A 144,179-nucleotide genomic window follows, 5' to 3' on the forward strand; every position below is an offset into this window, starting at 1 on the left:
ACAAAATAATATTATGATGTATTAAACTATTTGTCACATTATACATGCTTTATAAAGGTTTTCACTTGTTTATAAGGTTGAAGAAAAACTCTTCTTTCAACAATTGATTTTAACATAAAGCTTGGGATCTGTTCTTAACATGGAATAAAAAAAAAAAAAGACTGAAGAGTATAACAAAAATTATATATGTTATGTAAAAAAGAAAAAGCTTGTTTATAACTAGCCAACTCCTCCTCAAATCATATATTATATATTACATATTTTTGCAAAAGTCGCTAGTTCTGTCCTTTGGCAGCGAATGGCTGCATGTGGGACACACGCGGCCAAATGACACAAGTGACGACTTCTGCAAACTGTATGATATATTTTGCGGGGAGATGAATACAGAACAAAAGTGATAATGTAGTATATGTAGATAATATTTTTACATTTTTCCCTAATTTTTTTGTATACATATTTTATCCTATAACCCTAATTTTACATAATGGTTGGAGGTATAAGAAGATAATCTATTTTAACTGACTTGAATAAAGTCCTCTAATCTCTATGTTTTAGTTCCGCCGCTAGTTATAAATGGAATGCATTTGAACAAAAAGTTGAAACCAGTCAAATTGAAGTTGAAATTGTGACTTGGAATATTTGGTTTCAAATTATTACCAAATTGTTTCGGAAAGTGTAATCTAATTTGAAGTTAAATCTAAAGTCATAACAAGATTTGTGTTACATCTAGCCACCCTTTTTACAAAAATTGTGCTTCTAAATACTTATTTATTTGAAACCGATAAGGAGGCATCTCAAAATCAAAATCAAACCCCTAAAAGTTGTTGAGGTTAATCTTTTAAGTTTTCATGCAATGAAGTCTACGAGTCTAGATTAATATAATGAGCTATGTCAAGTCTTTTTATTTTCTTTGTCATTTCTTCATGTCTTGTAAATGTTGTAAAAGTATGGTTATTTGATTGATATTTTAAAACTTGCATACATATTTTCACATATCAAATTTAAATTGCAAGTTGTTATTTTGTCCATTTAATAGATGGAACACAAATAAGCTCAACTTTCCTATAGACTGTGAATCAATGTCACCAGGTTTTGATATACCGGAGACGGGAGCAATACAATGGTGGTTCTTCCAATATAGGATTAGCAAACCCATATAGGTTCGTTACTTTTTTTAAGATACACATTTATATACACCATTGTTTGTACATAATAAGTTTTATACACATGCAATATTCTTTTCTTACACTTGTAATTTGTCATGCCGAGAAAGAGTTGTGCAATTTTGTCATAAAATGTGTGTATTTGTCGAAATTGAAGGTGTACCCCCTACATAGCTAAGTATTTAAATCCACAAAGAATAGAAGGAAATGGAAAACGTGTTGGATTTCCAATGGAGGAAGAAACTAAGAAAAAACTCCAAGAAAAGGTCATTAAGGTCAACAAAAATCGTAAAGAAATCCAACAAAGGTTCAAATTGGCTCTCATAGAACATTTGAAAAATCTTCTTAGGCCCTATTGGGATTGTGGACATATAAGTATAGAGAAACATAAAATAATAATTAAGACGTCGGTTAATAAAGTTATCGAAAGTTTTGGAAGATCGGAAATTCCTTCTGGGGGAGATATTGAAAGATACTTGATTTCTTCGCAGTCAACCCTTTCTGATCTAATCAAGGTTTGTGCTAACTTTGTGATTTAGTGTTTGAAGTGAACTTATGAAATTGCTGCATGGTATCGTATAACATGAATCTAACTATAATCTTACTTCCTTCCAGGCTTATGAAAAAAATACAAAAGAAGTAAAATAGAGAAGGCTGAGAGGTCATAATTGTGTTTAATTTCATACTGAAAGTTGTTATTATTATTTATTAATTGAAATTTAGTTTATCTTGATGGATGTATGTTATTAGTTCTCTTTTTTATTTAGAGTGCAATAGATTGTTCTCTTGACCTCGTACCATTAACGCATATTACAAATGTTTTGTTACCACCTTGGTTGGAGCAAGTGCACTATTAAGTTTGACTTCAAATTAAAGAAAATATGTTATTTATGTATGTATATGTATATTCATATAAATGACAATCATTTGATACCGTATATTTAATTTAATTTAAAATATTATATTTCAAAAATATATTTACTATAATATCATATATATTCATGTTGTATTAAAAAATTATTTCAATTATATATTTTAATATTGTTTTAAAACATCAATAAACAAAAAAAAAACTATAATAATATATATTCTCAAATCATTAAATTTTTTCTCCAAAATTATTTACATTTAACAGTTTTTTCCATTGAAAATTTTGCAAAAGAAACTTTGAGGTGTGTATAAATGCAATTAGGTTATAAGGTCGCAAGCAGTAATAACGAATTGAATAAGAAAGAAAAGCCAAATTATGAAATACCTCTTCTCGCAGTATGAGTTACGGGCGATAGTGTTCCACTGTGTCTTTATAGTTTCTCGAGGTAAAGTAACTTGAATGCCTATCAAAGCAACACCACTATTGAGAGAACCAACCTTTCCTTTTTGCTTTGACATCAACTAATCGGCCTCCGCTTGAGGCTGGCGATAACAAAAGTATAATATGAAAATTGACAACAATTGCATTGTTATACATATATGCATCCACGAATATATAATTAAAGATATATGTGGACTGTTGGAATGAGAAACTGCTTACAGAAATATGTTGCACACAAATTTTCGGGGATTTGTGATGCTATATATATTGATGTAAAGAGGGAACACAATTAAGTTGAGGAAGTTGAAGGCGTAACATCTGCAGCTGAAACGACGGGTGACAAATGGTACCGGAATGGAGTTTTTGGATTAGCATGTGAGCTAATTTTATGGTAGGCCTAGTTTAAACTAGATAAAAAAAATTTAGGCCCGAACTCAATCAAGTTTGATTTGTGTTGCCCCGGCTTGCTTCTCTAATAATAATAATTATTATTAATATAAGTTTTCTTAAGCATATAGTTTGTACTATTTTTTTAATAAAAAATAGTAAATTATATTGGTCTAAATGAATGCAATTATAATAAATTATATTTTCATTAATATCTAATAATTTAAAAAATATATATATTAATTTTTTTGTTGTTTTAATCACAAATTAACGAAAAAATTATTTACTTCATTCTTTGACAAGAAAAGAAAAAAATTAAAAATACTATTGTATATACAAAATTCTATAAACAGGTCCATAATTTTTTATTATATTATAAAATTATTAAATAATTTAAAATAATCTAGAGAACCAACCTAGCAGGACCCCAATTTTAGAGACCCCGACACTTTTTTCCTTTTTTTTTTTAACCGGTTTGGGCCAATATGGGCCAAAACTTATTTGATCCTATCTTTTAATCTCTATTCAATTTTTCCGTGTTGCATTTGGATTGAATTTTCAGATCGTATCTATTTTGTCGGCTTTACTTACACACTACAAGAAAAAATCATTTTTGTAACAAAACTTTTTTGTCTCTAAATCTACTTTTTCCGTTACTAATGACATTAGAGACGGAAATAATAATGGAATTACGTTAGCTACGTGAACTTTAGGGACGGAATTCCGTTACAAATATATTATTTTTTTGTAGTGACAGTCTTATATTCATATGCAAGAATACTATAGAATGACCAATGATCAATGGACATTTGCTTTAACAAAACGAGATCAATGCTTCTATAGGTTGACTCGTAAGCTAATAAATAAAACTCAATATGTCGTCGACTAACCAAAACCACAATAAAATTTGTTGCTATATATGTATAAGTTTGAAGAAAATATTTTAGTCCATATGTTTGTTTCTTTAATTTTGCATGCTAAACTTATACACACATATATGTTCTAAGGATTAATAAATATCTATTGATTTTATTTAAAATTTTAGAATCAACGAAAGAAAGAATTGTGTGGCACTTATATATAGTTTTGTGCGAGTGAATATATTGTTCATTGATGATTTGCATATCAGTTCAATGATGCCAATATGTTGATATATACTACACATGTTTATTAAAAAATTTAGCAACTACAAAATAGAGTGTATACTTTAAATAAACGTGTAATATATGTCAACATAATGGGATCATTAAACTGATATGCCAATCATCAATGAGCAATATATTCACTCACACAAAACTGTATATAAGTGCCACACAATTCTTTCTTTCGTTGATTCTAAAATTTTAAATAAAATCAATAGATATTTATTAATCCTTAGAACATATATGTGTGTATAAGTTTAGCATGCAAAATTAAAGAAACAAACATATGAACTCAAATATTTTCTTCAAACTTATACATATATAGCTAACAAATTTTATTGTGGTTTCGGTTAGTCGATGACATATTGAGTTTTATTTGTTAGCTTACGAGTCAACCTATAGAAGCATTGATCTCGTTTTGTTAGAGCAAATGTCCATTGATCATTGGTCATTCTATAGTATTCTTGCATACGAACATAAGACTGTAAGTAAAGTCGACAAAATAGATAAGATCTGAAAATTCAATCCAAATACAACACGGAAAAATTGAATAGAGACTAAAAGATAGGATCAAATAATTTTTGGCCCATATTGGCCCAAACCGGTTAGAAAAAAAGTGTCGGGGTCTCTAAAATTGTGGCCTTGCTGGGTTGGTTCTCTAGATCATTTTAAAATATTTAATAATTTTATAATATAATAAAAATTATGGACCTGTTTATAGAATTTTGTATATACAATAGTATTTTTAATTTTTTCTTTTCTTGTCGAAGAATGAAGTAAATAATTTTTTCGTCAATTTGTGATTAAAACAACAAAAAACATTAAAATATATATATATTTTTTAAATCATTAGATATTAATGAAAATATAATTTATTATAATTGCATTCATTTAGACCAATATAATTTACTAGTTTTTATTAAGAAAGTAATACAAACTATATACTTCAGAAATTTTTTATTAACAATAATTATTAATATTAGAGAAGCAAGCCGGGCCAACGCAAATCAAAGTTGATTGAGTTCGGGCCTAAATTTTCTTATCTAGTTTAAACTGGGCCTAGCCTATTCGGTAGGTTCCAAATTCGGTGAAAACAGCTTGACATGATGTAATCAAGTTGGCTAGAAATTGCCACTTTAAACTACAAAAATCCTTCATCTTCTGAATGAGTGATGGTAAATCTATGCTACCGAAAATTAGCGCATATACTATTCCAAAAACTCCATTCGGGGTACCATTGTCACCCATCGTTTCATCTGCACTTGTTATGCTTTGAACTTCCTCAGCTCGATTGTATTCTCTCTTTACTTCAATAGCATCACATATCCCTGCAAATTTGTGTGCAATATTTGTGCAAGAAATTTCTCATTCCAACAGTCCACATATATCTCTAATTATATATCTGTGGATGCATATATGCATAACAATGCAATTGTTGTCAATTTTCCTACTATACTTTTGTTATCGGCAGCCTCAAGGCGGATGCCGATTAGTTGATGTCAAAGCAAAAAGGAAAGGTTGGTCCTCTTGATGGTGGTGTTGCTTTGACAGGCATTCAAGTTATTTTACCTCGAGAAACTATAAAGACATAGTGGAACACTATCGCCGTAACTCATACTGCGAGAAGAGGTATTTCATTATTTGACTTTTCTTTCTTATTCAATTCATTTTTACTGGTTGCTACCTTATAACCTAATTGCATGTTACACACCTCAAAATTTCTTTTGCAAAATTTTAAATGGAAAAAACTGTTAAATGTAAATAATTTTGGAGGAAAAATTTAATGATTTGAGGAAAAAAAAATATACACATATAGTTATTTTTTTTGTGTTTTGATGTTTTAGAACAATATTAAAAATAGAATTGAAATAATTTTTTAATACAACATGAAGATTTATGATATTATAGTAAATATATTTTTGAAATATAATATTTTAAATTAAATTAAATATACAGTATCAAATAGTTATCATTTATATGAATATACATATACATACACAAATAACATATTTTAAGTCAAACTTAATATTGCACTTGCTGCAACCAAGGTGGCAAGTAAATATTTATGCGAAAATGGTACATCGTCAAGAGAACAATCTATTGCACTCCAATTTTTAATTAAGAAATAATAATAACTATCAGTATGAAATTAAACACAATTATCCTTCTCAACCTTCTCTATTTTACTTCTTTTGTATTTTTTTGCATAAGCCTGCAAGGAAGTAAGATTATAGTTAAATTCATGTTATAAGATATGATGTAGCAATTACATAAGTTCACTTAAAACACTAAATCACAAAGTTAGCACAAACCTTGATTAGATCAGAAAGCTTTGACCGCGAAGAAATCAAGTATCTTTCAATATCTCCCCCGGAAGGAATTTCTGATCTTCCAAAACTTTCGATAACTTTATTAACCGACTTCTTAATTATTATCTTATGTGCCTCTCTACTTATATGTCCACAATCCCAATAGGGTCTAAGAAGATTTTTCAAATGTTCTATGAGAGCCAATTTGAACATTTGTTGGATTTCTTTACGATTTTTGTGGAGCCCAATGACATTTTCTTGGAGTTTTTTCTTAGTTTCCCCCTCCATTGGAAATCCAACACTTTGTCCATTTTCTTCTATTCTTTGTGGATTTAAATACTTTGCTATGTAGGGGGTACACCTTCAATTTTGACAAATACACACAGTTTATGACAAAATTGCACAACTCTTTCGCAGCATGACAAATTACAAGTGCAAGAAATGAATAGTGGATATGCGTATAAAACTTATTATGTACAAACAATTTTGTATATTAATATGTATCTTAAAAAAGTAACGAACCTATATGGGTTTGCTACGCCTATAATGGAACAACCACCATTGTATTGCTCCCGTCTCCAGTTATCAAAACCTGGTGACATTGCTTCACAGTCTATAGGAAAGTTGAGCTTATTTGCGTTCCATCTATTAAATGGTCAAAATAGCAACTTGCAAGTTAAATTTGATATGTGAAAATATGTATGCAAGCTTTAAAATATCAATGAAATAACAATACTTTTACAACATTTACAAGACATGAAGAAATGACAAAGAAAATAAAAAGACGTGACATAGATCATTACTATGTCACTGTATTAATCTAGACCCGTAGACTTCATTGCGTGAAAACTTAAAGATTAACCTCAACAATTTTTAGGGGTTTGATTTTTAGATGCCTCCTTATCGGTTTCAAGTAAATAGGTATTTAGAAGCACAATTTTTGCAAAAAGTGTGGCTAGATGTAACACAAACCTTGTTATGACTTTAGATTTAACTTCAAATTAGATTACACTTTCCGAAACAATTTGGTAATAATTTGAAACCAAATATTCCTAGGCACAATTTCAACTTCAATTTGACCGGTTTCAATTTTGTTCAAATGTATTCCATTTATAACTAGCGGTGGAACTAAAACATAGAGATTAGAGGACTTTATTCAACTAAGCTAAAATAGATCATCTTCTTATACCTCCAACCATTCTGTAAAATTACGGTTATAGGATAAAATATGTATATAAAAAAATTAGAAAAAAATTGTAAAAAATATTATCTACATGTACTATATTATCACTTTTCTTCTTTATTTATCTACCTGCAAATATATCATACACTTTTGCAAAAGTCGTCATTTGTGTCCTTTGGCCGCGCGTGATGTTCACACAACTCCTGTCCCAAATGCAACCATGCGCAGTCAAAGGACAGAACTAGAGAGTTTTGCAAAAATGTGGGATATATTTTTCAAAAGACAAAGAAAAGACAAGTGATAATTGGATACACGTGGAGGATATTTTTTGCAATTTTTTCCCCCCAAAAAATATATGATTTGAGGAGAGACCAGCGGCGGACCTAGAATTGTATTTAAGGCGGGGCTAATTTTGAAATTATCATTCTGATTATTATATTTTGAAGAAAAAAATACAAATAACGAAATACAACAATAATAATAGTTATGCACTATATTATAAATATATTTTTTTGTACTTCTTTTTATTGAGACAAGATATACAATTTTTTAGTATTTTTTTATTTATCAATTTTCTCTATATTACATATATTTAAGTAAAAAAATACATAAATTTAAATAAGTAAAAAAAAAAATTCTACAAAAAAATAAAATAAAAAATCAATTACCTATTTTGTAATCATTATAGTATTGTATATCAATTTATCACATAGAACAACTATTTTAATTTAAAATTGTATCGTTCAAAACAAAACCAAAACGCCACGAATAATCAATTAATAAAAACTGTTGTGTTCAAGTCTCTATCCATCATCGATGGCATCTTTGATTTCTAACAACTTTTCAGCCTTATCATTTTTCTAGAGTTTTTAGATAGTTGGTTTTTATTTATTTATTTATTTATTTTGGAGATTTATATTTCAGCAGCGATTTCAATATGATGTGTTTTTTTTAAAAAAATAATTATATATTTTTATAAAAAATTATAAAAATTACATAGTTAAAAAGTTAAGAACCAAACTCTAAGACCATATCCATGGCGAACCCAATTTTCGCTTTTCCAAGATCTTCTCTTTCCTCTACATTTTTTCCATATTATATTAATAGCTCAATAAAAACTGATTCAATTTTTTACTCATATATTCAAATTTCACGTTCCCCTAATTTTTCTTTTTTCCCATTAATAAATTTATTATTTTATTTTATATAAATTATATTTTTATACAATAGTTATTTACATTAAAAGAAATGATTTTAAATTAAATTATTTAATATTTAATTAAAATAACTTTTAAATACTATAATTTAATGAATTTTATGATGTAAATATATTTTTTATAAAAAAATTAATTTATAATAAAAAAATTTAAATAAAATTACATTTTATATTAATTATTTCATAAAATGAAATTATTATTAAATTAAGTTATCATATTAAATAGATATATTAATATAATATATATAACACATATAATGCTCTTTACTCATGGAGGACGGAGAAAAAAGAGAAACGGTTGCTTCGTTCTTGCTTAGGAACGGTTTCTCAAGTTTATTCTTCAGTCAAATAAAAAATGGTGGATTTTTAGATGGACTAAAAACATATGTTACATTTGCTCTAAAAGAATATTTATATAAAATTATTTTCTTTCTGAGAATTTTTTTTGATTGTCAAAGGGAAAACTTTTCAAAAATCTAAAGTGATGCCTTAAACATTTTAATATATCCTCCATATCCTTCTAGTTTATAACTATTCTAGTTGTTACGGTGTGTTCACGACATTTTCCCTCAATTTTTATATTTTCATAACATAGTATGTCAAAATATATTTTGAATAAAATAAATCACAAAAAAATTCTCACAAGAACAAACCCTTTAATCTATTCATCTATCTTCTTTAACTTAAGGTAAAATTAACTTTAGTGCCTCAAGGTGGGACAATAATTGAAATTTTGAATGGCTTAGGACTAGATGATTGAACTTTTTAAATAGATATACATCTCAAGTAATTTTGTTAAAACCTTTGTGATTATTTTCAACTTAGATGAAACTATACCCTATAATGGAAAGTAAAATAACTCAAGATCATTTGCTTTTTATTAATTTTTCAACTTTTATGTTATAACATATAAAAAATTAAATAGTTAAAGAAACTATAATAATTAGGAATTTTCTATTCATTTAATCAGTTATTCAATATTTTTGAAATAATTTTACAAAATTATATTTTAATATTAGAAATATTCATAAATTTAACAGGTACATTTGCTAAAGTCATTAATAGTGATTATTGACATTCAAATTAAATTTTAATGAGTTAGTTATATAGTCATATATATATATCACCAAAATGATATCAACCACAAATAATTTTTCCAAAATAAAAGTGAACCTTTTAGTACTTAATAATAATAATAATAATAATAATAATAATAAAGCAATAGTACGATAGCACATCAAAAAATTATCATGGTATAGCACGACTATTGTTAATATTCTAATTAATTATAGTCATACACTGACAATACACATCATATACGCTAACAACATGATATATACCGATAACACAAGGTATATTAATTTTTTTAGTACATGTACAAATAACATGTGATACTAGTCAACACGATACATACGAGAGAAAATTATAAAATATGCAACACATGCTACAATATGTGTTATATATATAACTTGTTAATATGCATTGTCAAACTACTATATTTAATGTTTTGATTAGGGGTTAATGGTACTATGCTTATTAACCGTAATCAGAGTACTAAAATATTCCATATAACACAATGTATCCTTCAATATTAGCAAAGAGAGTAAGAGTAATTGTATGCATCACACTAACCTTTGAGAGCCGGACAAACCCATCTTGCTATGCTCGAGTGAATGTGCCATGTTGTGCGCTCTTTCGGTATATACATGATGACATATAACGAAAAGGATTAATATTAATTAAGAGACCCAATAATTATGCGAAAATACGGATTTAATCATATGTAACACGATTTTTATCCAGATAATAAAATCAAAGACAAATTTGCAAAAATAGAAATCACTTTCACTTAGTAGTGATATCTCTAGCTAAAAAGTTAATACTTTACTAGACAATCACCTATGATATTTTCCTCATTAATATATTTTCATAGAACACATTCAATACGTGTCCATAAATAAATAATCAAATGGTTGAAAAAGTGTCCAAATTAAACAACAGCAAACATAGAATGAATCCAAAATATAACCGGTCTGTTTTTGTTTTTGTTTTTTTTTTTCGGTTTAGTTTAGAAAGATTTAGTTTAGATTTGAATTTAAATATATAATATTTGATAGAATATTTTAAGACTGTGAGCCAAGTTTAGACGCCACACTCTTACTTATCTATACAACAGTCGCTACTCATCGAGTGTGTTCTGGGTAAACCGTGAAAACTAAATGCGGCAAGATAAGTCAAACTAGGCGAACCACGTGTGTAATACGAGATCTGGAGGCATCAGGAGTTGAACCTATGATCTCACGGTCACGAGTTCACCCCCACACTACCAGGTCATCACTTACGGGACAACTTATTGTTATTTAAGGAGAATTGTGTCCAAAGCTTGAAGAACACAATCTCTTCAATCAACTTGAAGATCCGATTCAATTATTATCATGAAATCAGGTAAGATTTATTTTTCTCTTCTCAATTATTTAACACTGTAGATCTTGGAGTACAGTTTTAATTCATATCATTTTCTAACTTTTAGTACTTAATTTCTTGTAACGAAGTAATGATAATGAATACATCTGAAAGTAACATATGCAAGTATGATGAACAACTAAATCATAAAACCACAAAGAAAAAGAACTCATTCTCAAATATCGTCTTAAACACAAATCAATAGCACTAATATTCAAATCACATTCAAAAAGAAGCTACTAAAAGATACTCACGTATTTTGCAGAAAACTTAAATGAAAATGCGACGATGTATCTTCTCTTCGTCTAGAAGACTCCGCTCTAACTTTTTATGGGTGTTTGTGTGCGTTCCTTATATATAATATACATATATATTCCCCGTGCAGGGATGTGAGAGAGACGGGCGGAAAGAACGAGAAAAGTAAATGAGAAAGGTAAAACGACAGGTAGGATTTGGTGTCGAATTTATGAACTCATTAATGTGTTGATAAGGGTTAAATAGTAATTTTATAATTATCAAACTATTTAAATATTTTAAGATCTATCGTAACATGCAATATCTATACATAGATTGAACAATTGAGATTTGATTTTAATTGTTTGAAACATAGATCCGGACATTGTTCCAAATTTAAAAATAACTTCAATCGAGCAACATTTTCTATGCTAATCTAAAAAAATTTAGCAACTACACAATAAGGGGTATAATTTAAATGGTTGAAGAATCTAGGACCAAAACTTTTTTGGCCCATCTTGGCCCAAACCGGTTGAAGAAATTGTGTCGGATCTAGGCCTATGAAATTTGAATTGTGCTGGACTTGGTCCAAAATGTTAAACATTTTAAAAGATACTTTAAATTTAGAAAATTTTAAAATATTTAATAATTATATAATATAATAAAATTATGCTACTTTTCATATAATTTTGTACATATAATAAGTATATTTATTTATTTGTTAAAGAATGAAGTAAATAATTCTTTTTTTCTCAATTTTTTGATTCAAAATATCAAAAAACATATATATATATATATGTTCATTAGAGAATTAAGAAAATCAAACAAAAATGAAATATATTTGGTGATCCAGCTTGATTTGGATGATCTACATATTGGGACGGTCAAGCCAAGTATTTGCACTACTATTTTTAAATTTGAATTACATACATAATATTACATCAAGTATATATAAAAGTATAGATCAAACCCTAGCAAGCGGCTCAGTGAGTTCACCACAGAGCTCGACCCACGATAGAAGGGATGGAAGTACGTTATCATCCTATCTCCAACTTGGATTTCACAACATATAAAAATAAACATCTTTGAATAATTAATTATTAATGAAAATATCATTTATTATAATTAGCATAATATTAGGAAAATTGCAAGAACTGCAAGGTCTCATTATCATTTTTGGATTTTTTTTCCTTTTCTGAAAAAAATGACAATGAGTCCCTTCGAGGCCTTAAATTATCCTCGGAAAAAGGTATGCGCCACACGTGAGCGAGTGTGGTCTCACCGATGCTTGTGTGAAACTCGCTAGTGCCGAGTGGCAAGTTGTGTGGCCTCGCATCCGGCTTCTGACATAAAAATTCGCAATCTAGGACAATATTTCAATCAAAACCTTATTTTTGTCCTTCAGCACCGAAAAAACACACATGATAGGCACGTGCACCTACGTGGCTTCTCTGCTGGAGACGTGGACCTTGTCGGAGCTGTGCCGTCTCGCGATGTGTACCATTGGTAGCGTGACATGGAAATTCACTCTTTAAAAAATATTTTAGTTTAGTTTGTTATTTTCAATTAACACCAAATTAACATCAAATTCAGACCTAAATTGATCCCAACTCACCTAAAACATACTCCAACCATTCGATTTAAGCCTATGATTACATCAACATATACACTTACATATGTATACCCCAGTAACTAGTAAACCTTTGTTTCCTATGCTAGGATGGAAGAGAGACAAACGGAAAAATCTAGAATAGTAAATGAAAATATAGTAAAACAACAATAAGGTTTTGATGTTGAATTTACGAAATCAGTAAAGTGTTCATAAGGGTAAAATAGTAATTGTATTAATATTAAAATATTTAAAATTTTATAAGATCTATCCTAACATGCAATATCTATAGATAGATTGAATGATTGAAAATTGATGTTAGCTGACATGAAGGATTTGGTGTTAAATTTACGAAGTCAGTAAAATATTGCTAAAGGTAAAATAGTAATTGTATTATTAATCTGTTGGAAAAATGGGAAAATACCAAACCTGTCTTTTTTCATTTTTGGCATATGAACAAGTTGCAGCTTTGTTGTTGTAGCTTTTATCTAGCACCCAAAATGGGAAACATTCATAGGAGTGTGACCACATAATTTGAACCAATTTTTTCTTGGTCAAACATATGTGTAATTAATGTTTTGTGAGAAAACTCAAATTGTCCCATGTAGAGAAATGTAGAACATTCAACTGGTGTATGGCCCGAGGTTTGTATGGCATTTAACGCCCCAAATGCAAAACCACAAACAGAGACACATACCAATTTGTGTGTAGGCAGATTGTGGATGGATGTATTGATTTGAATTGTAGTGAAAGAAACAAGTTGTATTCTCTCAACCTTGGTGTATAGAATCAGAGAAGACTCCTAAATGCAAAACCACAAACGGAGACACATACCAAGTTGTTTTCTTACAACTGACCATGGCTTGGAATTTTGCAGTGGTGAACTCAATGAATTTTGCACGTCGCATGGTATTATGAGGCATAAGACCTTGCCGAGAAAGTCCCAACAAAATGGCGTCGCAGAATCAGTCAATCGAACTTTATTGGACAAAGTTCAGTGTATACTTTCGAATGCGGGATTATGGAATTTGCGTGATTTGTAGGCTGAAGCTATTTTGAAGTTGTGCTATTTGGTAAATCGATCTCCACACTCTACTATAGACTTTAAAATCATCGAAGAAATATGGTCCAGTAACCCGGTCGACTACTCTTCTTTGCATATTTTTGGATATCCCGCGTACATACATGTTGACGGTGGAAGTTAGCTCCGAGAGCTTTGAAATGTATTTTTCTTGGATATTCAACCGAGTCGAAAGAATATCATTTCTGGAACCCAGATGGTAAATCACATAATGTAGTTTTGAGTCGAGATGTTACTTTTGATGAAAAATCTATGTTGTCTTCTAATGGTTCAATTGCAGGTTCAACGTCCTCGTCAAATGACCAGCAGCAACTTGGAGTGAAGGTAGAGTTGCCAATCACATTCCAACCCACGGCTGACTTCGTAGCTTTTGCGACCAGCAAGTTGATGAATGTAGTTCGGTACCACATCAAATGCTACAGTGAGACATGATACATACTCAATTGCCATTGATTTGTCAAAATAGTGATAGGCTTTTTTCCACCCACGGTGTCTGGGAATGTATCAAACAACCATTCAAATGAAGGAATTGTCTCATCGTATAAAAGTGGGGCACCAAAGATTATTGTCTATCCTAACATGCAATATCTATAGATAGATTGAATGATTGAAAATTGATGTTAACTGACATGAAGGATTTGGTGTTAAATTTACGAAGTCAGTAAAATATTGCTAAAGGTAAAATAGTAATTGTATTATTAATCTGTTGGAAAAATGGGAAAATACCAAACCTGTCTTTTTTCATTTTTGGCATATGAACAAGTTGCAGCTTTGTTGTTGTAGCTTTTATCTAGCACCCAAAATGGGAAACATTCATAGGAGTGTGACCACATAATTTGAACCAATTTTTTCTTGGTCAAACGTATGTGTAATTAATGTTTTGTGAGAAAACTCGAATTGTCCGTGTAGAGAAATGTAGAACATTCAACTGGTGTATGGCCCGAGGTTTGTATGGCATTTAACGCCCCAAATGCAAAACCACAAACGGAGACACATACCAATATGTGTGTAGGCAGATTGTGGATGGATGTATTGATTTGAATTGTAGTGAAAGAAACAAGTTGTATTCTCTCAACCTTGGTGTATAGAATCAGAGAAGACTCCTAAATGCAAAACCACAAACGGAGACACATACCAAGTTGTTTTCTTACAACTGACCATGGCTTGGAATTTTGCAGTGGTGAACTCAATGAATTTTGTAGTGGTGAACTCAATGAATTTTGCACATCGCATGGTATTATGAGGCATAAGACCTTGCCGAGAAAGTCCCAACAAAATGGCGTCGCAGAATCAGTCAATCGAACTTTATTGGACAAAGTTCAGTGTATACTTTCGAATGCGGGATTATGGAATTTGCGTGATTTGTAGGCTGAAGCTATTTTGAAGTTGTGCTATTTGGTAAATCGATCTCCACACTCTACTATAGACTTTAAAATCATCGAAGAAATATGGTCCAGTAACCCGGTCGACTACTCTTCTTTGCATATTTTTGGATATCCCGCGTACATGCATGTTGACGGTGGAAGTTAGCTCCGAGAGCTTTGAAATGTATTTTTCTTGGATATTCAACCGAGTCGAAAGAATATCATTTCTGGAACCCAGATGGTAAATCACACAATGTAGTTTTGAGTCGAGATGTTACTTTTGATGAAAAATCTATGTTGTCTTCTAATGGTTCAGTTGCAGGTTCAACGTCCTCATCAAATGACCAGCAACAACTTGGAGTGAAGGTAGAGTTGCCAATCACATTCCAACCCACGGCTGACTTCGTAGCTTTTGCGACCAGCAAGTTGATGAATGTAGTTCGGTACCACATCAAATGCTACAGTGAGACATGATACATACTCAATTGCCATTGATTTGTCAAAATAGTGATAGGCTTTTTTCCACCCACGGTGTCTGGGAATGTATCAAACAACCATTCAAATGAAGGAATTGTCTCATCGTATAAAAGTGGGGCACCAAAGATTATTGTCTGTCTATGATGATTGACACCGACAAACAATGCAATAGGGCAGCTTTCTATATTCTTTTTGTACGTGGTGTCGAAACTCACAACATCTCCGAAATCGAAGTAATTTGTTTTCATTCTGCCATCTGCCTAAAAGATATTAGTTAACATATTATCTTCATCAACTTGAATAAAATGCGAAGCATTCGGATCTTTCTTTTGCATCTGCTGCAAATACTCAAGCACTCTACCGGTATCTCTAACTTTCATATTTTTTTTCTCTTTGAGCATATATAATTCTTATGGTCTTGCTTAATAAATCCTATGCTATCCCGGCCATTGGCTTCTTTAACCATAAGATTTTTGAAGAGTTTTAGAGTAAGTCCCATACATTCTGCCATATCAATCTGCGTAGCATGCACATCATTTATCTTCCTATGCGACCTTAATAAATATGTTTCTTAGGGGCCGGTAAGATAATGCATATGTTAAGAAAAAAACTCAACAACTTTTTTTCATTCTCTTTCAAGCAAATCTTTATTCTAGCCTTGCAATCAAATCTTGTTATTAGCCGTGGCGCTTTCACATTAGTACTTCTCCTATCCTCCTCCCGTTTTCCTTCAGCACTACAAGCTAGAATTCTAGATATGATCTTACCCTTTTTATCTTTATGCATCTTGTAGCATAACTACTACTTCCTCTGAATCAAACAACATTCCAATTTGAATAGCTTCGGTCTTTGTTTGAGATGGCGAGCCTAAATTATCTAATTCCATACCTGTAAAGTGAATCACAATTAAATAAAAATACCAAATTCCAATGGATTTACAAAAAAAAGCACACACAACAACTACATATATAAACCCACAATAGCTAAATTTCAAATCGAATTTTCAACTGAGTAAAATAAATGGCAGAAACCCCAAACTTGTACTTTAATGAATGATTTTCAAAAAGTAGTTTGGCACACAATAATAATAATAATAATAATAATAATGTACCTTTTTTTTTTGGTAACTAGAGGGTGGAAAAGAGACTGTAATGATGGAAGAACAAATGAGATTGTGTGACGGTAAGAATAGTGTCTTGAGAAATTTTCTGATGATGACCAAAGGAAAAGAGCGACGGCAATGGGCTGGTTGGCGAGCCGCGGTAATGTACTGGGCACCGAGCGACGGCGATGGGCTACTGAATTGCTACTTCGAAAGAGAAACAAAAATCGTACTGGAATTTGGGGGTTTTAAAGAGAAATAAAAATGCTATTGAAGGGTGGATTTGTAAATTGTAAAAAAAATTAAATTTTTATTTAAGAAAAAAAAAAGTAAGGAACCACATATCGCCCTCCTATTAGATCGATAGAGGCGACAGGCAGGTCCGTCGGATAGGAGATCCGAGCCCAGAAATATCCATTGCCCCATCCCGAAAGTCTATTATTTTTCTATTTTGAAGAGAAGTTGGGAATTTCAATGGAAGATCATCCACGAGGTCAAAATAGTGTAAAATTACAGTAATATATATTGGTGCGACATAAACAAATACCCAAAGCGTTAACAAACAAAGTACATCCCGATTATTACAACTTCACAAACTAAAGAAAAAAATTTATATGTGCATGCAAGCTAGAAGTTCTGCATAACATTACTAGAAGATCTTGCAAGACATATTACAGATGTAAAACTTGCTGAGAAAATACTCTTTCTACCTGACCAGAAGACCATCCACAACAGGCCACTTCACCATTTAAAAATAAATAAATAAATAATATGTTGAAACACATTGTACCTATGTGTATTAATGGATGCATATTACTTAACTTTGAAGAATCTTACATCCATAAATACGTATATAAGGCAAAGAATATTGCAAAAAATATCCCACACGTATACACATTATCACTTTTGTCTTGTATTTATCTCGTTGGCAAAATATATCTCACATGTTTGCAAAAGTCGTTATTTCTATCCTTTGGCCGTGCGTGGCCGCGCGTGATTGCGCGTAAGGGAGCGTGGTGTGAATTTCACGTGCGGGCAAAAGACATAAATAGCGACTTTTGTAAACATGTGGAATATATTTTGCTAGGGAGATAAATACAGAACAAAAGTGATAATAGGGTATAAGTGTGGAATATTTTTTGCAATATTCTCCATATACGGCATGTAATGAAATATTTTCATCTTTCATAAATTATCATCATTATTCCCTGTCTCTTTCCCATTTCTTATTTTACATATATTAATATACCTACATTACATATAATACATATATATATAGCCGTATTTATATATATATCTATATACTTATAATACAATATACATTATTTATTATATAACACATTATCAGTATATATATATCTATATACTTATAATACATTATACATTATTTATTATATAACACATTATCAGTATGAAGACTCTTGTCTATTTTATTTTTGGTAAGTTTTATTTTTATACTATATATATTATCTATTTTCTATGCTATGGAAAATCTTGCAAAAACTTTTTCAAGCCTTTGTCTCTCACCGGCAATAATTTTCTGACTTAGTCCCTGAATGTAGAAATGCATACGGTCTCTATGGGCCTTGTTCATACAATTTTCAATGAAAATACGGCTGCAAGCCAAGATCGGGCCAAGGCTATTATTTTCATTCGTCACCATTTGGACATTCCTTTACAGTCCGAATATTTGACGGTGAAAGATCCACTTGATTTGTGGAATAAATTGAAGGAGAGATTTAGGCACTTGAAATATATCACTCTCCCCAAAGCCTGACATAATTGGCTTAACCTGTGTTTGCACGATTATATTTTTTACAAAGTACAACTCTGCTTTCCATCAGATTCCATCTCAGTTGAAACTCTGCGGAGAAAATGTTACTGAGAATGATAAATTGGAAAAGACTCTACCTTTCATGTTTCTAATGTTGTACTGCAATAGCAGTATCATGAGAAAAAATTTCTAAAGTACTCACAACTCATAGCATGTCTTTTATTAGCTGATCAAAACAATGAGTTACTGATGAAAAATCATCAGTCCCGGCCCACTAGTTCCAGTCCGTTCCCTGAAGCGAATGTGATATTTTCTGAACGAGACCGATGACGTGGTAGAGGCCGTGGATGTAGTCGCGGTCGTGAGAGTCAATGCGGTCGATATATCCCTTACAATCACCGCAGTTTTGACATTAACAAGAAGCGGAGTAAACCCCAATATGGGGATATAGCCGAAAAGGCTAAACAGGGAAAGAGGCAAATGAGCATTTGTAATCAGTGTGTCATTGAAGGCCATTGGGCCAATACCTGCAGAACAGCCAAATACCTAGCCAATTTTTATCAAGCTTCACTACAGAAAAAAGGGGAAGGAGGTCGAGATTAATCACGTTGATAATGATGACGACCCTGATATGATCTTCTAAATTACGACACAATGCATCTTGGTATAGCGGATTTTTTCGTAGATCCAGCAAACCCCCTATGACAGACATATTATGTCATTTTACAGTTTGCTATTTTATATTTTGTAATATTTAAATTATCACATATTACCTTTTTGTAATGCATTTTTTAATATTTATATTTGTCTTTATTAATACTGCGTTTATTTATATTTGAATTTTAAATGAATGTCAATCAAAATGATGTAAATATGCGTTTCATTGATAGTGTAATGACACATACTATATTGAAATACGAAAAATATTTTTTCCACTTGAAAATGGAAAAAATGAATGTAAATACAATAAGCGGCAGTGCGAAATTAATTGAAGGCTCTGCATAAGCCATTAAATTTCTCCCCGTGATGACGAAAATTATGATACAATATGCACTGTTGGCCACTAAAGCTCGAAGAAATTTACTGAGCTTTCATGACATTAAAAAAAATGGTTATCACATTGAAACTATGAGTGATACCGATGGTGAATTTTTATTGATCACCACTATCATTGATAAAAACAAAAAAAAAAATGCATCATTGAGAGATTACCCTGACTCTCTACTCGTTTATATTATGTCAAATTAGGTGTTATTGAAGCACACCTCACGGTAGATCAAAAGACTACCAATTTTCAAATAAGGCATGATCGCCTTGGGCATCCCGGTAGTATAATGATGAGGTGAATAATTGAGAATTTGCATTGTCATTCAGTAAAAATACAAAAAGTATTAAACTCAAATGAGTTAACCTGTGTTGCCTGCACTCAGGGAAAATTGATAATCAGACCATCGCCAGCTAAAGTAGGTATTGAATTACCTACATTTTTTGAAAGAATGCATGGGGATATATGAGGACCAATAAACCCACCATGTGAGCTATTTAAATATTTTATGGTGCTTATTGATGCATTTACCAGATGATCGCATGTTTGTTTACTATCCACTCGCAATATGGCATTTGTGAGATTGCTTGCCCAAATCATTAAATTATGCCCATACGTCTTTATCAAGAAAAATGGATCAAATTTTGTCATTATTGCAATATATATTGATGATCTCAATTTAATTGGAACTCCAGAAAATATTCAAATTGTAGTTGAATATCTAAATAAAGAATTTGAGATTAAAGATTTTGGAATGACAAAATATTGGTTGGGATTACAAATGGATCATGTTAATAATGGGATATTTATTCATCAATCTTTATATACCCAAAAGGTATTAAAATAATTTTATATGGATAAATCTCACTCTTTGAGTACACCAATGGTGGTCAGATCCCTTGATCCCAATAAAGATCATTTTAAGCCAAGAGAAGAAAATGAAGAAATATTTGGCCCCGAGGTACCATATCTCAATGCTATTGGCACATTAATATACCTTGCAAATTGTACCATGCGAGATATATTTTTCTCAGTTAATTTACTGGTCAGATTTACGGCATCCCCCATAAAGCGCCATTGGAATGGTATCAAGCACATTTTTCGTTATCTTCAGGGGACTCATGACCTCGGTTTATTTTATTCGAGTGAATCTAGAATTGAATTAATTTGTTATGCTGATGTTGGTTATTTGTCTTATCCACAAAAAGCAAAATCTCAAACTGGCTATTTATTTACTTGTGGTGGAACCGCAATCTCTTGGAGATCTGCTAAACAGACATAACAACTACTTTTTCAAACCATGCTGAGGTTTTAGCAATTCACAAAGCTAGTCGTGAATGTGTTTGGTCGAAGTCTATGACTCACCATATTCAGAAAATTTGTGGCTTGATTTCTGATGATGTATTACCTCATACAATATTATTCGAAGATAATGTAGGTTGTATAGCTCAATTAAAGAGAGGATATATTAAAGGCGACCGGACAAAGCACATATCCTCGAAAAAAACTTTCACTCATGAACTTCAAAAGAGTGGTGAAATTAATGTGCAAAAAAATTGATTGTTTGAAAATTTTGTAGATTTATTTACGAAAGCGCTACCGACTACAACATTCAACAAATTGGTGCAAATAATTGGAATGCATCGGGTCAAAGATATCAAATAAAGTCCAAAACAGGAGCAACGCATCAATATAAGAATAATATACTCTTTTTCCTTTACTATGTTTTTTTTTCACAGGGTTTTTTCATAATAAGGTTTTAATGAGGCACATTCTTTATATAAAAGCATTGAAGGAGGGGTGTTTCAAACACGTTGTACCTACTTGTATTAATGGATGCATATTACTTTAACTTCGAAAAATCTTACATCTATAAATACGGATATAAAGCATGTAAATGAAAATATTTTTATGAAAGATATAAAGCATGTAAATGAAAATATTTTCATCTTCATAAATTATCATCATTACTCCCTGTCTCTTTCCCATTTCTTATTTTACATATATTAATATACCTATATTACATATAATACACATATATGGCCGTGTATATATACATCTATATACTTATAATATTTTATACATTATTTATTATATAACATAATAATAATAATAATAATAATAATAATAATAATAATAATGAGAGATATTTTGTCATGGACCGAAATTGATCAACTATACAAGACACGGAATAAACTAACTAAACGGAATTAACTAATAAACAACGAGAAAGAACAAAAAACTAAACGGAACTAACTAAGCAAGAAAAGAACAAATTAACTAAGCGGAAACGAATAAAGCAAAAAAAAAAAAAGGATAATCGAAAGAGAAGCACACCTAAGTAAGTACTAACATAAGCACGACCCGATACCCATCTAGCATCGAACCATCCTTTACGAAGGCACCACCTCGGTCGACACTTTGGAGAGCTCTTCCACCTTCCCCAAATGCCACGAACTTGAGGCTTTATACTCAAACCCGAATTTTTAAACTAAACCCCATGGAGCATGCAATGGAATTGCATTCCATGAAATATTAGACTAAAAGAGAAATAATTGCTATCAAGCATAATTTTCCATAAAAAGGAAATGATCATAAATGATCAAATATTCATAAAAATATTCTTACTTGGTGTATTCTTACAAAAGAACTTGACAGCCCTATTTATAGGAGTGGGGGAAGGGGCAAGTGGAGTGATTTTCCAATGTGGGATGAGTTTTGTATAAGTAAATAAACTCCCAAAGTGACACCTAGCTAATGGTCCCCCCTTGCATGTGAGAGCTTATTATATATATATATATAAGTGGTCCCAATAGATGGTCCCCCACTTGAGCATGTGCAACCTAGGTTTATATAATTACATATTAAACCCTCTATTTTAACGAACTTGTAGGTTTGCTCAACTTTTCCGTTAGTTCTCCGATTGAGGCATTGCAAACTCCAATGTAACCTTTACAACCACAGCACTCGCCCTAGGCGTTCCATCAAGTCCTCGCATGTTGTAACATAGTCCGTCGGTTGGACTCCAATTCTCTAATTTCTTTATCAGTCCTTGCAATTTTTTAATGCACGCTTTCGCTCGAGCTCTCGAGATTGATCCGATTGAAATATATGAAATTGCAAGTCCCGATCTTTTTGTATTCATGTCATATTTGCTCTCACATCTCCCACCAATAAAACAGGACGCACAGAATAAAGAAGAATATGGATAAGAATTTATTTTTAAAATTGATGTATTTGTTAAACTAAATTCTTGTTACTTCAATTAAAAGAAAAAATAAAAAAGAAAACAAAAAAACTAAAAAAACTAAAAAATATATATATATATATAATAATAATAATAATAAAAATAAATGCTCCTATATAAAAATTTCTTAATTATTATTCAAGTAATTTTTTATTTCAACATTTTTATTATAGAGTATTACTTTACATGAAAACTAAATTATTTTCAAAATATATGTCACATTAAAATATTATTTAAATATAATCTTATACTAGAAGTATTTAAAGTTAATTTTTATATATATTTATATCATTTTTTTATAATATTCTAATGTAATGAGTATTTGAGAATAATATATATTTAAAAATTATAAAATAATAGTTTATCCGTTCCATAGAGGGTCTAATTTTTTTTTATTATTTGTTCTTTTCTTTTTTCAAAAATAATTATATATTTTAATCGTATTTTAAATTTTATAATTTATTATTTTTTTAATATTAATATTAATTTTAATTAAATTATTTTTTAACCTTAATGTATAATTATTTTTATTATATAATTATTATTTTATTAATATATTTCTTAATTATTTATTAATTATACATTAGTTAAATTTTCGTGTCTACAGTGGACACTTTTATGTGGCAGAGAAATATAATAAATAATTACAACAATAAATAGCTTGAATAGAATTTAATTTAAAATATAATTTATTTTAAATAGTAATATCTTTTTTATAAAATATCATAATATAAAAATTAAATGAAAAACTTTTAAAATATTATATAAAATATTTATATTTAAATAATATTTTAGTATGATATTTTTAAAAAAAAATAATTTATTCTTACTGAGTATAATTAAAAAGAAGAAGTTGGAATAGAAATTATTGAATGAAAATTAGTAATAAATTTTGGTATAATTTTTATTTTGCTTTTCTTTTAAAAAAAAAGGAAATACTAATGAGTAAAAATTTAGTTTAATGAATACATAAATTTAAAAAAATAGTTATTATACAATTCTCTCTCTTTCATACATGTTTAATTAAAGAATTACTTAACATTAATATCAAATTTATGTCTCTCGTTTACATTATATTCATATCAGCATTTAAATTATTTTTTTTAACAGTGGTTGTAATTATTACTATCAAACTCATTAGTTTTACTATTTTATAAAATTCAATATAATTTATTTATTTTTATATTATTTTTTATTTAATAATATTTATTATTAATAATATATTTAAATTTCAAGATATTAATTATATAAATTATGATAATGTTATAATTTTTATAATAATTTTGAGATATTAAAATTATTTGAATTTGTGAAATTAGTTATATTTTGAAACTTGAATATAAAAATTTGTACAAATTTATATATTAAAATTTGATATAAAAATTAGAGAAATCTAGATAATTGAAATGATATTTAGAGAATAAATTTAAATTATATTTGTATAGATAAATTATTGATAAATTTTGAATTTCAAAATTTGAGATTAATTAACTGTATTTTTTTATTAATTTTATTAGAAGTAACCAATTCTCAGAAAATATATAAGATGCATAATAACTGTATTTTCTAATAAATGTAATAAACGTAGTTACAGTAAAAAAAAAAAAAAAAAAATTGATAAAGTAATTATAGAACTAACGAGGAAATTGACTGAACCAAATGCTCTTAGTGGGAACAAAGGGAAGAAGAAAATTGGGCATAGGGGATTTGATGTCCTCGATGCTGCTGGAGAGATTGAATTTTATTATTATATTTTAATTTTGTAATATTTTGTAATTTATAAAAAATAATTATTTTATAAAATGATACGAATATTAATCATATTTTATTAATTTAAATTTTAAAATATATAAATACACATATTGTTTAGTCAATTAACAAATAATAACCATAATAATAAAAATCCACCACAAAAATAATTTAATTATTAATAATATATATCTATATTTGTATATTGAGTGTCGTGTATTATTATTTGTAATAATTATGTGTATGTATATATATTTGTAGTAATATAGTATTATGTACTATACTGAAGTATATATATAGTAATAAATGTAGAGAGAGAGAGTGTACTGAGCCGAGCCGAGAAAGAGAATTGAGAGAATATTCATTTCATTCCAAACATCAACATTCTAGCGCGCTTCTATTATCATTTATGCGCACTTGAAATCCTTATATTCATTTCATTCCAAACATCAACATTCTAGCGCGCTTCTATTATCATTTACGCGCACCTTGAAGGACTTAACAGGGATTACTTATCCTCAAATTACACTAGGGCAAACACGTTTAACACTAGAGTTCTTTCAGTAAGGTTTCCAAAAAGAAATGTGCACATTGTTGACATAAGTAACTTATTCAATCCATTTAACTTATAATCAACTTCGGATGGCCTAATCCTGGCTCATCCACACACGAGAGTTGGTCAAGCAACGGCCCAACTCCGGGAGGTATCACACTTTATTTGATGTCTTTCAGTCGACGCATTCTAATTTCTCGTATCAATTTGTTAAATGTTGCAGTCGGTAGCATCTTTGTAAATAAATCTCAAAAATTTCAGATGATCAGGAATAATAAAAGAATTTCGGAGATATATGCTTTCTCCGATCGCCTTTAATATAACTTCCCTTTAATTGAGCTATACAAGTTGCATTATTTTCAAATAAATATTTTAGGGGGTAATACATAATCAAAAATCAAGTCACAATTTTTCTGAATATGGTGAGTCATAGACCTCAACTAAATGCATTCACGCCTAACTTTGTGAATTGCTAAAACCTCTACATGCTTTTAGGAATTAGTTGTTATCATCTGTTTAGCAGATCTCCAAGAGATTGTTGTTCTACCACAAGTAAATAAATTGTCAGTTTGAGATTTTGTTTTGTGTAGATCAGAAAGATAACCAGCATCATCATAACCAATTGATTTATTTTGAGATTCATTCAAATAAAATAGATCAAGGTCATGAGTACCTTGAAGATAACGAAAAATGTGTTTGATACCATTCCAATAACGCTTTGTGGGAGATGCGCTAAACTTGGCCAGTAAATTTACTAAAAATGATATATCTAACCTCTTACACTTTGTAAGGTACATTAATGTGCCAATAGCGCTGACATATGGTACCTTGTGGCCAAATATTTTTTTCATTTTCTTCTTTTGGCCTAAATGGATGTTTATTGGGATCAAGGAATCTGACCACCATTGGTGTACTCAGAGAGTGGCATTTATCTATATAATATTGTTTTAATACATTTTTGGTATATTTGTATTGATAGATAAATATTTTATTATTAATGTGATCCATTTGTAATTCTAAACAATATTTTATTTTTCCAAAATCTTTGATCTCAAATTCTTTTTTTAGATATTCACATAAATTTGGATATCTTTGGGAATTCCAATTAAATTGAGATAATCAACATATATTGCAATAATGACAAAATTTGATCCATTTTTCTTTATAAAGGCGCATAGACATATTAGATCATTAGAAAACCTTCTTTTATAAAACATTAACTGAGACGGTTATACCACATTCATCTTGATTGTTTAATTCTATACAATGACTTCTTCAATTTGATGGATTATGATTCTTTTGTGTTTAATTTGTATGCTTCAGACATATTGAATCCCTCAGTAACTTTCATACAAATATCAGTATCTAAGGAGGCATAAAGATATGCAATAACTACGTCTAAAAGATGCATGTTAAGCTTTTATCGCACTGCTAAGCTCACACGGTATCTAAATGTTATTCCATCGACAATTGGAGAGTATGTTTTATCAAAATCGACTTCAGGTCTTTGTGAGAGTCCCTGAGCTACAAGACGGGCTTAATATCTTATAATTCCATTTAGCTCTTTTTCTTTTTTTGGTATAAATATTTATTTGTATCCAACTGGTTTTATACCATCTCGTGTTTGAACAATTGGCCTGAAGACCTCTCTTTTGTTTAATGAGTCAAGCTCTGATTGAATTGTATTTTTATATTTTGGTCAATTATTTCTTTGTCGACATTCATGAATTGATTTTGCCTCTGGATTCTCATATTTTGCATTATATCAAGTGTTACACTGTATGTGAAGGCATTATCAATAATTGTCTCTTTACGATTCCAACATTTTCTTGAAGTAACATAGTTAATTGAGTTTTCGATAATCTCATCATGTTCTTCAAGGTTGGGCTCTTCTTGAGCAATCATTTCATAGCTGACTTCCTATTTAGATTGAAGTTTATCAATATCAATCTTGATATTCTATTGATTATCCTCATTCATTCTTTTTTTCTTTTGATGATGTATGTGTTTGGAAACGAGTGATCTACCATGCTTTAAGCGTATCGCTAATTCATTATCACTTGCAATTTGTCCGTCAGGGACAATTATTTTAGCCAAAGCGTTAACAACTTGGATATATGATCGAGTGACTTTACTCGAGTCATTGAATGCATCCAGTAACTGATTTGTAATATTTTGTAAATGTATAATACGTTGAACTTCTAGTTCAAACTGCTTTGTACGAGGATCACAAAAATTCAATAGGAATTTTCAATTAATTTCCCTTTTTCGGTTCATTTTTGTCTCCTCCTAATGTCGAAAAATATGATTCGTCAAAATGAAAATCTGCAAATCTTGCAATGAACAAATCACCCGTCATAAGTTCAAGATTTTTTTTATAATTGATGGTGATTTATATCTGACATAAATGCTCAATCTATGTTGAGAACCCGTTTTTGTACGTTCAGGGAGTGAAATAGGAACATAAACAACACAACCAAAAATACGTAGATGAGATATATTTAGTTCATGACCAAATACTAGTTGCATAGGGGAATAGTTATGATAGCTAGTCGGCCTCAATCTTGTGAGTATTCCCGCATGTAAAATTGTATGCCCCCAAGCTGAAATGGGCAACATAAAGCTCATCAGTAATGGTCTAGAAATCAATTGCAATCTTTTAATAAATAATTATGTTAGGTCATTTGTGTATAAACATGAGTAACTAGGTGCTCTACATTGATTCTAATCGACATACAATAATCATCAAATGCATTCGATTAATATTCACCAGCATTATCGAAACATATAGTTTTGATTGGATTATAGGGGAATTGTGCCTGTAATTTAATAATTTGGGCAAACAATTTCTCAAATGTCATATTGTGAGTAGATAATAAACATACATAGGATCATCTGATAGATGCATCAATAATCACCATAAAATATTTAAATGATCCATATGGTGGGTGTATTTGTCCACGTATACTCCCATGTTTGCTTTCAAAAAATGTAGGTGATTCGATACCTACTTTAGCTGACGATGGTCTGTTTAGCAATTTTCTCTGAGTGCAGGCTACACAGGTTAACTCATTTGAGTTTAATATTTTTTAGCTTTTTAATGAATCGTCATGTGAATTCTCAGTTATTCACCTCATTATTATACTGTCAGGATGCCCAAGACGATCATGTCATATTTCAAAATCGGTAGTCTTTTGATATCCATGAGATCTGTCTCAACAACACCTAATCTGGCATAATATAAACCAGTAGAGAATTAGGGTAATCTCTCAATGATGCATTTCTTTTATCAATAATATTGGTGATCAATAAGAATTCAATATCAGTATCATTCACAATTTCAATACGATAACGATTTTTTCAAATGTCCTGAAAGCTCAGTAAATTTTCTTGAGCTTTATTGTATCACAATTTTCGTTAATAATGATGCATTATAATATTATTTTTTTATGTAATTCATTATATTGATAGTTTTAAAAATAAATTTAATATGTATGATTTAAAAAATTAGAATATGTATTTACATATTTTAAAATTTATATCGCAATAAAAAATATATGATATGAATATCATTTTGTAGAAAATAAAATTTTCTATAATACAAGTAATAAAAAATATGTATCGATTTATAATTCAACATAAACCAATTTTATAAAATATGTGGAGTTTTAAATGTGATAAAAATATTTATTTTTTTAAGAGATATAGAAATAAAGAGGTTTTGACTGAGTCCTACATGACATATAATATTATATGTTATGTATTTAATTGAGTTGATTTATATTTGTCAAATATATTTGATCTATTAAATTTTACACAAAATAAAAAATGTCCATTATTATGAGACAACAAAAATATAAAATGAGTCAATTAAGATACGAAGGAGAGAATTTTTTTTATTTTTTATTTTTTGTATTTATTGACATATTTTCTTATTAAAAAACAACTAAACTAAAAAATATTATAAAATATATAACAAAATATGAAAATATTAAAAATAATAATACAAATATAGATATTGTAATATATGTATAAATATGTAATAAAGTATGTATATATGATCTAAAAAGAGTGACTGAGAGAGAGGAAGAGATTTAAGAGACAGATATTGAGAGCAGGACCGAAATCAACTAATTAATTTGAACAAGTCAATCTATTTATACACATTCATAAAATCTGTTAGCCACCATAATTTAATACATGGCGACATAATATTGTAACACCTATTAATATACAATACTTATTGCTAATTAATTAACACGTATATCATAATACTTCCTCTTAGGTGTCATGTAATTGCAATGAATACACCTCTTTAAAACCTTACTATAGAAAAACCCATTGGGACAAAAATTCTAATGAAGGAAAAAGAGTACGATATTCATGCATTAAAAATACATCCCCTAATGTGGACATCACTTGAATTCTTGTAGCCGATGCATCCCGATGTTCTTCACCAATTTTTCGAACGTTGTGATCGGTAAAGCCTTGGTTAACAAATCTGGTAAATTATCATTGGATCGAGTTTGCAGCACATCTATTTCACCATTTTTCTGAAGATCATGAGTAAAGAAAAATTTCGGTGAAATATGTTTTGTTCTATCTCCCTTGATATATCTTCATTTTAGTTGAGTTATACAAGCTGCATTATCTTCATATAAAATATTAGGAGAATTATCATTTTCAGAACTCAAACTACAATTCTTTAAAATATGGTGAGTCATTGATTTCAATAAGACACATTGACTAGCCTTATGAATTGTTGTTATTTCAGCATGATTCGAAGATGTTGTGGTTAATGTTTGTTTAATGGACCTTCATGATACCACTATACCGTCGTAAGTAAATATATAGCCAGACTAATTTGGCTCTATGCAGGTCAGAAAGGTACCTAGCATCTGCATATCCAATTAATTTATGTCGAGATCCTTTTGGATATAATAGACCCAGTTCAATAGATCCTTGGAGATAACAAAAAATATGTTTGATTCCTTTCCAATGTCGTTGTGTTGGCATTGCATTATATCTGGCTAATAAATTTACAGCAAATGCTATATCTGGTCTAGTACTGTTAGCCAGATACATTACTGCGCCAAGAGCACTTAAATATGGTACTTCAGGACCAAATGCTTCATCATTCTCTTCTTTTGGTCTAAAATGATCCTTGATAGAATCAAGAGTTTTAATGACCATTGGAGTACTTAATGAATGTGTTTTATCAATTGCAAATCGTTTCAATATTTTATGGATATATGCAGATTGATGAATCAAAATCTCATTTTCCATATGTTTAATTTTTAGACCAAGACAGAACTTCGTTTTCCCAAAATCTTTAATTTCAAACTCCCTTTTCAAATATTCAATAGCTTTTTGGACATATTCAGGGGTTCCAATTAAATTTAATCATCCACACAAATAGCTATTATCACAAAATTTCTCTCATTTTTCTTTATAAAAACATATGGGCAAACATAATCATTGACATATCCTTCTTTCAATAATGATTCACTGAGACGATTATACCACATGCGACTAGATTGCTTAAGCCCATACAAAGACTTTTGTAATTTAATAGAATAACATTATTTTGGCTTTGACTTGTATGCATCAGGCATACTAAACGCTTCACAGATTTTCATATATATATATTACTATCCAACATGCGATATAAATAGGCAGTTACGACGTCCATTGGACACATATCCAAATTTTCATGTACTGTCAAACTGATACGATATCGAAATATTATTCCATCAATTATGAATATGTTTCATTAAAATCAATTCCAGGTCTTTTTGAAAAACCTTGGGCAACAAGTCTTGCTTTAATCTGGCAATTTCATTATTCTCATTTTGTTTTTGAACAAATACCCATTTATAGCCAATAGGCTTAACACATTCGGGTGTTTGAACAATGGGTCCAAAAACTTTCAGTTTTGCCAATAAATTAAATTCAGACTGGATCGCATATTTCTATTTTGGCCAATATATTCTTTTCCGACATTTATCAACTGATCTAGATTTTGGATCTTCATCATTTTCCATTAGATCAAGTACTATATTATATGCGAAAGCATTATCCATAATTGTATCATTTCTGTTTCAATATTTTTCAGTAGTAACATAATTTATTGAATTTTCAATAATTTCATTATTTTCAGAAGAAATTTAATTAGGATTAACATCCTTAGAAACTTTATCAGGATCAATTTCTTCATAAATCTGATCCATGTTACTATCTGTCTCTTGAGGGTTTTGATTAAAATTCAAATCCTCAACCCTTTCATTTGTTCCTCTCTTATTTTGAGGGTTTTTATCTTTGGGTCTGCCACGCTAGGCGTGCATTTGATTGACTAGCACTTTGTATTTTTTCTTCAGGAATAACAATTTTAGCAAATACATTTTCAGCAGCTATATAAGATCTAATGACTCTGCTGGCATCACAAAAAACATAAGCAACTGATTTACTATTCGCTGCAAATGTAGAATTATTTACACCTCTAATTTACTTTGACTTGTACGAGGATCAAGATAACTGAATGGTACTTTCCAAGTAATTTTCTTTTTCAGTTGATTAGTTTCTCCTCTTAATGTCTGGAAATATGACTCGTAAAAATGACAATCAGCAAATTGAGCCGTAAATAAATCATCAGTTAATGGTTCAATATATTTAATAATAGATGGTGATTCATACCATGCATATATCCCCAATCTTTGTTGGGGCCCATTTTTGTACGTTTGAGCGGTGCAATTGGCACATAAACTGCACCCCAAAAAATTCTCAAATGTGAAATATTGGGTTTTTTTATTATACACCAATTTTATTGAGGAGTAGCTATGATTGCTTGTCGGTCTTAATTTTATCAGTGTTGTTGCATGCATAATTGCATGTCCTCAAGCAGATACATGAAGTTTGGATTTCATTAACATAGGTCTTGCAATTAATTGCAGTCTTTTTATATGTGATTTAGCTAGACCATTTTGAGTATGTCCATGAGGTACAAAATGTTCAATGTCAATTCCACTAGACATGCAATAATCATCAAATGTTGATGATGAAAATTCACCACATTATCACGAAGAATTTTCTTTATTGAGTGATATGGAAACTGAGCTCGTAATTTAATTATTTGATCAAGCAACCTCGCAAATGTCGAATTGCGGGTGGATAATAAACACACATGCGACCATCGAGTAAATGCATCAATAAGTACCATAAAATATTGAAATGATCCGCATGGTGGATTTATGAGCCCACATATATCCCCTTGAATTCATTCTAAAAATGATGGGATTCATTTCGCACTTTTGTTGGTGATGGTCTAGTTATTAACTTCCCTTATTAGCAAGCAACAGAATTAAGCTCATTTGTATTAAATAACCTTTGATCTTTTAAGTTATGGTCATGAGTATTTTCAATCATTCGTCTCATCATAGTATTACCGGGATGCCCAAACCGGTCATGCCAAATCATAAAATCTGTAGACTTCTGGTCTACCAAATATATTTGAACTGCCTTAATCTTTGTGTAATATAATCCCGAAGACAATGAAGGCAATTACTCTAATATATATTTATGTCCATCAATGAACTTTGTAATCAACAGAAATTCATTATTTGTCTCACTTGATGTATCAATATGATATCCATTTCTGCAAATATCATTAAAATTCAACAAATTTCTTTGGAATTTATTAGAATATAGTGCATTTTGGATATAAAGTTGTATTCATTCGAGGAGAAATATTATTGCTCTTCCAGAGCCCTCAATTAATTTCACACAACCACTTATAGTATTCACCTCAATTTTTCCCAACTTCAGGTTGGTGAAATATTTCTTATATTTCATAATGGTGTGCATTGATGCACTGTCAATAAGAAATGAATTGACTTCCATATTATTCATTATAACGCGTTCAGTATTCATATTTCTTCTTCTGGGAGAAATATAAGAATAAGTATATCAGAAATTTGAAGAAAATATATAGCTGTCATATTATTACAAAAGTACATAAGTTACAAAAATATATACACATATCTATATGTGTACTATTATATCGCACTTCCGGGGTTTTCATAATATCCACATTCAGGGTGTACCAGAAAATCAGATACATCTAACTGCGTATTATCAATACATTTATCACTCCCACTACTGTTTGCAATATTTTTCGAAAAATGAATTTCCAGGGGATTGACATTTTTCGATGCTTTAACATTCTCAGGTACTTTGTTTTTTTGTTTTAGGAAATTCTGGTACAACTCAACGAAATAAGAATTGGAATGACAATTTCTGAACCAATGTCATATCATTCCACAATGATAACACTTATCCTCAATTTTATTTGAACTTTGACCAATATCATTCTGAGGCCGCTTCAGAGGCCTATTTGGTTCATGTTCATCAAAATATCCCTCACGGTACTAATGCAAAACAAACATGCCACGACCACGTCCACGTTCACTGTCGGTTCCATGTCCATGATTAAATCCACATCCACGGCTAAATCCACATCCATGGCCTTGTCCGCGACCTCGTTCGCGGTAGTATCTAGGCATTTATTCAAACACTGAGTCGCATTCACTTCAGGGAATGGACTTGCACCAGTTGACCCTGATTCGTGATTTTTCAATAATAATTCATTATTCTGTTCGGCAACGATAAAAGAAGTAATAAGATCACAATATTTAGTAAAACTCATTTCTCGATATTTTTGCTGTAAAACTATATTAGAGGCATGAAATGTGATAAATGTTTTTTCCAACATATCCCTATCAGTAATATTTTTCCTACAAATTCTTAATTGGGACGTGATTTTAAACATCATAGAATTATAATTGGCAACTATTTTAAAATCTTGCAAACGCAAGTGTTTCCATACATGTTTCGCTTTTGGCAATATGACATACTTCAAGTGGCCAAATCGATCTTTCAAATTTGTCCATAATTCAAATTGATTTTTCACCATTAGATATTCCATTTTTATTACTTAATCAATAGATGACATAAGAAAATCATTGTCTTTTCACGTTCTTGATTTGTGCATTCATTTTCACTAATTATTGTTTTCGAAAGCCCCATGGATTCGAGGCACATTTTGACATCCATTACCCACAACATTAATTATTTCTGGTAATTATTAGTGGGAGAAATTCAAATTTTGCTATATTATTTATAGTTAAAAGAAAATAAACAAACTCATCAAAAACTTCGCAACCTGTTTCGAGTAACCTTAAAAAAAAAAAAAAAAAAAATCTTTATATGCATTTTCTCGGCAAAGCCTCATGCTAATAACGTGTTATAAAATATATAACAAAATATGAAATAATAATAATATAAATATTATAATATATGTATAGATATGTGATCTAGAATTTAGAGCAGGACCTAGATCATCTAATTAATTTGAACAAATCAATCTATTTATACACATTCATAAAATCCATTAGTCACTACAATTTAATAGGTGGCGACATAATATTGTAACACCTATTAATATACAATTAATACTTATTGCTAATTAATGGACACATATATCATAATAGAAAATAGTGAATGAACATACCTTGTGTTTTCCTTTTCCAACTTCTTTCTTATTGTCTTGACTTCTTCTTCAATTGTCTCCATATAAATTAAATGAGACTATTAATATATAAAAACAATTTAAAGGTCTTCTTCATCTATCTCAATATAAATTAAATCGAAATTATTAATAGATAAAAAATAATTTACATTGAAAGTCTAAAAACTGTAATATATATTTAATTACTGTATAAAATCGCTTGAGTAAATTTCCTAAATTGTTGTATAAAATTGCAAGAGTAAATCAACTCTTGTATGATATTATAAAAAGTACAAGAAAATTATGAATTCGTTCTTTTGATATTTGATTTTAGATTTTTAATTATACAATTTAATATAAAAATATATATATTATTCCCTACAACATATCATATTTAAATTTGTATTAAAAAGAAAACTAAACTATTTCAAATTTAATAAATAAAAATTTATTTAAAAAATTTCCAAATTCTCATATTATATTGTAAATTAGTATGTGAGTCCCACGCTAAAGTCAAATGTGTACATAGGATATGATAGAATATTATTTGTACATTAATTATATAACATTCAATAATTGAATTATAATATTAAGCTTCCATAAACGAATGTGTGAAAAAACCATTCGTATGATTATGATTTGTTTGGATCGGCCTAAATAATAAATAAAATTTAAAAATAAATTTTTTAAAAAATAAATAAATAATTTTTTGATAAGCTTTTACAAAAGTAGTTTTTTTTTTCCTTAAAAAAAATAAAGGTATAGATGGAATGAAGTTGAAAATATTTTTTTTTTCAGTGGACAAAATTATCCAAAATATATACTATTGATATAAATATATATATATATTTTATGAAACTTTTAAAATACTTTAAGCTATAATTTTAAAAATGATCTGGAATAATTAAAAATATGTATTTTTTTAAAAAAAAATAAAAATAAAAATCGGTGCATCAAATATATATTCATTATGTTCCAATCAAATATATCTACTGTATTTATTTATTTTTTTTGTTATAGTGAATTGAAAATTAATAGTATTTTATAGTCAGTAGAAATATATAAGATAATTTGGATATTTTTTTTATAAGTACAAAATAAATTAATACTTTTATAAAAATTTGGAATATTTTGATATTTGTATATAACTACTTAGTTTACTTCTCCTATAATAAAAAATATGTACTTTTTTAGTTAACCGTAAAATTGGTATATTGTGTCAGAATCTTTTATTTTATTTTAATTTAATTATACTCTATCTATTCAAGATATAAATGTTTATTTGAGTTGTGCCAATTAAATACAATATTATATTAGTTCATTTTAATATAAAATAAAAGTATTTGAGTGAGTTTACAAAGCGAGAAATTTTTTTAGACAAAATGAGTATATAGATAGATGTAGTACTTTTTTTTAAATAAATATAATATTGAATGATATAAATTAGAGAGTGTAAATTAGTAATTTGGTTTTTAAACTATTATTATGATTATTGTTTTTGTTATTATTGTTATTGTTATGATTGATAAAATAGCAATTTTATTACAAAATTGTTGTACACAGTAGTGTGTTTGTTCGAGGGTTTGGATTTTGAGTTCGGATTTGAATAGTAAAAATTTTGAATTTGAATAGTTGTATAATGTGATATAAATAGGTGTTGATGTGATGTTTTGAATGTAAAATTGATTTTTAGTATAATATAAAAAATAAAAAATAGGTGTTTGATTTGATATTTTTAAAAAAAAAAATAAAATTAATAGTGGAAATCTAATCAAATACCCCAAACAAACACGTAGACGTGGCCTACGGAAGTTCATTTATCATTTGTATCTTGCCATATAAAAATGGACGGGATGAATGGAAATAAAGATCAACTTTTACTTGGCATTAAAGTTCTTCCTCTGCATTCTTACTTTGCACTAAATGCATTTATTATATTCATAGATACATCTTCATCCATAATATCTATCATATATATATATATATATATATATATATATATAGTATAATATAATATTACATAATACTATAAAATAGTAGTTAGTGGTAGAAATAATAAATATTTTTATTGATTAATTTTATATTAATATTACAATACGTTATCAATACGATTGTTTATTTAATTTACGAAAGGTAATATTTTATACTTTATTTGTTTATTATGAGTAATCTTGCCAAATAGAAATTTTTCTCTCTCCTATGTATGGCCAAAATTATATGGCATGAGCTCGCGATGTTAAAATACATCCGGCATCAATGGCCTTGTAAAATACTATTGTCCGGGATAAAAATTCCGCGAGCCAAGATCTTGCAAAGGCCATGATCTTTTTGTGTCATCATATCGATGAGGCACTGAAAATGCAATATGTGACGTTGGAATCTCCACTTGAATTGTGAGAGAGATTGAAAGAAAGATACGATCATATGAGATTGACTATGTTGCCAAGGGCACGAAGTGAATAGAAATGCCTACGGCTTCAGGACTTTAAAACAGTCCAAAAATATAATTTTGTCATGTTTAAAATAACATCACAACTGCGTCACTGTGGTGAAAATATATATGAATCTGATATGATGGAGAAATCTTTCTCCACTTTTCATGCCTCTAACATGGTTTTGCAGCAGCAATATGGCGAAAGAGGCTTCCAGAAATATTCTGAATTGATCACCTGTCTTTTGCTGGCCGAACAAAATAATGAATTTCTGTTGAAAAATCATGAATCTCGGCTGACAGGTGCAAATCCATTTCCAAAGGCAAATGCAGTACAACCGGAAAATCCGGTGTGTGGTCGTGGGCATGTCTGAAATCAACGAATTGACGCGATCAAAATTAGAATCGTGAACGGGGCCGGACAAATGCATATGGTCACAATAATTATCAAAACAGGCCCCGATATGTGTCAAATTGACATTATAATGACATTATAACATATGTCAATTGGGAATACTGTAGAACATCATGTTCCTCATGTATATACGCAAAATGACCTAACTGGATCCCTTATCAAAAGATTGAAATTAATTGCTAGACCATTGTTAATAAGGTTTAAACTTCCCGTATCAGCTTGGGGACATTCTATATTGCATGCAGCAGCCCTCGTGAAAATAAGGCCGACAAGTTATCATTGTTATTCCCCTACTCAATTGGTATCTGGAAAAGTACCAAATATATCTCACCTGCAAATTTTTTGGTGTGTTGTTTATGTGCCAATTGCGCCACCCCAACGCACGAAAATTGGACCTCACATAAGGTTGGGTATATATGTCGAGTAGGAATCACCCTCAATTGCAAAATATCTTGAACCCAACAGGTGATTTATTTACTACAAGGTTTGCAGACTGTCATTTTGATGAATCTCATTTTCCGACATTAGGGGGAGACAATAATCGACTGAAAAAGAAATTTTGTGGAAAATACCACTTGAATTTTATCCTTGTACGAAACATAGTGAACTTGAAGTTCAAATAATTATGCATCTGCAGAAAATTATAAATCAATTGTCTGATGTTTTTAATTATGCTGCTAGAGTCACAAAATCATATATTGCAGCAGCAAATGCACCAGCTAAATTAAATATCCCATAAGGAAAAATATCGAGTGCTAATGAGCATACTGCCCACGTAAAACGTAGCAGACCTTTGGGTTCCAAGGATAAGAATCCACGAAAGAAGAAAATTGTAAATACTGGTGAAGATATCAACAATGATCAAATACCTAAAAAGGTCAGTACAACCCCTGAAGAGGTTGATACTAAAAATTCTGATGAAAGTGATGATGAAGTTATTGAAACTTCTGTTAACTACACCACCAGTGGAAAATATTGAAACAAAAATAAAACAAATGTTGATAATGCATTTGCATATTCTGTAGCACTCGATATAATGAAAGATGGCGAGAATTTTGAACCAAAATCAGTTGATGAATGTCGTCAAAGAGATAATTGCTCAAAATGTTAAGATGCAATTTATTCTGAAATGGAATCATTGAAAAAATGGCAAGTATTCGGCCTCATAGTCCAAACACCTGTAAATATAAAACCTGTTGGCTATAGGTAGGTGTTTGTGAGAGAAAAAAATGAAAATAATGATATCACAAGATACAAAGGAAGGCTTGTAGCCCAGAGTTTTTCCCAGAGACCGGACATTGATTTTGAAGAAACATATTCGCCGGTCATAAATGGAATAACATTCAGGTATCTGGTGAGTCTGCAGTATGCAAAAATCTTAATATGCGATTAATGGATGTGGTTACTGCTTATCTTTACGGCTCCTTAGACAATGATGTCTATATGAAAATTTCATAAGGGTTTAGCATACCTGAATCATTCAAATCAAAGTCAAAATAATCATATTCCATCACATTGCAAAAATCTTTGTATGGGCTCAAACAATCAGGCCGAATGTGGTACAATTGTCTTAGCGAAAGCCTAACAAAAGGAGGTTACATAAATAACCATATATGTTCATGTGTTTCCATAAAGGAAAATATGTCAGAATTTGTAATCATCGATGTATATGTCAATAATCTCAATTTAATTGGAACTCTTGATGAAATCTAGAAAGCTGTTGAATATCTGAAAAAAAGAGTTTTAGATCAAAGATTTTGAAAAAATTAAATTTTGCCTTGTGCTACAAATTGAGCACTTTAAAAGTGAAATTTTTATCCACCAATCAAATTATACCAAAAAGGTACTGAAACAATTTCTGATGGATAAATCAAATCCGCTAAGTACCCCAGTGATCATCAGAGCACTTGATCCAATAAAAGATCTATTTAGACCAAAATAGGAAAATGAAGAAACACTTGGCTAGAAGTGCAATATATGAGTGCCATAGGCACATTGATGTATCTTGTTAACAACACCCGACCCGACATATCATTTGCTGTAAATTTATTAGCAAGATTCAGTTCATCACCTATTCGACGATAATCGAATGGGATTAAGCACATTATTTGCTATCTCCAAAGAAGAATTGATCTCTTGTTCTTTTACTCGAAAGATTCTCGACATGAATTGATTGGTTTTGCCGATACAGGATATTTATCTGAGCCTCATAAAGCCAAGTCACAAAGTGACTATACATTTACTTGTGGTAAAACTTTGATCTCTTGGAGATCAATGGAACAAGCTTTAACTGCCACTTCTTCAAATCATGCTGAAATATTGGCAATACATGAAACTCGTCGAGAATATGTTTGGTTGAGATCAATGACTCAAAATATTCTGAAAAATTACGGGTTGACACCTGACAATAAAATCCCCCCAACTACATTGTATGAAGATAATACGGCTTGTATAGCCCAATTGAAATGGACTTACATTAAAGAAGATAGAACGAAACATATTTCACCAAAAAAAATTTTCACTCATGATCTTCAACAAAATGGTGATATTGATTTGCAGCAAATTCGATCAGATAATAATTTGGCGGATATGTTAACCAAGACATTACCAACTACTACATTTGAAAAATTGATAAAGGGAATTGGAATACGTCGGTTAAGGGATCTCAAATAATGCTCAGAACAGTGAGAGCAAATAAATATAAGAATGTTGTACTCTTTTTATTTCATTGGGATTTTTTTTCCCACAGGATCTTTTCCTAGTAAAGTTTTAACGATGCACATTATTTCTATAAAAACATTCAAGGGGAAGTACTCTACACATAATATACTTGTGTACAAAACATTGATGCGACGTGACCTACTGAAGTTCATTTACCATTTGTATCTTGTAGTGTAGATATGGATTGAATGAATGGAAATTAAAATAAACTTTTACTTCACATTAAAGTTCTTCCTCTACATTCTTACATTGCATTAAATGCATTCAATATATTCATATATATTTCTTCATCCATAATATCTGTAAGAGTATATATATGCATATACTATATATTTATACACACATTGTTGCACTACACATTTATATTATGACACACACAACCATACATATATATATAATTTTTGAGTAAATAATAATAATAATAATGTATATGGTTTATAAATTGGATTAATATATAGTCCAATGGGCCTGATAATGGTAGCAGAGTTTTAACGGAGGTTGGTCGAAAAAGGAAGTCGGGCGAAGAAGGATGAGACGGCCGATACGGAGATCAGTCAAAAGAGGAATTCGGGCGAAGAAGGATGAGACTGCCGATATGGAGGTCGGTAAAAAGAGGAAGTCGGGCGAAGAAGGATGAAACGGCCGATACGGAGGTCGGTCAAAAGAGAAAGTCAGGCGAAGAAAGATGAGACGGCCGATACGGAGTTCGGTCAAAAGGAGGTCGGGCGAAGAAAGATGAGATGGCAGACACAGAGATCGGACAAAAGGAAAGGTCTATTAATTGGTCTTTAATTATGCGGCCTGTTAATCGCCTGATCAGTTGGCCGATCATTTGGTCAAACAGTAGTTCGGTCGCTTGAGAATTCGGTCAGTTGGTCGCTTGAGAAGGCAGTCAGTTGGTCGTTTGATTGAGCAACCAATGAGCCGTCTGGACAAAGGGTTGTTCAGCCAATTGAAGGGACTGAATGGTGATTGCTTGAGTGAGCAACTGAGTAGTCGTTTGGTCTAGCGACCAGTTAGTATCTGGATTGGTCGATTGGTCAAAATCCGATGGCGGCAGGGCAAGTTGTTACGTACGAAATATGTGGGCCCGTCTCTGGGTCTGTCAGATGGCTAAGGAGTTTCTTGAGGCAGTCGGTCGGTCTGCAGTCCGTCTAAAGTTTGCTGGGCGGTTGAGTGGTCGTTCGGGACTAGCCGTCCATTTAAGAAGGTAAGGTGCCAGGAGGCAGTCGGTCGAACCAGTTGGGTTCTGTAACTGATGGGAACGGTTGATGAAACAGTTAAAACACGTGTCATTGAAGGAGGAATTAGCGGACGGTTGACGGTAGTTGCTATAAACGACCAGACGGCGTTTTGAAACGTTTCCTTAGGGAATATTTAATGATTCAAGTCCCTCTTGGAAAAAGAATCTTCAATCTTTAATCAACATCAAATTCAAGTGAATTGCTTTTGGGGATCCTCATTTACTTTTTCAGTCTGTAGTATTTATTTTTCTAATTTTCTTATGTATCGTATGGTATCTAGAGATTCTTAATCTCAGGCATTTATTTTATCAAATTCGAAGATAATTTCTATTTTTGGATTTTATTTTTTATTGTTGAAAAAATCAATCAACAATTCGGCGACCACAGTTGGAGAGAAAGCAAGATAGCTAATCCTACTTCTAATAACGACTTCATACGTTTATGTTCTGGGCGGATTATCAGTAGAAGTACAATGGCAGGCACTCAATCTTAGAACAACACCACCGGTGTCGGAGTTTCTACAACAACATCAAATCTGACCACAGTTGTTCCCACTACAGGAGGGACATCTCAAGTGCAACCTGAATGGTTAACTTATGTTCAGCAATTGAACAATCAACAAATGGCTACTATACAAAGAATGTTGCACGATCAACATAATTTGATGCAGAACATGATGGATCAGGCGTTGTCCAAAGTCATATTGCATTCAAATACGCCTCCAGCCTTGTCACCTTCTCGCTTTCAGGTGACTTTTCCAGGATCAACATTTGCAGGGCCATCACATGTTGATAGTACAATTCCAAGCGCCACAACTCTCAACCGAACAGATAGGGGGAAGACTCATTTAACTTTCCCAAATAATGTTCCTTTGGGACCAAGAGTTGACAACATTCAGCCGAACATTCTAAGGGAAGAAAGGCAATGAGGACATGGGTAAGATCCCATCCATATCCATGATCATCAACAACCTCGTTTGGATCCTGAAGAAATTGCGCATGTCTTGAGGGGTTCATTTCGGCATGAATCCCCCTATGGCCAACCGCCCAACCTATCAAAGACATTTTCCAGAAAGGATCATTTATGATTATCCTCTCCCAAGGAATTATCGACCACCCGACTTTCATGCTTTCTCTGGAGAAGATGGATCCTCCACCATAGAGCATGTGGGTCATTTTACAGCACAGTTAGGAGAAGTCGGTAATAACCCTTTTTATAAACTGCAACTATTTGGTTTGTCTCTTACCAGGACAACTTTTTCATGGTTTGTAAATCTGCCACCTGGGCAAATACAAAATTGGGAAGGTTTAGAGATGGTGTTTCATGCTAGATTCTTCAACCCTTTGCCAACTGTTTCTCTTACCGATTTGTTGGAAATGAAACAATTTCCAGAGGAATCAGCCTCACAGTTCATCGAAATGGTACGATTGGTGAAAGGACAATGTTGTAAAATAATTAATGAAAAAGAGATGACCAATTTAGTGGTTCGAAATATGCATGGTCGCCTAAGAGAGGCACTCACTACACATGACGTAGAAGATTTGGCGAGTCTCCCATCCAAGGCTGGACATTTAGAATCTTTTTTCAGAGAAAAAGATCAGAATTTCATGTATAATAAAGTTCAACATATGGCTAGTATGGAAACAGAAACATACGGCCCTGATTTTGATCAAACAGAAGAGATGGCAGCCAAAATCATCTCTGCAAAGCCTTATGTGTGCTTCAAACTAAAGCCATTGCCAGGAAGTGAAGGAAGAGACCAACCCACATTCGACAGTTCAAAGGCTGACGAAATCTTTGATATTTTGCTGACAGATGGCCAGATCTGAATTCCAAAAGTGCAAAGATTAGCTACTAAAGAAGAAATCAAAGAAAGACCGTATTGTAAGTGGCATAATTCTTTCACACACAATACAAGCCAATGCACCCATTTCCGAAAAGAGATTCAAAAGGCCATCAAGGCAGGACGGCTTAAATATATTACTCTGGGTGTAGAACAACAACCTTTTCCAAAAAGTAACCATAGCAATGGTGGACATACGACAAATCCCAGACCGAGAAGAGTAAATCAGTCAAACAGTAGCCGACAAGAAGAAAGACTCAAGGTTTATGAAAAGCCAGTGGCAGAAAAATGGGATAATCAAGACGGTTCTTTTGATGTGGAGTTGAAGGAACAAGCATTGGTCCGGGACCACCCGACTAGAAGGACAGGTTTGGTCGGGAGCAACTGGGTCCGAAATAAAAAACCTCTACCAGTTGATATCGATCCTCGATTTCCAGGTATGAATCGTACCCAAATTCGTAATGCCAAACGCAGGTATGCTGCAAGGTACAGGAATAGAGTCTCTTTAATAAGACGGCCGAATGACATCCAAGTCGCTGCTAATTATCCGGCAGGAGGTCTGTCCATACAGAAGAGGGGTAAAGGAGCAACAGACGAGAAAGTTGAAGGCTTCAGATGTCAGTATTGTGAACGAATCAATATCAATCCATCTCTTGAGAAATTTCGTTTAGAATCTCTGACGGCTCAACCTGGAAGCGAGGCAGGAAAAGAAATTCTTACAACAAAAGCAGATTAAAGGTCTATCAAATATCGGTTAGGTCCACGAGTCCCCTGCCGAATGACAAAGATTCATTGGATTGAAGAAGAACCTCTATGGGCAAGTTTGGTGGATGATATTATAGAAGAACCATAATGGGCAAAGATTTTAGATCCTGATTTTCAGTCAAAGAGGTTCCTCCAATAGTCTTCCCTCCCATTCCAGAAGGCACATCCCATTTAAAACCTCTGTGTGTTAATGCGCACATTTTCCGGAAACCAATCACAAAGGTTTTTATAGAAAATGGAGCCGTCTTCAATGTTATGCCATTAAAGACTCTCAAGAAGTTAGGGAAAGGGATTCACGATTTATCTCCAGTGGATTTCGAGATGACTAGTTTTACAGGGCAGCCGACCAAACCAGAAGGTATGATGGTCGCTCCAATTGAAGTCGGTCCAAAAATAATTTCTTCCGTATTTTTTGTAGTGGATGCAGACACTACATATTCGGTCCTACTTGGACGAGACTGGATTCATGCATCTCAATGTGTACCATCAACACTACATCAGCAATTAATGTTCTGGGAGGGCAATCAGGTCTTTAAAATGGAAGCAAATGACGACTCTTTCGGCACATCGGAAAAGGTTGAAGAATTAGTATTTTATTCCAGTCACATACCCCCGATGTCTCAAGCATTTATGGCTAGTGAATACCCAAGGAAGGGTTATAGATTCACCAGCCAGAATTCGATGTTCTTCTAAAAAGAACAACCCTCATGTATGGCTCGTAAGGAAGCCAAACCTATCTGACAAAATATATTTTATGGATAGTACAAGTTTAGAAGATTGTAATTTACTTATTAATCAGTTTTACTTAAATCATCTTTTGGAAAAAGTAGAAAAAATTAAAAAAATTTATGATGTTCATTTCCAAGAGGATGAACAATTTTGTTGGCCCGACCTATTAGAGAAAACAGAGCCAGCCTTTTCAGCACAAGACCCTCAGCTGGAATTTAATTTAGGAACCGACTTGGTTCCAAAAATAATAAGGATAACTGGTTATTTTTCTGAGTACCAACATGTAAAGATGCTTGAGGTTATCAAAAACAATATTGATTGTTTAGCTTGGGATTATTCAGAGATGCTTGGTATGGAGCGAAGTCTGATAGAGCATCGGTTGCCTATTAGAGAAGGTTTTAAACCTTACAAACAACCTCCAAGGCATATGAGTCCTGATTTGATGCCTCAAATCAAAGAGAAAATCTAGAAACTGCTTAAAGTGGGTTTCATTCGGCCTTGCCGATATGCAGAATGGTTGACAAATATTGTGCCAGTGGTTAAAAAGAATGGTAAAATCAGGATATGTATTGATTTCAGGGATCTTAATATAGCCACTCCTAAAGACGAATATGTTATGCCTATGGCTGATATGCTGATTGATTCAGCAGCAAGACACAAAATTCTCAGTCTGATGGATGGTTACGCAGGTTATAATCAAATCTTTTTGGCAGAAGAAGATATTCATAAGACAGCATTTAGGTGTCCAGGGGCTTTGGGTAATATACGAATGGACGGTCATGCCATTCGGTTTAAAGAATACTGGGGCAACTTATCAAAGGGCCATGAATTCAATTTTTCATGATCTTGTTGGCAAATCTATGGAAATTTATATTGATGATGTTATCGTCAAATCTTCCAGTTTCGAGGAACACTTGAGAGATCTGAAAGATGCCTTCGGACGAATGAAGAGGTACAAGTTGAAAATGAATCCAAGTAAATGTGCTTTTGGTATATCGACTGGAAATTTCTTGGGTTTTTTGGTACATGAAAGGGGAATCGATATCGATACCAACAAAGCCAAAGCAATTCTGTCCGTCCGACCACCCAAAACAGTTAAGGAAGGCAGAGTCTTTTGGGCAAGGTAATTATCTAAGGCGATTCATTTCTAATGTTTCTGGAAAGGTTAGGACAATTACCAAGTTATTAAAAGCTGGGGCGGACGCTTTTGAGTGGGGACCAGACTAACAGACTGCATTAGATACCATAAAACAAGCCTTGGTTCAAAATCCAGTTTTAATGCCTCTTAAAGAAGGTCGGCCCCTCGAGCTTTGTTTGTCCAATACACATGAAGTAGTCAGCTGCTTATTGGCGCAAGATGGTGATGATGGGAAAGAAAGAGCGATTTATTATTTGAGCAAGACTCTAGCGGGACCCGAACTAAATTATACTATGCCAGAAAGGATGTGTTACTCATTGGTATTTGCGTGCACCAAGCTTGAGCATTATATGTTGCCCAGAAAAATAGAAGTCATTTCAAGTGTAGATCTTATCAAATTAATTTTGCAAAGACTTACCATGCAGGGCAAACTTATGAAATGGGCTATCAAGTTGGCCCTTTTTGATTTGCAACATTCTCCGTTAAAGGCAGTTAAGGGACAAACAATAGCAGATTTTTCGGTAGAATTCTCACAGGTCGGTTGCACATCTTATGTGAGTACCCGAACTTGGTCAATGTTTTTTTATGGTTCTACTTCTGGAAATAGATCGGGTGCAGGAGTCTTGTTAAAAGGACCAGATGGCCAAAAAATCAAATTACAGTTGCAATTAGAAGCTATGACCCATAATTTGGCAGAATACCAGGCTTTAATCTTGGGATTTGAAGCTTTAATAGTCAGGAATGTTCAGTCGGTGATCATAAGAGGAGATTCTCAGTTGGTAATCAATCAGGTAACCAAACAATATATTTGCAATTATCCTCATTTACGCAGATATAGGGATATTGTATATCGTTTGTTATCAAGAATCTCAGAGGTGATAATCGAGTTCACCCCTAGGAAGGAAAACCAACTTGCAGATGATTTAACTCAGAAATCTTGTAAAGGAATCCCGAACGAGATTTGTGCAGAAGATGAATCGTAAACAAAAGATGGGACCGACTGGAGGGCTAAACTTGTCATGTATCTGCAAAATCCAGGAGCGAATGTGTCGATAGGGATACGGTTAAAGGCTCTACGATTCCATTTAATAGAAGGAGTCTTATACAAAAGGACGTTCGACGGATTACTTTTGGGATATTTAGGGTCTAAGCAGGCTTTGGAAGTCATGACAGAAGTACACAGTGGGATCTTCGGAGCTCATCGAGCAGGCTTGAATATGAGATGGACTATTCATCGTTTGGGTTTCTTTTGGCCAAAGATCTTCGAAGATTGTATACAGTTTGCAAAAGGTTGTCAAGAATGTCAGAAATATGGGCAGTTGAATCATTTGCCAGTTACTGAGTTACAAGCTATGGTAAAACCATGGCCTTTCAAGTCCTGGGCCATGGACATTATTGGAAAAATTCATCCCTCTTCATCCAAACATCATTGTTTTATTTTGGTTGCAATAGACTATTTCACAAAATGGGTCGAGGCGGTTGCTTTAAAAAATGTGGATCAGAATGAGGTGATTGATTTTGTGTTGAATCGGCCATTACATAACCACCGACCAAGGTTTGGTTTTCACTGGGGAGAAATTTCTAAGCTTCTTGGCAGAATTTGGTATTCGGATAAACCATTCTTCACCTTATTATCCCCAAGCTAATGGACAAGCAGAGGCGGCCAATACGATTATTATTGGAATTATAAAGAAGACGGTTGAAGGGAATCCAAGAAAGTGGCATTTACTGTTACCTCAGGCCTTATGGGCACACAGGAATAGCAGAAGCTCAGCCACGGGATTTTCACAATATCAACTTACTTTTGGGCAAAGATGCTGTGATACCAGCCAAAATTCAGGTATCATTTGGACGTACAAGTTTCGCTACTGGAGAGCTTACTGAGAAATATCAGCAAGTTACGTTGCAGCAATTGGAAAGTCTGAATGTCAACCGACTTCATGCGATCGATCAGATTGTAAAGCAAAATGGAATCAGGGCAAAGTTTTATGGAAAGAAGGTCCTTTATAAGACTTTCAAAGAAGAAGATTTGGTTTAAAAAACTATTCTTCCTACATACAAGAAGATTGATCAATTAGGAAAGTGGTCTCCGAATTGGGAGGGGCCATTTATTATTCAAAATGAGATTGGAAATGGTGTCTTTATTATAATAAATCAAGAAGGGAAAAGATTACATGATTGTATTAATGCTAGATATCTGAAGAGGTATTTTCCTGCATTTTCAGATAAAATAAATGAATGAATAAGAAGTTTTATTCAGAACCCAAACATAGGGGGTTTGGACCCAAAGTGGGGTTAATTCATTATCAGACATTGATATATGCGGGGGACTTCCTTTGTCTGAGTTAGAATCTTCATCCCAGTGATTAGAAATTAATTCTGGTTCCTTATCAAGAAGGTCTTCTAAATCAGATCGGTACCTTCCCCATTAATTCTGCATTTCTTCTAAATCGTGATTAATACGAGCTTGCATGTCTGTTATGGCCTGTCCTTCACGATCAACAAGAGTGTGTAGTCTTGAAAAGGTTGTACGATGATTGGAAAATATATGATCCCAACCAAGGTCTGGAAGTATGGCGGTCACATGATGTTCAATTAAGTCCATATGGTGATCAATATCAAGAAGGCGGATTAAGATGTCACGAAGAGTTTCATATCCTCCCAGAATGTTTTCCATCAGGCGAATGACACGATGAATGGTCTTTCTTCCTCGTTGAGAAAATCTGAATTTGAAATCCAGTTGTTTGAGTATGTGTAACAAGTCTTCAGTATGGCCACCGACGGGATGGTTATCCACAAAGAAGGGTTGAAGGACACCTTCCCAGTTTTTTGAAGGAACATGGGGTCGGTTGTGTGACATTTTAATAAATACTTTAGGTATGCTCAAAGTTCAAGTCGTTTCTTACAGATTGTGTATTTTATTACAAGGGGGCAATGATTTTTATAAGGGAAATAAGTTTGACTTGGTCACTGGAGATTCAGAGTACGGAAAGCGATCCTTATTGATAGGGGGAACAAAAAATGTTTACCAAGTCAGAGGGGGAGATATCTTCTATTTCCTGCAAAGGACCTCCTGGTTGGGTGGCCGCAAATGGTTCCATTGCCCGTCTTACCGCCTCTGGTTTAGGGACGGCTGCCTTCGGGTCGGCTGCGCATGAAACAGTGTAAGGTTGGCATTGTACTACAAACTCCTAAACGTCATAAGAAGTAACGTTTAGGTGTCAGGCGGGAGGAGGCAAGTTGTTGAGTAAAAAATAATAATAATAATGTATAGGGTTTATAAATTGGATTGATATATAGTCCAATGGGCCTGATAATGGTAGCAGGGTTTTAACGGAGGTCGGTCGAAAAAAGAAGTCGGGCGAAGAAGAATGAGAGGGTCGATACGGAAGTCGGTCGAAAGAGGAAGTCGGGCGAAGAAAGATGAGACGACCGATACAGAGGTCGGTCAAAAGGGGAAGTCGGGCAAAGAAGGATGAGATGGCCGATACGGAGGTTGGTCAAAAGAGGAAGTCGGACGAAGAAAGATGAGACGACCGATACGGAAGTTGGTCAAAAGGAAGTCGGGCAAAGAAAAATGAGATGGCAGACACGGAGGTCGGAGAAAAGGAAAGGCCTATTAATTGGTCATTTAATTAGGCGGTCTGTTAATCGCCTGACCGGTTGGCCGGTCATTTGGTCAAATAGTAGTTCAGTCGCTTGAGAAGACAGTCAGTTGGTCGCTTGATTGAGCGACCAATGAGCCATCTAGACGAAGGGTTGTTCAGCCAATTGAAGGGACTGGATGGTGATTACTTGAGTGAGCAACTGAGTAGTCGTTTGGTCTAGGGACCAGTTAGTATCTGGATTGGTCGATTGGTCAAAATCCGATGGCGGCGGGGCAAGTTGTTACGTACGAAATATGTGGGCCTGTCTCTGGGTCCGTCAGGTGGCTAAGGGGTTTTTCGAGGCAGTCGGTCGATCTGCAGTCCGTCTAAAGTTTGCTGGACGGTTGAGTGGTCATTCGGGACCAGCCGTCCATTTAAGGAGGTAAGGTGCCAGGAGGCGGTCGGTCGAACCAGTTGGATTCTGTAACTGATGGGAACGGTTGATGAAACAGTTAAAACACGTGTCATTGAAGGAGGAATTAGCGGGCGGTTGACGGCAGTTGCTATAAATGACCAGGCGGCGTTTTGAAACGTTTCCTTAGGGAATATTTAAAGATTAAAGTCCCTCTTGGAAAAAGAATCTTCAATCTTCAATCGACATCAAATTCAAGTGAATTGCTTTTGGGGATCATCATTTACTTTTTCAGTCTGTAGTATTTATTTTTCTAGTTTGTTTATATATCGTACGGTGTCTAAAGATTCTTAATCTAAGGCATTTATTTTATCAAATTCGAAGATAATTTCTATTTTTGGATTTTACTATTTATTGTTGAAAAAACAATCAACAATAATATAATATTACATAATACTAAATAGTCGGTGGAAATAATTAATATTTTTATTGGTCAATCTTACGTTAATATTACAACAAAAATTACTTTTACGTTTTTTCTTTTTTTTTTCACACCGTTTAGAATGCTTATAAAAAGATACTTTTGAAGACCAAAACTAACTTCTGCTTTTGATGAAAAGTATATACAAATTATTTACAAAAAGTACATAGTTCCAAAAACATACCTTCTTACTGGTATCTTTATTCCATCATTTTTATTCATCGAATTGATTTTTTTCATACATTAACTTATGGTCTGAGTTGTAGTAAGTTTTGATAAAGCATGTTAGAAATTTTGGAAGAAAATAATGAGATTGTGTTATTGATCAACAAAATAAGGAACCTATATATAGGCAATACAAAACAGACTTGATAAACTCAAATCTAAGTAATCTAATATATGAATATGATCATATCTAGATATAAATCTACTAAATTTAAATCTGAATATCTAAAATATCTCAACATCCCCCCTCAAACTCAAGATAGGGCAGTAGAGACCAACTTGAGTTTGTCCAAGAGTAATCGGAAACGGCCTGGAAGAAGAGATTTGGTAAAGATATTTGCTGTCTGATCTTCAGAAGATACTGGAATGAGATGGTGCGCTCGGGCCATCTTCATAGCACTCTGAAACTACAAGAAAATAGTATATTTGTAACGGAATTTCGTTACTAAAATTCACGTAGGTAACGTAATTCCATCTCTAATTCCGTCTCTAATATCATTAGTAACGGAAAAAATGAATTTAGTAACGAAAAAACTTCGTTACAAAATTGATAATTTCTTATAGTGTGACTATCACAGTGAGATTGTGTTATTGAACAACAAAATAAGGAACCTATATATAGGCAATACAAAACAGACTCGATAGACTCAAATTTAAGTAATCTAATTTATGAATATGATCAAATTTAGATATAAATCTACTAAATCTAAATCTGAATATCTAAAATATCTCAACAAAGCAAAATTCAAATTTTATGCATCATAATTCAAATTTTTTATCGGTACAAATCTATTTCGAATACAAATTAAGATTATTCAATATGTTAAAATAAAAATATATTATTTTTTATAATATTAAATTAAAATATTATTTACATTAGAATTTGATTAAGTGTGAGCTTTACTAAAGTTATTAAATAAACGGATAATTGGTCTGCACTCCCTACAGGTAATATTTAATTATAATTCAGTCTCTATTTCAAAACAATTGGTTTGCACTCCCTCCTTTACATATTTAGTTTAATATTAGTCCCTATTTTAGATTTTCTTCAGTAAAAATTGAATGTACCTCTAGAATATCTTTAAATGCTTCCAAATTTATTTTATATACTTACAACACATTCTGTTTAAATTTGTCCAGGTAGCTCCGAATCTCTGGTTTACCAGTTTTCGAACCTCTTGTTACGGTTTATATATTTTTCAAAGTGCAAAGTGCTGGTTCAAACCGCCGGTTTACAGTTTCAACCGGCAGTTCGACCATTATTTTTTTCTTTTTAATTTTAAACATGCACGCCGGCTGCGATTGTGGATTATAGAATGTTATGGGCGAGCGGCGACAGTGAAGAAAAAGCAGGAGGAAAGAAGAAAAAAAAAATTGAAAAAGAAGAAAATACAAAAAAAAAAAAAAAAAACGAAAAACGAACCCTTGCAACTGTAGCTGTGGTGGAATGTGGAGAGTGGATGTTCAGAGCTAAAATTGTATATTATATACTTATAATTAAAATTACTATATATAATTAAATTGTTATAAAAATAAAGATAATATTAATATTAATAAAAATAAATAATTATTAATTATATAATAATAATATACATTATTTTGTTTATTTATATTTTAGATTTTGTATTTCTTATCATACAATTATATTTAATTTAAACTATCTTATTATCTAATACACATCAATTTCTTAAAATTTAATTTTGTTTATTTTAATTTAAAATTTAATTTGATTTAATTACTTAGTAAATTTATTATTTAATTACATTTATGTTGTAACAATCTTAGCAATTATTATTTATATGATTGTATATAATAAATAAATAATAAATATATCTGAATGAAATTAAAATCGAAAATAATATTTTTGAATAAATTTTTAAATTTAGAAAAACTTAAAAAGGAAAAAAAATATTAAAAATGAATGTACATAAATCGGCGGTTCAAACCGTAACCGTCAGTTTTTTTAACCGCAATCGAAACCGTCATTCAGAAGATTCGGTTTCGGTTTGACATTTTGATAAACCGTAACCGACGGTTTGAACTGTTTTGGTGTACTGGATATAACCAGGTTGGAGGTACAACATAGCTGCTCTAGAATACTCACCTGCTTAGCCGAGTCATACCCTATGCTTAGATGCCCTTGACCAAAAATTGTTGTGTGCGTTACGGTGTGAATTAATATGTAATAGATCTAAAGATTTTCAGTTTGTGATAGCAGTCATGTACTCTAACAACCAATATAATTCAATTTAGTCACTTATGACTTTATTAGACATCTACTAGTTGAGGTTGGACTATAATAGTACATATATCATACAACCTATCCAAGTCATTTTTTCCTTGGTTAACCATTCATAATAAATATGTGTTGTTTACATTTTTTGACAATTTGAGGTGTCACAGGAAGACTATGATAATGAACGCATCGTTAGTTACCGTCAACAAATGAATATTTTGAACAAAAAATTATTGTTCTCCAACCACATGTTATTGGAGCATATATACTCTTTACTGAAACATATGAAACTATTATTATAAGTAATTAAGATCCGCCCTAGGGTATGTCGATATTTTATGTAGGTACATAAGAATGTGATCTGGGTACAAACACCTACATGCGAGGTATAAATAATGGTTTCTTAGGTATTATTTGTGTATTATCATGTATCTTCAAGTGTAGTTAATTTTAGTCATTTTTATGGAGAGGGCCAATTCGTATACTTGGTGAGAACACTTCCTCTCTCAGCCTTGGTGAATTAAATGTTGTTGTGTGTGTTACGGTGTGGATTACTACGCAACATGTCTAAAAAATAATCAATTTGTGAGAATAGTAATGCATGGGTAACAACCAACAAACTTAACAACGTCACTTCTTACTTGTTTGGCCATCTATAGTAAATATGTGTTCTTTTCTTTACTTACATGTCAGGGAGTCGTGAGAACACAATAATGATGAATTTATCTCTGGTTACTAAGAGCAATTGAATATGTTGAACCAAACACGATCCATTTTTCCAACCATATATAACCAGAGCATATATACACATTAGCGGAGCATATGACTTTATATTGCAAGTACATAACAATTACACTAGGGTATATCTTTAGTGCACATATGCAACAATATCCTCGAGTTACAAACACCGGTAGTCAATGTATAATTGGTGGTTAATTAAATATTATATATATAGTTGTAGGTATTTTAAAAATGTAGTTGATATCAATCAATTTCCCAAAGAAGAAGACAATTAAAGCACTCCGTGAGACCACTACCTCTATTTATGGGGTATATGCATGAATGTTAAACTGATATATGCATAAATATTAAATTTGTAGATGCATAAATGTTTAGAATGTGTATTTAAATAATTTATTTTTTTATATATTTATTTTTTACGTGTATTGTTATAATTAGAATTGTTGAATAAGAAAAAAAAAATTGACTATCTGTTTTTATTAGTTGTTTTAAAAAGTTAATTTACTTTTTTTAATAAAATTATATTTATATTTATTTTATTTTCACATTTTAGAATAAAAAAATAAAAATATTAGTAAAGATTAAAAAAAAAATTATACAAAATTGTGACCTGTATATTTAATATAAATCTTTGATAGGAAAAATTATTTAATTTTATTTTCTTGTAAATTTTATTTTCTATAGAATAAGGATTTGTTTATTTTTTGAAAAAATTTCAACATATTTTTCTACAAAAATTAATATATTTACGCACACTCATGATGTTTATATTATCTATATATTTTTTTATATTTCACATAAAAAAAAAAAAAAATTCCTTCAAATCAAAACACAAAACAAATGAACCCTAACCTTTATACACAGTAAGTATTTAAAATATATAAAATACTATAAATAAATTTTATTACTAGTATTAATATTTTAAAAAAACTTGTATCTTATACATAGGATTCTAAATATTTGATAGAATAATTATATATATAGATAGATAGATATTTATTGTGCTAATATTATATTGAATCATATGATAAAGTTTATATTATGTATAATATTTTTATAATATTTACGTAATACTTTATACTTCCTCCGTCCCAAAAGAGTTGTCTTGTTTTTCTATTTTCGTCCATCCCCAAACAATTGTCTTATTTCCTTTATTTAGTAATCGTGGTCTCCACTTTATAACAAAATTATTTCTACTTTTCCAAACTACCCCTAATTATTACTCTAACCTACTTTTAAAATCCTTCAAAAAACAAGGAATTTTTAGTCTTTTACATTCTACTTTATACCCCATTTTTAGTTAAACACTATTATTTCTTAATTCTCGTGTCAGCACCCAATAAGACATCTCTTTTGGGACGGAGGGAGTATTATATTAAATATAATTATGACTTTTGTACAAAAATAATATAAATTATTAATATCAAATTTTTTCATTTTATAGGTAAATTAAAAGAGTAAGTTAACTAATATTGATAAAATGATATATATAATCATTGTTGTATTTAAAATCTATATATTTAATTTTATATTGCAATTTTTTTTAAATATAAATTTGTAACTTCTATTGATTGAATGAATATATAGATACACACATATATATATCATGATTTTATTTAAATTCTACGTAACAATTTTGGATTGTATTTCAATAAATTAGTCACATTGTAATTTTTACATTATGTATATTTTATTTTACAATTAGATTCCGATAATACAATAATGTTAATGCAAATTTAGAAATCTCAATGAATATGAATAAATTTGAGGGGAAACAAGAGCGATCGATTGCATGAAGGAGGAAAAATTTCACTATTTTGTGGTACATGAACGAGAATGACGGGTATAGGATTTTCTTTGGGATATGAGAATTATGTAGTTTTTTTTTTTTTGTTTCATCCCATAATAAAACGTAATTATAATTATTTATTATTATTATTATTATTATTATTTTAAATACACATACAAAAGTACACAAAACGTAAATAAAGGTATATCAGTAGAACAATTTAGGTAGAGCGAGACGTAGTATAGATAGAGCAGAATGTGCTATAACTATATAAAAAAATGTTAAAAGTATTTAAATATATTTTAAGGGCACATCGTATTTATACTATACTATTTAATGAAAAAATAAAAAAATAGGGATTAAATTTAAATCACTACTGAAAAAGAGGGAGTGCAGATCAACTTTTTAATAATAGGGACTGAATGTAAATTCTACACTACTGACAGGGAGTGTAGATCAACTTTTTAATAATAGGGACTGAATGTAAATTCTACACTACTGACAGGGAGTGCAGACCAAGTCTCCCTTAAATAAATATGTTCAATTATATTTCAGAAATATATTTAATAACATATTTAAATTAAAAATAAACATTTAATGCAATTGTTTTACTATTTTTCAGATAAATAAATAGCATTGAAATTTGTAAAAATATTACAAAAAAAATTATTTTTATTATGAAATTGTTTTAATCTAAAATTCGGATACTCCAAAATCATTTTTCGTCAGATTCTGAAAGTACTCAAAAGAACCAATCCGTCGTCGGGTCACTAGGATCTCGCGCGATTGATCGAACTACACCAAGATAATCTATGGAAAGCATGTAAAACAAATTGCAAAACATAAAATCATTTAATTCGAATTAAAATGCATAAACGAAAACTAAAAACATAGAAAAAGTAGAGAAATATTCGAGTTGTTCTTCTTGTGTGTGTGTGTTGCGTGTTTTTTACTGGATATATTTCTAAGATCAATTAACCATCTTTTCTACTAAAAATGTAGTTTTAATTATTCCTTCCACTACTTCCAACCGCCTCGTAATCCTCTCATCTCAATTCTCAATTGCTGGATTTGCTTTGAACCGCCTCCATTGCATCTGAACCGGCTTCCACTCGTCCTAAACCGCCTCGATGGCTTAACCCGAATTGTCTCCATAACACCCTTAGCCGGTCTACGGAATTTTGTTCCCAACAGTCTCGAGTTATATGGAGTGTTCGGTCTTTTCTCTTGTCGGCTTGTCCCCATGGAGCCTTTCGAATAAAACATGAAAGGTATGGATCTTCCATTGATGTTTAGTACCAAATTGCTAAGCCAGGACCAATGGAGATTCTTGTTCGTGGTTCCGCTGAAGCAGCAATCTTCGATCTCGTGGAAGCATTATTTCGGGATAGGGCATCATAATCCCAAGATTTTGTTCCTCTATGAGTAATGGAGGTTGCTGCCACAAGGTGTTAGAAAATTATTATACCGCGAAAATATCTAATAATTATCGATAAATAAAATTCAATATCAAAGGTATTTATCGAAATAAATTTAATAATCAATAATAATTTATAAAAATAAATTTGATAATCACAATAATTTTATCAAAATAAATTCGATAATCAATTTATCAAAATAAATTTGATAATCACAATAATTTTATTGAAATAAATTCAATAATCAATTTATCAAAATAAATTTGATAATTAAAATAATTTCATTGAAATAAATTCAATAATCAATTTATCAAAATAAATTTGATAATTAAAATAATTTCATTGAAATAAATTCGATAATCAATTTATCAAATAAATTTGATAATTACAATAATTTCATCGAAATAAATTCGATAATCACGTCGAGTTGAGGTAGAACCTCTCTCTGTAAAAACGAATACGCGCCGGTAGTGCCCGGTTCATGGCGCAACATTCCCAAAGATAAAACGACATTCTTTTCCGAATTAGGTTGCACCTCAATATTTCAGAGTTTCGACAAACTAAAAAGTGGTGAACATACACCGTGTTGAGAGGCTAAAGCTAGGAAGTCGCCGAAAAACTTAACCAAAAAACTCGCCCGAAAGCTTTTCCGGAGAAGAGAGGATTAGAGATGGAGAGTAGAGAAAATTGGTGTGTATTGAAATGGGTGTGAGGGGGCCTTTTATCGGCATTTGCACCTTTGGAATTTTAATGTCGAGCCGAAACTGTCGGCTTTTAATGGCTTGTAATCGTCGGTCATAATTTAGGTAACGTCCGACAATAAACGCCAAATTTAATTCCGGTCATAAATATATTATTTGAATTTTGAATTTCAAATAATTATTTATCATACATGCTATGTAATTATCTGGTCCAAACGGATGGCATGCGCGCCTGTGGTTTACCCGCATTTATATGCCTAAGACACTATCAATAACCACCATACAACCCACATACATTTTAACTCACCGAATAACTGGTTCCAGAAATTATGAATTTAATTTAAAAAATAAATTTAATCGATTAAATAATTAACCGATTTTCCAACACAAGATCTATGAAATCGGCTTTTCGTCTTGTTGAGACAATATTCTTTTGTTTTGTGAAAGCACAACAATCTAATCAAAGTTATAACCTTCAGCTCTGTGAAGGTAATAATTTTTTTTGCTTTATAGAAAGACTGTTTCTGGATAAATTTTCGACTGTAGAATACCTTCCATATTTTGAATAATTTGGACTTAGGCTCCAATAGACATAAAAAAATAATTATAACAGAAAAATCGTATTCATGCTTTATTCATTTAATTATATTGATTATTGATGATGATGATGATATATATATAAGGAATACAATTAATTATAAAATCAAATTTACAAAATTCAATTTAAATTTCTATAATTATGGATGAATATCATAAATATACACTATTAAAACTAAATATCTATAATAGTACACTATTAAAACTAAATATCTATAATAGTAAAAAAATATATTTATATAGAATTATATTAAATAAAAAATATTAACAAATATGAATATATATACACATGATATGATATGATATTAAGAATAATGATAATAAACATTAATATCTGGATATGAAATCAAGATTTTATTTAATTACAAAAATTCTTATTAAAAAAATGAAAATCCCGCTGGCTTAATATGACTTTTCTGAGATCTGACTTTGACTCTTCTAGAAACACCGTTTTCTAGAAAACGTATTTCCTTGTGATACGGCTATCCACACAGCGAGTTAATCGAAAAATCGTGTCCACATAACCACGACTTTTACTATGACCATTTGCACCGTCTTTCCTGGTCATACATTACATACAGCTCACAATGGAAATGGCAATGGGAATGGGAGAGAGAGAAAAGTCTTCCATGGAGATCCATACCTATTCAATCACTATTCTATATATATATAAGATCGGATCGGACCTATTACATATTGTCCAACCTACTTACTTCACTTTACTTACTGTAAACAAACCCTAAGTCTTAAGAACCCTAAGAAAACCGTACAGTCCGGCCGGCGAAATTGATCTGATGGCAGCAAAGGGTTCGAGTTCAAACTCCAGATGGTCGCTCTCCGGCTGCACCGCTCTGGTTACCGGCGGGACTCGCGGCATCGGACAGGCGATTGTGGAAGAACTGGCTGAATTGGGTGCGCACGTTTACACTTGCGCCAGGAGCGCCGAGGATCTGAACCAGCGCCTGCAGGAGTGGACTTCCAAGGGCTACAAAGTGGGTGGCTCCGTCTGCGATATGTCTTCCCGGGAACAGAGGGAAAAGCTCATCGAGAGCGCCTCCTCTGCTTTCAATGGCAAGCTCAACATCCTTGTAAGTGGTCATTCGCTAATTAATACTCTGTTTTCATTTTTTCATTTTGATTTTGATTTCAATTTTGATTTGATGGATATGGAAATTGAGTGAAAGGTTGTAATTGGAATTGGAATTGTAGGTGAACAATGCCGGGACTAATGTGTTCAAGGCCACTGTTGATTTCACCGCTGAAGACTATGCGTCAGTGATGTCTACCAACTTTGAAGCCTCCTTCCATTTGTCCCAACTTGCTCATCCTCTTCTCAAGGCCGCCGGCAACAGCAGCATCGTCTTCATCTCCTCTGTTGCGGGTCTTACCCATGTCTTTGTCGGATCCATTTATGGAGCCAGCAAAGGTATTTAATTCATATATAGCAATTGCATTTCCAGCAAACAAATCATCTCATTTTGTAAATATATGATATGATCCTACAGCGGCCGTGAACCAACTCACAAAGAACTTAGCCTGCGAGTGGGCGAAGGACAACATTCGGGTCAACGCCATCACTCCCTCCTTCATCACTTCGCCAGCCGTCGGATCTGTAAGTCTTCTCTTTTGTGTGTATATATATCCAATGCTTAATCAAGTAAGAAAGCTTCTTCTCTAATTAATAGTAATTCAATTTCAGATGCTGGAGCATAATACAGCGCTGGCCAATAAGGTAAAAACCGAAACACCACTTGGGCGTGCCGGAGAGCCTAAAGAAGTGGCAGGCTTGGTGGCTTTCCTCTGCCTCCCGGCAGCCTCGTATATCACCGGACAGATTATATCTGTTGATGGAGGATCCACTGCCAATGGCTTCTCCTTCCCATAGACAAACAATAATTAGTTAATTACGTTTGTTTGTCCGATTATCCTTGTGGTGTATTTCTCACATTTCTTGTTGTTTTAAAAGTACTTTGTGATGCATTTTTCATATTTCTGGTCGTAAAAGCATAATGTGAGTTAACTCGAGTTGTGAACACGGATTGACTATATATACATTTTGTGTGTTTAGACGATAATAAAATGCTTTAACAATATATTTTTTTTTTCCGTATTTTCCATAGGCTTCTCTGAACAATTGACAACCTAACTACTTTCTAAGTCTTGTTTCAATCGAAGTATAGACAATTGTTTATAATTCACATCTGATTTAAAAATTTGTTCATCGATCATAATCAAGTTTATTGGTTTATTGGATAAATTGGTTATAGTTGATCTACACGCATTCACGACCAACATTTCGTTACTTTTTTTTATAGCTAAGGTACGACCGTTAGCTATTTTCCTAATCGAGTGAGAATTCTATGTACGACTGTAGTATTGCTGACTCGACAACATTGAGAACTAGAAAGATCCAATTCAATTTAACCACATTCCTACGAGAATTTGTTTGAAATTGATTTTAATTCCTCCTTAGAGTATTCTTCCTCTAGGTTGCTACTTCAATTGAAAGATTATTTAATTACGGGTGTCAATCTTCAGTATAGCTATGAAATCTCAAACTAATACGTGACCTCAAATATCGATTTAAGATTTCTAATCTCGCCAAGTAGAGAAATTAAACATACCTAATACAAATAAACATCAAATCAAAATCAAAACAAAGTCTCACACATTTATATCCCAAACTTTAATTCATAGATAAGTTAGAAAATAAATTATTTACAATCCATGAAAATCGGAAACATAAAACAATTGAAAAAGTTCATCATGCCTTCAATTCTTTAGAATTAGATAAGGAAGAAACAATATTAGAATAGAAGAAGAATGCCCCGAAAAGTCGTCTGTAGTCATTCTCCAAGTTCTCTGCTCTGTCGTGCTCTTGTTTCTCCCTTTCTCTTTAAGAAATTGGTGTCGTGGTGAAGAATGTGGTAGTCCCTTTCTCTCCCCCTCTTCAATTGCAAAATCGTGTCTTTTAATTCTCCATCACATGATCCCTTTAGAAATTAGATCCCCATTTGCAATTAAATCCCCACATAATCTTTATATTTCCAATTTACTATGGAGGGTCTTCTTGTAAATTTTCATATTTTTTACATTGTGTACTTGCGTGATCACGCATAAGGCCTTTATGTATTCTGCTCATTTTCTCTCAAATATGTCTCAAAACTTGTCAACTTTATGAAACCTATTACAGAATAAAAAATACACCATGAGGAGCACATATACAAAATTTCACATAAAAAAATTGCCCAAAATATAACAAAATATTATCATATATAACACATATCAATTCCCCTACACCTATTCCATGCTTGTCCTAAGCATATGTCCAAACCAAGAATTGAGATACTCACTAGCACAAAAGTCACTTAGTCGTGTCATCAACTACGTTAGATTCAAAGCTTGCAAGAACTAACTAACCTCACCAAATGTGGAATATATATAAGTAAAGCTCTCACCCTCAAGTGTTTAGGCTATATTCACTCAAAGCACATGAAGTAAACGACGAATCTCATAGGCTTGCAAGCTAATCAAATCAACTCCACAATTCATCAAGAAATTAACGTTCATAATCAAATGTCTTGATTAAATGTTGTAATGGGGTCATGGTTGGGGTAGGAAAAAGGATATCAACGGCTAATGGGACCGAGGAAGTAATCTATCAATTCATCACATCACAGTGAGCTCAAGTCGCATATATGAATGAATAAGAACAATACAATATTTCATAAGCGACGATCAACGCAATACTAAAACATACTTTATTTCTTTTACACGAGTCCTCTTTTTTTTTCAACCTCCTTTTTTATTATTATTTTTTTATTTTAAAGTGGCTAGATAATAAGATACTTTTGAAAAAAATATATATGAAATTATAATTGTGCCACAATATGAATACTTTCAAGTACAACTTCGGAATAATATCGTATAATTAATGCAAATCTAAATGATCTAATATAATGAATCAAAGAACAATTCCTCAAGTTCCCATGGGTTCAAGTAAGCGTTTGGCTTAATCCAATAAAAAGGCTTATCAGCTTGGGGTTAAATATAACCAACAAAAATAAGATAATAACATTAAACTCAAACTTGGTTCACTAAGGGATAATATAGGTGAATATATGAAATTAAGGCCAACACGGGTAATTTTAGTGCCTTATCATTTTAATCCCATTAATTCTCAATAAACGCGGATTCAATAAGCACAAGCAAGCAAGTTCTAGGTAGTCAAATACAACATATATTCACACAATCCAAGAAAAATTGAGCATATATGATATGTATGTAATGAATTTGCTCAAATAAGGCTCAAAACAACTCACTTAAGGGTACTTTGTTAGAAGGCTAAGCAATACAACCTAAGCTCGACATACTCAAGAGGACATGTAGGGAAGTGTATAAAAAATAAAGCATTATATCGCATTAAAAGTTATAATCTCCCCAACACATTATTGAGGCAATGTCCCTATTGCATTAATAAAGGTAAAATAAAAGAGACGGAGAAAAGAAACTTCCCTGGAATAGGTAGGGCGACCGGCCACTGACGGATAGACTGATGATGCTCGCACTGGTCGGAGTAGTAGGAGGAGATCTGACTCTCGGACTTTAGTCATAGTGCCTGAAAATCAAACCGAAGGCGACTCATGGCTGTACGGGGAACGCGCGGACCAGCTGATGGCTGCGGCGGCTGGCTGGTGGCTGAACCGGAAGAGAGACGGCTGGTTGTTGTTGGCACGGCGGCGTAGAACGTGCTTTGAACCAGAAGAGAGGCGGCGACTGATGCAGGCTGTTGCGAGCGAAGAATTGGCTGGCTGGTCTGGCGGTTCTGCGGCAAACCGGCGATCTGCTGGGTCTGGTGAACTGGAAGGAAGGAAAAATTGAGAGAGCGAGAGTGAGGGGGCGACAGCTGTTTTTGAGAGAGGGAGAGAGAAAAAGAGATTAGGGTTTAAAGAGGGTAATAATAATAATAATAATAATAATAATAATAATAATAATAATAATAATGGATATAATAATAATTATAGAAATAAAAAAGATTAGAATTTAATGGATATAATAATAATTATTATTATAGAAATAATAAATATAGTAATAATAAATTTAATTATTATAATAATAATAATAAGAATAATAAATATAATAATAATAATAAATTTAATAATTTCCCAAAATAGATCCTATTTTTGTGTAATTTTTCAGAATGTAAGGCTTCGTTAAGCGTGACACGCCTAAGGAAGTTTTACGTTCTGATTTATGATTTATGTAAAAGTTTCTCCCTCTCATTAATCACAACACACTGGATGCATGGCCACGCTAAAGAACCTTGTTCATTCTGTTGTATCCCACCATAAACACTATACCTACATCAAAACACCAAAAATAAGGCATGACACTGACTAAGGAACACAACAAAAACTCAAAGTATACAAAATAAAATTAAAACGCTTGGGTTGCCTCCCAAGAAACGTCTTTGTTTATTGTCGTTGGCTCGACACAACGTGTCTTATGCTAATTACGTGGTTCAACAAGAACTATGCACTCCACTTCCTTGCTATGATATTCTTTGTAATAAGGCTTAAGACGATATTTATTCACAACAAACCTTTTATTTGTGCTTAGATTTTGTATCTCAACTACACCATATGGAAACACGTTAGTAGCCAGAAATGGACCTATCCAACGAGAATGAATGTTACCCTGAAAAATCTTAAGATAAGAATGATGAAGCAAAACCTTTTGGCTAACCTTAAAATCTTTCCTCAAAATATTCTGAGTATGAAATTTTCTTACTTTTTTCTTTATAAATCCTAACATTTTTGAAATCTTTGTTCTAAATCTCCTCCAACTCTTGCAACTGCAATTTCCTTCTTTCTCCAACTTCGAAGACATCCTGCACATTTTGATCAAGGACATCTACACAATACAAAGCATAAGGTTCCACGGGATCATTCGATTAATCAAAAATATTGATATGAACCTTTTACACCTTTGAATTCCATGGTAAGTGTCCCTGTTATAACATCAATTTTTGTGTGTGCAGTACATATAAAAGGACGTCCAAGCATAATAGGTGAAGAATTAAACGAACTTTCATCATGCACATCTAAAACACAAAAATCAACAAGGAATATTAACTCATTTACTTGCACAAGAACATCCTCAATTATCCTTTCAAGGTAAGCGTTAGTTCTATCGGCTAATTGAATTATTATCCCTGTTTCTTTCAAAGGCCCAATGTTCAAAGAGTTAAAAATGGAATTAGGCATAACATTTATGGCCGCACCTAAATCTAGCATAGCTCTTTTGATTTTCATCTTACCTATTTTACACGGGACTACAAACATACCTAAATCTCCGTACTTTTGTGGCAATTTCCTTTGCAGCAAGGCGGACACTGTCTCTTTACCTACCACATTCTCATCCCCTCTCAACTTCTTCTTCTTAGTACACAGGTCCTTCAGAAATTTCGCATAACGGGGGACTTGCTTAATTGAATCGAGCAAAGGAATGCTTAGCTCCACTTTCTTAAACATCTCCATAATCTCCTTGTCCTTGTAGCTTTTAGCCGGTTTTGTTAACCTATGGGAAATGGAGCGATATTAGAATCAGATTAAATATGAAGTTTAAAATTCACCAGATCAGTTGACTTGTTCGCTTCTTGCTCGATCTCCTCCACAATCTTCTCTTCAGCTCTCTCTTTTTGTGCAACAACCTTGGACCTTCTAACTCCTTACCACTTCGTAAGACTATTGAACTAACATTGCTCGGGTTCATGTGGGTTTGAGCCGGTAGCTTGCCTTTCTCCATCTCTTTCATATCCCACACCTATTTCACAACTTGAGACATTTGATCCTCCAAGTTTTTAAGACTCTTTCTCGTCTCTTGATAAAATTTCAAAATATTAGAGGCAATTGTTTTAACTATATCATGTAGAGTTTTACCAGGAATGGGAGCTTGGGGCATGGTCCTTTGTGGTTGATGTTGTCCATATGACTAGAAACCCGGCGGTTGCTGCTGACCATAGGATTGTTGATTCCCATAACTAAAGTTGGTTGATCATAAGCCCTTCTTGGTGCAAATCCTGCAACATTCACTTCCACCCCCTCCATCAACATAGGACAACCATCGGTAAGATGCGCAACACTCGTACAAATTCTACATGGCTTCACTTGAACATTTCCTACAGCAAGTTTTCTCACAAAAGCAGTTAATTCATTCAATTGTTATTATTTTTTAGAACTTACCTCGACAACTTCTTTAACTCCCACGACATCCCTCGGTCCAAATTGTTGAGAGTTCATGGCCATATCGTTCAACTAATTCCAAACTTCTTTTGGAGTCTTATTCATAAGAGCTCTTCCACTGGCAGCATTTATTATCATGTCAATAGAAGTTAGTTCTTCATAGAAATATTGGATTAGAAGTTGCTCAGAAATATGATGTTGTGGACATCTAGCAATTAACTTATTAAATCTATCCCAATACTCATATAAAGACGCCCTTGATGCTTGTTTGATGCCACAAATCTCTTTTCGTAAATTAGCAGCCCGGGATGCGGGAAAGAACCTTTCAAGGAACTTGCGCTTCATATACATCCATGTGGTCACGCTCCCGGAAGGCAAGTTTAACAACCAATCTTTGGCTGCATCTTTCAAGGAGAACGGAAAAGCTTGGAGCTTGATCTGATCCTCAGTGATTCCCGGTGGTTTCATACTCGTACACATCACATCGAACTTCTGCAAGTGCTTGTGTGGTTCCTCCCCTGCCAAGCCATGAAAAGAAAATAACAAATGTATTAGTCCAGATTTAAGCTCAAATTCCGTATTATCGGCTATAGCATAAAAAGTAATACACAAAGGATGCTGAATTAAATCGGGAACAGCTAGCTCCCTCAGAGTTCTTTGTGCCATCGGATGTGTCACAACTTCCTCAATTTCCTTGGCCTCTTCACCCTCGTCGGAACTAGAACTGTCAGCCAGTTGGATAGCTAAGTCAGGTTCTTGTGACAATTTTTTTCTCGGCCCTCTTTTGCTCTCTAGCTTTTTTTCTTAAACAGTGTGCAATCATTTTAATTTCTGAATCAAAAATTAATTCACATGTACGACTAGTCCGAGGCATAAACCATTAAGCAAGAAAGAGACTTAATTAAAAACAATCAAATATCAAAAATCCTAAATACTGCTCCCTGGAAGCGGCGCCAAAATTTCAAGTCTGTCGCACGACTGCAAAATAAAATATTAATTCCTACGCCACAGAAAATGAAAAATGCAATATAGATATGGTGAGTAGGGTCGTCTCCACAGAGAAACAATAAAGATTTGACAACTTGGTAATTTATAATTAAATGTATATATATATATATATAATAGGGGATTTGAGATTTGATTTACTACACTAAATAAAGAAGGAGAATAATTCGAATTAGAAAGAAAATAAAATAAGCTAAAATATAACCAAATACCAAAATTAACTAAACTCTAGCCTAGACACGAATTTCTATTTGGGATATGAAAATTTGTTCATCGACCATAATCAAGTTTATTGGTTTATTGGATAAATTAGTTATAGTTGATCTACACGCGTTCACAACCAACATTTCCTTACTTTTTTTATAGCTAAGGTACGACCGTTAGCTATTTCCCTAATCGAGTGAGAATCCTATGTACGATCGTAGTGTTGCTGACTCGACAACATTGAAAACTTGAAAGGCCCAATTCAATTTAACCAAATTCCTATAAGGATTTGTTCGGAATTTATTTTAGTTCCTCCCTATAGTATTCTTTCTCTAGGTTGCTACTTCAATTGAAAGATTACACAATTGCGCGTGTCAATCCTCAATATAGCTATGAAAATCTCAAACTAATACGTGGCCATAAATATCAATTTAAGATTTCTAATCTCGCCAAGTAGAGATATTATAAGTACCCAATACAAATAAACATCAAATTAAAATCAAAACCAAGTCTCACAAATTCATATCCCAAACTTCAATTCATACCTAAGTTAGAAAATAAATTATTCACAATCCATGGAAATCGAAAACATAAAGCAATTGAAAAAGTTCATCATGCCTTCATTTCTTTAGAATTAGATAAGGAAAAACAATACTAGAATAGAAGAAGAATGCCCCGAAAAGTCGTCTGTAATCATTCTCCAAGTTCTCTGCTCTGCCGTGCTCTTGTTTATCCCTTGTCTTCTTTGAGAAATTGGTGTCGTGGTGAAGAACGTGGTAGTCCCTTTCTTTCATCCTCTTCAATTGCAAAATCGTGTCTTTTAATTCTCCATCCCATGATCCCTTTAGAAATTAGATCCCCCTTTGCAATTAAATCCCCACATAATCTTTATATTTCCAATTTACCATGGAGGGTCTTTTTGTAAATTTCTATATTTTCCACATTGTGTACTTGCATGATCACGCCTAAGGCCTCTATGCGTTATGCTCCTTTTCTCCGAAATACGCCCCAAAACTTACCAACTTCATGAAACCTATTATACAATAAAAAATACACTATTATGAGGAGCATATATAAATAATTCCGCATAAAAAGGTTGCCTAAAATATAGCAAAATATTATCATATATAGCACATATCAGTGGCACACGCATAAGTCCGCACCGTAGGAGAAGGATCTAACTCTCGCACCTTGCCCATAGTTCCAACACGCAAGAGAATTAACAACCAAATTACAATTCCGCAATGAAATCCAATGCCAATAAAATTCTAAAAACAAGCATTCAAACTTAATCGACAATCTCAATCGCCAAAATATCTTTCCCATTCATCTATATACGTCATTATTTAAAAGCATCCATTCATCAATTTTAAAGAATAGACTTCATGATAATCGCCTAAAACCCATTTTGCACCATCAACTAATCTTAGAAATTTTTATAGGCAATAATCGACAGGAGTTAACCAAAGAATACAATTATAGATTGAGATGACGTGACTTCCCTGAAAATCAAATCGGCGGCTTGAGACTGTTGAACAGTGTAATATAGTGGCGGCTGGACGCTGATGGCTCTGTTGATTCGCAGCTAGGCAAAAGTTGGTTGCTGTGGCTCAGCGGTGGAGATGCTGGTGGACAGAAGGGGTGGAGGCTTTGGCTGATGGCTGCGAGGCAAACAATCGGAAGGGGGGCGGCGACTGCGATCAGTGAAGGAGATAGCGATACGAGTGCGAGAATGATAGGGGTGAGAGTGAGAGAAGGCAACGGTCTACGATGAAAAGAAGAAAGAGAAATAATTAGGGTTTAGTTGTTGTTTAAGAAAATAAATAAATACATAACTTCAAATTATTTAATTTTTTACTCATAACTTCATATTATTTAATTATCTACGATGAGTACGCCTAAGGAATCTCTATGTTATGCTCGTTCTAATATTCATCAGTTCCTCCAACCCTTAAATGCAACTTATGTGTGGTCACGCCTAAAGAGATTTTATGTTCTAATTTCTTTAAAGATTTTATCTCCTTCCCATCAATCACAACACACTGTGGGCATGGCCACGCCTAAGAACCATTTTCATTCTACTTCATCTAACCATGAATATTTTACCTGTCATCAAAACACCAAAAGAAGGCATGAAACTTACTTAGCAAAACACAATAAAAATTAAAAACACACAAAATGAAATCGAAACAGATAAGTTATCTCCCAAGAACCGGATTTGTTTATTGTCTTTGGCTAGACATAACGGCTCTTAAGCTAATTACGCAACTAAAAATGAGCTAAGTACTCTACTTTCTTGCTCCGGTATCCCTCATAATAAGGCTTAAGATGATGTCCATTCACAACAAACCTTTCTTTCATGTTTAGACTTTTTAATCTCAACTGCACCATACGAAAACACGTTAGTAACCAAGAATAGACCTATCTAACAAGAACAAAGCTTATCTGGAAAAAGCTTAAGGTGAGAATGATAAAGCAAAATCTTTTGGCCAACTTTAAAATCTTTCCTCAAAATATTTCATCATGAAATTTCTTACTCTTCTCGTTGTAAATTATGGCATTCTCGTAAGCTTCGTTTCGAATCTCCTTCGACTCTTGTAACTATAATTTCATACATTCTCCAACTTCACTCAAATTCATGTTACATTATTTAATAGCTCAAAAAGCTCTATGTTTGAGTTCAACGGGTAAATGGCAAGGCTTACCAAAGACTAACCTGTAGGGCGACATCCCGAGTGGAGTTTTATATGCAGTTCTATTCGCCCATAAAGCATTCTCTAAGTGTAAGCTCCAACCCTTCTTATCTAGACTCACTATTTTCTCCAGAATTCCTTTGATTTCCCAATTGAAAACCTCTGCTTGCCCGTTTGTTTCCAAATGATTTGATGTTGAGACCTTGTGAAGAACTTCATACTTATGAAACAAAGCTGAAATTATTTCATTGAAAAAGTGTGTGCCTCGATCACTTACAATTGCATTAGGCATTCCAAAGCAAGTGAAAATTAAGGACTTTAGGAAATCTGCAACAACCTTAGCATCGTTAGTTCTGGTGGGCTTTACTACCGCCCACTTTGACACATAATCAACAAGTATGATAAACAAAAAAACTATATGAAAGTGGAAATAGGCCAATAAAATCCATACCCCACACATCAAATATTCAATAAACAACATTGGTGTTAGGGGCATTTGATTCATAGTAGAAATATTGTCTACCCTTTGACATTTGTCACATGCTTTGAAAAATTCATAAGCATCTTTAAATAATGTAGGTCAATAAAATCTACTATCGAGTACTTTTCTTGCAGTCCGTTGGAAGCCAAAATGTCCTCCACATTCCAATGAATAAAAAAATTTCAGAATGGACTCATACTTACTTGTTTTGACACATCGTCGGATGACTTGGTCTGCACATAGTTTACATAGGTACGGATTATCCTATATAGTATTTTGTATCTCTTTTCAGCTTATCATTCTTTGTTTTTTTCCATCCTGCAGGAAATTTGTTAATGACCAAATAATTCACTAGATCAACATACCAAGGAGAAGAACAAGAAATTACAAGTAATTGCTCATCCAGAAAATACTCCTTTAAATGTAGTTCATCATGAACTGTAGGAAGACGACTTAAATGATCAGCTACCAATTTTTTTCACTTTCCTTTTTATCTCGAATCTTCATATCAAATTCTTATAAGAGTAATATTCATCGTATAAGCCTTGTCTTACTGTCATTCTTCGCCATTAGGTACCTCAAAGCTGCATGATCATAAAATACAATCACTTTAGTACCCAACAAGTAAGATCTAAATTTCTCCAAAGTAAAAACAAAGATTAGGAGGTTTTTTTCAGTAGTGGAATAGTTCAATTGGGCTCCATTGAGTGATTTTTATGCATAGTTGATTACCCATAAAATCTTTCCACTCTTTTGTCCAAGCATAACCCATACTTCCATGTCGTTTGCATCGCACATGATCTCGAAAAGTATATCCCAATTTGATTGTTAAATGATGGCGGTAATGTTTACAATTCCTTAATATTGTCAAATTCCTTCTTACACTCTTCATCAAACGCAAATTTAGAATCCTTTTACAACAATCAGAAAATAGGAGCATCCACATTCGAAATTTTTTTAATGAATCGGCAATAAATTCCTGCATGACCTAAGAAAGAACACAAATCCCTCACCAAAGTGGGATAGGGTAAGACAATGATAATATTAACCTTGGCTTTATCTACCTTTATTCTTTCGGATGAGACTATGTAACCTAAAACTATGTCTTCTTCGACCATAAATTGATATTTTCCCAATTTAACATTAACTTGGTTTTTTGACACCTTTTCAAGATCAAAGCCAAATTATCTAAGCAAGTGTCAAAGTCACCTCCATATACACTGAAATCATCCATGAAAATCTCAATAGTCTTTCTTACATATTCATAAAATATGCTTATCATACACCGTTGAAATGTCGTAGAGGAATTGCATAGGCCAAATGGCATTACCTTTAAGCAAAGGTGCCAAAGGGACATGTGAATTTCATCTTTTCTTGATCCTCTGGTACAATGGCAATTTGGAAATAATCTGAAAAACCATCTAGAAAGCAATAATGAGATCTCCCCACTAACCTCTCAACCATTTAATCAATGAAAGGTAATGAAAAATAATCTTTCTTTGTGACTGAATTTAGCTTATGGTAGTCGATGCATTAAAGCCAATCAGTTTATTTCCGAAACAAAATCAAATTACCATTTTGGTCAGTCTCTACAATGACTCCCACCTTTTTTGGAACAACATAAATTGGACTTACCCATTGGCTATCTGAGATCGGATAGATAATGTTAGCATCCAAGAGCTTCAGGATCTCTTTCTTCACAACTTCCATCATAGCAGGATTCAACCTCATTTGAGCTCGCCTTATCAACTTAACATCTTTCTCAAGCACAATCTTGTAGGTGCAAAGAAAGGTGTTGATGCCCTTGATGTTAGTTAACGCCCATCCAATGGTTTCCTTGTGCTTTCTCAATTTCAAGGGCAATGGTTTCATCTCTAGAATCAGCGCCTGCACAACGAATGACAAGAACCCCTTATCAGATATTGTTAAAACTGAATTAACCATAACATACCTTAATGGTTAAGGTACCAGAGATTGCAAAGCCCGAATCATTTCCTCCAATGCACCAATCATGGGAAATTCATCCATTGATTTCATGTACAAGCAGTTTGTAAGTGCAACCTCTAATTCATCATTTCCACTCAAGTCAAAGACTTCCTGCACATTTTAAGTAATGACATCTACACAACACAAGGTATTAAGCTCCACAGGATATCTCATTGCTTCAAAAATATTGAAATGAACCTTTACACCTTCGAACTCTATGGTTAGTGTCCCTGTTTTAACATCAATCTTTGTTTGTACAGTGCACATAAAAGATCTCCCAAGCAGAATAGGTGAAGGATTAGGCAAATTATCATCATGCATATCTAAAATATAGAAATCAACAGGGGATATTAACTCATTCACTTGAACAAGGACATCCTCAATTATCCCTTCTGAGTAAGCGTTGGTTCTATCTGCTAGTTGAATTATTATCTTTGTTTCTTTCAAAGGTCCAATGTTCAAATAGTTAAAAATACACTTAGGCATAACATTTATGGCTGCACCTGAATCTAGCATAGATCTTTTAATTTTCATCTTACCTAATTTGCACGGGACTACAAACATACTTGGTTCTCTGCATTTTTATGGAATTTTCCTTTGAAGCATGGTGGACACAATCTCTCCATCTAGCACCTTCTCATCCCTTCGCAACCTCTGCTTTGTAGTTCACAGCTCCTTCAGAAATTTAGCATAACGGAGAACTTGCTTAATTGCATCGAGCAAAGGTTTTGTTAGCTCCACTTTCTTAAACAGTTCCATTTCTCTTTGTTCTTGTTATTTTTAGCTGGTTTTGCTAACCTATAAGGAAATGGAGCAATATTATATTCATATTGAATAAAGGAGGTTAGGAATTACCTTATTGGAAGACTTGTTCACTTCCAGCTCCCTATCACTTAGCAAGACCATTGAACTAACATTGCTCGGGTTCATGTGGCTTTGAGCAACTAGCTTGCCTTTCTCCTTTTCTTTCATTTCATGAACTTCTTTCACGACTTGAGACATCTGATCGTCCAAGTTTTATATACTAGTTCTCGTCTCTTGCTGAAATTGGAAAATATTAGAGGCAGGTTTTTTAACCATATCATGCAAAGAATTACCAGGAGTGGGAGCTTGGGGCATGGTCCGTTGTTGCTGCTACTGTGTAGGTGGTTCGAAACCTGATGGTTGCTTCTGACAATAGAATTGGTGATTTTGATTCCCAAATCAAAAATTGGGGCAATGTCGCCATCCCAGGTTAAATGTGTTCGAAGTAGAGATCATAAGTCCTTCTTGGTACAAAATTTTCAGCACTCACTTCCACCTCCCCCATCAACATAGGACAAGCATCCGTAGTATGCTCAACACTCGCATAAATTCTACATGGCTTCACTTGAGTGTTTCCTACAACAAGTTTTCTTATAAAAGCAATTAACTCATTCAATTGTTGTTGCATAGGAGAACTTACCTCGTAAGATTCCTTAAATCCCATGATATCCCTTGACCCAAATTATTGAGAGTTCATAGCCATATCGTTTAGCAATTCCTAAGCTTCTTTCGGAATCTTGTTTAAGAAAGCGCCTCCACTGGCAGCATCCATGATCTCTTGTCAATGGAAGTTAGTCCTTCATATAATTATTGGATTAAAATTTGCTCAAAAATTTGATGTTGGGGACATCAACAATTAATTTATTGAATTTATCTTAATATTCGTATAATGAATCCATTGATGGTTGCTTAATGCCACAAATATCTTTTCAAAAATTCGCAGCCCGGGTTTCGGGAAAGAACTTCTCAAGGAACTTACGCTTCATATACATCCACGTCGTTACACTTCCAGTGAGCAAATTGAACAACCAATCCTTGGTTGCATCTTTCAAAGAGAATAGAAAAGCTCAGAGTTTAATTTGGTCCTCAATTACTCCCGGTGGTTTCATACTTGTACACACCACATCGAACTCCTGCAAGTGCTTGTGTGGTTCCTCACCTGAGAAGCCATGAAAAGACGGAAATAAATGTATTAGTCCATATTTTAACTCAAATTCCGTATTATCGGCTATAGTAGGAAAAGTAATACACAAAGGGTGTTGAACTAAATTAAGAGTAGCTAGCTCTCTCAGAGTTCTTTGTGCCATCGGATGTATCAAAATGTCTTCAACTTCTTTGATCTTTTCACCCTCGTCGTAACTAGCAGTGTCTACTAGTTGGATAGCTAAGTTAAGTCCCGATGACTCAACCCTTTTTTCAGCCTTCTTTTGCTCTTTAGCTTCTTTCCTCAAACAACGTGCAGTTCTTTCAATCTCCGGATCAAAAACTAATTGACTTGTATGACCAGTTCGAGATATAAACCATTAACTGAGAAAGAGAGTTAGATAAAAACAACAAAGTATAAAAAAAAATTATATTGTTCCCCGACAACAGTGTCAAGAGTGCTAGCCTGTATCACGGCTGAAAATAAATATTAGTTCTTACATAAAAAAATATGCAAAATGCAGTAAAATTGGTCGTCTCTGCAAAGAAGTTGTAATGATTTGAACACTCGATTGAATATAATTATACTAATATATATAATAGGGGAGATTTTGATTTATCACACTAAATTGGAAAAAAATAAAATTCACTCAATTAAATAAAGCAAACTAAAATGCAAGATGATTGATTTACCAAAGATGATTAAATTCTAGCATAGGCATGAGTTCTCTATTTGGGATATGAATTTTGTTCATCGACTAAAAATCAAGTTCAATGCCTAGTTGAATAAATTGATTATAGTTTATCTAAATGTGTTCGCAACCAACATTTTTTTTTTACTTTTTTGATATCTAAGGTACGACCATTAGTTATTTCCCTAATAGAGTGAGAATCCTAGGTACAACTATAGTATTGCTAACTTGACAACATTAAGATCTAGAAAACCCAATTCAATTCAAAAAAAAATCTTATGAAGATTTGTTCAAAATTGAATTTAATCCTTCCTTGGAGTATTCTTCTTTTAGGTTGCTACACCAATTGGAAGATTACACAATTACAGATGTCAATGTCCATTATAGCTACGAAATTTCAAACTAATAAGTGCGCAATAATCAATTCAAGATTTCTAAACTCATAAATTAGAAGAATTAAAAATATCCAACATCAATGAACACCAAATTCAACCAAACTAAGTCTCACAAATTCAATCCTAAATATCTATTCACACCAACGCTGGAAATGCAATTTACTCACAATCCATACGAATAACAAACTCAAGACAAAATAGACACATCATCAGGCCTTCAATTTCAGAAGTCAACAAAAAAAAATTCTAAGAATGAAGCAAAAATACCCGGAAGCTCCATCTGCACCACTCCTGGAAGTTCTCTGCACACTTTTCTTCTTGTGTCTTATTTTTCCCTCCAAGAGTGATGTCGTGTGTGAGACCGTGATAATGCATTTCCCTAATCTCTTCAATTGTCTTCACTCTTTTTTAAATTTCTACTTTTTCCACACTGTGGTCTCCTTAAGCGTGATAATGCTTAAGGCTTTTATCAATTCGGCTAATTTTGTCCATCATATGCCCAAAATTTTGTCAACTTCATGAAGCCTAATAAACATTAAAAAACATAAAAAGCAGGAGTATATATATATATATATAAAAAACTTTGCATCAAAAAGTCGACATAAATATAACAAAATATTCATCTAATATAGCATATATCACCAACTAAACCTACATAATTTTACCGGAAGGAGAAGTATTATTTATTTTTTTAAAGAATTATGAAAATGCTAATAAAAAATAATTAAAAATTAAAAAAATGCAAAATGACACTTTTCTTGTAAAATATCAAATTAAATTACTCACTCCATCCGCCAAACTTATGGACTCACACTTAAATTTAGTTAAATGTCCATAAATTTGACGGACGGAGATAGTATTATAAAAGTTTAATAAAATAATAAACACAGTATATCACTATAACTTTCTTTTTTATGTTCCGACTTTGACTCCAATAGAAAAATAGTTTCATAAGTGATGATACAAGAAGAAAGACTGCCATTGTTTATACTTATTTGGTGATATTATTTCTTTTGCTTACATCTTGTTGCAATATTGCATATTGAAGATGGTTGTCGAGTTGATATATTGATCCTGTATGAATTTAATTAATAAAAAATAGTAATCTTTTTTGTTTTTTTGTTTGCATTTCCTTAAAAATATAAGAATATATCCCAAACAACACATCAATCATGCATATTTAATATTTTTTATTATCTTTAAATTAAATGTTTATCATATTAATATTGAAAAAATGACCCAACATGTCTGTGTCTCAGACGAACAAGATTGTTTAATACATGTTTCGCTATAAACTTGGTCGTGTTAAAAGTAAAACTCAGCTTTGTTTTAATAGGGCAAGGAATTAGCCATGTTCCAATTAACACGGTAATGTTTGATACGGTTACGAATATGGCACAACCATATTATTTTTGAACACATTCTATTATATTCATATCAGCATTAATCGTTAGTTTTTCAATGGTAGGATCAAAGTGATTAAATTTTTTTATAATGAAACTAGAATTAATGATTTTTATTTTTTTTTTAATAATGAGACTTAAATTAATATATATGGAGGCTGATCCGGTGCTGATGGGTGCACTCATTAGCACCATGCTAATCTAATCCGAACCGTTCATCATAATTAGATTATGATGAACGGTTTAGATTACGTATGGATAATATAGTAATTTTTATTCTAAAGACTTACAGGGGTATAGGAACCCTTCGTCTTCAAATCGTTAATGTAACACCCCCAGTTGGCTCATACTGGAAATGCTACCGCCACACTGCATCATGAGGTCGTCACCTCCTACTTCGGGCCCCACAACACAGTGTTAAGGCTAAAATTAATTATATAAGCATTTTATTATTTCCAAAAAACAAGTTTATAAATATTTACAAAAACATACTCCCAAAACGGGAGGTTTTTCTAGTTAGAATTTACATATAATACATTATATGCAGTTCACTCATTCAGCCCGTCTTTCTATCTCCCGAGACGTCCCCTGTCCCGGAGGTGCCATGCGTACCTGAATCAAATATTTTTCTTAAAAGCAGTCTAGAATTAAATCCATTTTAAGAACTAACATAAAATATGCCATGTCATGCTCGAAAATAGAGTTTAATTTCCGTCATTTGCAAAATAAATGCCATGCCATGCCCATACTGAAATAATGTAACAATAATGTCAAAATCGACAACTCATGCACATATACCCATATACATATGTCAAAGTGAGCAGCCGGAATAACCTCGGCTCCATAATAACAGCTCACTAGACTATCATCAATAAATAGCCGGAAAATCCTCGGCTCAAGGAGGGACCTGGTAAACCCATAATAATATAACGGTCACCCGGTCACTTCCATATACCCACCATACGACTCCCGCAATCAATACATGGATAGCCGAGCGTGGTCGCCATTAACCACAAGACACCCCATAGTCTGTGATAGCGAAGATAGGACCCTCTTGTCTAGCCCTACCCCGTGTAACGTAGTAGAATCCGTGCAACCTGGAATCACCCGAAGGAAACCCGGAAACTCTACTCCTCCTCGCACGCCCTAACGGGATCGCGTTTGGAGTTTGGCATATGATCCTAAACTACCGGTAGACCTCACTAGTAGCTACTCCAATGAGTGGAACAACACCGAACACGAATGATTAGACCAAATACGTCTCAACTGCAATGGGTCTAATCCCTGAATGACCGTGCGACTAAGTCACCCAGTTGTCCGACTACTATCGTCCACTATCGCCAAAGTGTTACGGTACATCGGGGTCGAATATCCTAACCCCAGATGATGCCCTCGCCTAGCACTACCGCACACGGCGACTAAACGATAGATCCATAAAACATATCCGATAAATCGTGCGATGTGTGCAGCATGTCAATAAGTGAATTTAATGAAAAGGGCTGGTGAGACGGCCCACCTATCCTCCTTTTCATAAATTCACCAACACGATCAAATACGTATATCAAATATCGTAAAACGAAGTTTCACACATGCATATACACACACATATATACATATATAGATGCACTGACCAAATGATTCCACATAATATCATATCAATATCAGAATCAGAATCATATGCAACATAAATACCTAATTTCTTAAAATTAGATTTAATTCCCTACTGCTTACCTCCTACCGATACTTTCTGGATTTTTATAACTTCACCCAAATCTCCTCCAACGTACACCTGTTCCATTATTTACTCAAATCAGATGAGCTTTATGCTTATTCTCAGGAGCTACCTGCTTATTCAAAAGCTAATTTCTATAATTAACTCGTCGGGCTCCAAACTTTTATATTTAGTAGAATATGATATTCTAGCTATAAAATCCTTCTACCTCATAATATTTATATTGCCCGATTATTAAATAAAAATACGCAAATGTATGAACAAGCAGGCAGGTGCAATATACTGCCGTTTTCAATTCGGCTCGGATTGATACGAAATTCTCAGAATATAATACTAGGACTATAAATAGGCTATTAGCTAAAGAAATTCATCGATTAAATACCTAAATAGCCAATTTTGAATTTTTGAAGAATTTCTAATTTAATACTCCAATATCAAAATTCGTATTAAAATTTATAATCGGACTCTACGAATAGCAAGGAATACCATACCCAAGTCGGAATTGGAATCGAACGGCTAAATCTTTTTCTTTCTTTCTCCTTCTTCTTCCTCCCTTCACGTTTCTTCCTCTGCCTTCCTTCGCAGGTAAGTTTGTTATATATATATATATAATTATATTATTATTATATATATATTATATTATATTATTATTATTAACGTTATTATTATAAATATTATCTTCATCATCATTACCTTTATTATTATTATTATATTATTATATATTTTATATTTTATATTTATATTTATCAATATTTATCCGTTTAACAGTCTATTTAATTATAACTAATATACAAAATTGGAATATAATTTATCCCAAAATATTAATTTCTTGATTCCATTACTATTGTCAAATATTTATTTGCTATAATAATATTATTTTATACATTCCGAAATCGGGGCATTACAATCCACTCCCCCTTAAAAAGATTTCGTCCCCGAAATCTAAACTCAAACACATAACAAGGCAACTTAATTAAACAATTGTGGGTATGCTTTGAACATTTCTTGTTCTACTTCCCACGTGGCCTCTTCCGCTCCATGTCTGGACCACATTACTTTCACCATACGAATATCTCGATTCCTCATGGTCGGACCTTTGTGTCCATGATCCACAGAGGCTTTTCTTCATACGAAAGATCTTCATTCAGCTCTATCTCATCTGGAGATAAAATATGAGAAGGATCTGCAACATACCTACGAAGCTGAGATATATGAAACACATTATGGATACGCTCCATAGAATTTGGAAGTGCCAACCGATAAGCCCAATCACCAACTCGATCGACAATTTCATAAGGTCCAACATAACGCGGACTCAATTTTCCTTTAATCCCAAACCTTCTAATACCTTTCATTGGGGATACTTTCAATAAGACAAAATCTCCACTTTGAAATTGACCCTCACGTCGGGCTCTATCGGCATAACTCTTTTGACGATCTTGAGCTGCCTTCATCTTTTCTCTGATAATTTGAATCTTATTTTTCGATTCCTCAATCATTTCCGGACCCAGTATCAGTCGATCACTCATATCGTCCCAACTCAAAGGAGTTCTGCATTTTCGACCATAAAGAGCTTCAAAAGGAGCCATTCCGATACTTGCTTGATGGCTATTATTATATGAAAATTCCACTAAATCCAAGTGGTCTTCCCAACTCCCTTGAAATTCCATAGCACAAGCTCTTAGCATATCTTCCAGAATACGGATAGTTCTTTCTGACTGACCATCAGTCATAGGATGGAATGCAGTACTCATATGCAACTGAGTACCAAAGGCTTCCTGCAATTTTTGCCAAAATCGAGATTGAAAACGTGGATCACGATCTGATATGATCACCTCAGGAATACCGTGTCGTTTAACCACATAATGAACATATAATTTGGCCAATTTCTGCATACTCCAAGTCATACGTACTGGAATGAACACTGCTGACTTGGTCAATCTGTCTATAATTACCCAAATTGCATCTGTTCCCGACTTTGACCTTGGAAGTCCTGTTACAAAATCCATTGCGATAGAATCCCATTTCCAGAGTGGAACTTCTAAAGGTTGTAGCAACCCCATTGGTCTATGATGTTCTGCTTTTACCTTTTGACAATTTAAACATCGTGCAACAAATTTGGCTACATCCTTCTTTATGCCCTTCCACCAAAAATGTTGACGTAGGTCATGATACATTTTATTTCCCCCCGGATGCACTGAGTATGGTGTATTATGAGCCTCACTCATAATCTGCTCTTTCAAATCATTTCGATCCTTTGGGATACACCACCTCCCGTGAAATCGAAGACTCCCATCTGGAGCAATATTAAAATTTTGAGTCTGACCGTACTGAACTTTCACTGCAAGCTCAACCATTTTATTATCTTCCATTTGAGCCGCTCTAATGCGATCATAAATTTCAGGCTCAACTTGTATCATTTGCAAATATCCCCGAGTCATACCCCGTCCAAGTACCTCAATTTCCATCCGCGCTAAATCTTGACACAGTTCATCAGCAACCGACATGAAGCCCAAGTTATGCCTTGGTTTTCGACTTAAGGCATCGGCTACAACATTTGCTTTGCCTTCATGATACACAATTTCAAGATCATAATCCTTCACCAATTCTAACCATCTTCTTTGTCTTAAATTCAATTCTTTTTGGGTGAAGATATATTTCAAACTTTGATGGTCAGTAAATATTCTGCAATGGGCTCCATAAAGATAGTGTCTCCAAATCTTCAAAGCAAACACAACTGCTGCCATTTCCAAGTCGTGTGTCGGATAATTCTCTTCGTGAGGTTTTAGTTGTCGTGATGCATAAGCAATAACTCTTTGATTCTGCATTAAGACACATCCCAATCCCTGCTTCGAAGCATCACTATACACTTCAAAATCCTCACCTTCCACTGGTAAAGCCAAAATTGGCGCTGAAGTTAATCGATGTTTCAATTCTAAAAAGGATGACTCACACTCGTGATCCCAGTTAATCTTTGCATCCTTTTTCAGCAAATTAGTTAATGGTTTTGCAACCTTCGAAAAATCAAGAACGAATCGCCGATAATATCCTGCCAAACCCAAAAAGCTTCTTACTTCTGATTGATTGGTAGGTCTTGGCCAATCCAAGATTGCCGCCACTTTAGAAGGATCTACTGAGATACCCTTTCCAGAAACAACATGCCCCAAGAAAGCAACCTCCTTCAACCAAAACTCGCATTTGGATAACTTGGCATATAACTTTCTTGCACGCAATATGTTTAATATTACATGCAAATGTTTTGCATGCGTCTTTTTATCTGGGGAATAGACCAAGATATCGTCAATAAATACCACCACAAACTGATCGAGGTATGGTTGAAAAATTCTATTCATCAACTCCATAAACGCAGCCGGGGCGTTAGTCAACCCAAAGGACATAACCGTGAATTCATAATGCCCGTATCTAGTCCGAAAAGCTGTCTTCGGAATGTCATGCTCTGCAATCCTTAGCTGATGATATCCAGATCTCAAGTCAATCTTTGAGAATATAGTTGCACCTCTCAGTTGATCAAATAGATCATCAATCCTCGGAAGAGGATATTTGTTCTTCACCGTGACTTTGTTCAGTCCACGGTAGTCAATACACAACCTCAAACTTCCATCTTTCTTTTTCACAAATAAAACTGGAGCTCCCCAAGGCGATGTACTAGGCCGAATGTAACCCTTATCTAGCAATTCCTGTAGTTGCAATTTAAGTTCAGCTAGTTCTAAAGGTGCCATCCGGTATGGAGCCCTTGATACTGGCTCAGCACCCGGCACAATATCAATAGCAAAATCCACCTCACGAGCTGGTGGCATACCCGGAATGTCATCAGGAAATACATCAGGAAAATTTCGGACTACAGGAATATCTTGCAATCGCTGCTCCCCTTGCGTCAAATCTCTTACCTCACACAGATATACTGGAAACCCCTTACGAATAAATGATTGAAATGATAGGGATGAAATTACCTTCATAAAAGGTTGTCTGGCAGATCCTGCATAATTCACCAGTTCGCCCATCGCTCCAACCAGCGAAATTGATCTTTTTCGACAATCAAATTGAGCTTGATATGCCACTAACCAATCCATCCCCAATATTACATCGAACTCGGATAGCTTGATGCCCAACAAGTTAGTAACAAAATCAACCCCTTCAATACTAACCGGAATCTGCATATAAAGCTCTCGGCATTCCAACACTTCTCCTGATGGAAGTAAAAACTTCCACTACCACTTCTACTGATGAATTCAGACCCAATCGTCTAACTAGACGCTTAGATATGAACGAGAACGTTGCACCCGAATCGAATAACACAAGAGCTGACAAACCGCAAACAAGAAATCTACCCGTTAAAACCTCACCTGGATGATAATCAGCTTCTGCTTGGGTAAGAACATTTATTCGACCACGCTGGTCAGGTCCTCTGCCTGGCTGCCTAGATGACGAACGTGACTGACTTCGTCCCCCTCGCCAAGATGATCCTAATCCTCTCCCTTGTGACTGCGAAGACGGCGGCTGCCATGGCCTAAACCTCGGTTCTGGAAACTCCCTTGCAGTTACCACACTTGGACATAACCTGGCAATGTGACCACTACCACCACATTTAAAACATGTCAATGGAACTTTATCACAACGAGTACCTGGGTGGCTTGTTCCACAACGCCGACAAACAGCCCCCGATTGCTGAGACCTCTCCTGACTCGGTTCATTAATCGAAATCCCCTTATACGATGGCCCAGACCTAAACATTTGCCACCATTTCTTTTTACCCTTGGGCTCATCCTCCACTTTAGCTTTTCCCTTATCTCGAACCTGATGTTGATAACCTATTTCCTTCTCACTCTCCTTTTGTCTGACTTCCTGCTTCTGATAAAATCGGGCAGCACGCTCGTAAGCCTCATACAATGAACTGATATCCAACACCGCTAAAGCTTCTTGAATTCTGTGTTGCAACCCGTCTACAAAATGGTCAATTCTGTCTCGCTCACAGGAAAAGTAGTCAGGAACATACATCTCCAACTCATTAAACTTCACAAAATAATCCTCAACTGACATCGAGCCCTGCTTTAAGTCCAGCAATTCTTGCTTCTTCGCTTTTCGAATATGCGACGGTATAAACCTAGCCTTTAACTTTGCTTTAAATTCATCCCAAGTCATATCCACTTGGTCTACACCTGCAGCTTCTTCACCTAACCACCACCGATTTGCTCGGCCTTCCAAGAAATAGGCTCCAATATTAACTCGTTGATCTGGCGGAACCTGAACAACACGAAATATCTTTTCCATCTTTTCAACCCAAAACTCAAGGACTCCTGGCTCCACTGAACCAGAATATGTTGGTGGGTTATGCCGCATCACAGCATCAATGAAACTCCTCTGTTGAGGCATCATCGCGGCCATAAACTGCCGAAAGAAATCCTGACTAGGTGCCTCTGTTGGTACATGCGCTGGCACAGGATACTGTGACTCATCAGACGAAGGATCAAACTCTGGGCCTTGAATAGCCCTACGTACACCACCACCTCGAGAATTCGACATACTGCCCCCAATTTTTCCTGATTCAATATCAATTCAGCACACAGCTAAACAAGCATAACAATAAAAGATAGATCACATTAACATGAATGCACCCGCAAAACCCAAACCTCACCAAACCAATTCAATATCATTATTATTTTCAAAACCTTTTTAATTCAAAGAGCCAAAATCTATCAAACCTAGGCTCTGATACCAACTTGTAACACCCCCAGTTGGCTCATACTGGAAATGCTACCGCCACACTGCATCATGAGGTCGTCACCTCCTACTTCGGGCCCCACAACACAGTGTTAAGGCTAAAATTAATTATATAAGCATTTTATTATTTCCAAAAAACAAGTTTATAAATATTTACAAAAACATACTCCCAAAACGGGAGGTTTTTCTAGTTAGAATTTACATATAATACATCAGATACAGTTCACTCATTCAGCCCGTCTTTCTATCTCCCGAGACGTCCCCTGTCCCGGAGGTGCCATGCGTACCTGAATCAAATATTTTTCTTAAAAGCAGTCTAGAATTAAATCCATTTTAAGAACTAACATAAAATATGCCATGTCATGCTCGAAAATAGAGTTTAATTTCCGTCATTTGCAAAATAAATGCCATGCCATGCCCATACTGAAATAATGTAACAATAATGTCAAAATCGACAACTCATGCACATATACCCATATACATATGTCAAAGTGAGCAGCCGGAATAACCTCGGCTCCATAATAACAGCTCACTAGACTATCATCAATAAATAGCCGGAAAATCCTCGGCTCAAGGAGGGACCTGGTAAACCCATAATAATATAACGGTCACCCGGTCACTTCCATATACCCACCATACGACTCCCGCAATCAATACATGGATAGCCGAGCGTGGTCGCCATTAACCACAAGACACCCCATAGTCTGTGATAGCGAAGATAGGACCCTCCTGTCTAGCCCTACCCCGTGTAACGTAGTAGAATCCGTGCAACCTGGAATCACCCGAAGGAAACCCGGAAACTCTACTCCTCCTCGCACGCCCTAACGGGATCGCGTTTGGAGTTTGGCATATGATCCTAAACTACCGGTAGACCTCACTAGTAGCTACTCCAATGAGTGGAACAACACCGAACACGAATGATTAGACCAAATACGTCTCAACTGCAATGGGTCTAATCCCTGAATGACCGTGCGACTAAGTCACCCAGTTGTCCGACTACTATCGTCCACTATCGCCAAAGTGTTACGGTACATCGGGGTCGAATATCCTAACCCCAGATGATGCCCTCGCCTAGCACTACCGCACACGGCGACTAAACGATAGATCCATAAAACATATCCGATAAATCGTGCGATGTGTGCAGCATGTCAATAAGTGAATTTAATGAAAAGGGCTGGTGAGACGGCCCACCTATCCTCCTTTTCATAAATTCACCAACACGATCAAATACGTATATCAAATATCGTAAAACGAAGTTTCACACATGCATATACACACACATATATACATATATAGATGCACTGACCAAATGATTCCACATAATATCATATCAATATCAGAATCAGAATCACATGCAACATAAATACCTAATTTCTTAAAATTAGATTTAATTCCCTACTGCTTACCTCCTACCGATACTTTCTGGATTTTTATAACTTCACCCAAATCTCCTCCAACGTACACCTGTTCCATTATTTACTCAAATCAGATGAGCTTTATGCTTATTCTCAGGAGCTACCTGCTTATTCAAAAGCTAATTTCTATAATTAACTCGTCGGGCTCCAAACTTTTATATTTAGTAGAATATGATATTCTAGCTATAAAATCCTTCTACCTCATAATATTTATATTGCCCGATTATTAAATAAAAATACGCAAATGTATGAACAAGCAGGCAGGTGCAATATACTGCCGTTTTCAATTCGGCTCGGATTGATACGAAATTCTCAGAATATAATACTAGGACTATAAATAGGCTATTAGCTAAAGAAATTCATCGATTAAATACCTAAATAGCCAATTTTGAATTTTTGAAGAATTTCTAATTTAATACTCCAATATCAAAATTCGTATTAAAATTTATAATCGGACTCTACGAATAGCAAGGAATACCATACCCAAGTCGGAATTGGAATCGAACGGCTAAATCTTTTTCTTTCTTTCTCCTTCTTCTTCCTCCCTTCACGTTTCTTCCTCTGCCTTCCTTCGCAGGTAAGTTTGTTATATATATATATATAATTATATTATTATTATATATATTATATTATATTATATTATTATTATTAACGTTATTATTATAAATATTATCTTCATCATCATTACCTTTATTATTATTATTATATTATTATATATTTTATATTTTATATTTATATTTATCAATATTTATCCGTTTAACAGTCTATTTAATTATAACTAATATACAAAATTGGAATATAATTTATCCCAAAATATTAATTTCTTGATTCCATTACTATTGTCAAATATTTATTTGCTATAATAATATTATTTTATACATTCCGAAATCGGGGCATTACAATCCACTCCCCCTTAAAAAGATTTCGTCCCCGAAATCTAAACTCAAACACATAACAAGGCAACTTAATTAAACAATTGTGGGTATGCTTTGAACATTTCTTGTTCTACTTCCCACGTGGCCTCTTCCGCTCCATGTCTGGACCACATTACTTTCACCATACGAATATCTCGATTCCTCATGGCTCGGACCTTTGTGTCCATGATCCACAGAGGCTTTTCTTCATACGAAAGATCTTCATTCAGCTCTATCTCATCTGGAGATAAAATATGAGAAGGATCTGCAACATACCTACGAAGCTGAGATATATGAAACACATTATGGATACACTCCATAGAATTTGGAAGTGCCAACCGATAAGCCCAATCACCAACTCGATCGACAATTTCATAAGGTCCAACATAACGCGGACTCAATTTTCCTTTAATCCAAAACCTTCTAATACCTTTCATTGGGGATACTTTCAATAAGACAAAATCTCCACTTTGAAATTGACCCTCACGTCGGGCTCTATCGGCATAACTCTTTTGACGATCTTGAGTTGCCTTCATCTTTTCTCTGATAATTCGAATCTTATTTTTCGATTCCTCAATCATTTCCGGACCCAGTATCAGTCGATCACTCATATCGTCCCAACTCAAAGGAGTTCTGCATTTTCGACCATAAAGAGCTTCAAAAGGAGCCATTCCGATACTTGCTTGATGGCTATTATTATATGAAAATTCCACTAAATCCAAGTGGTCTTCCCAACTCCCTTGAAATTCCATAGCACAAGCTCTTAGCATATCTTCCAGAATACGGATAGGTCTTTCTGACTGACCATCAGTCATAGGATGGAATGCAGTACTCATATGCAACTGAGTACCAAAGGCTTCCTGCAATTTTTGCCAAAATCGAGATTGAAAACGTGGATCACGATCTGATATGATCACCTCAGGAATACCGTGTCGTTTAACCACATAATGAACATATAATTTGGCCAATTTCTGCATACTCCAAGTCATACGTACTGGAATGAACACTGCTGACTTGGTCAATCTGTCTATAATTACCCAAATTGCATATGTTCCCGACTTTGACCTTGGAAGTCCTGTTACAAAATCCATTGCGATAGAATCCCATTTCCAGAGTGGAACTTCTAAAGGTTGTAGCAACCCCATTGGTCTATGATGTTCTGCTTTTACCTTTTGACAATTTAAACATCGTGCAACAAATTTGGCTACATCCTTCTTTATGCCCTTCCACCAAAAATGTTGACGTAGGTCATGATACATTTTATTTCCCCCCGGATGCACTGAGTATGGTGTATTATGAGCCTCACTCATAATCTGCTCTTTCAAATCATTTCGATCCTTTGGGATACACCACCTCCCGTGAAATCGAAGACTCCCATCTGGAGCAATATTAAAATTTTGAGTCTGACCGTACTGAACTTTCACTGCAAGCTCAACCATTTTATTATCTTCCATTTGAGCCGCTCTAATGCGATCATAAATTTCAGGCTCAACTTGCATCATTTGCAAATATCCCCGAGTCATACCCCGTCCAAGTACCTCAATTTCCATCCGCGCTAAATCTTGACACAGTTCATCAGCAACCGACATGAAGCCCAAGTTATGCCTTGGTTTTCGACTTAAGGCATCGGCTACAACATTTGCTTTGCCTTCATGATACACAATTTCAAGATCATAATCCTTCACCAATTCTAACCATCTTCTTTGTCTTAAATTCAATTCTTTTTGGGTGAAGATATATTTCAAACTTTGATGGTCAGTAAATATTCTGCAATGGGCTCCATAAAGATAGTGTCTCCAAATCTTCAAAGCAAACACAACTGCTGCCATTTCCAAGTCGTGTGTCGGATAATTCTCTTCGTGAGGTTTTAGTTGTCGTGATGCATAAGCAATAACTCTTTGATTCTGCATTAAGACACATCCCAATCCCTGCTTCGAAGCATCACTATACACTTCAAAATCCTCACCTTCCACTGGTAAAGCCAAAATTGGCGCTGAAGTTAATCGATGTTTCAATTCTAAAAAGGATGACTCACACTCGTGATCCCAGTTAATCTTTGCATCCTTTTTCAGCAAATTAGTTAATGGTTTTGCAACCTTCGAAAAATCAAGAACGAATCGCCGATAATATCCTGCCAAACCCAAAAAGCTTCTTACTTCTGATTGATTGGTAGGTCTTGGCCAATCCAAGATTGCCCCACTTTAGAAGGATCTACTGAGATACCCTTTCCAGAAACAACATGCCCCAAGAAAGCAACCTCCTTCAACCAAAACTCGCATTTGGATAACTTGGCATATAACTTTCTTGCACGCAATATGTTTAATATTACATGCAAATGTTTTGCATGCGTCTTTTTATCTGGGGAATAGACCAAGATATCGTCAATAAATACCACCACAAACTGATCGAGGTATGGTTGAAAAATTCTATTCATCAACTCCATAAACGCAGCCGGGGCGTTAGTCAACCCAAAGGACATAACCGTGAATTCATAATGCCCGTATCTAGTCCGAAAAGCTGTCTTCGGAATGTCATGCTCTGCAATCCTTAGCTGATGATATCCAGATCTCAAGTCAATCTTTGAGAATATAGTTGCACCTCTCAGTTGATCAAATAGATCATCAATCCTCGGAAGAGGATATTTGTTCTTCACCGTGACTTTGTTCAGTCCACGGTAGTCAATACACAACCTCAAACTTCCATCTTTCTTTTTCACAAATAAAACTGGAGCTCCCCAAGGCGATGTACTAGGCCGAATGTAACCCTTATCTAGCAATTCCTGTAGTTGCAATTTAAGTTCAGCTAGTTCTAAAGGTGCCATCCGGTATGGAGCCCTTGATACTGGCTTAGCACCCGGCACAATATCAATAGCAAAATCCACCTCACGAGCTGGTGGCATACCCGGAATGTCATCAGGAAATACATCAGGAAAATTTCGGACTACAGGAATATCTTGCAATCGCTGCTCCCCTTGCGTCAAATCTCTTACCTCACACAGATATACTGGAAACCCCTTACGAATAAATGATTGAAATGATAGGGATGAAATTACCTTCATAAAAGGTTGTCTGGCAGATCCTGCATAATTCACCAGTTCGCCCATCGCTCCAACCAGCGAAATTGATCTTTTTCGACAATCAAATTGAGCTTGATATGCCACTAACCAATCCATCCCCAATATTCCGTCTTCAAATCATCATCTTCAAATCATCATCTTCAAATCATCATCTTCAACAAAAATCCTCCATCGCGCTCGTTTGTTCTCCATTCCGTCTTCAAATCGCGTTCTTCAACGAAACCCTTCCCTCGCGCGTCATCTCCAATTCGCCTTCTTCAACTGTCTGTACCGTCCTTCAAATCGACGACACTGGGCGCGTCCATGGAGGCTATTTCGGTAAGTTCTGTTTTTTCCATTGTGCAGTTTAGGATAAATGTTCATCTTCTTCCATGTTACCTATTTTGATTTCTGTTTTTTCCACTGTGCAGTTTAGGGTAAATGTTTAGGGCGAGGACGAGGCCGTGGGCAAGGCAAAAATTAAGTGTGATGACTAATTTGTTGATTTTGATGAATTGAATTTGAAGGGATTTTTGGCATTAATCGATCGATTTAACTTGAATAGATTGTTGGTGTTGATCGATGGATTGAATTTTAATTGGTGATTGATCTGTAAATGTATTTTCGCAACAATTACTGTTTAATACTCTGCTGCTTATTAAAACAGAAGATGCTGACTGATACATAGTAAAATGCTTGACTTAGTATATATAAATGCTAGCGGGTTTAGAATGAATGTTGCTGCCTATTTCTAGCGGAAATAAAGTCTGTTTCCGCTAGAAACAGATTTTTTTTTTTTTTTTTGTAAAATTTGGCTGCTCTCCGCGGAAACAAGCTTGGTTTCCACGAGCTCGTGGAAACAAGTTAGAATTTTTTAAAAAAAAAGTGCATCATTTCAGCAATAATTTTTTAAATTGACAATTAATTTTGCAGCATTTTCTGGAATAACATTCATATCATTTGATAATTCATTGGCATCCTAAACACACTTGTAGAAAATGCTTATTGGTACTTAATAAAATGGTTATTGGTATTCGACAAAATGTTTGGTCATGTATATGTAAGTGCTTAATATCAATTATTCACAATACTTTGCAATTAAATCATATATGAACTGACAAAAAATCAATTTTTCTTGGATTTATCCGGCTGGTTATCTCTCTTATTCATCATTCGGTATTTTGTTTTTGTCTCTTAGAGTTGCTGATTGACATCTTTCTTTTAATTCTTTCTTTTGGATTGTCTCTTGACTTCAATATTAAATGGTCTGCAGTGGTTATATTATGTACTTCTCATTTAGCATGAATAATCGATTAATTTTAATATCATATATATTTCAATGAATATAAAATATATACAAAACGTAACTGTTATTTCATCCGTCGGCATTCCTCCATACAGATTTGGGCATGTAACTATGTTGTGAAGTAATTCATTGAACTTATGTAAAAATGAACTGTAATTCTTCAGCTCATATGCTATTAACTTTGCAGAATTCATGAATAAGTGGCACAATGATTTGTATCTTCCTGAAAAATTCATTTCCTCCCGACTAGATGTTAAGCTTGTGTGGTGCTACTGTAACATCTTTCTAGTATCTTTTCTCCATCGATTCAATATGTATTTGCTTGGATGTTTTTGAACTGTGCACACCCTGTTGCTACTAATACATCCATCATGCGTATTGAATAACAACACAACATTCTAGCATTTTTCCACATATTGCACGTGCACTCAATTGAAGACTCTTGAATATTTACGCGCACAAGATGTTGATCTCTTGTCTTTTCATCTAAGTATTGTGTTATGAATTCAAATGATCTTTGGTTTTGCTCCTAAAACCATTGAAAGATATTCGATGTGTAGAACAAAGCTGCAAATTCCATCAATGGGTTGAACATATGATTTGCAGCCAGCCGTCTATCTCGTGCGAAAAAATCCTGTTGTTCCTTTTTTTCTATATGATTCTCCACCACTCTTTGAAATTGATAAAGAAATTGAACAATATTACTGTCTGGCTGTAAAAATCTGCTCAGCATATTCACGTTCATTCAACAACATATATGAAGAATACACTCAGCATACTAATCTATTAATTTGAGCATACAGGCCAAGTAAAAAAGCATATTCACATTTTCCTTTCCTCCAGTAACCATTTTCACAAATCATACGATGATCTGATTGGTAGTCCAACTTCTTGATTTGTATTCGCAATGATTAAATGTGATGTATTAATCCTACGATTGGATACAAATATGTGTTTGTGTTTTGTAAGATGTAGATCATGATTGTGATTGTCTTTAAAGTATGTCACTTGTACTTCGCATTCTCATTGTCAAACTGAAGTCGTATTTTTGAATTACAGCATGTTCTCGTTTCATGACTACGCTGTATGGTTTTGATCCTTCCTAACTCGCTGCATTGTTTTGGATGAATCTCAGGATTGTTTGGTTTCACATTGCTACCCTCTTTGAACCCTGCTTTGTTGCAACAATACTCCATGTATTGTATCTGGTGCGGTCTTTTTTGAACTTTTTCTGCATTTTTATCCTCACTGAAAAGCCCCTATTGTGTGCATATTCACAATAGAAATTGTATGCATCATCCGGTTTTGTAAATTCTATTGCATGTCAATTTATGGACTCTACACATATGGATTGCTAGATTCTATTAATCAAAATGCTTATCACCATATTTCAATATGCTTTCAGATAAATGGCAAGATGCTGATATCTGTATCGAATACAATCACATACCATGCTGGTAATTAACGCTCTGTTTGAATTGCGAATGCTAAAGTATATTTACGAAATTCCAATCCGTTGAACAGAATGGCGTAATTTCAATAAAATCGTGAACATAAAACGATCACAGAAAGTATGATGTTCATGATTTCAAGTCAATTGTCGATAGGTAACTTACACGATTGAGCAGTTTCCCGTTCCAATGCGTTTGGTATTGGCGAAAGCGCTGGATCATCCGAAATTGAAATCTATTCGATGTCTCCATTGCTTGTTGAGCAGTTGAATGAGGTTGGAATAATGAATAATTGATTATGCTTACCTTCGTCGATATAGCCATTAAGGAGTGAAGGAGAGTGAAAAATGAAGGATGGCGTTTCTCCTCCACCAATTGCTGCGTGAAAGAACGAAGGAGGATGAGGTTTGATGTAGTTACATAAATTAGGGTTATTAAAATTACAATTACACCCTTAATCTAATATTATTTTTAATCAAATGGCTAATATGCAATCAGCATGATGCTTAATTTTCAGCATGCAATCCCACCCCAATATATATATATTTTTTGTTTTAATAGGATTATTTTTATTTTATTTCCTAATAATAATAATGATATTGTGTGAATATCAGCCGTTGTCTTAATATTCCTTTTTCGAAACTTCTATTACATCTTTGAGAAAGATCGTTTCCTGTGTGAGAAGATGTCTTCGATTATGTAGAAGCTGTCTTAATATGACTTGACTTGTGCAACTATTGACTTCTCTTTCTGTAGAAATGAGAAACCGTGTTTCCTACTTTCCTTCAGATACATGCAAATACAAGACAGTCTTCTTCAACTCTTCGATTGTCTGTTAGATATCTCCATGGAATGTGTATAAATTCTACATCCGACATTCATATCATCCAACCTACTTACTTACTACTGCAAGCAAAAACACTCCCTAATTTTAAAACCCTAATAACAAAGCCAAACCAAAACTTGATCCGATGGCAGCAAAGGGTTCGAGTTCAAACTCCAGATGGTCGCTCTCCGGCTGCACGGCTCTGGTCACCGGCGGGACTCGCGGCATCGGACAGGCGATTGTGGAAGAGCTGGCTGAATTGGGTGCGCACGTTTACACTTGCGCCAGGAGCGCCGAGGATCTGAACCAGCGCCTGCAGGAGTGGACTTCCAAGGGCTACAAAGTGGGTGGCTCCGTCTGCGATATGTCTTCCCGGGAACAGAGGGAAAAGCTCATCGAGAGCGCCTCCTCTGCTTTCAATGGCAAGCTCAACATCCTTGTAAGTGGTTGATTTTGATTTTGATTTTGATTTTGTGGATATGGCAATTGAGTGAAATGTTGGAATTGGAATTGTAGGTGAACAATGCCGGGACTAATGTGTTCAAGGCCACAGTTGATTTCACCGCTGAAGACTATGCATCAGTGATGTCTACCAACTTTGAAGCTTCCTTCCATTTGTCCCAAGTTGCTCATCCTCTTCTCAAGGCCGCTGGGAACAGCAGCATCGTCTTCATCTCCTCTGTTGCGGGTCTTACCCATGTCTTTGTCGGATCCATTTATGGAGCCAGCAAAGGTATTTAATTCATATATAGCAATTGCATTTCCAGCAAACAAATCATCTCATTTTGTAAATATATGATATGATCCTACAGCGGCCGTGAACCAACTCACAAAGAACTTAGCCTGCGAGTGGGCGAAGGACAACATTCGGGTCAATGCCATCACTCCCTCCTTCATCACTTCGCCAGCCGTCGGATCTGTAAGTCTTCTCTTTTGTGTGTATATATATCCAATGCTTAATCAAGTAAGAAAGCTTCTTCTCTAATTAATAGTAATTCAATTTCAGATGCTGGAGCATAATACAGCGCTGGCCGACAAGGTAAAAACCAAAACACCACTTGGGCGTGCCGGAGAGCCGAAAGAAGTGGCGGGCTTGGTGGCTTTCCTCTGCCTCCCGGCAGCCTCGTATATCACCGGACAGATTATATCTGTCGATGGAGGATCCACTGCCAATGGCTTCTCCTTCCCATAGACAAACAATAATTAATTAGTTACGTTTGTTTGTCCGATTATCTTTGTGGTGTATTTCTCACATTTCTTGTTGTTTTAAAAGTACTTTGTGATGCATTTTTCATATTTCTGGTCGTAAAAGCATAATGTGAGTAACTGAGTTGTGAACACGGGTTGACTATATATACATTTTGTGTGTTTAGACGATGATGAAATGCTTTAACAATATATATACATATATATTTCTTATCTTCCAGAGGCTTTTCTAAACTATTGACATTCTACCTATTTCTGAATCTTATTTCAATTTATTTATTACAAAATTTCATGGTACTTTGGTGAACTTTTTCAATCAATTTATTTTTTTATCCACAAGTAAATTATAAGAGTTATATATTTACATACACTTTGATAGGTGAAAAAATTCATAGTTAGGCAGCAAATGCTACACTAATTTCAACAGTATTATTGCATAAATTTGGCATACAAGTGTGGCAAAGAGCAGAGCACTCACACATATATGATTTCAAAGGATCCTAAGAATCAACTATGAACAACACGTGTCTAAAGGAACTCATAGTATACAAAACAATGTCTCAGGACTTTCCAATTTCAACCAAAGTCTAAGTATATGAGGTGATACACTTGATTCAAGGAGAATCCACCATAGCAAGATATATTGAAGGGTTGCTCATCCATTTCACAAGTATGCCAATCACAAACAGAGGAGTGAGTCAATCAAGAGCTCAATATTACCTGCGAGAGGAGCGAAACAAGAAAATAACCAAAAACAAATGCGTGAGTAAAAGAAAATGAGGTGAAGAAATCTCCAGTGCAAAGACCGGAGAAGGAACAATAGAGCAGATGCGAGGTTAAACGATTCAAATAATCGTGTGAGTGATGTGCTCAAGTGTGTGAACGGAAGTGTATGGAAGAGTGATGAACATATGTGAAGTAGTGCTCTATGTATGTGCAAGAATATGCGGAAGAAGATGGAAGACGGTGAAGAAGAGTGCATAGTGTGTGTGAGAGAGAGAGAGTGAATGGATGAAGATGAATCTGCTCCGTGTGCGTGTTGTGATATAGCGAAAGAACATAGATGCATATGGATGAATTTGGAAAGTCCGATGAGTGTAATTGTATGAATTTTAACACCCTCTCTCATTCGAAGGACCTTCATCAGCAACCTGATCAATTGATCACAAATATCAGGAGTTATTAGCGACATTTTCCTAGAAGTTGACTCACTAGAGTCACTCGAGTTCTGATCAGTGGTGCTATTTATCACAGCATTAGCACTAGTATTTTTTCGGAAATCATTCTGCCTTTTTTATCAAGATAGCCTATAAGTTTGAAACATTTTCAATTAGAAGTGAATCCAAGCATCAGAAGCCTTATTGTAAAAAACTTCAAGTTCTTACATGTAGTTTTATCTACAGAGTTCAAAATCCATGGCATTATTACATCTCATACATTTCTTCTGAAGTTCTGAATCACTAGGCATAGGTATCCTACCATCCACAAAGTTAAGTTTATTTTGATCAAATAAGAAGAATCTCAAGGCTTTACACCAGATAAGGTAATTGTCGCAACCAGTCAACACATACGATATAAGAGATGCATTTGATGAGTCTGAAGATTAGAACTGATACTAAAAAGACTATTCATACCAAGATTAGGACTTGAACTATCTCCCATAGCAACTCGAATATATGGGGGACGAGGGAGACAAAGATTAGTCAAATATTCACCTCCAGTGCAAAAGTCTACGGACAACATGAGGAAGATATTTACCATAATAGAATTTGTAAGAAGACAGACAGAAAAATTCCACACTTGAGTGAGCAAAGACTACACTCATTTCAACAATATTATTCCGTAAATCTGACAAACAAGTGTGACGAAGAGCAGAGTACTCAAACGTCTATAATCTCAAAGATGCAAAAGTATCGACAACATATGAATAACCTATGAGCAACACATGTTCAAAGGAACGCACAATATACAAATGATGTCTCACGGGACTTCACAATCTCAACCAAAGTCTAAGTATATGAGGTGATAAACCTGACTCAAGGAGAATCCACCGCGCTCATCCATTTCACAGGCATGCCAGCAGGGCCGTCTCTGACTTTCGAAGAGCCTGGGGCGAAATAAAAGTCAGGGACCCTTAAATATTTATATATATATAATATTTTTTACTTATAATAAAATATAAATAAAAAAATATTTTTTCTAGCATAAATTTAATTTCGAAACTCAGCATAATCTTTCACATACTTTACAAATTGGCGTAACACTCCCTTGTATTTTAACGAACGTTATATGAAACCCCCGCCATGCAAAAAAAAAAAATGTAGATGAAAAATCATCTTCTCATTGTAAAAAAATATATATATAAAAAAATGAACTTCATAGAACTTTAAAAAATAACGGGGTTATTGATAATTTTGCCTAATAATAATAATAATAATAATTGTCTAATATTTATTATCTTTTTAGTGCAAAAAAAATAATTAAAATAAAAATAAAAGACCCCTAAATATATATAAATGATCTACTCCTTTTTTTTTTACCTATAATAGAATATAAATTATTAAATAAAATAATTTTTTTTTAGAATTTTTAGATAAAATATCAATAATAGTATTAATATTAACAATTTTAAAACAAAAATTAAGGGTCCTAAATATGTATAAATAATGTTTTTTTATCTATAATTAAATAAAATAAATTTCCTAATATTTTTATATGCAAAATATCAATAATACTATTAATATTAACTTTATCTGATTCTTTTTGATACATAAAAAAATATTTCTAAATTTTGAAGGTACTCGTAGATAAAACTTAACTTAATCACCAAGTCATGCTCTTCTATTAATAAATTAATGTCAAATAACTTATATATATAATGTATATATAACATAATTAAATAATGGGTCCCAATCTAGATTAGCCCTAGACGCCACTTTCGCGCGGGCCCAGGGACGGCCCTGCCTCTTTGGACACTTCCATGACATTTCCTGGGTAAATATATTACTCCCTCCGTCCCACATACCATGTCCACGTTGCCGTTTCTGTCCGTCTCACATACCATGTTATTTTTCTTTTTTGGAAAATGATTACACACTTTAATCTCATTTTAAACTTTTAAATTTTTTAATTATTTATATTATAGAATAATTATTTTTACCAATATATTCTTTATCTATAGTGTAACAGACACAGTACGTGAGACGGAAGGAGTAATATATATATATATATATATATTAAATTAGATGTTGTCTTAATCAACTTTTACTTTTCTTGTCTAAAAGAAAGAAAAAACAAAAGATTCATCATCATGGATGGAGGACCAAATACAATGTTTTATTATCCAGACGCTGTCTTAATATGACTGCCTGCCGTCTCAGTTTATTATTTCCTCCGTCCCGCAAAGACGTGCTTATTTGACTAAGGATATAAATTTTAATAAAAGTAAGTAATAATTATTATTTTTTTTATAGTAAAAAAAATACAAAAGTATAATAATAATATTTTTTTTGATGATACTATTGTATAGACTCAAGTCTTCAGTTATGCAGTAGATGTCGATGGAATGAGTATTAATTAATCGATTAAATAAATATATATCCCCTACATAGGACATACATACATTCATATATAACTATCCAATCTTCTTAATTATTGTAAACAATCTCACACAAAGTCTAAGACCCTAGTAAGAAAACCCAACATTAGAGCCCGGCCCGCAAAAAATCCGATGGCCGAAAAGGGTTCGAGTTCGAGATGGTCGCTCTCCGGCTGCACGGCTCTGGTCACCGGCGGGACTCGCGGCATCGGACATGCGATTGTGGAAGAGCTGGCTGAATTGGGTGCGCACGCTTACACTTGTTTGAGGAGCGCCGACGATCTCAACCGGAGCCTACAGGAATGGACTTCCAAGGGCTATACAGTCGCGGGCTCTGTCTGCGATCTGTCTACCCCACAACAAAGGGAAAACCTCGTCAAAAGAGTATCGACTGCCTTTGATGGCAAGCTCAATATCCTTGTAAGTAAAAGTTTTAAACGAGCCGAGCGAGCTCGAATATTGGTTGTTCGAGCTCGACTTGAACTTGTTAACGGTACAGGCTCGGTTCGTTTCGTTAAGAGTTCGAGCCAAAATAGTGCCTTGAGTTCGGCTCGTTAGGCTCAAATTTAAGTTTGAGCTCGGCTCGTAAAGCTCAAGTTCGGTTTGAATTTTATACGTATTTTATATATTTTTTAATATATAAATTAAATATTTAATTTTTTATTCCTTTTTTTATAATAAAATATTCAAATTTTAATAATAAATATAAATTTTGATATAAAAAATTATATATATTATATTAATATATAAATAATATAAATATATTATTACGGACGAACTCAATTGAGCTACTCGCGAGCCGAGCCGGGCTCGTTTGTAATAAAATAATTTTCGAGTTCGAGCTCGGTTTGTTCATCTCTACAAACGAACCGAGTCGAGCTGTTAACGAACCGAGTCAAGCTTGGCTCTAAGTAAAACTAGTCAATACTCAGCTCATTTTATTTGAAATATCTTTGTTTGGGAGTTTGAATTTTAAGTTGGAATTTGAACAGTAAATAATTCCTCTAAGAATAGTGGTACGTTGTTATATAAATAGATTTTGACGTAGTATTTTGAATATAGTATAATATAAAAAAATAAAAAATAAATATATTATTTGATATTTTTTAAAAAAAAAAATTGGATGAACAGATAAATTTGGCGAGAATTCTCCAAACAAACACACCCTGTCATCGATTAAAGTTTGGCTGATAATCCTATACCCTTCGTCGGCCTGGTGTACGGACAAAGCCCCATCAGCCCCACGCACACAATTGTGTATATGTGTATGTATGTAGGCACTTCTCTATACCTTAACCCTAAACCCAAATTTTAGGATGTACTGTTATAAAAAATATTCTCTTCCTACCGCATTAATATATATTTTTTTTATTTTTATTTATCTCACGTTAATATGTATATTATTTTAGTAATTATGGATTCTACTTTATAATTGGATTATTATTTTCGTACAAAAAAAGTAATGGTTAAATTGTCTTTATATTATCTTTAATTATCAACATAATTAAAAATATTATTATTTTTAAAATCTTACACCAAAAAGTAAACATACACCTTAACACAGGACAGATGGAGTAGTTTTTTTAAAATATATATATATTTTCGAATATAATAAAATTTAAATTATGTTGATTTATTTTTTAAAAAAAAATATTATAATTTATTTTAAAATTTTATAAAAATTATATTTAAAAATTTTAAATGATTTGGTATAGCTAAATATGTATATATATTTTATTAAATCCTAAATATGCTAAAAATAAAATTTATAAATTTGGTCATTATATAATAACAATATACATTCATAATACTCCCTCCGTCCCATAACAAAGTATCTATTTTTCCATTTTAGTTCGTCTCATAACAAAGTATTCATTTCCTTTTTTTTTTTTTTTTTAAGTAACTGTACTATATCTACGTAACATTACAAATACCCTTACAACTTACAATATATTACGCAAATGTCATTACCTTTGTATAACACATACTAATAAGATTATTTTAGTCATTTCAGCTTTATTCCTACTATATCCCAATATAATACTAATATACCTAAAACTACGACGTAAAAAGTAATTGGATACTTATTAATGGAAAGGAGGGAGTATAATAAAAGACATAAATACATTAATATTACCTTATTTTCCTTTAATATATAAATAAAATAAATTTTCAAAACTAAAAAAATATAACAAAGAAAAAAAAAATTACATAAAAATTAAAATTGCTCTGTTGGCGTCACAACTCTTGGTTGTAGGGTGTTTTTTTTGTTATTATTATTATAGATAATATAGTCATTTTAATATTAAAAGTATTTTTATTTTATTTTTTTAAAGCATTCTGTGAGCTGCTTTTGAAAGAAAGGGCCTCTGAGTTTTAAAATTATTTTAAAATTGGCGTCATATTTCATAAACTCTATCTTTTAATTCTTTGGTCGTTCTTATTTTATGGTATTTATTTAATGGTGTTTAATTTTCACGTGCTCAAATTACGAATGAATTTTAAATTTTTATTTTTAAATCCTTCAAATTACAAATATACTCATTATTGTTATATTTAGTCTCAGGAACAATAAATATACTAGAAAATAGTTGTTTTCTTAATTCTAATATATAAGATAAATGAATATACTTGTAATTCAACGGGTTTACAAATGAAGATTCTAAATTTATTCATAGTTTAGGCACATGTAGGTCAAACATAGAGTTTATAAAACTATGAGAGAATTTAGTGCAATTTTTTAAAATTACGTGGATTTGACACAATTTCGTAAAACTAAATTTGAGTTTTGTACAATTTGGACTTATGTAATTCAAACAGATAAAGTATTTTTTAAAATTCAGAAAGCAAAAATCCATTTAAAAGCAAGTTCATACAGGGTCTGAATGAAATATTGTTTGTTTGTAATTATATTCATAGGTAAACAATGCTGGGATCAATGTGTTCAAGGCAACAGTTGATTTTACTGCTGAAGACTATTCGTCAGTGATGTCTACAAACTTAGAAGCCTCCTTCCATTTATCCCAACTTGCCCATCCTCTTGTCGAAGCTGCTGGGAACAGCAGCATCGTCTCCATCTCCTCTATTGCTGGTCTTACCCATGTGTTTGTCGGATCTATTTATGGAGCCAGCAAAGGTAACTAATTCATCTATGGTGTTTATATATAGAAATTGCATTTCCAGCAAACAAATCATCTCATTTTGTAAATATATGATATCATCCTACAGCAGCCGTGAACCAACTGACAAAGAACTTAGCGTGCGAGTGGGCAAAAGACAACATTCGGGTGAACTCTGTCACTCCCGGGTTCATCGATACACCTGCTGTGGCATCTGTAAGTCAGTTCTCTTATTGTTTTATAAGCATAACTGTAATTTTGATAAGATATATAATCATCTCTATTGGTACATAGCTTCACAATTAAGAAGAGTTTCTTTTGCTTCATTTCCATCGTCCTCACCTCTAGCTAGCTAGCACACTAAGCATCGAAGGCTTCTTCTTCGACAACAAGGCTACCCATGCACTATATATATAGTTTTAGGCTGAAGATTTTACAATCAAGTGCATGCTAGGTGAACTCTTCTTCCTTGCATGCCTACCCTCTAATTGTTGGATTAAATATAAACTATTTAGGTTTTGATTCAACAATCTCTTACATCGGTAATATGTATACCGTATAACCTTATGAGCTCGTCAATCATATTAATTTCATATCAAAACAGCTATTACTGCATCAACCACAATTTCGTCTATCAATGGTCACAATATTAATACAACTTAACAATTTGATCTCATGTACAACATAAAAGTTTCATGTAATATGATTTTAACATGCCTATTTTCAACTGATTCATTTTTAACTTTAATTCAAAATAAGATAATATTGAATAATGAACACTGGAATAGAGCAATATAAAATAAAATAACTTCAATTGTATCTGAACATTACTAATTATTTCTCACTAAATCAAAATATCAAAATGTGGTTCCACTTTACAAGCAATATGCTCATGATAGATCTTAGGTAGCAACCATTTAATAGTTAAGTGGATCTGCAATCATAAAAGTTGTACTAATACCTTCAATACGACTATCCTCAACATATAAAGTATTAGTTCCAACCAATTTCGAATTCAGAAAGAGAGAAAATTTTATTTTTGAATGAACAATGATAGATAAATTTGTCCAAATAGAAATTGAAATCAAATTCCGTCTAAAAGGTAATACCAAATAAAAAGGTCTTATCCAAATTCAAATAGCAACTAATACTTAATAATAATCTAAGTAATTTTTCGAGACCTTATTGAAAGAACTCTAAAGTTAAGTGTTAAGTGTGTTTGCCTAAAGTAATTTGAGGATGGGTGACACCCTAGGAAGTCTCTCAAGGTTCACGTGAGTGAGAACAAAAATATGCTGAAAGGACTCGTATTGACCTGTGGGGTCAGTCTACGATACCGACACACCTGGCTTTGCATGGCTTGTGGGCTGAGATGTTACAGTTGGTATCAGAGCCAACCTGCGACAGCCCACAGTTATTGACGGGCCTAGCAGTTGAGGGATCCTTGGGATACAACAGAGGTATTGCATTTTAAAATTGAAGATGATGTAATACCCCCGAAGTTGGGCCGGTATTAGGTCAATTCTCATATATGGATGAGCCGGTGTTAAGTCATCTGAAATTGAATAGAGGTTAAGTAGATTGAATAAACTACTCATGTCAAGAATGTATACATTCCTTTCCGGAAACTTTACTAAAAGAACTTACAACATCAATATATACAATTTCATATTGGAATTAAAAATAATTTTATAATTTTAAAAAAAAATAATAATTTGGGTATCCTCAGACCCCACTTACCTCTTGGGGGCCCTTGAACTGATCGAGAAACCTAACTTGCCATTCTCGAAAATGTTTGTAGGAAGGAGGTAATGAGATAATCAGCAACACGGCTTTATCTTCATCATCAATTGTAACATCCAAATTTTCCAAATCCATGAGGATCGTATTAAATTCATCTAGATGAGATTGGATCGGAGTACTTTCGGGCATTCTAATTGTATTAAGGCATTCCTTCAAACGAAGTTTGTTGGCAAGAGACTTCGTCATATACTGCATCTTCAGCCTCAACCATAGCCCTCGTGTGGTGGTCTCGTGAGCAACTTCACGTAGGTCTTCTTTCGATAACATAAGTTGTATTTCAGTCTGTCTTCTCATCCAATTCGTCCAAGCAGCGTCATTCAGCCATACACTCTCATGTCCATCCAATGCCTTCTTCAATCCATTCTAAAATAAAATTGCCTGCATCTAAATTTTTCAAATAGCAAACGAAATCTTTCTATCGAACTTCTAGATTTCTATTTTGCAATCAACATCTTCAATTGTTGAACGCTCTGATACCACTTATTAGGAATTTATGCACCTAAAGGTGCGATGAAATTTCAGAAGTGGATCAAAACACAATTGAAGCACAAACAAAATATTGCAAAAAACGAAAAGAACACAAGATTTGCGTGGAAAACCCAAAACGAAAAAAAAAAAAAAAAAAAAAAAAAAAAAAAAAACATACGATGAGGAATCCACCAGATGAATTGAATGTTTTCAATGTTACGAATCGAATGATTAAATTCACTCTAACACCAAAAATGTCCCCCATCAATATCTATGCAAAATGAGGGGTTTTGACCTTCAAACAAGGTATATCAAATTGATAGCAATCACCAATATATGAAATGATGGAGATATGAAATTTTGGAAAATCACTCATTGATTACGCCCTTAACTCTGCAAATTTGATGTCAAGTCAACCTTGCCATCTTGGTCACGCCCGTAACTAAAGCCTCCGAAATCTTCTGATATGACAAGATATATAAAATCAATTTCAGAACAGAAAAGTCCGCTTAGTCATGCTCATGGCTAAGGTCGTCGGAAACTACCGAAGATTTTGCCTTGAAGAGAATTTAAGATACAATCCCAACAAAAGCTAAAGCTCTTTATAAAAATATATATATATATATTGTACCCCTACTATTTGGAGAATAGAGAGTGTCTTGTTTATAGGATTTTATAATTCTGTTAGGCACGATTTCTTTGTGTAAGGCTCGTCTATATAAAAATAATGAGATGCAAGCAACAAATAACGACATAGTCTTTACATCTACAGCTCTAATAAATCCTGACAAAAAACCACATGCTACATTTCAGTTTTGTATGCGACCTTATTTTTCCATCTTATCCAACGCATATTAATTAACTTAGTTACAAAATTTAATTATTTAATTCGATCCCAGATGCTGGGGAATACTGAAGAGCTCTCGAGTAAGGTAAAATCCAAAACTCCACTTGGGCGCCGTGGAGGGCCACAAGAAGTCGCACCCTTGGTTGCTTTCCTTTGCCTTCCCGCGGCATCTTACATCACAGGTCAAGTTATATCTGTTGATGGAGGAATGACCGTGAATGGTTTCTCGTTCCCTTGAAAATAATTAATTACTCCTACATTTTTGTCTTGAAAGTCTTTTGTAATGTATCTCTCATCATAGTACTAGAGTTGCCAACACAGTCGACTATATACATCTCGTGTAATGAAAAGATAATGAAATTCTTTACGAGTGTGTGTGTACGGACTATTATAATTTGTGTTTATGTACCTAACATTTAAAGAAAAAGTCACCACAGCCATACATATATGAACACACTTCCCTTTTTCAATTTAGATATAGATTTCAGCCACTCAAAAAGCACACAAAAATCACATTTATTTGGAAGACACTTGTATCATCTATTTACATCCAAATTCTGTTTCATTAACATGCAGCAAAGCACACTCTATCTATGGCCAAAAATTAAAATTACCTTGTCCTTCACCAATTTCAATATACAGACCGATCATCGATCATCCAACCAGGAATCTATCTGTCAATAACCGTCTTTGGATTTCTGGATGATAGACACAACCCTGTCCTCAAGCTTGTGAATTATCTGCATTATGACAATTATTTTGAGGGAGGCATAACAGGTGTATGATGAGGAGGAATACATTCGACACGCCAAGAAAACATACCGAACCCGACGAGCTTGCCCAATTCAATACAAGAGCGGCGGCTTCTTTTAAATGTTTGCGACGTGCATCATCATAACTTAGAAAGTATTCTGAGTTCTCTGTTGCCTCTGCAACCCACAAGCCATTTGCTTCATCTCTCCGTCGCTTGATGAGGTTACAGAAACCAACCTGTGGATTGGAGTTTCTAATTTTTCATTTTTTTTTTTTTCAAAATTAAACATAAGAGACCACCTCAAAGCTACCCAAGGTCGTATACTGCTGCGTCAGTGTATTTTATAAGGTTTAATTTGAAAAGGATGACAGAGATTAATTTATAAACTGAAGTACTGCCTTCAAAATTAACATTACTTAATATTAGATGCTACTACATGTTACAGAAAGAAACAAAAACTACATTAGGGACTACAACATAAGGAAAAATCGTACACCATGGCATCTCTTGCTAATATCAAATGCATCGAAAGTACATTCGGGACCCAAACAACATAGCATTGAAGTGGTGATATATCGGTACAAGAAAAGTGTAAATGAAGTTGTAATGAAAGTTTTTTGCTGCAATCATTTGTTTTAAAATCTTTGCAATTGGTGTATGCTGAAGAATAGTAAAAACAGCACACATAAAATAACAGGAAAACTGAAAATTCTTACAACAGAGGCGGCAATGTTGGAGTTTACTGGGGCACATGTATATGAGCATGACTCAGCACAAGGCAAGCAGAAGTTAATAGCCAGTAGCGTGTCCTGAGATCTGTTCTCACATGATTCATCTGTAGATCCATCAGTTACAAACACCCACTGCTTTTGCTGATGACCATGTGTGTACACCTCCCCCACATAAACAACGAATGCGGCAATGTCAAACTCACTGTATAGACCCATGCAAATGGTGTTGACAGTCAATGATCTGGGAGTTCATAAGAAATGCCAATAATTCCACTACACCAGTCATAAGACCTACCTGGAGAGAGGAACTTTGCCCAAACTTGATAATGTTGTTGATGAACGGGGAGTGAAGAATGGCCTGAAAGAGCCACATCAGTATCCCACGTTTCAATATACTCACTAACAGATAAGCACAAGTCCTTACTCGTAATTTTCCATAGTCAGGGGAGCCAGAGGTAGCCAATTGCTCGTTGATCCCCTTGCTTGTAAGTAAAGGATTCCTGAATCAGAGCTAGATGGTAAAAGGCCTCCAACAGCATAAGCATGCCCTTCAGAAAGTTCTAGCATCTAAGGACAACAAGTCCAAGAATGAATATAAGTATAAGGAAAGGAACTAGGATGTTCGTGAACCATGGGTAGATTTACCTGCTGCTTAGTTGGATTCCAAATTGTTACCAAGCCCTTTCTTGAACCATCGTCTTTTCGATGAAATTTATGTGTCAAACCAACAACTTTAATCCGCATAAAAGGTGTCACATCTCTCTTGTTAAGCCCAGCAGCCTCAATAGCTTTCTCAATAGATTTTTGCAAGTCTGACTGCCTTATGGCCTAACCTCATTCAAAAATAAATAAACACACACACATCATAATAGATCACTTAACGTTATAGAATGTGCATCAGGAAGTGTCTTATCAGACCTCCAATTTCGCTTTGTAAGAAGCAAAAGAAGTTAGTTGCTTTGAGCTCATCCCTGCCATTAAAACCTCAGGTTCGGCAGCTGTTTCAAGTAACTTCATGATCTTTGCCCCTTCCTCACTCTCATGATCATTACCAACATCAAAGTCTGTCTCATGATGGAATGCTGATATTTCTTCAGCAATAAAACTGCGCCTGAACCCAAAAATGGGGAGAAATCTTATGGTAATCCACACAGGATAGAGATTTTGACATTTTCTTTTAGGAAAGCAAAACAGAAATTTGTGAATTTGGTGTCAGGGGGAACAGGCTTTGTTCCATCCAGAAAAATGAAACAAAAAACAGTGGGAAAATTTCTGACCATCGCAACTAAATTACTTTTGGTTGCAGGGCAACATTTTTAACTAAATCGGTCAAGTGAGTATCACCTTTGATTATATAATTGCAGTGCTTTAGCTTCCATCCTCTCAGATCTCACAATGAAGCTCGTATCACTCAACCTGGATAGTATGATATTCCTGTCAAACTCAATTTATTAGAGAATATGCTGCATGACCACTTGAGTACCTTTCCCTATAGAGTATCGGATATATCCTTGTCACTCCAACTAAAGTGCTTGGAATTGCTCCTCCAGTGCCCTTGATGCATCTGAATGCCAATGGAACACCAGCATTTTTGCCTATGCATAATTAATACCCAAACCTGAGACTTCAAAAAATTAATAACAATAATAAAAATGGAAAAATAAGTAGAGCATTGCTTACAGAATCCCAATTTTTCAGCCCAATGACATCTGTAGGTGCCATTTATGTGTAAATGCAAACAAGGTTGTTGTGACGTCTGAAATATAATGTTAACACTTCTTAAGATCCACAAGAAAGTAAGAAATTGACATATTGAGCAGAACAGTGTAAGTTTACCTCTAAGGGTGAAACAGGTCCAAGCCACGAAGAAAGTTTTGCTCCACAAATCTTCAGATGGCAACACATAGTATAAGCATCGGGAAACTTTGACAAATAGTCTCAAATGCAATGCATGTAATGTGTGATAATGAGAAAAGGTACTGTACCTTGAGCTTTTGACCCAAAAATAACTTCCCTGAAGCAAGCTGCTGAGATAGCAATTCATCCAGCTGAGCTTTCACAGAGTACCTAATAGAAACTCAATAAGAACTTGGCAGGAAACCAATGTTTTGACAAATTACATCAATGTTAGACATCTCACCACCCATCAGTTAATTCTATTTTTGAGTCTTTATCATAGCTAGTCTTTCCTAGTTGACCATATTGATGTCCAACGTTGGGGTTAGAGTTTCCACCAATAGAGGAAATGCACAAAACCATTGTTGAAGAAGGGGGTGCATCTCCATCTAAGATTTTCTTAATTGCGGATCTATGACCATGATTTACTTCTCTTTCATACCTGTGTATTATTAATAGTAAGATTCGTGAAAGGTCTAACAAAAATCAATATTTTAGGTCTTGCATACCTGTACCGCAATTCTTCAAGCACATTGTTAACTGTCAACAGTTTTCCAGCGAATTTAGCAGGATAACACCTCTCATAAGAGGCAAGTTTCCAAACAATCCACTTATAATGATTAGAAACCCACCTACAGTTGTCACCAACTAATGAAAAGGTTAGCAATAAAATATCCAAGTGCAGGTGACAAGAATGAACTGAATTGCATGGGGAGGTTATTAAGAAGGAGCCATCATTCATTTCATTGAGTAGGATGACTTATAAGCAATAAAGGGGGAGTTCAATACTCTAAAACGGATTATTGACTCATAGCAAAAGGAATTAATATATATGTACACATACATACATACTTTTGAAGAAACTCAATACTGAGAACCATGGTAACAAGAAAACTAGAATATATCCAGAGCGTTGAACACATTATAAGGAACAAAGAATTTAGCTTCCCACAGCAACGACAGAGAGCACAAAGGAAAAAATTACTCTTTGGTCATGTATTGGGGAGAAACTCCAGAGTAAGACAACATTCTGCAAAAGGTCTCAATCCCAATGGTATCAGAAGCCATTTCATTTTGGAAAATATGCCTTGCTGCAGCTAGTGGGTTCATTCTTTTAACATGCTCCGGCAAGTTCTCCAACTAATTTCAGAGTATGTAGTGCACTGTAAGTGATCATGTTTGAAAGAGGAAAGGATTAAAAGATAAATATTATGTATGTAGATATTATACCTTCTCCTGATGTGGAGACTGTGGAACAAATTCTTTGAGATATTTTCGTGAAACTTGAAGAGGGTATCTTGTGGATATCGGCTTGAAACAGACCTCTTTTGGTGCTAACCTGGACAAATCTAAAGGAAATATTTCGCTAAAAAATATAAATAATAATTTTTTCAAACATGGGAGTAGAGCTCGAAACTTGATACCTTACCATTACTGAGTGAAGAATTACTTCTTTTTAAAGGTGTGATAAATGAACTTCGGGGCTTCTTGAAGGGAGAAGCAGATGCAAACCTTTTAGGTCTTCTCTTATCATTCAAACATTGCTTATTGCCTGTGTTATCTGTGTTCATGGTATTTGTGATATCAACCAATGTCCTTTTTGAGGGAACATATTTTGGCTGAACAGTATTTCCCAAACAATCCACCTCTCCTAAGTAGTAATTCTCTTGCAGTGACTTTGTGCCAAATGCATGCTCTCTATAAGTTTCCTTAGAGGTGTTAGTAGTTGCCTCGGCATCAAACTTTGTCATCAAGTTACTCCCTGGCTGTATTTTGCGAAACTTACTTGATTGCTTTTGGTTCTTTTGATATGAATATGTTTTAAGGGGCGATATAAAATTCCTTGAAGAACTGTAGCAATTTTCTATTCCCTTCTCCAAGAATGGTGCACTAAAATCATGGTTGTTATCTGAACCACCGGGCTTTTCACCGGATATCATTGGATGAGCTGAACTTTCGTCATCTAAAAATGAATCAGTCTCAAGATTACCAAGTAAGCTCCTTGCTCGTTGCAATGCATCACTGGACACTGATATAGATCTCCCCCCAGCAGTATGAAATTTGATTGGAGACTTGGGACCAGTTTTTGAGGATCCTGTAAATCTATTTGCTTCAATTCTGCACAGATTATTACCAAAAGATGGCAAAACTTTTGAAGAACTAATATGACCAAAGCTACATGTTTCCCCCCCATTCTCTAAATGAGATGGATCTTCCCAACCAAAAAGTTCTAAGGAGGATGATTGAATTTGTGTCTGTCCAAACAAAGGTAGAGATTCTTGATCAGAGTTTACATCTATACCTAACAATGTTTTTGCTCTGCGTAAACCAGTTGAAGATATGTGGACTGTTTTCCCTGAACCTGTTTGAAACATCGAATTCGAAATGCTAACTGCACTTTCTGATGCATTTGGGATTTCAGGCCTCAGCATACTTACTGATGTAAATGATCCCATCTCAAACACTGGTTTTGAGGAATTATCTCCATTTTTTCCTTCATCCAAGTGGCCTGCAGGACATTTTTTGTTTCATAAGGAGACCCATTAGTTTGTGGTTAAAATTTTTCTTGAGAAGTATACCACCAATGCAACTCTACAGAGATCTATGTTTATAATATGACAGAGGGCACAATAAAAACTCTTAAGTAATTTGGATCAAAGTTAGCTAATTCTGCAACACAGAATTTTACTCTCAAATGACATTTACCAACACACATTTGTTAGTACTGTGGGAATTCAGTATTGATCATAACATATGAAACCAAAGATTTGATTTTCTAAGAGAGCTAAATTGTGAAACAAAGCTGTGATTGCCTAAGTGAGTTAAATTGTGAAACAAATATCTAATCTGCAAAGTGAGCTAAATTATACATAACCTAAGTTTCAAGATTCTAATTATTTTTCGTTCCAAAACAATAGCGTGGCAGCCTGGTCACTTAGACAACCTCATACGACTAGGCAGACAGCCTATGAACATTGTTCTTCATACTTAACTCCCCCACTCCCCTATTATAGGGCTTTATCAATTGGTGTTCAATGTTGTACCTATCTAATTAGGATGTCCAAAAGAAGAAGGCATTGTCTAACTCATACTCTTTACCATTTTAAAGCTATAATTTAGCCACCTGAATACTGATATCATATCATGCAATGAACATCCCAGGCCCAAATAATCGCATTACTCACAATAAGGTAAAGTGTTCCCTGTGGATGATATAAAAGTAGAAAACTAATTCATCAGATATCCATACCAGTATCAGTTGGGACTTCATCTACATCACCAAGAACTAAACGAGCCCTCTTTATTGAAGACTGCTTCACCGCTACAGATTTTCCCAATCCAGTTCGAAACAAAGGCGCGTCCTCTGTATTGCCAATATGTTCCTCCAAAATCTCGGAACAACCTACGTATTCCAAAAAAATAAAAAATAAATATTAAAAATTAAAAGAGGTTAGAACCATGGCAATTTGGCACAGGATGCTACAATCGACTGACAAGACGGACTCGGAATCTAGATATTGACATGCCTAGAAACAAGAGATCAGCCATGGACGGGAGAGGTTGGGGATCTGCATCTTGTTGAAGTGCAACATCACAGTGTTCCTCTTTTTGGAGCTCTTGATTGGAAATTTCCCACCGGAAGCTATTCCCGGCACCGGGAAATATCTGCCACGTCGACATTTACCGGCGTAGCCCTAGGGTTCTCGCCCAAGAATGTTGATTGAATTGAAGGCAAGTAGTAGTAGTTGGAAAAGTGAGAAAGCGGGAACTTTTGAAAGCAGTGGCGCGGCTGCACGCGAGACGTTTGGGCTCTCAGGTCCATGGGCCTTCCAACTTGCAACCCATGGACTTAGGATTTGTTTGAATGAAATATTCTCCATTCCCTCACTTATTTATCTATTTAGGGTTTGTTTATTTTGTGTTTTTTTTCTTTCATGGATGTATGTTTTAGGTTATTTATAAAAAATTATAACAGTTATATAAAAATAATACTTATCAAAAAAAATCTGCAAATTTAAAATAACTTGGTGAATATACCCTTCACAGATAGATAATGACCAAAATAAAAAAAAAAATAAAAAGATTTCTATATCACAATTAATTTCAAAACTCTACTTGATATACCATTACACTGTAATGGAGAAGATCGGCATTGGAGAAGTCTTCCTCCAATCGATTTTCCTCATTTGGTTATTATTTTAGCTATAATGTCTTCAGTTGACTTTAGATTAATTAACCGTTTACCACGTTGGAAAGATAACTTAAAACATATTCAATAAAATAAATTTCAGATAAATTATATACGAACTCACAAATAGTAGATGTTTAAAGTCGATGTATTAACAAAAATAAATTTAAAATATTCAACTAATAAAACACTAATGGTATATTCAACTACGAAGCGGGTATTGTAGATAGACAACACGGAACTTATGTCAATATAATACAAGTTCATCTTATAAACTAACAACAAGGTAATAATATACACAACACATGCTACTTTTAACATATAATATATATATATAGATATATAGGGATAACAATGGGTTCGGGTCAGAACCGAGACCTAACCCGGACCCGACACATTTGTTTGGGATTAGGTCCAACTATTCGGGTATCAGGTCGAGTATGAGTCGAGTTTTTAATAATTTTTAGGATCAGGTCGGATCCAAGGTTTAATAGTAAATCCTATTGACTGAACTCAATTAATTAAGATAATAAAATATTACTCCCTCCGTCCTAGCAAGGATGACCTATTTGTACATTTGTAAGTTATTAATAATAAGTTACAATATTATTCTATTATTTTTTTACATGAGTAGTGTTGTTGTATTTTAAATATTTTTTGAATTATATTTCAATAAAATATATGCAATATAAATATAATTTTGTAGATAATAAAATTTAATATAATACAAAAAAAACAAATAAAAATATTCCCTTACTTTTTGCAAAAGATTTTTTAATACTAGTATTATATTAGGTTGTAGTAAAAAAAATAAAAATACACATGTAAGTATTATATTTGTGTAATATATTGTAAGTCAAAATGATATCCATTATGTTAGGTAGATAGTACAATTACTAAATTAGGAAATAATAATCTTGTTTTGAGACGGACGAAAATGAAAAATGACAACATTTCAATAGGAGAGAGGGAGTATATTAATTTATTTATAATTAACTTAAAACTAATTTTATAAAAAAATGAGAAGTTTTAATATGGATAAAAGTATTGGCAAAATAGCAAAAAACCCCATGTGGTTTCTCAAAATTGTTGAAACCCCCCCTGATTCTAAAACTCCAAAAAAACCTATTTGTGGTTTTCAAAATGTTGCAAAAAAAATCCCCCATATGTTAGGATTTAACAGAGGTTGTCTATCACACGCCTGAAATGCGATTTTTGGTCCATAGAGTGATATATTTCTGTATAAAATTACTAAAATACCCTAATGACTTCATCTTCCTTATTCTTATTCTTCCTTCTTCTTATTCTTCCTCATTCTTCTTCTTCTTTATTTTTCTTCTTCCTTATTCTTCTTCTTTCTTATTCTTCCGTATACTTCTAGAATTTTATCTCAATTCAGTTTTTTTTTTTCATTTTAAATCTGCTAAACACAACATAAATTTTAAACTGATCCCAAATTTATCACAAGTAATCGATCGGACATGGAGATGGAGATGAGAATGCGTAAGTTATTATTTACTGTCGATTTTTTCTTCTGTTTTACCAAACCCAGAAATACTTCTTCTTCTGTTTTTACCAAACCCATAAATACTTCTTCTTCTGTTTTACCAAACCCATAAATTTAAGAATTCAATTTGACATCAAGATTTGAAATCAATCTAAGAAGAAATAAAGAATTTGCTGCTGGTTGCAACCGTATATGAAAGAATTGGGGAGAAAAAATAAAAAAGAAAAAAAATTTAGGAAAAAAAGATAGAGAAAGAAACATAAAATTGGAGAAAAAAAAAAAAAAAAAAAAAAAAAACCTCTATGTCCACCCCTTTTTCTCCTCTCTTCTTTCCCTTTTATTCTTGTTTTCTCTTTCTTTTCTTCCTTTCTTCTTCCCTGCTCCAGCCGCTTCTGTCTATCATCTTCTTTTTCTTCTTATTCTTTTCCGATTCTTCATTCTTCAAAGAAGAATTGGAGATGAAGTAGAAAAAAAAATTGGGGGAAAAAGAAGAAAAGAAAAAAGCGGGTGGAACTGCTATGGCTGAAAAAGAATTGGAGAAGGAAAACAGATATATCGAGGAAAAAGATGTGTGAAGAAGAATTTGTGGAAGAAAAGAAGATGGAAGAAAGAAGTTGGGGAGAAAAGAAAAAGAAATAACAAAAGAAGAAAGAACATAAGAGAGAAATAAATTAAAGAATATATAAATAAGGGTATAACTGTCAAATCTGATAAAATTTTACGTCCGTTAGTCAAATTTAAGGAGGGGAGAGAGTATGCAACATTTTGGAAAGTATAAGTAGGTTTTTTGGAATTTTAGAACCAAATGGGGGTTTTAAGCGAATTTGTAAAACCACAATGGTTTATTTTTGCTATTTTGCCAAAAATATTTGTTTATTGAAAAGAGATATAGAAATAAAAGGATTTTTTTAGGGGATCATATGTGTAAAAAGTTAGAATATTAATTAAATTGATTTATATTTGTTAAGTATGTTTAAGATGAATAAATTTAATTAAAAATAAGTCATCTTTTTATGACACGGACAAAAAATAAAAATTAATCATTTGTGGCGGGACGAAGGGAGTATTATTTTGTTGGTGGTGGTGGCGGTGCCATATGATTGAAGATTTAAATTTGTTATATATTTTTAAAATTTATTTTTCTAAAATAAATAGATCTTTTTTTAAGTAGGTCTGATTTAAGTTTGAGTCAAACTTTGTGTTAAAATTTTTTGAATCCAACGGGTCTGGTGGGTACATCACGAGTCGCGTCCGAGTACATTTGGGTTCGGATAGGATCTTGAATCCAGTAATATACATTTGAGTAGGATCTCGAATCCAGCTATACTTGACTCATATCATACCCAGAGGCGGAACCAGACCGGGATGAAAGGGGGGGCTAATTTTTTAAATTTCGAAGCGATCAAAATCTATTTGCTATCCAATAATTTTACAATGGAGTTATCATATTTTGAAAATATTTCAAAATATCAACTTACAGTAACAACTACATATTACAAGATAATTTTGTATTATATGAAATTGATAAATAGTAAAAAAAATTATTAAAAGAAATAGCTTTTAAAAATATCATCTCCCGTGCATTTAGTTGAGAATTTTTTGAAGAATTTTCTTTTTTTTTTTTTTAATTATTATTTCTTACTTTTTTGTTTCATATCTATTTTTATAGCATCAAAAAATTATTATGATATAAACTTTTTATTATTCAAAATTAAATTTTCACATAAATACTCTATCAATTTTTATCAATTTTTAAATTTATTTATTATTTTTTATATTATATATTATAAAATAAAAATTAAAAATTAAAAATAAAAAAGAGATGAGTCGGGATAGGGGGCCTGAGCCCCTTTGCCCCCACGTACATCCGCCTCTGATTATACCTATTGTTATTCATGTTATTACAACATATCCTATAAATATGAACAAACATCACATATTTTCAAATACTGCTAAGTTATTTGAAAATATGTGTTATTTGTTAATTATTTTTAATGTATTAATTTTCTTCAATTAACATGATAACCAATCTCGTGTTTTCTAGAACTAAAATAAAGAAAAATAAATACATAATAATAAATACATAATACATAATACATAATAATCTATTTCTGTCTAATTTAATCTATATTGGAGGCTTTAGTGGATAAAAATAAATTAATATTAATAATATAAATTATACATCAATTAATCTCACATTCCAACAAATTAATATATGAATGTGCTTGGGTTACGTTTTATAAGCGTTCGTATTTATTTTTTAAGTGAAATAATAGTTTTTTTTTTTTAAAAAAAAAAAAAACTCAATAAGAACAAAGTCTATATTTTAAAATTTTAACACCAAAAAAAAAATACACAAATTCTCAATATAAAAAAGCGTTTCGTTGGTATTTTTTTTTTTTAAATAGTGATTTAGATGGGATATTTTATGAAGTAAAATAGTATATTTGTAAAAAATTATAAAAACTTAAATAATTGAGATATTTTGATAAAGATAATCAAAACAAACATTTGTCCACAATTTTTTGTTTTGCACAATTCTCAATATATATTTTATTCTCTCACAAAAGTTAGCATTCAAAATAAATATTATTTTCTATATTATCGACTAATTTCATATACTTCATATAAAAAAAAAAAAAGAAAAGAAATTAAACCAAAACACAAACAAAGTGTCATGATAAAAGATAAGTTGCATTGTAGATAATAAAAACATGACTTTACCTTCTAGTTACACTTTTGATATAAGGTTGTAAATTGTCTTTCAGTTGGCGGCATCATAAATAAAAATTCAATTTCTTCCCCCAATTTCTTCTTATTCCATCCCCCAATTTCTTCTTATTCCATCTCCAAATTTTTGTGATTTATCATTCCATCCACGACATTTGGTATTAGATCTAGCCTAGTCATCTATAATGGCCAAAAATCAAAACCAATGCTTGGAGGCATTAGAACAACAATTCTCTGATTTTGCAGAAGAGTGGACTATTTTGATCCAAAAACAAATTCGATAGGTGGAGTCGCATCTGGAAACCAAGTTGGAGGCATTTAGAAATAAGTTGAAAAATCAATTTCTTGCTGCAATTACCGAACAGCTAGCAAATGCAACTTTGCAAGGTATAATAATCTTGCTAGGCTATTCGTAATTTTGCGGATATAATGCCTAAAGGTAAAATCGATCACACTGGTATTTTGTCTTATGCTCCGATAGTGAAAATGAATAATGCATCAACTTCACACAGTAACAGAACACCTAAGTTGGATTTTTCCGAAGTTTAATGGTGACAATCCTCGATGATGGCTAAGGAAATGTGGGCATTATTTCACTTACAATCATATGACTTATTACAATAAGTTTAGTATTAAAATATATTTAGAAGCAATATCTTATATTTGTGGTAGGTATCTTATTTAAGAGATTCGTAGGATTCTTGTCTTATTTAGACGATTTGTATATCACTATAAATGTGTATGTATTCTTATGATTGAAAAAGAGAGAATTTTCAGTTTCATATTCGAATATGGTATCAGAGCATATCAATCATAAGATATTATCACATGGTATCAGAGCCAAATTTTCTCCGTGTACCTTCATAACCTGTTATATCCCGTATATATTTCTATATTTTATTAATGTATTTGCTTCTATCCACGATCATGTTGTTATTTTCGTGTCGTCTCCGTCTCTACTACTCCACTGACAGAGTCTACTTTTGACTGTAACGCCGCTGATAGTCCTGTTTTCGACTCTAATTTTATTGAGAACGAGGGAGTCTTGTTTCCAACTCTAGCTCTGTTGTGAGCGAGCGAGTCCTGTTTCGAACTCTAGCTCTATAGAGTGAGCGAGTCCTGTTTTCGGCTCTAGTTTCGTTATGAGCGAGCGAGTCCTGTTTCAAACTCTAACGGTGTTGAGAGTTCTGCTTCTAACTCTGATTCAATGGACGGCTACACCACTTTCATTCAATCTTGGAGAATTCAAATTCGTACGTGGAAAATCTCAGCTATATATTTTTCGGTCACTTCTGACAAACTCAAGTTTGTTTCATCATATCTTAAGTTTGAAGATGGGTGTTAAAATATATTTAGAAACAATATCTTATATTTATGGTAATTATCTTATTTAAGAGATTCATAGGATTCTTGTCTTATTTAGACGATTTGTATATTACTATAGATATGCACCTATTCTTATGATTGAAAAAGAGATAATTTTAGTTTTATATTCTAACACTTAGTTTAGTGGCTATGAATATAGAAGGAGCTGAAGACCATTGGTTTTTTTATTACATTGAGGATAAATCTTACTTGACTTGGGCAAAATTCACCAAGCTGATTTTGGAGAGGTTCATGAATCCTTCGGGGGCAGTCTTATAGCACAATTCAATAAAATACGACAAACCAGTACAGTGCAGTAGTTTACTCAAGAGTTTGAGGAATTGAGAGTTCTACTAAAGGAAAATAATAAATACCTAACTAAATAATACTTTGTGAGAATTTCATTGGGGGCCTAAAGGAAGACATTGAAAAGCTAATGGCTATCCAAAAGCCACAAACTCTACTGGCAGCGATCAATTAGCATTGCAGTGCAAAAAAAGTGGTATATTTACTCACCAAGGCTCCTAAAGTTACTAACAAAATTACCCCACAAATTTCCATTGAAAGCAGTATTAAACCTGCACCAAAATTATCCCTATAAATAGATTAATTCCAGAAGAGATGAAAGCTCGAAGGGAAAAGAATCTATGTTTCAAATATAATAAAACATACCACATTTGACATAAATGTAAGAGAATGTACATAATCTTAGTTGATGAGGTTGAGAATGCAAGAGAAGATCACTTACAATTAGAAATTGTAGAAGGTAACTCAAAAGAATCACATATTTCACTTAATATTGTATATGGTTAGTCTCCAACCAACACTATCAAATTATTGGGTAGAGCTAATCATTATGAGATCATTATTCTATTGAACTCGGGGAGTACACACAGTTTCTTAGATCCAGTCACTAGAAAAATATTGGGGTGTGTAGTGGAATTGACCAATCCATGGTTAGTGACTGTAGCAGATGGCAAAAAGATTTAGTGTACAACTAGATGCCCTCTGTTTGAATTGGAGATAAGATGTAATAAATTCAGTACTTCTGTAAGGTTGTTGAAATTAGGAGGGTGGACATGGTTATAGAAGAGGATATGTTGCATCAGTTTGGCCTTATCACTTTGAATTTCCAAAATCACACCTTTAAGTTTTGCATTAAAGGCAAGTGGGTACACTTGTAAGGTATTCAACCCGATCTTATGTTAAATATGATTTCTGGACAACAGTATAGCAAGGAACGTTGCAAGAATCTAGATGAAACTTATTTATGCCTCATTAATGCTATCAAGGACGAGGTGAATGAAGATGAGATTCATCCCTAAATTGTTCTATTACTAGAAAAGTATGTTCACTTATTTATTACCCCAACTAAATTGCTAACACAAAGAGGAAATGATCATCATATTCATCTCAAACCGGGTGTTGAGTCTATTAAACAACATGGCTACAGGTATCCACTCATGCAAATGAGAGAGTTTAAGAAACCAGTGGAGGAAATGTTGTCAAATGGGGTTATCCGGCCAAGTTCAAGCCCGTACTCCTTACCTGTCTTACTGGTCAAGAAAAATTATGGTTCTTGGAGATTGCGTTGATTATAGAAAATTAAATGCAGCCACGGTAAATAACAACTATAATATTCCTCTAGTTGATGATTTGCTAGATGAGTTGAGAGGTTCCGCAATCTTTTCTAAAATTGATCTGCGAGCGGGCTACCACCAAATTCCGATGGCAGATGAAGACATATAAAAAACTGCTTTTGTTACTTCTTCAGGGTTGTACGAGTTCATGGTTATGCCATGCGGTCTGACAAATGCTCCAGCAACATTTCAATCTCTGATAATCAGATATTAAGTGATTGTCTCAAGGACTTTGTGCATATGTTCTTTTGATGACATAATGATCTATAGCATTAACTTGGATATCCATCTCAATCATCTCAAGGTTGTATTTAATGTACTAATGGAGAACACATTGTTAGCCAAGAGATCTAAATGTGTTTTGGAAAATTAGAAGTTGAATATTTGGGACATGTTATTGGTTATGATGAGGTTAAAATAGATATGGCTAAAATCCAAGCAATACAACAATGGCCAGTCCCTACTTCAGTGAAGGCTCTTTGAGGATTTTTTGGATTAACTGGTTATTATAGGAAGTTTATCCGGAATTATGCCTCATTGCTGAACCTCTAACTGACTTCACAAAGAAAATGGGAAATTTAACTGGACCTTTGTGGTAGAAGAAGTTTTCATTCAACTCAAACAAGCCGTGGCCAAGTCCCTGGTATTGATCTTACCAAACTTTGACAAACCTTTCGTAGTTGAAGCAAATGCTTGTTATAGTGGTCTTGTAGTTGTTCTGATGCAGGACCACCACCCCTTAGCTTTCATTAGTAAAGCTTTGGGACCCAAGAATTTGGAGCTTTCCATCTATGAGAAGGAACTTCTTGTCATTCTCTTAGCGGTGGAGAAATGGAGAGCATATATGTTGCATGCTCCTTTTATTATAAACACTTATCAAAGAAGTTTGAAATACTTATTGGAACAGAATTTCTTTACTCCCTTGCAACATAAGTATCTGACAAAAATCCTTGGTTTTAATTATACAATTGAGTATAAACATGGAGTGGATAACAAGGTGGTTGATTCTCTATCTAGAGTCCATCTTCAATTAGAGCGGGGAAGTGAATGCTCAACTTTGACAGTTCTAAAGCCAATATGGATGATGGAAATAATGAAAAGCTATGAAACTGATGAAGAGGTTCAGAGATTGATAGCCGAACTGCTTGCTACGCCTTATCAAGTTTCCTATTACTCGCTAGTAGATGGACTTCTTAGATTCAAGAATAAGTTGTTCGTAGGTTGTCATGGAAGGTTGAGGTCACAGATCATTTCCTTGATTCATGGATCCAGCCTTTGAGGTCATTCGGGCATAAATGCTACCTATCAAAAGATTGTTAATGTCTTTTGGTAGCCAGGCCTTAGACAATAAGTTTAACAATATGCGGGGGCTTGCCATGTGTGCCAGATCAGTAAGAATGAACATACTCACACTCTAGGTTTGTTGCAACCTTTGTTTGCACCATATCAAGCTTGGAGGCATCTCTCTATGTATTTCATTGAACATCTTCCTTTATCTGCTAAGAATGATACTATACGGGTCATAGCAGATAGATTTACTAAATATGTCCACTTTATTGCCTTACCTCACCCGTACACTGCCTTTAGCATAGCTAATGTCTTTGTGGATTTTATTTACAAACTACATGGGCTACCTCACTCCATAGTATCAGACAAGGATAAATTTTTACTAGTCAATTTTGACAATAATTATTCGGATCCATTGGGGTGGAGCAATGTTTGAGTACAGCCTATCACCCCTCAACAGATAGACAGACAGAAAGAGTCAACCAATATCTGGAGAATACTTGAGATGTATGTGTGAAGCTCATCCTAAACATTGGTCTCAGTGGCTCCCTATGGTAGAAGTTGGTACAACACCTTCTTCCATTCCTCTTTGGGGTATGGGTCTTTTTGAAGCTTTATATGAGTTTAAACCAACTCCTTGGTTGGAGGGTCCTATGCTGCCGACAAAAGTTGAAGGTTGTCAGCTCTTATTGAAGAAGAGAAACAGTGGTCTCAAAAAAATCCTTATTGACAGCAGAAGAAAAAATGAACGTGTTTGCAGATAAAAATCGAGTTGATAGACGAAGTCTTATAGAAGATTGGGTATACCTCAAACTTAGATCATGCAGACTTCCATGCAATCTCATCAGGCATGGAAATTATGTCCAACGTATGTAGGACCATTTCACATTATTTCTAAGGTTCGAGAGGTTGCCTATAAACTGGAATTATCTCCATCGGCCAAATTACACCCTATATTCCATGTATCATTGTTGAAGAAAAGGTTGGACCAGTGATTGTTGTGTCTTGCACTTTACTTGAGTTTGATGTAGATGGCATAGTTTTGTTTACACCTGTCAAAGTTTTGGCCAGAAGATTGGTTAAAAAAAAAAAGAATCATCTGTTACTCAATTGTTGATTCAATGGGTGCACTTACCTGAAGAGGAAGCTACATGAGAGTTCTTGGAAGATATCCAACAAAAGTTTCCTAGTTTGCTCGCTTGAAGCTTGAGGACAAGCTGATTAGGAGAGGGGAGCAATGTCATGATAAAAGATAAGTCGTAATTGTAGATAATAAAAATGTGTCTTTACCTTTTAGTTACACTCTTGATATAAAGTTGTAAACCTTCTTTCAGTTGGCAGCATCAGAAATAAAAATTCAATTTTTTTTCCTCAACTTCTCGTTCCCTTCCCAATTTTCTGCGATTTATCATTCTATCCACGACACAAACAAACCATTAGTCTTCTTGCAATTTTTTTTAAATATGGAATCATTATTATTAAGATCTTATCCAACAAGCGCCTCCATGTAAATAATAAATTGATTGTTTTCTTTTAGGATTTTATTTTTTAGGTGATTTGATTTTTTCCAAATTTTTATATTTTTTAAAAAGATATACCATCTAATTTTGTAAAATATCATACTCCCTCCGTCTCATTGAAAGGTTGCCACTTTTCATTTTTGTTCATTCCAAAACAAGGTTACCATTTTCTAATTTAATAATTGTACTACTTACCTAATATAATAAATAGCGTTATAACTTACACTATATTACTCAAACGTCATTACTTTTATATTACACAATACTAATAAGCATATTTTTGTCTTTTTCCTTATAACCCAATATAATACTAATATTAAAAAATTTACGTGTAAAAAAGAAACGACAACCTTTCTACGGGACGGAGGGAGTATATAAATTAAAAGTCAAAAACAAAACTCAAAAATGAATTATCAAAGATATATCGTGTTTTAAGAATAGTAAGAATTTTTGTTGTTAATTGTGAAATAATTTGGGTAAAATATTTTTTTATTATTTAAATATTTTATTAAAAAAATAATAATCTATCCGTCCCATCTTAATTGTTTGTTATCTTTTTTTTTATTATTTTTTATGTTTCATAATAATTGACACATTTTTATTTTGGGTAAAATTTATTAAATCTAAACATACTTAACAAATATAAATCAAATTAATTAACTGTATAATATATAATATATCATATACTGACCACTCAAAAACTTTTTATTTCTATCTCTATTCAAAAAATAAATACATTTAAAATACTATCTCTTTTATATAATTAGTTACTGTTAATTATAAGAAAAAAATAAATGTATTTTTTTTATTTAATTGTATTATAGAAAATATTATTATATACAAAATTATATTCATATTGCATATATATTTTTATTCCCATATAATTTTTAAAATATTTAAATATATATTCTAATTTTTTTTATTATATTTATTAAATTTATTTAAAGCTACCACTATTATTAATCTTTATTAACTAATTAAATATTATTACTTTAAATATCATGTCAGGTCAATTGACAAAAATATAAAGTTGTGTTCTTTGGCGACTTGCTTGACTAGGTTTTGCTTTTCGTTCTTCAAATTAAAATTTATTTACCACTACATTATCCCAAAATAAATCTTCTCACTTAGGGAAAAGTTTTCCGTATCTTCCCACCGCTCAACCAAGGACGACCTATTGGTGTAGCAACATCGAAGGGGACTGGAGAAAATCACTAGTCGGCAGCCATTAGAAAAACAATTTTCCCATCAATGTGAGTTTATTTCGGATAATTTTGATTTTTTTTTCTAATCTATAGTAAAGAAATAGTGGAAGGGGAGAAGGAATAAAATAGGAAATAAGAGGGAAAAGGAAGACAAAGATGGTGGACGAGGATATTTAAAAAAGGTTAGAGAATATGAAAACGAAATAAAAGAAAAATAAGAAGGGAGAAGAAGATGATAGCAGGAGGGAGAGGCAGCGGTCATGGATGTAAAGGGTTTCATTTTGTCAAAAAATGTCTTTTTAATAATATTTTATAAAATAAAATAAAAAATTCAATTTATTTAATATAATATAATTATTACCTATTAAATCAACTATCCATCAAAACTCTTCAAATTTCAACCAAATCTACTAACTCAAATAAACTCATATTCTCAAAACTATTAAAAAAATTCAAATCCAAACTAAAATCAAATCAATTTTTTTCAAACTAATCCCAAAGGAATGCACCCTAAGGCCATCTCCAACCGGACAACTCCATTTATGCAGTTATACAGTAATTTAACTATAACTCACAACTCTATTTTTAACTCTAAAAAGAATATTCTCTTAATATTCTATTTTATATATTATTTTAAACGAACTTTTTAGATTTACAATTCACACCCAATCTTTATTATTATTTACATATTTTTTTTATTATTACTTAATAATATATTTATAATATAAATAAATAATTTTTTATTTTTATAGAAAATAATTTTTACAAATTAAATACAAAAGCAAACAAATATTATATTAAATACAAAAATTACAAAATGCTAAATTAAAACAAATATTACATTAAATACGAAAATTATACAATGCTAAACTAAAACAAACATTAAATTAAATATAAAAATTACATAGACGATTAATTATCTGAATTACCTTATTGCTCCCATATATGTTTAATCAACTCATTAGAGAGTGATATGTGAGCTTCTCTATCTATAAGTTGTTGTATCGCTGAAGAAAACATTTACGTTGAGTATGTTGACATCTTCCTGACTCAACTCCAATAGGCAGTGCTTCAACCTGTTCAATTATTGGAGCGCTGAGATCGCGTTCCTCTTCTATTATCATATTATGTATGATGATACAAGTAGTCATTATATAATGCAAAACATATTTTTGCCAAAAACGATCAGGTCTAGCAATTATTCCCCAACGCCACTGTAGAACACTAAATCCACGTTCAAATTTTCCTGTAGAGCATCCAACTTCATTTTCTATTTATCTAGAGTATGAGGGTGACACTGAAGGATCATCGTTTAATTTTATAGATAATGATATTAAAACTCCACAACAACACACACATCCTACGGAAATAAAACAATCTAAAATAAAAAAAAAATTGATGATACATTGCATTATGATGTTCAAATCATGATGAGCAACACCTCAGAAATTGTCAAAACTTAAAAAAAAAATCATATGAAAAAATTAATAAGTATAATGATATTGAAAAACAAAAATTAAAATATAAAATTCTTTGATGTGAGGATAAAATTTTGGCAATAGATCTTAATGTTGTTCCAGGCACAAATCTTCGTATGTTATATTATAATCAACAATAAGAGATCATAAGGAAAAGAACAACACAATATCAATCAAATTCGATTGGTGAATTCTGGCAATTCTTCGATGGTATTGGTGGAAGTTGGGGTGATTTAGGTCCGTACTAAAATTAGTAGTGTTTGTAATATATTTTCTTTTAATTCAATAAATGTTTTCTTATTTCTTTGTAATATATTCTTGTTGTATTTCTATATACTATTTTATTTTTAATTAAATCAAGATGTTAAATTTTATGTTTATATTGATCAATTAAATTTTATTTCAAATATTTATTTTATGTATGTTTACAAGATAATTTTATATTTTTATTCATTTACAAATATAAAATATTATTGTGTGACAAATATATAAACAAAATACATTTTTTTTCAAAAAATTACTTCGAAATTATTGCAAATATTCTATTTATTTAATTTAAAATTTAAATACATTTAAAAAATAATTTAAATTATAATAAATTTAAATCACTAAATAAATTATAAAAAACTATAAATATACACAATTAAAATATAAAAAATTACATATTGATCCTTGTAGGGACCAATTTTCAATTTGTAAAAATAAAAAAAAATTAAAAAAATAAAAAGACACCATATTTTGCGTTGCTACGGTGCAATACAAAAAACAAACACAAAAAATGGTGTTGGATATGACGTTGCGTTGGAGAGGCAAATCTCCAAATATGCGGCTGAAACGTCATTTTTGCAGCCACGTTGGAGATGACCTAAGTAAAAAGTTATTGAAAATATATATACATATATATATAAAGATAAAAATTCCAAATTTTTCTAAGGATTTAAATTTTTAATAGTAAAAATTGATTTGAATAATTGTTTAACATGATACAATTAAATAAATATTAATGTAATAATAAATATAAAATCATTTTTTAGTATAATGTAAAAATTAAAAAATTAGTGTTCAATTTGATATTATTTAGAAGAATTTTTTATAAATAGTAAAAAATCTCTAAAAATTACAAAAGAACATATAACAATACATCCATCAATTCATTTCAGAAAATAAAATAAAATTAGGTTCACTTTGATTTTACTTTTTCTTTTCTTTGTTATGATGTAATTTTATAGGTCTCTACCAGTATAATATCAATGACTTATATATGGATAGTCTTACTTACCATTTAGAATATTTCAGTTAGATAGAATTTTTTCATTTCCTCGCAAATAAGATTTTATGTCCCACTAACATCATTACGGAGGGAATTTATATAATACCAATGTCTTATTTGAATAGTCTCATTCACCATTTGAGATTGTTTGATTTAAATAGCAAAATTTTCATTCTCTTGCCAATCATATTTTTGCGATGGAATAAATCCCTCGAAAAATTTCCTAGTAAATCAATTATTTTATATGATTGAAAATTTACAAGGAAAAAAATTCACAGCAAAACTTCTTGCATACATTTCATATGAAGTCATTCAAACAACAATCCAAACATTAATATATGCACTAAAACCGTATAATAAAAAATAAAGGAGATCTAATCCAATACAATACGATAACATACAACAAACAAAGTACTTGACCAATCCAAACGATGTGACATGACAACTGAATATAAGACACATATAAATCAAAGCACTGGGGAAGCACTGGTGTCACCGTCCAAGTCATGACGGTCCATATTGTCGAAAATTTCATATGAAAAAATTGAATTTGATGAACATATTTTAGGAGAGGCCAACATCTATGTTATACCAACATACATAATTTGCCTATATAAAAAAAATATGACAACGTCTACAGCTGTTGTCATATAATTAATATTTCTAAATATATTCCAAATAAAATTACACAATCAACATCTTCCCTTGATTCTAATTTGGAAAAGTAGTCACTCTAAGCAAGATTCGGCATATGATAAATGTCTCTCATTTCAAGGGCTTGGTGACATGGATTAGGATCATCTCCATGAATTAAACTCGAAAGACAAGTATCTAATATATTCGGAAATTTACAAATGACGAATCGAAAGAGAAATAGGATAAATCGAATTCAAAAAACAATCACTCATCTCGAGCAAGCACTTTCGAAAATCCACGGACTGTCCGAGGATGCTGATGCGTCTTCCGTCTCTCACACAATTGCATCTGAAGCTCATAAAATCGATTTTTCCTCTCGGAAGATGGAATCACTCCAACTCTAAGGAATCTCTTCAAAGTTAGGTAAACCTTCTCAAAATGTTCTGATCTAAGTTGTGTGTCCATCAAGAAAATAAACAAGGCTATAGGTACTAAATGACAAATTAATCTAAGCCTCACATCTTAAGTTGCAAGCTAATCTAAACCACACATTTTGATTAAGATCAAAGGATCACAATCTCCAAGCAAACAAGTAGCTTCGACCGGGTCCGGGTTGCAATCGGTTCGTCTAAGGTCAAGTTCGGGTGATCCGGAGTCGTGTCATCCTCTCCCCCTTCAGCTGCCTTGTCCTTAAGGCTATTAGCATCTTCAGCGTGATCTATTTAAATAGGCTCTAATCGGCAACGTTGAAAGTCCCATTCACACCCAAGTCTTCTGGAAGTGCAATGCGGTATGCGTTATCGTTTATGCGCTCCAACACACGAAATAGATCAGCTCCATGAAGAGAAAGTTTCCCACACTGCAACTCCAGAAATCGTTCTGTATGCAAATGTACCCATACCCAATCGCCGGGTCGAAATATCACGCGTTTTCTTCTGCGATTGGCATAGCGTGCGTATGTCGCGGCCGCCTTATCAATGTTCTCCCGTACCTTGGCATGTAATTCCTTGATTGATGCAGCTCGATCCCTGCCACTAAAATTCAAATGCTTGCTAATAGGTAGTGGCAACATATCGGTAGGGGTTAGAGGGTTAAAACCATAAACAACCTCAGACTGGGACAATTTAGTAGTAGTACTAACATGCCTATTATAAGCAAATTCAACATGTGGTAGGTATTCATCCGATGTTCGACCACTTGATATACCATGGCACGTAGAAGATTACTTAAGGTACGATTGACCGCCTCCGTTTGGCCGTCCGTCTGGGGGTGACACGTGGTAGAGAAAAGTAAGCGCGTCCCAATTTCATGCCAAAGACTTTTCTAGAAATAAGACACAAACTTTACATTCCGGTCTGATACAATAGTTTTTGGAACCCCATGCAATTTCACAACCTCTCGAAAGAAAAACTTTGCCACATGACTAGCATATGTCGCTTTCGCACAAGGTATAAAGTGAGCTACCTTGGAAAATCTATCAACCACAAAAAAAAAATTGAGTCTTTAGCACGCGGTGTTCAAGGTAAACTAAGAACAAAATCCATAGAAATATCTAACCAATGGCCTTCCGGAGTGGGAAGGGGAGTATACATACCATGGGGCTTCAAAGTACTCTTCGCCACTCTATATACAAGACACTTATCAACAAAATAATCAACATGTTTATGCATATGAGGTCAATAAAAGTGAACGCTAAGAATATCAAATGTAGCATGTCTACCAAAATGTCCAAGCATATGACTACCATGACTCTCCTCAATCAAAGTATCTCTAATGCTACATCTAGAAATGCACAATTTATCACCATGAAATAAATAGCCATCATGTTTTTAGTAATCATCAAAATCATGCTTCTCACACTTCTTAAATATATCACCAAAATCTACATCATGTTCATACAACTCACAAATATGGGCAAATCCAACCAAATGTGTACAAGTATGATTAAGTAAAACATACCTCTAAAAGAGTTCATCAGCAACTACATTCTTCTTCCCTTGTTTATACTAATCACATATGGAAATTGTTCAATGGAGCTTACCCACCGAGCATGACGCTGATTGAGTTGTTGATGCCCACGCAAATACTTGAGGGTTTCACGATCTGTGTGAATTACGAACTCGTTTGGCAGCAAGTAATGTTGCCAAACTCTCAGGGCTTGCACAACCGCATATAATTTCTTGTCGTATGTCGAGTAGTTTAGGGCTGCTCCATAGAACTTCTCACTATAATAAACAATCGGTCGCCCTTCTTGTAACAGTACTGCACCTATACCAACTCCATGAGCATCACATTGGACTTCAAAAGCTCGTTCAAAATCGGGTAGTGCCAAAACTTGAGCATGTGTCAAACTATCCTAAAGCTTCTCAAAGGATGCTTCGTGACTTGCCTCTAAGTTAAATGGAACATTCTTCTTTAAAAGGGAGGTCAATGGGGTTGCTATCACACTAAAGTGTGGTACGAATCGCCTAAAGAATTCACTCTTTCAAAGGAACCTTCGGACATCGGCCACACTTGTACATTTTTTCCATTCCCGAATTGCAGCAACCTTAGCTTCATCAACCTTAAGACCATCTGCACCTACAACAAAGCCAAGGAAAATAATTTCATTAGTGCCGAATATGTATTTCTTTAACGTACAATACAATTTAGCATTTTTTAAAGCATGAAAAACTTGTCTAACATGTCATAGATGGTCCTCTAAACAAGTACTATAGACAAGTATGTCATTAAAGTGTGCCACCGCAAATTTTCCAATATTCTCTCAACACATGGTTCATCAATCGCATGAAAGTGCTGGGCATCTTTGTCAACCCAAATGGCATGACTAGTCATTCGTATAACCCAAACTTAGTTTTAAATGTTGTTTTCCACTCATCTCTGGGTTGCATACGAATCTGATGGTATCCACTCTTTAAGTCAATTTTTGTAAACAACCGTGCTCCATGCAACTCGTCAAGCATATCATCCAATCGAGGGATTGGATGTCAGTATTTCAAAGTAATTGCATTGACGGCCCTGCAATCAACACACATACGCCATGAGTTATCATTTTTAGGGACAAGTAAAACAGGTACAACACAAAAAGATAAAGATTCTCGAGCCCATCCCTTATCAAGAAGCTCTTGGACTTGTCTCTGAATTTCCTCACTTTCTTTTGGATTACACCTATAAGTTGGTTTATTGGGAATTGATGAACTCGGTGCAAAATCAACACGATGTTCGATGCCTCGCAATGGTGGCAATCCAGGTGGTATATCATCCGGAAAAACATCCTTAAACTCCTTAAGCAAGTCTACAAAGGAGGAAACGAGTGAGAAAAAGAATTATCATCAATAACAAGTACTTCTTTGAGTGAGATAATGTAAAAGTAACTTTACTCATCTTGGTTACTGTTTTGGCGAACTTCTTTGTTGAACTCTTTGAGAATAAGCAACAACTTGCCATCGTCTCCCTCGGAAGGTTTTGCCGAAACGGTAACAACAACCCCTTTTGATTTTACCACATCTCGCATAGTCCTATGTAAATGTTCAGCATCACGACGGACGGTCTCGAGTGGAAGGGCGGAAATGCTCAGCTTCTTGCAACCTTTAGTGAATGATATTTGATTCTTATATCCGTCGTACAAAACACGTCTATCAAATTGCCATGGTCGTCCCAAAAGAAGGTGGCATGCAGTCATGGGACACACATCACAAAGGACATCATCGCTGAAACCACGAATCGAAAATGTAACAATCGCTCGTCTATCAACATGGACAGCTCATTCATCGCTCATTTAATGTAGGTTATATGGTTTCAGGTGTGGGGTGCTATTTAAACTCAGCTTCTCGACCACATAGGAACTAATAATATTGGTGCAACAACCCAAATCCACTATCATGGATATAGTATGTCCCGCTACCTTGCAATGACAGAGGAATAGATTTTCTCGATGTTCCGCATTTTTATCTCCGTGCGGTAAAGAGGTCAAGGCACGCATGACTACTAAACTTAAAGGATCCTCATCGCACACTTCTTCAACGTCATCATCACTTTCAGCCTCTGCTTCAGCCTGTACTACCTCATCGCCCTCACCATTATCGATATATCCCCATTCGCCATTCTCTAAAATCATAACGGTTCGTCTATTGTGGCATTGATCTGCATAGTGCCCTTGTATATGACACTTATAGCACGTTACAATCTTTTCTTTCTTTCTGTCCAAACACCTTTCCTTTGAACTTTGCAGCCTCAGCCTTATTATCAACTACTTTAGATTTATTTTTATCCATATTTTTATCGAAAGGCTTAGCGAAAACAATTCCCTTAGATCCGGTAGAATAAATGACCGGAGCTACAGAAGTGGTTGGGAACTTCTTATGAGACGAAAATCCAGTTGAGTTTGGTCTTTTGAGCTGCTCCTCGCATTTGATAGCCAAATCCACAGCTTCCCGAAGAGAACAAAAGCGGTGAAGCTCCACCGTATCAGCTATCTCACGCCTCAAACCCTTAATGAACCGAGCTTCTGTCAATGACTCGCTCGCATCAATATCCAGTCGCATCATCAAAATCTTCAATTCCTTAAAATATTCCTCCACCGGTTTCGAACCTTGCACCAAGGACTGCAACTTGATATTCATATCTCATTCATAACTTTGTGGCACCAAATGTCTGCTTATGATTTCCTTCAACCGGGGCCAAGTATTAATTGGATTTCGTTGATGTCGTTCTCTGTAACGTCTCTCATTCTCCCACCAAGTCAATGCATAATCCCTGAATTCAAAAATCGTCATTCGGAATTTCTTGCCATCCGAGTAATTATGGCAGTCAAATGCCATATCGCACTTCGTCGTCCAATCCAAAAATTCCTCTGCCCCTCTGAATCCTTCAAAGGTGGGAAGGGTAATCCTACTGGTAGAAAGATCGTCATCCACTTCACCACGTCGATGATAAGTTCGGTCTCGTTTATATAATGAGTGCTCTGAGTTACGACTGTTGTTTGCGTCCGACCTCATTGAAGAACTCACATCACGATGACGAGAAGCCTCAGCTGCATCATATCTACCCCGAATATCAGCTACTTCAGAAAGAACCTCAGTCCGTGCGTCTTCAACGATGTCAACCTATATTTGAGGTCCTCAATTTTCTTATTCACGGCATACTCTACACGATCCCAAGTTACCCTTTGTTACATGGATAAAGTTTTTTTCCATTTTAGCCTCCAATTGTTGCATACTCGATTCAAACGGCTCCTTCAATTGTTCAAAATTGGCCATCCTGCAAACAAAGACAAACTATATATATGTATATCAAAAGGTAAGTGCTATCACTCTCTCTCACAACTCTCAGAAAGAAAAAATCAGAGACAACCACAATCAAAACAGAAGAAGCGTTTTTGCAAATACCTCAAACAATACGTAGGAGTTTCTTCAAATGCAATACTCAAGGAAAAGTGATGTCGAACAAAAACAAGACGCATCAACTATAAAACAAACTAGAAGATTCGATGCCAAACTATAATCGTATAATGTAAAGAAAGTTTGACACAAGTTCTTATTCCACAATTAAGCAACAAGCTAGAATCAAAATCCCTAGCACATCATTTGATCATGACAATCTCTCCTAACTCAAAAGAACCCCCACAGAAGAATAGAACTACTCCCTTAGAACTGGTTTAGTGACTCTAAAATATGATTATCCAAATGATCGACAATGCACTATAAAAAGAAGAGAAAGTGTGCTAATCAATTTTTTTTTGTTTTTTTTTTATATGCTCTAGGCTTTTACTTAATGTTTATAGCACGTCTTTTTCTAATTCATATTACCATCTTGGCTCTTTCACTGCACTTTTGCCACGCTCCTAAAAAACAGAACGTAGTGCACTATAACCAAATTTAAATGTTATTTCAGAGCGCTATTCAAATCCAAATCTCACGATTCTATATATTACAATCAAATTCAAAGAGTTATATAATAGCACAAAACTGAATCATGCAAAAATTCTCATCCAATTGAGACCAGTAAATCGAATAATTCTACTGCTCAAAATAGAAAACAGAATGTTGGACCCAAGATTTTCAGACTGACCAAAAACTGCCTTACAGGTTTTTTTGAAGATTTTGAGATTGCATCATGGCAAAGCAGTGCTCACTGTAGAGAGGATTCGATGCCGATTCCGAAACCTCCACACAATAGTAAATCGGAGTTCATATGCAAAAATTATGACCAAAATATGATTTACTGACATAACTCACAAAAGCACACTTCTAAGCCCTCAAATCACTCAATTCCATGATCATTTGATGTGTTTAGGCTCAAAACCAACCATATTACTCAATCGAGGTCTAAGAACACATAGAAAACTACGAACAAAGCTTGTTAGTGCTGGCCAAAAATCACTACTACTTGTGTTTTCTTGAGAGACAAATTCAACAACACAACTTATGTTTGACAACTAACAATGTATTGGAACTAGCTATCATTTTCACTAAAGAGAGAATTTTTGCAAAAACGAAATTGCTATTTCCAGAAACTATTAATTATCTCCAAATAACATGAACTAAACCTATGTTTTAACACAAATTTGATCAAACAAGCCATAGAGGCATATTATCGAACATGTTGTAAACAAGATAACTTCGAAATCTTATGATCAAATCAACAACCGCTCTGATACCAATTTATGACATGGATTAGGATTATCTCTATGAATCAAACTCGAAAGGCAAGTATCTAATATATTCGGGAACTTACAAATAACAAATCGAAAGAGAAATAGGATAAGTTGAATTCCAAAAACAATCACTCCTCTCGAGCAAGCACTTTCGAGAATCAACGGACTGTCTGAGGCTGCCGATGCATCTCCCGTCTCTCACGCAATTGCATCCGAAGCTCAAACAATTGATTTGCCCTCTCGGCGGATGGAATCACTCCAACTATGAGGAATCTCTCCAAAGCTAGGTAAACTCTCTCAAAATGTTCTCATCTAAGTTGTGTATCCATAAAGAAAATAAACAATACTATATATACTAAATGACAAATTAATCTAAGTCTCACATATTAAGTGACAAGCTAATCTAAACCATATATTTTGATTAAGATTAAAGGATCACAACCTTCAAGCAAACAAGTAGCTTCGACCGGGTCCGGGTTGTAATCTGTCCGTCTAAGGTCGGTTCGGGTGATCCAGAGCCGTGTCACTTGGTCAACAATTTGTTCTTCAGACTTGCAGTATTCCAATTCAATTATTGTCTTTTTGACTTAATCTCTCAAGAAATGATAGCGCAAATTGATATGCTTACTTCTTCCATGAATAACTAGATTATCGGCTAAATTAAATGCCGATATATTGTCCACACATATCTTTATTGGCTCTTTTATTGGAAGCTTCAGATGACGCATTACAGATTGTAGCCAAAAAGCTTGGTAGGTAGTTGAAGCTGCAACAACATACTTAACTTCACCGGTTGAAAGTTCAAAAATCAATTGCTTCTTGAAAGATCACGAACATGTTGTACCTCCAAGTATAAAACAATAACCAGTCGTGCTTTTTCAATCATCCAAATTACCACCCTAATCGCTACAGAATATCCAATTAGATCAATTTTGTTGACCTCTTCCTCGACTAGATTGATAACCACCACCTCGTCCCTTTCCTTTGCCTCTATCTTTGAAATTTTTAACCTTTTGGTTACTCCCACCATAGAGGCAAGCTTGTGCTTGAAGAGCTTACTCAATAGGCGCGGCAATTTTGTTCTCATTCATTCTTTCATGTGCTCGAAGTGAATCTGACAATTGTTTGACTGTCATTTGAGATATGTAATTTCATTATGAAATTTCTACTACTATATGTTTGAACCTAGAAGTTAAGGTTCTGAGCATTTTTTCAATTGTATCCATCACCGAATGAATTTCACCATATGTTTTCATGCTATTTGCCATGGCAAGAACATGAGTAATATAAGCCTCAATTGGTTTTGAAGGCTCCATCTTTAGAATTTCATATTGATTCCATAATGTTTGAAGTCTAATGGTCTTGATTTTCTCATCTCCTTTGTAATTGGTCGAAAAAAATATTTCAGGCTCCATTGGATGAATTTGTTCATTCAGATTGTCAGAAATTTTCGTCACTATCATTTGATGAATGGAAAATAATGCTTTTTTGTCTTTTTTTTCAAGTCAAAGTGGGCTATTCTCAATGCAGCAGTTGCATCACTCGCCAACCTTTGAACTCCAATGTCGACAATATCAAACAATTCATGATAATTGAAAAGAACCCTCATTTGAATGCTATACTTGTTGTAATTCTTTCCATTGAGAATTGGAACAAATAACTGAGTTGAGGCATTCATCATTGTTAACTCTAATAATAGATGTTGAAATTTTCATATAAAAAAATTGAAATTGATGAACAGATTTTGGGAGAGACATACTTCTCTACTCTAAAATGCATAAAAATACTAATACACATAATTAGCCTATAATTGATTTTAGAAAGAAAAAAATACAACAACTGCTACAACTGTTGTCCTATAATTAATATTCCTAAAGACTTTCCAAATAGAATTCCATAATCAACACATATGAGCTTTGATCCTCTTAAGCTACTCCATGATACTCACATTTTGTTCCATAAAAAACTGTTGCTAGTCCATGTTCGTCATATGCTGACGGTAACCGGGATTAGCTCAAGGAGTAAGACCATTGCTACTAAACGACGATTGTTCAGTAGGCACTATCGATGCCAACGTCTTCAACCTGAATACATGGTTCGTTTTATAACAAGAGACCAAGTTGAGTAATGTCTTCTATCTTGAGCTAGGGCATCCTCTCTTATATCCCGTTGATTTGACATAGCATAGTGCCACCTAAATATTTTATAAAAACACATTCACGTCAATAACAACTTTTCTCTACACACTGATATTGGTCCATTTATACGTATGTATCTCTATATATACGTACATAAGTCATAAGCTACTTGTTTAAATTATATAGATCTGCAAGAAGTTAATTATTTTGAAATTTATACGTAAATGTAACGGCCAATTATAATGACAAAATTGCAATAGATATAGTATTGTATTTGACTTCAACTTCCAAGATAGTTATATTCCCGACACACCGAAATTCTCAAACTTCTGAAAGTATGTATGCACCTTCGTAAAAAAAATAGGCAAATTAATATTAGCAAATTTACGTATGAACAAAATATTTAAATACATTAATACCGACCTAATTAAAACAAACAATAATTAAAAAATAACACATATCCAACAATATATAAAATAGCATATATATGCCAAATTATTCGATCATCTAAAATATCATTTCAAAACTAAAAAGAAAAATAAACAAAATGAAGAAAAGGATGGATGCTGCCCATCGAGTAGTCACCCTTAAGCTGCCATCCAACCACTGGCCCAACTAAGGACACCCAAGGATGCACCACCAACTTTGGGTCAACGATAGTTGGTGAGACTACCAACACGTAAAGTAGACAAACAAAAATAAGAGTAAAATCTATGTTATAAGACTTATCATGAGCAAAATCTGAGATTCAATAGATCCAAAATTACAGATCTAATTACGCTAAAATCCGAAATTCAAGCCTCGCGTTGCACACGATCTCCTTGAAGCAAATTTGGTCTGCCACCAATTGCCTCCCAAGATAGAACGAACGATCGGAATATCCGATTTCGCGAACCGAATTAGGAAACCATAAAAAATAGAAAGAAACAAAAGAGTTAATTTTTGGTGAGCAAATAAGAGGTTTTAGGATGAGGAGAAATTTTGTACGAGTTAAAACTAAAACTGATTATTCATGTGAGGGTTTTGGTTTTATATTTAACAAGAAGAGAATTAGAATTTCAAACCCACCAAATACGCAATCTTCCCCACTTTCTTTCTACGAGTTGCAAATTATTTGAATTTTAATTAGTCAAATAATTGACTTAGGTCAAACCCAAACCACTCTAGTCCACTCATGGCCCAAATCCAATCTCTCATTGATCCATTTACATAAGATCGACAACAATAACAATATATGAAAGATTAAATTATTTTGTGTTTCCAATGTGGGACAAGGTCCCTTCATCTTTCTTGGTGTTCATTTTTTTTTTTAATCGACAATCATGTTGGTGTTCATGAAAAAACATAAATGTACGTTACCGGATAAAATAAATTTGAAATTTTATTTTAATTGTGATAACACGACCATATTGTATATAAACAAAACCAAATTTGGATACATTTGAAAAAATAGTCCTATTATTTATTTATTTATTTCGACTATTACAATGTTACTCTTAGATAAACACAGTTGTATTTGAAAACTAGAACGAATACGCCAATGCCGTCTTAGAAAATAGTTGCAAATTCAGCCACAATAGACCGGCTTGCTCATATTTGTTACAAAATAAATTTCATATTGCATGTGTTTACTTGTGAAAATTTAATTTTGATTTTACTATTTGAATTTTTTTTTCCAAAAATGTTTTTATTTATTATATAATACTAAAAAATTAATTTTATATTTAAAATTTGATATCAATATATATTTATATTATATAAAATAATTATTTCAATTCAAAATTTTATCATTCGATCAAAATGCCATGAATAAACACACCCGCATAATTTTAAGTCCACACCAAGATAAAAATAATCAAAATGAATGAATATATATATATTTGTATGTAATTAGTTTTGATTGAATTTTTTTATTTATATAGGGTGTGTTTGTTTGGGGTTTAGATTTTGAGTTGAAATTTGAATAGTGAAAAATTTTGAATTTGAAATAATTATATAATGTGATATAAATAGATATTAATATGATATTTTAAATATAAAATTAATTTTTAATATAATATAAAAAAATAAAAAATAAATATTTAATTTCATTTTTTTAAAATATAAAATAAAATTAAAAATGTATTTAAAATCCGATCCCCAAACAAACAGAAAAAAAATAAAATTAAGAATTAATTTAAAATCCGATCTCCAAACAAACACACAAATGTACGTAATCATAAATTATTAAAGTGATATTGGATGGTCCACTGATTTTTGCTGTTTTAATCAAGCACGCACGACAACGGGCGGCGTGGAGTTCGTCATGAATTACCGGTCAACTAACGTCGTTAACTCCAAATACAACCACGGCATATTCCGTCAACAGGCGCCGTTAGCGCATTTCCGTGATCCGCAAATAATGACTTTGTTTCGAAATATAAATACGCAAATATCCACACCAGAGTAGCCCACAGAGACATCAGAGAGCCACTCGTTTGCCCACAGACACCCCACTTTCTCACTCAGTTAAATCCGCCCTAGCCTTCTTTCTTGTTCAACAATCATCGTGATTATCGATCCAAGGACTCGAAGATGGGCAGGAAATTCTTCGTCGGCGGTAACTGGAAATGCGTGAGTCTCTAGTACTCGTTCCGCGATTGGTTCTATTGTTTGTGAAATTATTTGTGCGAGTCCTGTTTCTTTCTTTATTTGTTTTTCTGATCTGTTGGTGTATCTGCTTTTTGTGCGTTTTATACCTGCTTTGACGACATCGGCGGTGTTTTTGATTTTTTTGCATCTGACTGCTCTTTTCACTGATGTTTTCACAATCTGTTTTGAGATCGATAATTGTGATTGTTGCGCGTGATGTTTTGCCGTGGAGACTTAGAGCATCGAATCTGATTGCTGATATTGTGGTTGTTTGATTGGATTTGGAGTGGTGGAATCGAAATTAAAACCGGCGCTTTTCTGATCTAAATGGACATTGCTTTTATTTGTTGAATCTGAGTGGGGTTCTGTGGATTTAGACATACTGGTTGCCTTTGTTGTTCGATGTGTTAGCTGCTAGGCTAATGTACATGTTCAAAGTCTGGTTGATTTATGCTAGCATGTTGATGCAAGGCCCTGTCCAAATTTATACCCGATCCACGTATCATGGTTATTAAGGGATAGATTCGTGCTGATGAGTTGAGCCAGAGGCTAGTGCTTACAATAATTCGCTATTTTCTTCTAGTAATATTACACTTTTCAAGATACTATTTTTCCTACGAAAGTTTCTCTTTTTGTTTAATTTTCTACTTTTTGGCCAGTTTATCAAACATAATGAAGCCCAGCCACTTCTCCTTCACTCTTAAACTTCCCCCCACCCCCACCCCCTAATTAGTTTAGCCTATTAATTAAAGAGTATGTAAGGGTTATTTGTTATAAATGTAAAGTATATATAATAAAAAAGTGTATATTGAGGGAGTATTATTTATTTAAAAACCTAGATTAGATGCTCACTGTATGAGTTATGAACTATTAATCTCCACAAATTATATTGTAGAGCATGTTCAAACGAGTCTATGTGTGTGTGTATATATATAAATATTCTGTGCATGCAACTTAATGTCATTCTTTAGTAAGACATCCTGTACATGGAAGCACAATAAACCCCCCTACATGCCATGGTGTGTAGTGTCCATTTAAACATCCACACGCTGTTTGCCTGAATTTCATAACTATGCTAGCCGTCTTTCTATCTTGGGTTTTTACAATAATATCGTGTGCCTGAGATTATACTATCATATGTGTTGAGCATCAGATAATTACCTTGCTACTTCAATGATTTTATTTAAGTTCTAATATCTTCATGCGTAGGACTTTGTCATTGAATTGTCTCATTGCTTTTGTAGAATGGAACCACCGAAGAAGTGAAGAAGATTGTGAAAACCCTGAATGAAGCCTCCGTGCCATCACAGGATGTTGTTGGTGAGTATACATGTTCTTGTTTGACTTCAACATATGTTTAGAATTTATGTAGGTTGAATTATCTATGACTAAAAAATTGACATTATTGTTAGACTCTGGAGTTCACGACTTCCCTGCAGAAATTTATTGTTTTTAATCAACAGTCTTCTAAGTACCCGGACAGAATGCTTCTTGGTTTGTATTCTATCTATAGATATGGATAAAATTCTTTGGATAACAAGGACATACAATGACACAGTTTACTATATCGTTTAGTGTGTAATTCTGAAGATGTTTTTTTTCCAATGACTCTAAGAAGGGTCTTCAATAATTTTATTTATAGAATGATTTAATCTCTGTTTAAAGTACATATCTGTAAGAATTGTAGTGCACACTATAGTCATGAAATTATGGCTCAAATACCAGTGGTAAAACACTATATTTGGGCTCACACAAACATTGATATACTAGTTGTAGCAAATATATATTTTGTTTCCAATATCATGATTGAAATACTTACAGTAATTTGGTTTTCATATTATTGAACTATTTTACTGACCTGATCATTTCCCTGCAGAGGTGGTTGTCAGCCCCCCCTTTGTCTTTCTTCCCTTGGTAAAAGACGCACTTCGTCCTGATTTCCATGTTGCTGCCCAAAATTGTTGGGTCAAGAAAGGGGGTGCTTATACCGGTGAAGTTAGGTAAATGTTCTATGTAATATTTCATCTTTTTCTTATTGAGTGCAACTCCATAACCCTAGAAATATGTGTAATATGCCATGGTATCTTACGGTGTTTTCTTTTATCAAACTTTACCAAATTTTTACTATTTATAAAAAAAATTTCTCCAAAAAAATCAAATCAAACATCTATTTTTTATTTTTTATATTATACTAAAAATCAATTTTACATTCAAAACACATCAACACCTATTTATATTATATTATACAACTATTCAAATTCACAATTTTTATTATTCAAATCCCAAACCAAAATCCAAACCTCCAAACAAACACACCCTAAATATGTGGTTTATGAAAAATAGTTGAAAAAGAGATTTGCCACAAAGGGGAAAAGGGAATGAAAGAAAATGTATCTGGTTATTTTGTGGAATTAATCAGGATTTCCCGATTCATTGAGGTGCTTAATACCAAATTGAAGTACTGTCTTCACTGTTCCTCAGATTAACAGAAATTACATTTTATCTTTTTTACTCTCCTCTTATTTTCAGTAGGAAAAGATTTCCTTGCTTACTGCCTTCTTCACTAAACAAACATAAAAAAATAAACTTCCTTCGTTTATTCTTCTCTCTTACCTATTAAGATCATGAATTACACATGTAGTTGAGCTTCCTTATTACTAGCATAACACAATTAAACTGACATTGTTTTGGTTTGTGCACACTATCACTTGGTCCCTTTTATTTTTGAAGTTAGTTTGTATAGATGAATGGGCACTATATTGACTAGTTTATAAGCTCTATTTTATGGCATTAAAAAATTAAGTTTATAAAACTTTACATTTGATCTTTGCAGCTTTGTTTAGAAACAATAAAGTAATATGTTCTTGATTTATCTTCTGATGTAGTGCTGAGATGCTTGTCAATTTGAGTGTACCTTGGGTAATACTAGGACATTCTGAAAGGAGAGCTTTGTTGGGTGAATCAAATGAGGTAATGTGTAGAATCCAGTGAGCTTATTTTGGAACTATATGTGTGTGCTTTGAATGGATTGTGTTTTCTTACATCCATTTGCTTTTGTCCTTCATCCTAATCTCAGTTCGTTGGAGAGAAAGTTGGGTATGCACTTGCTCAAGGTTTGAAGGTGATTGCTTGTGTTGGTGAGACTCTTGAACAAAGAGAATCTGGATCAACTATGGATGTTGTTGCTGCACAAACTAAGGCCATTGCAGGTATTGTAGCTACCATAGACTGTTATCTCATGGGGCTAGGATGTATTCCTGGTTAATGGCTTTTGTGTTATTGCATTTTTTTTTTCCATTTGTAGCATGATTATCATCTGCTGTCGTAAATGAGTGGGTCGTAAAGTTTCATGTTCATTAAAATATAGCTACACAATTTAACTGCTTAGGGAACTTTGGTTGTTCTGGAAAACATAAGTCCTCTCAGTAAGTTCGTTGATAGAATGAGTGAGGAGGCTCTGAATTTCTTTTCATTCTCACTTCACTTTTTATTTATATAATGTACCTTAACTGATTTCAATTTTGTCTTTGTTCTTAAATATGGTTCACTTTCTGTGTTACAGAAATGTGATTTATTTATATTTAACTATAACATTCTAGTATGGATGGCTTATAAAACCTTTATTTTCATATGCTTTTCGGATGTTTCTGCTTCTCCCACCATTTGCTTGTATTTACTGTTTGGTTGATATCTTCTGCTATTTGTGTTTAGGGGGAGCATTAGTCGGTTCAAACCGAAAAAACCAAATTTTTTTTTGGTTTGGGCTATTTGGTTTGGATTGTTCGGTTCGGATCGGTCCAAAAACGAATTTATAAATTTTGATTTCGGTTCGATTATGGTTTTTAACTTTTAATTTTGGTTAACCGAAAAAATCAAAATTTTAAAAATAATAAAAATTTACATATTAATAATTAATATATATTATAATTTTTAGTATTTGTATTTGATTTTATATGTATAATATATATTAATAATTAGAAGTTCGGTTTCTTCGGTTTTAATTCGAATCGAACCGAACTAGTTTGGTTCAGTTTATTTGGTTTTAAAAAACTTTGGTTCGGATTCAGTTCAATTTTTGTAAATCGAAAACCGAACAAAATTGAAAGTTCGGTTCGATTGAAACTGAACCAACAAAATGCACACTGCTATTTTTTTTTTGTCAAGTGATTGGAAACTATAAGAATGGCCTGGTAAAAACAGGGGCAGCATGTAGAAAGTCCACGACTACTCGTTCTGCATTTCTTTAATGTTTTTTTATTAATGTCTTCTAGTCCTCTAGGGAATGACCTTGCTTTTCTTCTACCTCGACCATTGCAGAGCGTGTCTCTGACTGGACTAACATTGTCTTGGCTTACGAGCCCGTCTGGGCCATTGGAACTGGAAAGGTTGCCACCCCTGCTCAGGCTCAGGAAGTAAGTTTGGCCCGACTTTTAATTAGCTCACATTTGTGGTTTTTGATTTGGCCTGTTTATGAATGTTTGAATCCATATCGATAATGATTAATGTAGTCTGTGATAGGCCTCTTTCTTTCACACATACATCCACGGGCCAAGAATGAAGGATATTGTTCTCACAACTGTCTAATAGTCGTATATTATAATTTAGAATGTGACGTTTTCTGGTTGTAGGTGCATTCCGAATTGAGGAAATGGCTTCACAAAAACGTTAGCCCCGAAGTTGCTGCTTCAACCCGCATCATCTATGGAGGTAATTGGAATCGAATTTTGTGAGATCTGATGGACCAAATATCACTTACAACTGAAGATGGACTTTTTCAAGAACAAGCAATCTTGCTTCTAATGTATTTTCTCACCTATTCGCACTATGTTTCCGGCAATCTTACTCACACAGGATCGGTGAATGGAGGCAACTGCAAGGAGTTGGCTGGCCAAGCCGATGTCGATGGCTTTCTAGTTGGCGGCGCATCTCTCAAGGTAACTTAATTTCTATTTGGGAACATCACATGAAATCCAATGTTTTCTTCTATTCAGATTATTACTATTCTCAGAGTATCTTCTGAAACATATTGGAACACTTGCTAGTTAGTTACCACTTTTCAACTGATATTGATGTTGTTGTATAATGATTATTTATTATTATTATTATTATTAATGTTGTAGCCGGAGTTCATCGACATAATCAAGTCTGCGGAAGTGAAGAAAAGCACTTGATGAGGATGGAATGGAGACTTGTTCTTGATCAACCTCACCTACCTCTCTATAAATTTCGTAAGTTTGGGATAAATATATATGATATTTAGTTGGTGAATAAACGTGGGAGACGAGACAACAATGGTTGATGGTTTTTGTGTACTGTGCACTGATCATCGTCGTCATCAACAACTCACTGACTGCTTTTTGGAGTGTCCTTTGCAATCGTTTTCGTTATAAAACCATTATGTATCAACTAAATTATGCTATTCTTCTCACAGTAACAATCGTCTTTTCGGGGAGTGGATTAATTTTTGTTGCTGATTATTTTATGCCTGATATGTTGTGCTTTTTTTTTGTTTGTTTTATTTTTTATTTTTTTTTGAGATGACGTGGGAATCGCAGCCGCTATTCTTGGAGTGCATTTTGAGTAAATTTTTGGTCGAGTCATATGTAGCATGTAAAATCTGAAGGCATCAGAAGTTTACCCATGACTTCAAAGTTTCACGTCACCAACCTATTCCTTGAGGGCGTAAGTGTTCGGTTGAAGTGCTTTTTGGCCGTAAAAGTACTTATAGCTAAATTAAGTTAAAATGTGTGTGGTATTTCCTTTCAATTTTACTGAAAAAGTTTTTGTTTGGTTTTAATTAGAAATTTGAATGATGGTTTGAATTTTAGTTTAAATAGTATTTGATAATGATATTTTACTACTAGAAATAATGTATTTTTATTAGGCTATCTTTAACTTATTATTCGATTTTTTTCAGTAATAATTTCCATTCGAGTTTTTGGGTCGAGTTATGTGGATAATAAAAAAATTGTCAATTCGAACTTGAAAAAAAACAATTCATTTTTATTTTAATTTTTTATATTTAAAATAATATAAATATCATAAATAATAATAATAATAAAAATCTCAAGTATACGAAAATTGAAATTTGACATGATTTTTATATTTCGTCTTATCAAGTCAATCCGAAACACGATTTGAACTTGACACAATTTTTTTTTTTTTTTCGTTTTGGGCTCAGGCCGATCCGATTTTTTGCAAATTCGAAATACCTAAACCTGAAAATTTTTAGGTCAACCCGAAATACAATCCGAACACGACACAAATTATTTTTTGTTTTGGGTTCGGGTCGACCCGAATTTTTTACAAATTCGAAATACCCAAATCCAAACCTGAAAATTTTTAGGTCGAACAGGTTCGGTTTTTTCGGGTTCAGGTCAACCCGATTTTTTGCAAACCCGAAATACTCAAACTCAAACCTGAAAATTTTCAATTCGAACAAGTTCAGTTTTTTTGGGTTCGGGTCGACCCGATTTTTTGCAAACCCGAAATACCCAAATCCAAACCTGAAAACTTTCAGGTCGAACGAGTTCAATTTTTCGGGCCGGATTTAATTTTGACATCCCAAACTCT

At 33.4% G+C, this 144,179-nt stretch overlaps 7 protein-coding genes and 2 long non-coding RNA genes across 11 annotated transcripts; 4 read left to right on the forward strand and 5 right to left on the reverse strand.

Annotated features, from left to right (window-relative positions):
• The first annotated feature begins 59,103 nt into the window (after nucleotides 1-59,103).
• On the forward strand, nucleotides 59,104-60,538 carry LOC127259649 (tropinone reductase homolog At5g06060-like). The gene is made up of 4 exons (XM_051287127.1): nucleotides 59,104-59,533; nucleotides 59,655-59,871; nucleotides 59,951-60,057; nucleotides 60,145-60,538. Exons 1-4 carry the CDS (start codon nucleotides 59,240-59,242, stop codon nucleotides 60,328-60,330), a joined length of 804 nt encoding a protein of 267 aa, XP_051143084.1. The 5' UTR covers nucleotides 59,104-59,239; the 3' UTR covers nucleotides 60,331-60,538.
• A 578-nt stretch (nucleotides 60,539-61,116) lies between these two features.
• Nucleotides 61,117-66,723, reverse strand: LOC127259650 (uncharacterized). The gene is made up of 2 exons (XM_051287128.1): nucleotides 66,012-66,723; nucleotides 61,117-63,351 (listed from the first exon to the last, which is right to left on the reverse strand). Exons 1-2 carry the CDS (start codon nucleotides 66,353-66,355, stop codon nucleotides 63,087-63,089), a joined length of 609 nt encoding a protein of 202 aa, XP_051143085.1. The 5' UTR covers nucleotides 66,356-66,723; the 3' UTR covers nucleotides 61,117-63,086.
• Nucleotides 63,684-64,350, reverse strand: LOC127259651 (uncharacterized). 2 transcript variants are annotated; one of them, XM_051287131.1, is made up of 3 exons: nucleotides 64,236-64,350; nucleotides 64,048-64,142; nucleotides 63,684-63,805 (listed from the first exon to the last, which is right to left on the reverse strand). In XM_051287131.1, exons 1-3 carry the CDS (start codon nucleotides 64,341-64,343, stop codon nucleotides 63,697-63,699), a joined length of 312 nt encoding a protein of 103 aa, XP_051143088.1. In that variant the 5' UTR covers nucleotides 64,344-64,350; the 3' UTR covers nucleotides 63,684-63,696. The 2 variants fall into 2 exon arrangements, with proteins under 2 accessions (XP_051143088.1, XP_051143086.1); XM_051287129.1 differs by having other exon boundaries at nucleotides 64,048-64,350.
• A 10,311-nt stretch (nucleotides 66,724-77,034) lies between the features above and the next one.
• Nucleotides 77,035-78,734, reverse strand: LOC127260118 (uncharacterized). Its single transcript, XR_007840632.1, has 3 exons — nucleotides 78,719-78,734; nucleotides 78,227-78,284; nucleotides 77,035-77,107 (listed from the first exon to the last, which is right to left on the reverse strand). It is a non-coding gene; the product is annotated as an uncharacterized LOC127260118 (long non-coding RNA).
• A 5,218-nt stretch (nucleotides 78,735-83,952) lies between these two features.
• On the reverse strand, nucleotides 83,953-85,902 carry LOC127260119 (uncharacterized). The gene is made up of 3 exons (XR_007840633.1): nucleotides 85,865-85,902; nucleotides 85,373-85,430; nucleotides 83,953-84,253 (listed from the first exon to the last, which is right to left on the reverse strand). It is a non-coding gene; the product is annotated as an uncharacterized LOC127260119 (long non-coding RNA).
• Nucleotides 85,903-92,975: 7,073 nt separating this feature from the next.
• On the forward strand, nucleotides 92,976-94,318 carry LOC127259389 (tropinone reductase homolog At5g06060-like). Its single transcript, XM_051286702.1, has 4 exons — nucleotides 92,976-93,372; nucleotides 93,450-93,666; nucleotides 93,746-93,852; nucleotides 93,940-94,318. The coding sequence occupies exons 1-4, from the start codon at nucleotides 93,079-93,081 to the stop codon at nucleotides 94,123-94,125; spliced, it is 804 nt and encodes a 267-aa protein (XP_051142659.1). The 5' UTR covers nucleotides 92,976-93,078; the 3' UTR covers nucleotides 94,126-94,318.
• Nucleotides 94,319-97,695: 3,377 nt separating this feature from the next.
• LOC127259391 (tropinone reductase homolog At5g06060-like) lies at nucleotides 97,696-104,341 on the forward strand. Of its 2 annotated transcripts, none has more exons than XM_051286704.1 (4): nucleotides 97,696-98,157; nucleotides 100,657-100,873; nucleotides 100,966-101,072; nucleotides 101,205-103,939. In XM_051286704.1, exons 1-4 carry the CDS (start codon nucleotides 97,870-97,872, stop codon nucleotides 101,271-101,273), a joined length of 681 nt encoding a protein of 226 aa, XP_051142661.1. In that variant the 5' UTR covers nucleotides 97,696-97,869; the 3' UTR covers nucleotides 101,274-103,939. The 2 variants fall into 2 exon arrangements, with proteins under 2 accessions (XP_051142661.1, XP_051142660.1); XM_051286703.1 differs by lacking the exon at nucleotides 101,205-103,939 and adding an exon at nucleotides 104,027-104,341 and having other exon boundaries at nucleotides 97,701-98,157.
• A 124-nt stretch (nucleotides 104,342-104,465) lies between these two features.
• On the reverse strand, nucleotides 104,466-111,036 carry LOC127259392 (protein BREAST CANCER SUSCEPTIBILITY 2 homolog B-like). Its single transcript, XM_051286705.1, has 19 exons — nucleotides 110,883-111,036; nucleotides 110,606-110,758; nucleotides 108,785-109,864; nucleotides 108,586-108,704; nucleotides 108,341-108,495; nucleotides 107,865-107,987; nucleotides 107,600-107,797; nucleotides 107,445-107,526; nucleotides 107,296-107,346; nucleotides 107,140-107,215; nucleotides 106,943-107,054; nucleotides 106,804-106,875; nucleotides 106,378-106,570; nucleotides 106,105-106,287; nucleotides 105,884-106,026; nucleotides 105,755-105,817; nucleotides 105,445-105,661; nucleotides 104,797-104,964; nucleotides 104,466-104,714 (listed from the first exon to the last, which is right to left on the reverse strand). Exons 1-19 carry the CDS (start codon nucleotides 111,034-111,036, stop codon nucleotides 104,652-104,654), a joined length of 3,405 nt encoding a protein of 1,134 aa, XP_051142662.1. The 3' UTR covers nucleotides 104,466-104,651.
• A 26,378-nt stretch (nucleotides 111,037-137,414) lies between these two features.
• On the forward strand, nucleotides 137,415-143,088 carry LOC127259690 (triosephosphate isomerase, cytosolic). The gene is made up of 9 exons (XM_051287212.1): nucleotides 137,415-137,588; nucleotides 138,851-138,926; nucleotides 139,483-139,606; nucleotides 140,492-140,576; nucleotides 140,683-140,815; nucleotides 141,924-142,018; nucleotides 142,235-142,313; nucleotides 142,458-142,540; nucleotides 142,727-143,088. Exons 1-9 carry the CDS (start codon nucleotides 137,550-137,552, stop codon nucleotides 142,775-142,777), a joined length of 765 nt encoding a protein of 254 aa, XP_051143169.1. The 5' UTR covers nucleotides 137,415-137,549; the 3' UTR covers nucleotides 142,778-143,088.
• The last annotated feature ends 1,091 nt before the right edge of the window (nucleotides 143,089-144,179 follow it).

Source organism: Andrographis paniculata, unplaced genomic scaffold, assembly GCF_009805555.1.
Source record: "Andrographis paniculata isolate CXL003 unplaced genomic scaffold, ASM980555v1 Contig60END, whole genome shotgun sequence".
Classification (NCBI taxonomy): Eukaryota; Viridiplantae; Streptophyta; class Magnoliopsida; order Lamiales; family Acanthaceae; genus Andrographis; species Andrographis paniculata.

What these genes read in the sequence shown, in the direction of transcription:
- LOC127259649 (XM_051287127.1), top strand. Translation starts at nt 59,240, where the DNA reads ATGGCAGCAAAGGGTTCGAGTTCAAACTCCAGATGGTCGCTCTCCGGC. An exon ending in ATGGCAAGCTCAACATCCTT is followed by an intron (nt 59,534 to 59,654) that starts GTAAGTGGTCAT and finishes TTGGAATTGTAG; the next exon opens with GTGAACAATGCCGGGACTAA. An exon ending in CATTTATGGAGCCAGCAAAG is followed by an intron (nt 59,872 to 59,950) that starts GTATTTAATTCA and finishes ATGATCCTACAG; the next exon opens with CGGCCGTGAACCAACTCACA.
- LOC127259651 (XM_051287129.1), bottom strand. Translation starts at nt 64,343, where the DNA reads ATGTGCAGGATGTCTTCGAAGTTGGAGAAAGAAGGAAATTGCAGTTGC. An exon ending in AATCTAAGCACAAATAAAAG is followed by an intron (nt 63,806 to 64,047) that starts GTTTGTTGTGAA and finishes GTTTTGATGTAG; the next exon opens with GTATAGTGTTTATGGTGGGA.
- LOC127259650 (XM_051287128.1), bottom strand. Translation starts at nt 66,355, where the DNA reads ATGGCACAAAGAACTCTGAGGGAGCTAGCTGTTCCCGATTTAATTCAG. An exon ending in AAGCGCAAGTTCCTTGAAAG is followed by an intron (nt 63,352 to 66,011) that starts GTTCTTTCCCGC and finishes TCTCAAAAACAG; the next exon opens with CTGTCGCCCCCTCACTCTCG.
- LOC127259389 (XM_051286702.1), top strand. Translation starts at nt 93,079, where the DNA reads ATGGCAGCAAAGGGTTCGAGTTCAAACTCCAGATGGTCGCTCTCCGGC. An exon ending in ATGGCAAGCTCAACATCCTT is followed by an intron (nt 93,373 to 93,449) that starts GTAAGTGGTTGA and finishes TTGGAATTGTAG; the next exon opens with GTGAACAATGCCGGGACTAA. An exon ending in CTTCGCCAGCCGTCGGATCT is followed by an intron (nt 93,853 to 93,939) that starts GTAAGTCTTCTC and finishes ATTCAATTTCAG; the next exon opens with ATGCTGGAGCATAATACAGC.
- LOC127259391 (XM_051286703.1), top strand. Translation starts at nt 97,870, where the DNA reads ATGGCCGAAAAGGGTTCGAGTTCGAGATGGTCGCTCTCCGGCTGCACG. An exon ending in TATTTATGGAGCCAGCAAAG is followed by an intron (nt 100,874 to 100,965) that starts GTAACTAATTCA and finishes ATCATCCTACAG; the next exon opens with CAGCCGTGAACCAACTGACA. An exon ending in ATACACCTGCTGTGGCATCT is followed by an intron (nt 101,073 to 104,026) that starts GTAAGTCAGTTC and finishes ATTCGATCCCAG; the next exon opens with ATGCTGGGGAATACTGAAGA.
- LOC127259392 (XM_051286705.1), bottom strand. Translation starts at nt 111,036, where the DNA reads ATGTCGACGTGGCAGATATTTCCCGGTGCCGGGAATAGCTTCCGGTGG. An exon ending in AGTCTCCACATCAGGAGAAG is followed by an intron (nt 108,496 to 108,585) that starts GTATAATATCTA and finishes CTCTGAAATTAG; the next exon opens with TTGGAGAACTTGCCGGAGCA. An exon ending in CCGATACTCTATAGGGAAAG is followed by an intron (nt 106,876 to 106,942) that starts GTACTCAAGTGG and finishes CATACTATCCAG; the next exon opens with GTTGAGTGATACGAGCTTCA.
- LOC127259690 (XM_051287212.1), top strand. Translation starts at nt 137,550, where the DNA reads ATGGGCAGGAAATTCTTCGTCGGCGGTAACTGGAAATGC. An exon ending in GCTTATACCGGTGAAGTTAG is followed by an intron (nt 139,607 to 140,491) that starts GTAAATGTTCTA and finishes CTTCTGATGTAG; the next exon opens with TGCTGAGATGCTTGTCAATT. An exon ending in AACCCGCATCATCTATGGAG is followed by an intron (nt 142,314 to 142,457) that starts GTAATTGGAATC and finishes TTACTCACACAG; the next exon opens with GATCGGTGAATGGAGGCAAC.